The sequence below is a fragment of the Amblyomma americanum genome, chromosome 1 (genome assembly GCF_052857255.1).
Source record: "Amblyomma americanum isolate KBUSLIRL-KWMA chromosome 1, ASM5285725v1, whole genome shotgun sequence".
NCBI classification, from domain to species: Eukaryota; Metazoa; Arthropoda; class Arachnida; order Ixodida; family Ixodidae; genus Amblyomma; species Amblyomma americanum.
The window spans coordinates 290131031-290275209 of NC_135497.1; the positions used below are offsets into that span (position 1 = coordinate 290131031).

The 144179-nt window shown below is 48.5% G+C and overlaps 1 protein-coding gene, 1 non-coding gene and 2 pseudogenes across 2 annotated transcripts; 3 read left to right on the plus strand and 1 right to left on the minus strand.

Annotated features, from left to right (window-relative positions):
* Positions 1–27220: 27220 nt before the first annotated feature.
* Positions 27221–28497, minus strand: LOC144118831 (uncharacterized). Its single transcript, XM_077651635.1, has 2 exons — positions 27635–28497; positions 27221–27586 (listed from the first exon to the last, which is right to left on the minus strand). Exons 1-2 carry the CDS (start codon positions 28463–28465, stop codon positions 27221–27223), a joined length of 1197 nt encoding a protein of 398 aa, XP_077507761.1. The 5' UTR covers positions 28466–28497.
* A 123-nt stretch (positions 28498–28620) lies between these two features.
* On the plus strand, positions 28621–45136 carry LOC144118841 (protein argonaute-2-like; annotated as a pseudogene).
* Positions 45137–47845: 2709 nt separating this feature from the next.
* On the plus strand, positions 47846–52082 carry LOC144118854 (uncharacterized; annotated as a pseudogene).
* Positions 52083–72201: 20119 nt separating this feature from the next.
* Positions 72202–72275, plus strand: TRNAP-CGG (transfer RNA proline (anticodon CGG)). The gene has a single exon. It is a non-coding gene; the product is annotated as a tRNA-Pro (tRNA).
* The last annotated feature ends 71904 nt before the right edge of the window (positions 72276–144179 follow it).

A 144179-nucleotide genomic window follows, 5' to 3' on the forward strand; every position in this document is an offset into this window, starting at 1 on the left:
AATTGACTATACTTGCGCGAAAAATAGGAAGGGGCGCGGCGACAGGACAGAGCGCTCTGTCCTGTCGTCACGCCCCTTCCTACTTTTCGCGCAAGTATAACAGATTTAATGCAGAATGAACCATATGCTCGTCCAAACGAAAGTACTTATGCGAGAGGAAGAGTACCTGGACGGGAGGGATCTCTAATGCCATCGCTTTCTACCCTTAAGGGTAGGTTAAGCATATAACAAGTTTTTGGACCCTCTTTTGACTCCACGGTAAAAGCACACAAAGGAATAGGCGACTAAGTGCACATGCTCAAGGGATGAAAAAAAAAACTGTGTTTAAGCTTGTGGAACTTCACATCACAGAAGACAAAAGTTTTTTTTCTTTGGGATAGTCTCCCGTCAAGCGGCATGCAGGAACAAAAAAAAGTGTTCGTGGTGTGCCGGCGCCACGACCGCAAAGCTGGCGTTCAAGGGCACGCAGTTTCACAGAGGTTCGTTGGCTGCTAGCGCAAGCGGCGGCTTCAAGTCTCACTGTTCTGTCGCATCTGTAGTGTGTGCCTGGTAGTGTGCCGTGTTTTCAAGTGTTCACAACTGACAATGTTTGGAGAACGTAATTTTATGTCCGACTGCACCAGAAGGCTTGCGGAGAAGACTACCGCTCGGGGCGTCAATGTGGCTGGGAAAAAAAGGTATTTTCTCTTCTCGTGACAGCCTTCTTGGTGCCGCCAAGTCAGCTATCTCTTCGGCCAATCCTTGCAGGGATCTGCGGACAGTCCGGGACGTCTGGCCAAGGAGCGTGTTGGGACGGCAACACCAGTGCTGTTGCCGCTGCGGACGACCCGTGGAAGTCTGCGGAAACCTGGCTGCGCGGCAGAGGGCGATAAGAGAAATGCAAGAAGAGAAAGGAACAGTGTGTCCATTGATCGGAGTTGAGAAAGATGTATAAATATGGCGGCAGTGGCAAGGCGGCTAGAATGAACGTTGTTGCCAGGCGAACGTTCTACCGTCATCACTGTGGGCGGCAGTTGAACGCAGGATACGCGCTGGGGTTTACAAATACGGGAGATGTGGACGAAGAAGGACAATGTGGATGGTCGACTGGAGGTGAGAAGATGGCAGAAGTGGAACGCGGGTGAAGCAACAGTGGCGGCATCTCTAGAGCTGGTGGCGCACCAGGGCCGTAGCTTGGAGGCAGCGGCAACGGCAGCTCGTCCGAGTTTGTGAAGTGGCGAATCGCGTCAGAGGGTGTTGGCGAAGCACTCCACCCCAACATAAATTTTAGTCGTCAACTAGCTTGCTCGCGTCAAACGACCATCCTCCTAGAGAAGCAGAGAAAAAAATTCCTGAAAACGCTTATTTACCGAGGATTGCGATAGATTACTATGAATGAGGTCGTTACTAAGCAGAGGAGCATGTAATAAAATGTTTTGACCTGTTTTTAAGATGACATAAATCTCGATGATGGTTATGTCAATGCATATTCTGAATACCACCACGGGTATTGGCAGACCAGTTGGTGTTGTCCATCCTACGCATGTTTAATCTCCGGGCGAACAAAACGCTTGAAAAATGCCACAATCCACTAAATTGATTAAACGTATTGGGTGATTTCTGTCCAAGCTTGTTTGGCGATCTCTTTTTTTAACTTTTAGCTATGAATGTCCCAATACAATTGAGCGCTGTGGATGGGTAAGAAAACTGAGCAGACGCGGTCAACGACACAGCATCTTCGTTTCGGACATTTTGAAGAAACAAAGATTATCAGCAAAGGTAATAAAATATAAGCACTAGCCTGTTCGTCTGGGTATACCTAGATGAACACACAAACTGTTACCCAGCTTGCGAAACCGGCTGCTTGGCTCTCATCTGCAAAAACTGTACTCGTAGCCAAAACCAGTTTCTCGCTAATTCCCCCAAATACAGGCAAGTACCGATGTTTATTTGGATCTCAAACAACTTAGGCAATGATATTTTACCTTGTGAACAGTGTGTGCTCTCGATTAGGCCATTATTTTGCGCACAGAAATTTTTAAAAATCCGGCACATAAAAGCGTAAGTCCCTGTACATAGATGCAGAATGCGGGCTTCGAAGCAAAACTTTCGCGGAACTTTATATTCCTGCTTGGTTACGCAAGTCTGCATAAAACACAAGTTTTGCTTCTTCCATCAGTCCGCGCGATTTTGTTCGAAGCTATTGTCTTCGATATGAGTCTGCAGATAAATTTATTGTTATTGGAATTAGCTCCACATTTCCTGCTTAAGATTAAAACGACGACCCAGATGCACAGTAATTGCCACAGCTTACGCATGTGGCCTCAGTTGTTCTCGTGCTCTGTGCCTTGATCCTTGCCGACCCCGGTTCGCTGACAAAGGAATTATTTTCTAATGAACAGAAGCGGCGAAAGCAGGTTTGGTACGCATTCAGGAGAGAAAAAATTGTGTCGTGCAATTTCAGATTCAAACCGACAAGCGGCATGCAATGGCCGGTTCGGCGCTGAAGCGTGGCTCTGTTTTTTTTTACACTGATAAAGACATATAGTGCGGAAATGACATCTGACCAATACAAATGTTGCACTACACTTAGCTGGCTAAACGCAAAAGCGGTAAATCGCAACAAAAACAGCACTGAACAAATATGCGGCACGTGCACTACAGATACTTGAGGAGTTCGGCGATTGCCACTTCTCGCGCTTGATTCGGACCAGCCACAGAAGCCTCCTTTCCGGGTCTCTTGGAAAATGACACATCCCCCGACCATTTCTCGTACGTTTGTAGGACTGCGGAACACAACGTCCAGGCATTGCACTGCGATGAAAGCCGCGCGAACGCAGGCACGCAGCAGTGACGCCCGCACGGCAGCAGAGCCGCGAAATCGACCGGTCGATGCGGGCAACACAGAGGCGGAGGGAGCGGGCGAAAACAGGTTTAGGCGGCGTCGAGTGGTTCAAAGGGTGACTTCACCCTAAACGGGGGCGCGCGCATCGTTCACTCTCCTAGAGCTCCGAAAAAAGCGTCCTCCACTGACGGCGTCACGAGCCCCCGGATGGATGGATGAATGGATGGATGGATGGTAGAAGCGTCCCCTTTGAAACCGGCGGTGGGGGTTGCCACCATGCTGTTTTTTTCTCATTATTTTTGTTTAACTCTGTGTAAGTTGTTAATAAAATTCGCCACTTTCTTTAATATCCGCCTTCGTACACTTTTAAACTTGTGTCACCTCTCTGCTTTTGAGCCCCCAATCCTCCAATCACTTTTTGCAAAATTCCACCGCAGATTTATTTACGTGACTATTGTTATCTATAAACCCTAGGGGGCGTCAGTAAGAGTGACTGTGCCTGCATCGACATCGGGATAGATACCATCACATTTTAGAATGAGGTGTTCTATTGTTTCTACAGATTTACCAGACACAGCCATGTGTGATCTTGTTCGTTAAATTTATTTTTGTAGCTGCGCGTCCTAAGACACGCTGACCTAGCTTCTAAGAGTAGGGCACTGCCTCTTGAGTTATAAAACGTTTCCTTCCTGATCTGCTTTTTCCAGTATCGACAAAATTTTACACTATAGTTCTTTTCCATTGAATATAACTAATTTTTACCTTCGATGTTTGTAACCTGTCGTTTAATGCTCTTTCTTTCTCCTTCCTCCTATCTGGCAAATTTACTGGTCAGCTTTCTAGTTCATTTCCACTACTGTGTGTCAACGCTCTTTCTGTATAGGTATTTAAATCCTAGTGCTAATCCATGCGGCACTATAGTGGCTATAAATATACTGGCTAGTGTGCGCAGCGCGTGCGTTTCTAACGGGTGGACGAGGCCCCCGCCCCGATGACTGCGTTGAGAGGTCTCAAGGGGCGATGCCGGTCGAGTAAGTGCACCTGTGTTCTGCTGTCGCGCTGATGCCACAGCCTCGCGCGATTGCTTAGGACGTCTGGAATCAATGTATGACAGGCATCATCTCTTGGATTGTGAAGCTGGAAGACGCTAAACGTGAGCAAAAACGTCCTGAGATGTTGAAGGCTAAGAGGCAGTGCAAAGAGAGGACGTGTTTTGTTGCGTTCTGTCGAAACGGTTGTCGGTCTAAGGAAGCAAAGATGTCTTTGTTCACTGCACCGGCGGACCCAGCACGGCTTGCTGAATGGGAAAATAAGATCAAGAGGGCAGACAAAAGGCTGACACCGAAGGCTGTCGTGTGCGAAAAACATTTTGAGAACGAATGTATCGAAAGATCTTTTAAGGTTACGGTGAACGGCGTCGTGAACGAACTTGCCCGAGAGAAGCCATGCCTGAAGCCCGATGCTGTCCCTACAGTATTTGAAAATTACCCAGCTCATCTTGCGCCTAAAAAGACAGTGAAAAAGAAGGTGCGAGACATCTGCGACCAAGGACCGGCACCTAAACAACAGAAGCGAAATGTGGAGCTGGTGGATCCCGAGTTGTGCTCTGCAGTTGACGGTGATGATACGTGGGTTTACTTTCACTGCGTCTCTCGTGGAGGCGCATGGGAGGAGCTCCAGAAGCGTTCCGATTCCGAGCAGACAGACATTGCTACAGGACCGGTGTGCGATAGCGAAGCGTACTGCAGTCTCCGTGCCCAGGTGATGTTCGGCACCCGTTCGATGGAATTCTGATTCCGCGGTGACATGGATGAAGTTGCCGGCTGCGCGTCAAATGGCGCTTTAACTTATGCCTGTTGCGAGACCTAAGCTGGTGTCTTCTTGAAGCTATTCATCGAAACAAAAGTGACTTTTGGAAAACCTTTGCGTGGGCACGGTAAAGTAATTGCCGCAATTTACTTCCGAGGAAGAGAAAAGGAAAAGCGCGTGCTTACAGCCCGCCATGAGGCAGAGACATTAATAAAAAATGGCTCTGCGTGGTCTCTAACGGATTTGGTATGATTCCTGTTGCAAGCAAGCACATCTCATGCAGAAATATGTACTTTGCAGAGAAATTCTTGCTGACCACCGCTGGAAAAGGAGAGTGGTGCTTGCACTGCAGATATTTACGGAAGCTCTCGCAGAACGGCATGTACAGAAGAAAATAGACGAAAGATCCAAGCAGTCACAAAAAAAATTCAAGAATTTTTCTCGTGCATTGAGAAAGACAAAGAAATGCCTGGCCAATTCTCAGCAGCAGGTGACTCAAATGAAGGACCAAAACAATGGACTGAGTGAAGAAGCTCTTCACTCTAAAAAAAAGGTAGTTGCAGTTACTAACATTTAGGGTAGTAACTGCTTGTCACATATGTTACTACCTAGGTAGTAACTGTAGGTAGTAACTGCAAGGTAGTGGTTGTTACTACTTCCAGAGATGTAGTAACAGGAACTACCCTATGTAACAGTTACTACCCTTGGGGTAGTAAGTAGAGCTACCTTTAATGTAGTAACGGCAACTACCTATAGTGGCATTTACTACCTCTGGAGGTAGTATCGGGAACTACTTTTAGGAATAATTACTATACCCTGGATAGTAGTGATCGCAACCACGTTTTGCAAACAGCTCTGTTTTGTTGTTGATGAGGCAACCACCAGCCTGAATGTTGGCTAACAAAAGTTACAAGCAATATGAAGCAGTGGGCTTATATGGCTGCTCCAAAAAGAACCAAACAAATTTTCTTGAAACGATGCAATGGCCTAATCGGCTTTTTCCAGCAAAGCAATCGCCCGCAGCGGGACTGGCTTCAGGGGCATTGATTTTAGGCCACAGAAATGCTCTAAAACAGCAAAGGTGTTCTTGTTTTTTTTTTGGAGTATTCGATGTTCATGACCCAATATATTTCCATGACTGTGGCGAATCCACTTATCACATCTACTGCTTCCACTTTCATGTTTTCGAATGTTGCACACACATTTGTTGCAGTATGCGGCTTTTCATTCATGACAATGGAAGGGTAGCTGTCCTGTAATCAAATGGAATTTATAGAAAACAAGGCACTTTCAAGCAAGCCAAAAACCAAACAGGAAATCAAGTAAAATCTTACCGGTCCACTTAGATAGAATGCCTCCTCTTTCACTAAGTGTGGTAGGAGCTGAAGTACGCCAACAGCAAAGCAATCTGTGCGCAAGGAAAAGGAAATTCGTAGAAGCGGACAATTACAGAAACAAGAAAATAAAATGCAAGAAATTAGAATGAATAAAGAAATTTCTCAAAACGTGCATATCTTTGCGTCACCTTCACTGTCAGCAATTGCCTTTTGTACCTCGCTGAAAATTTTTTGTGCTGTGCGTGATGTTTTAAGGATGCTGAACAATCTTTGTCCATGACCATTTATGAAGCCAAGTAACTTTCGTTCGAAGTCAACCTTGCAGATTTCCATGAACTCCTGGTGAATCTGAAAATTATAAATGAAAACTTAGCCACAAGTTAACAGTACAATCTCAACGGACTGACAATTCAAAGCAAGCAGAAAGAGAACCTAATCAAATAAAACCCCGGTGCTACAAAATTCAACACTGGGATATTTAGTCACAGTAATATTACATCACCATCACAACACTAACACAGCGTTATAATCATCAAACTATGCCCACTGCAGAATAAAGGAGTCTCCCACTGACTGTGTGACCATTGTCCTGTGCCAACAGTGGACACCCCATAACCAAACACAGTAACACCTCGTTAATTTAGATTTCACGAGATTGGAGGAAATGCCCATCATAATTATGTGTCAGAATTAATGGCAGGGAGAATCAATGAAAATTGTAACGCAGTGTCTCCATCAACATGCTTTTATGTAATGAAAAACTCGATAAACACCGATTGCTTTTCGTGAGAAATTTCAGTGAAATAACCATGCAGTGCCTGTGATTTTTTGCTTCTGCCCCCAGTGTGTACGATACGTGCTCTTTAAGGGTGTGCAAAACAGGCGTGGGAGAAGTGTCGTAGCAAGATGACCATTAAAGTTCATATGACAGTGCATTTCCTCTGCTCCACCATTCAGCAGAACTGCTAAATATGTTGACTGGTTTATGAGAGTTTAATGTCCAGAAGCAACTCGGGTATAAGGGGCGCGCCATAGTGGAAGGCTCCGGATAATTTCAACCAACTGGGATTCGTTAACATGCACAGACAACACGCAGTACACATGCGTCTTGTTTTGCCTCCCCTGAAATGCAAGACACCTGTGTACAGTGCACTGTCAGCGCATGTTGAACAACCCCGGGTGGTCGATACCCAGAGCCCTCCGCTGTATACGGTCTCTTTCATAGCCTGAGTCACTTTGCGTTGTTAAATCCCCATAAACCAATACAATATTTAGCAGTTTTGCTGAGTGGTGCAGCAGTAAACACACACTGCCATATGAATAATAGTAATCTTTCTACGACACTCTTCTCAAACTCCCTGTTTGCACACCCTCAAAAAGTGCATATCGCACACACTGACGGCATAAAGGAAAGAAATCACGAAACACTGCAATAAGAAGATAGCTCACAGCATGGACAGTGATGCACACACAAAAAAAAAATCAAAAGGGCAGAGTGCAGCACAAAGTAGAAAAAGCCTCCCGACATACCACCTTGACTGATATTCATGGGGATGAATACAATGTCTTTACACTCAATTTATATACACCCGCTACTTATGACATGCTTCAGAGTGACCAGAGTCGGGTGAAACTCAAGAACAACGGGGCAGATGCCCTCCAGCCAGTTGCGTCAACTGTTATGACCTCGCAGTCAACCTTTCTTTTTTAGCAGCACATACGTACATAGAACACAAAAGGACAGAAAGGACTGCGATGAAACAGAGATGCTTAACTTCGACCACAGCTCAACAAATGATTGTCAGGGTTGCCTCTCACAATTGTCAGCCCACTGTTGGAATTTTGACATTAAAAACAATGCTCCTATGTTTTTGAAGGAACAGTTTTGAATATATTCCACAGTGAGGTTACTCATGAAACAGTGGAAGCCGCCAATATTTCGGGGCCCAAAGGTGATTATGTCAATACATCCGTTTTCCTTTCGATAAAGAGGTCATTCCTTTTTGCTTTTATCTGAGTTTACATTGGTTTCACCAGCATGCTTTACATCCATCCAATTTATTTTATTGCCACTCACCTTCCCCTTTGGCATTTTAGTCCTCACACCTTTTTAATGTCTAATTTATATTTTTCTTAGTGTTTTACCTCTATCAGGTGTCTTCATTTCAAATAATGCCTATTTTACCTTTTAGACAGGTCTATTCTCTGCATTTAGTTTTGTGATTTTTATACAGGAGCATTATTTTATGCATTTCATAATACCAATAACTCTCATGCTTTCACGTAATCTTATACATTCCTACGGACTGAATTTTTTGTGTTGGTTTTCTACTAACAGTTCTTATTCTTTCATAAAATACAAAAATCCTATTCACACCTGCTGGCCATGTTACCTGTTGGCCTGTTGTATAAAAATAAATCTATTTTCACCGCCACGATTTTCCCCTTTGGTAATGATACTAGGGGCTGGTTGCAGTCTGAATATAGGTTGCAAGTTCTAATTTTGCAAATACTTGGAAATAACTTGTCGCAACACTACATTGACCGTCTCTAACAGATAATATATGCGAGAAGTTAATCGTTCACTGCTATGCACTAATCAAAGCTTGAAGACTTTGGAAAACTGATATAACACATGATGTTTGAGCGTTTTCAATAATCATTTAAAAAATTATACTGAATATTCGCGTTGCAGCGCCATCATAGAAAAGGGTCATCCTCAAAAAAGGGCTATTCGAATGTAATCTTCACCAACAACTGTTTAAGGAGCTAAACGTAATACCTTTCAATGTTGTCTATGATTACAGAACTACCATTTTAGTCCACCGAACAATTAACACTAACACTCCTTATCCCTCGGCCATATTCATTTTCCCCACCAACCCTCTCAGGTGTTCCTTTTCGGAATAAAGGTTCTAAATATTTCTACTAGTGATGACCGCACCTGCTTAGATGAAGACAAGTTCTTTACTCGAAACGTTGCCTGACAAGCAAAGTTTATCGCTCCCTCTTCCTGCTCATTTTGTTTTGTTTTCAAAAATGCATCCTTCTACAATTTATCTCCACATCCTGGTTAGTGCAAGCACTGCTTATGTTTCAACTGAATCTAATGCTTTCTCAATTTATTTAGCCTCTTACAGCAGCTGGTTGTATTTTTCATATCTCTGAAACCTGAAGGATGGAATGAGTATTACTGCTTGTTGAAAACCTTTTCAGTAAACCAGCCTGATGCTCAACTTTTTTGAAGCTTACCATTTCCCGAAGTGTCAGGACTGGATACTTGTCCAGCAATTCCTCCGTTGATGGACTGTTTATTTTTATCAATTTTCTCCTTGAGGGGAGAGTTGTCGGCATAGAAACTTTCAATTTTTGTATATCTGGATTGCACCGCTTCATTTCCTTTGCCATGAAGTCTACATGAGCAGCTACGACTCCATCAACTTCTTCTACTGTAGTTTCCAAGGTGTCTCTTGGCTTGCTACGAAAATATTGAAAACATTAATACGGTTGAGCACAATATCACGAGTAAGGCCTAGCATAATTTAGGTAACACAGACCTGCTCTTCTAAAATCCTGATTATGATCTATGACCTAGGCAAAACTTCACAACTGGATATCAGTCTGTCTTGTCAGCACTGCATCTTTTGTATTCATCTTTATGAAGTGCTCTTTCTTTAGTCAAAGCCTAATTCCCTTGAGCACCTCCAATGTATGCCTTTGTAGCTATTGTAATTAACTGCCTAGTCCACAGTTCCCGACCTTGACAGCTTTGGGGAACCACCCAGAGTTTTTGAAAGGTGCTGAAAGACCTTGTGCTTTTGTTTCTGTCTTGTTTTGCTTGATGTGTGCAAAGTACAGAACCATGAATATGCAGGTCCCTTCAAGAAATCCAGAAATAGATCGATGACTGTTGTATATCAGCAGTTACATTGCTGCAGTATGATTTGTGCCAAAAAAGTGATTGCCTACAGATCACTGAGCAACCACTGGGCTCGATGGAACTAATTTTGAGAAACTATTTGCTACATTTGAATGGTGCAAAGGAACAGACACAGGAAGACAATGAAACAGGAAGAGCGTCCCCTTGTTTTCCTGTCTTTGTTCCTTTGTGCCATTTAAATATAGTATGAACAAGCTAGCCCAACAGCAAGTACTTCTTAAATAGACTCCAGTGCAAAGGCTGACGGGGCCCTTATATAAATGAAGGGTCCTTCTTCAAGGAACGCTAACGGGGAATACTAAGTTAAGCTATACAGATAAGCTAGCGTTACCTGATAGAAAGTGTTATTTTTACCAGACACACAAAAATATTTTATAACCCACAATATTGTGCAAAAGCAAAGCACCCTTGGTGCCACTACTAAGAAAGACCAGCTGCCATGGGTGATGTCAGTACAAGCTTTCTTAAGGAATGCTATATCGCTCTCTTGAAGTGCGATCACCATCAAAATAAAAGTAAGGCAGCATGGCGGGCATAGGCAAGAATTTGAAGAGTCCTGTACTTGAAACGGCACTGAACAGATGACAGAGAGTAAAGGCTAGATGCGAACACGAGCACATAATTGTTCACCTTGCATTCTGTGCACTCAGGCTGCATGTAAGTGTTGCAAGCTCGCAACAGCATTCACGCTCTGTTCGGTTTGCTGGGTGCTAGGTGGCCAGTGAAGCGGTTTCGTTCTTACTTCAGCCGTAAAATCGGCTAATGCTTACTGTGGGTGGTATGAAATCGAATGGTCTTGTTTCTTTTTCAACACGTGCTTTTGCAGACACACTCATGCATGCATGTATAACAATGTTAAAGCAGTCGAGAAAGCATCTTCAGAACTATTGTTCCTCGTATGTTTGGGAAAAAAAGCCGCTGCTTCAAACAGGATGAAGACGAGAACTGCACAGGATGAGTGGTAACTTGCAACTAAGGTTTATTGGAAAATAGAGTAAATTGCTGGGCTAGTTGGTTCATAATACGCAACGGTGAAACCAGCGAAATGGACGCAGGATAAGAGCAAGAAGGCACACACACAACACTGCTGGACCTACAGCTGATTTATTATGAAGAATTAAGCCACATTAATACATGCTTCCTGCACGCACGCACACTTTGACAATGTGAGGGAAACTTTAGGTTGACAGGAACTGATACTCCTTTTCAGTGAGCCGCCGCGGTGGATGAGTGGTTATGGCGCTTGGCTGCTAGCCCGAAAGACGCGGGTTCGACCCCGGCCGCGGCGGCGGAATTTCGATGGAGGCGAAATTCTAGAGGCCCGTGTGCTGTGCAATGTCAGTGCACGTCAAAATTTCCGGAGCCCTTCACTACGGCGTCTCTCAGAGCCTGAGTCGGTTTGGGACGTTGAACCCCCATAAACCATAAACCATAAAACCTTTTCAGTGACTATGTATGATTGACGGATCGCTTACGCATATCTGCTTATTTTTCCTGATTAAGAAAGCTTCTAGTAGCTCGCGCTCATGTCTTGACTTCCCCCGACCGATAATGCTGACCAGGTGAAACCGAGGGGAACAGTGGCAGTCCTTGATATGCAAGGCTAAATTGCTTCCCATGCCCAAAGTTCTCGTCTTCGTCCTGTTTGAAGTAGCGGCTTTTTTTCTCCACACGTATGTCAGACCAACTGGTCCAAAAGCTGCCTTTGTTGTTCCTCAGTTACACATCGGATGGTATCAGCTATAGCTGTAATATTTGGAGGTCATTGAAAGAGGCCGTTGTACTTTCCTGAACTGCACATAGATCATGATCATAGTGGTGATGATGAAAAGCTAAGCAAAAGCTGATAGTTTGGGTTGCCAAAGCTGGGTACGAAGTGAATTTCTAAATTATCCTGATCAAATCAAGAAATACCTCATGCAAAAAAGGTATTAAAAAAGAATGACTCCATGCCATCTTTGCATCAAATTTCAGCACAAAGAAGCTAGCGGTTTAACCGAGAGAAGGTTTTTATGATGCTTGCCGTTGCGAACTTGCTGCATTCAACGGCTCCACGCAGCTTGAGTGCAGAGAATGCCAGGAGAGATTCAGCTTGCAGTTTGAGTCTAGCCTCTCTCTCCATCATCTGTTTTGTGCCACTTTAACTACGACACTGTCTGTATTCGTAGCTATACTCCCCTCTCGTTTCGACGGTAACTGCCCTGCCCATTGAGACAATAGGTCCGTTCGATTCGGCCTGCACGACGTGCACCAGTTCACGTCAGTTCAGATGAAGTGCCGTGCTCATGCAGCGCCAGTTCAGCAGTGCAGACCTAGCGCCGATTCGAAACGAACGTAAAAGTTCATATATCGTGCAAGCCTTCTGCTTTTCCTGCTCTCGTTGGACGTCGGTCGCAGTGTTGCTTCGTGTGCGTGTTTTCTGTGCGGAAGAGAAAAAAATGAACTGCGGCTTACTGTATGTTGTGAAGGCAGCTATGGACGTTATCGATTCCGACAGCAACGAAGAGGACTTCGACGACTTGTTCATGATTGCAATGAAGTTAATGAGGCTACTGAGGAACCGTGGTACTGCGAGGACGTTGTCAACAGATATGAATTCGAGTTCAAGCGTCTTTTCCGTTTTTCAGGGAGCACGTTTGATTCTCGGGTGGGTAGTTTTAAAATATCGCCATTTTTCCCGCACCCAATAGGAGGCCGTCCGCAAATAAGCCCAGAGAAAGCGTGCCTCATCGTTCTGAGTTACTTGGGCACGCAATGCAACATATACTCTCTAGCAGACCGTTTTGATATTTCTGTGTCCTCTGTGCAAAAGCGCATCGAAAGAGTCTTGGACTGTTTGAACAACATTAGCTCGTTTTTCATCACCTGGCCGAACCAACAGCAAGAACGAAGCAAGGCTGGCTTAGCAAAAGCCGGTGGCTAGGGACCACGGAATACAACCGGCTGCGTGGACGGTTGCCACAATGAAATCAATAAACCAGCTGTGTCACCACAGTCCTATTATAACCGGAAGAAGTATCCATCTTTGATTCTGCAGGGCATATGTGATGACCGCAAAATGTTCATTGATGTGTTCATCGGTTTCCCGGGCTCGGCACACTACGCTAGGGTTCTTCGTGAGAGTCCATTTTTCGAAGAGGCCGCCGACAAATGCGCCGATGGATACATCATAGCATCACGCATAGCTGGTGTTGAGTCGGAGTACCCGTTGTCTGCGCGAACAGGTTGGCCATCTTCACCAATCACAGGAATAATGAACGTGTTAACGCCATTCAACATCGCATACATGCCGCTGTCGTCTGCTGCCACTTTGCTGTCTGCTACTGAACTACTGCACGAAGTCGGCACTGCCGGCCGAGGAAGTGCAGAGTTTAGCTGAACTAGGCCTGCACGACGCCTGCACTTGCTTGAAACGAACGGTGCCGTGCAGAGGGCGGAAGGCTGCACTCGTGAAACGAATGGCGAAGTACAGCACGAAGAGAACTAGTTCAGGGAGTGCAGGCGAATCGAACGGACCTAATGACAGTGTTTCTCAAGAATGCTTGTACCGTCGTCACCCATGGCGGATGGTTGAATAGTAAGCGGTAGCTCAACGAGTACTTCGCTTTTGTGCAATTTTGTAGGTTACAAAAGTATTGTTTTCAGTGAGAACGACATATTTTATAAACTTTTATAAACCCATCAGCCTAGCCTTAGCGCTCCCCTTCAGTGCCCCTTTAGTAAACAATTCAGCTTGGGAGTCAAGGTGTCCACATGAATGATTGAGATGTGTGGGATTTCACCTCCTAAATCCAGACATGTGCTAGTAAACAGTTTGGGTTGGGGATCAAGGTGTCCACATCAATGATTTGAGATCTGTGGGATTTCGCTTCCCATAGCCAGATATGGGATAATGAAACAGCATCTATAGCTGCAATCAAGCCTTAATGGGCACAACCGAGTCCCACTTAAGGTAGCGCAATATATACAGCTGCAACGTGGTGAATCTTGACAAAAAATTCAATATGCGCATGCCCAAAACTGATCAAAAATGCAATTAACTATGATGGAAGAATGAGTTTTTTTATCTGATTTTCCAGCATACCTTTGATCCGCAAAACTCATTTTAAAAACTGAATGGTTCTGTTAACTCTATTTCATGTACATTTTTGCTAAAACAGACACAGCGCAGCCAATGGGACAGTTGCACTGCTAATGAATCCCTCCTATACAGGCTATGTAAGGAAGGTGGCATACCAGGCCCCACAAACCGGTGGCAAAATATATGTGGAACAGGCGAAACACCTACCATCCCGTCAAGTGACCACCTAGGTACACATTGCCAGGATTGTGGTGGTGTTTCAAGCCTAGCAAAGGTACTCCATGGCATGGTTCACATGGCCACGAGTGTATAACCACAGTAGTTGTAATACCAGTTATCGTTTGGCTCTTATTTTTTGCTATCTTCTGTGCAAGGTTTCAAATTAAGCATGAAACACCAACTTGCATCGAATGCAGCTATTTTACAGCTTTGACGTTATTGTACTTTAAGTCTAAGTCAGGTCTGCTCGTTATATTTTCTTTACTCATTTCTTTTAGAGATGCATGCCCAACTAGTGGTCTGCACTGATTTGAAGCCCTCCAATTACTTTCATGGCTGTTTTTTGTTTCGTTAGTAAAATAAGATGGTAGAAATTTTTTCTTGTTATAAAAGATCTTTACGGGGGCCAATATTGTTACTTCATTACAAAGCCCAATTATTATAATTTTCTTGCCCACTTGTGTGCATTGATCACAGTAAATTTTAACATGCAACTCCCCTTCGCAAACTCAGCACAACAGAATACTTTACTTTTCAGAGTGTTTTAAATACTAATGTTTAGCTGTAGTTTCACTTACCACGCGGCATTGCTTCTTCAGACCACTTTTGTCTTGGAAGTTCCCCTTCTTTCCAAACTTCTTCCTCGCCTCTTCAACATTAGGATCATTGTCTACGGATTATCGGATACTGACCATTTTGTACTTAAATGCAACCCTCCATGAATCCTGTAAAACAGTGCCACTGCATTATAAATTCAAACTGACCGAAATGGCCGCCTAGCAGCCATCTGTCACAAATACAGATTTGCCTTGGAGAAAGGGATGCAAGAGGGCATACGTTCCACATATGCCTGTGCAGTGGCCACTTGTGCTTACTGTAGGAAAAGTTAAAAGCAGCACTGCCTTGTTCTAGCCAAAGCAGATATGCATGAGCAATCCGAACGCACCTGCTGCCCAGTGCATTATTAGCACTGTACTTAATGCCTGACTCAAGGATGTTTGTGAACAATACGCAGTGCTCTTGATTGATGCTTGTGCATGAGGGGCCCTCAAGCACGCCTGTACGGGCACAAGAAAGTTTACTTCCGCACTTTAAAGGGGCTCTGAAAGGGGCTCTAATAAAGTTGAGATATGCCTGGAATGTTAAAGCACCCCACATCACGAATAATGTCCAGCAAGAATTTTTTTAATGCATTTCACGAAAGCTGAGTTATCTGTAGTCAAAATTTGAATTTCAGCATCTTCGCGCTTTTCCCTCTCCTCTCAGCCCTTTTTGCACGCTGGAAGGTAGGCGCTCCTCCGATTCCTTACCCAGAGCAACGCGGCTTATTGGCCGTGGCCATAGCTGCCCGACGTCTGAAAGAATCTAACCAATAACCATCTCCCAACTGCTATACGCAGGTGCAAGTGACGGAGTACGGTGCGGGCATGGAAAATTCGCTGGAAAGGGCTTACCAGCTTTCGTGCGTGATTGTGGATTCTCTGCTGCATGTAGAAGTGAATTATTTTGGTCAGGTTTTATTGCTAATAAAAACACAATTCAGTGGTTGGGAGAGTTTATGTGCTGTCCTCGGGAGGTGTCTCAGAGCCCCTTTAACTATGGTAGTGCATTTCCCATCAATGGCCAAGAAAATTTTGTTCATGAATAAGTGCAGCAACCTGACACCTCACAATACACTTACACAGAACACTCTGGTATGCCAATTTGTCCATGAGCATGCACAGCAGTGACGTTGCGCACGAGAACAAAACCATCCAAGATAAGATTACCACAAGAAAATGAGCCACCTGTCAAGAAAGAAAGCAGCAAGGGAAATATAGCTTGCTAGATAATCCATGAAAAATATGTAGCAAAAGCAGAAAAAACAAATGCTGACATGACGAAGAAATGAACGCAAACCTGTGCATTGCATGCATTGTGCTCCGCCGGTCATTTTATCGCAAATGAATTTTTCCCTCTGCTTTTCAGAAAAAAATTGTGATCTACCAACCACAAAGAATTTACTCATTTTTTTTTTGTTTGAGAAGATGGTTCACTTTATAATTTTATAGTAAGCATCATTTTCCAAAGTGTTTTTGTGTGCCAATATTACCAATTCCTCATTTAGAGTGACTAGCAAGCAAGCATGGCGATTCATGTACTTACATAACCTGTCCCAATCGTATCCCTGAGAACAGGATACTTCAGAACAAGAGCCTTGGCCGCAGGCTCGTAGAATTTTCCAGGGTACCTGTGAGCACAGTGCAGGCGTAGCATCAGAAATCGCGCACGCAACAATACTAGGCAATACTTCCCAGTAAATTGTCAGCAAACGTGCCGTGATCCAAGACACTATACGGTTTTTCGTACGACTCGACACTTCTCCTAATGTTGTACCCTCAATGTCTGCCTTGAAATCCAGTGGAATAGGAGGCAGTTCATACAGCGGTTGCTGAACAGTGAACAGGTGCTTGTCTGGCTCACTACAACTGGGAGCCAACACCAATGGTCCATCATCAGTACTAAAAAAAAGAAGACAGGGGACAGAATTTGGTGCAACATAAATGCATTACTACAATGTAACACGTAATAGTTCTAGCATTTAAAGCTGGCCTACTCACCCAGTTTCGAGTGGCAAGTTTTTTTTCATCACTGCTGCTACTGCCAAAGAGGTTTATTTTATCTCCACCAGAAAATGTGTGCCCCTCTGGAACCTCGACACATGTGTCGAAACGTGAGTTGTAGACCTACAACAAAAATTACCCTGTGAATCAGAAGCCACAAACACATGAAAGTGAAGACAACTAATTACACAAATTATTTCACTGCGGGCACGCTGAAACCTTTTAGTTTACCATCTGTTTGGAAGACTGCCTTGGGCATAAAATAAATTAACTATTGTAACACAGGCAAAACCCATGTTAACAGAACCTATCCAGAAGTAACACTAACGAGTGAAAGGCTGCAGATGCCCAAATTCTGAAGGTTGAACAATGCCTGACCCCAGATGCGCATCATATATACTGCAGTTAACAGCATGACAGACATCGTTGTTGCAGGCTCATCTTTTGCTCACAACTAAGATACATGCTCTAACAATTGGGTAATTCTAGGCAAAACGTCTCAGATGCTGTGCTCTACAATATCTGATTTGTTCAAAAGAATTCATGGAAACTAATCCGAATGTGCATAATAGAAGACGAAATTATTTTTGCCAAAAAATTTATTTGTAGGTGAGCGCAGAAAGATAAGAAACCAGACACTGCTCAATAGTTAACAAACAGTCCAAATTTTTAGTAGTCACTCCAGGCATTTTTAAGCGACATTTGCATATTCCGGCTTTTTATCAGATTCGGAGCATTTATGCCATACAAAACTGTATGTTCCGAATCTTATTGAAAGCCAGAATCCGTGCAAATGTCATTTAAAAATTTCTGCAGTGGTTTCTAAAAATCTGGATTTTTTAATAATTATTGAGCAGGGCCTGGCTTCTCACCTTTTCGAATGTTGAAACTGCGCTCAATAATTTTTTTTGACAAAAATAATGTAAGCTTTGCTTGCGCACACTGGAATTAGTTTCCATGGATTTTTCCGAACAAATAGGAGATGGTCGAGCGCAACATCTGGGACGTTTGGCGTGGAATGACCCAAATACATTTTGCGCCTATGTCTCAAGGTTAGAAAGCAAATTTTCGACCCAGCCTAAAGCCTGTTTCACATGCGAGCGAAAATGCTAGCCAATCCTGCCGCCGCGGCGGAAAAACCTGTTGCGAGTCGTCGAGGCGAAGAGCGGCGAGGTTCCAACAAGTTGTAAATTTTAGCTGCGACGCGCCGCTCAGTCGCCTGCATGTGAACCAGCCACGATATTATGTTGCCCTTGCGCGCATAACCAACTACGGCCGCACCGCGTGCGCGCGAGGAAGAGCCCCGAAAGCACCGAGCGATTAAAATAGCAGCAATATTTGATGGGAATAACGCGCTACACAAGAAAAAAGACAACTGAAACGTGTCCGCTTCTGTGTGTAGCGCGTTATCCCCATCAAATGTACAACCAACTAGCCCACATTGCTGCCTTGTTAGCAGCAATATATCGTATGAAAATAAAATGCACGCACCTCTATTCGGTCGCACTGCAACGAAGCCCATTAATCTGCTATAGCATGGCAGCATTGATGACATCCGACTTCGTGCGGTCTCCACCGACGAAGAGAACCTGTTTTCTGCCTTCCCAGGTCACAAGGCATTCAATGGGCGCCGATGACATTGCGTATCGCAGGATAAAGGGCAGTAGGCAGTTCGAAAGGACGTCTGAGGTAAACAGTGGTACTCAACAGCAAAAACGAGTCAAAGCACACAGCGAAGCCTTTTTACCATCGCACGCAGGCTGCGGGCGCGCTCCTATTCACGACACCAGCCGCGATCTGTCGGCGCGCGCGGCGCGGTGGACTGCGCGGATCTTGCTGCATGTATGTACTTTAGAAAGGCCTTTGTATCATAAAACTTATGGAATCGGGCAGCAAAACCACCAGGAGTGTTATATATACTATCATTCCGTGGTCATGCATGATATTGGGCATTTTCTGTTCAAAGTAGTAACGTTTACTACTTAAGCCATGTTAGTTGCACCCGCATTTACTACCTATGCTTCTTCTGAGGTAGTAGAAAGGTAGTAACAAACGAAAAAGTAGTAACGGCAGCAGTTACTTCCTATTTACTACCTCTTTCTTCTTTGAGGTAGTAACTAGGTAGTGAAAAGGTAGTACAAAGGTAGTAACAGCGAAAAAAGGGTAGTAACTGCAGCAGTTACTACCTTTCTACTACCTTTTTTTCTAAGAGTGTTGAGGCAAAAAAACAGTCACTCCCGAAGAAGCAGCAGTTAGCTGTGAGAGCTTGTTTCCTGGCCGCAAGAGGAAAGTCTATGAGAGGCATGTCGTATGATGATGCCTGGATTGTGGAATGTTTGCTAATGAGGATGCGGAGCCCAAAACTCTACGAGCACCTTCGGAAGCAGAACATTATGACTCTGCCTGGACGAAAATGCTTGCAAAAATATCTGCAACGATGGAAGGGTGGGTTTGGTCTGAACGAGAAGGTTTTTGCCGCTTTAAACGAAAAGACCAAAAGCATGAACACGTTCAGCCGTCACGGGGGCATGCTTTTGGATGAGATTAATCTCTCGGAACATCTCAGTGTGAAGGCAGCCGGTGAGTTTCAATGCCAATTCCAACATGTCATTCCTGTAGCTTTAAATTAATTCTACAATTCAGGTAGAAAAGCAAGATTGCCTTTTTTTTCTCCATTATGAGAGTAAATGTTCCGCATGATGCGTAATGTGCTTTTTGTAACAATTCAGGTAACATTGAAGGCTTCGTGGATCTTGGAGATTACACGACCAGTGACAACAAAGGTGTGCTTGCAGACCCCAGGATGATTGTGCTTTTTCAGCCCTACACCGGAAAGTTGTTTCAAATGTGCTAGCTTTCAAACTCATGGCATCAACAATTTGGTCATATATCTCGCCCCATCATTGGTATTGCCCATTTTTTAGGAAGCTGGACGCAAATCCTTTTCGTTATTGCCTTGAATGGAAATGTAAAAGCAGACACACTGGCAAAAATCGTAGTCGAATGCACGGTCGTGGCTGAACAAGCAGGCTTGTACCTTGACTCCGTGACGTCTCAAACGGTGACGACCAGGGCTGCCCTTACCTTACAGCGATCTAGAGCTTAGGGGATGAGATGAGTTATCAAATGTGCAACTAAGATGCAAATCATGCATTCTGGTTACTTATAACAAACTGTACATACGTGTAAGCTCCGGGGTTGTAGAACAGAGCTTCACGGACCATGTTCTCTGAGAATCCCCAAAGGACAAACTTACAAGTTAAGCTCGCTTATCCCCCTCGGTAATACTAGAAACTTCTAATCGCAGCTTAGGAAGTCTTTTACCTTGTCCACCCGCCGTGATACCGTAAGAAAAGGTGCAGAGCCACACGTGATAGCACCGGCCACGACGTTTGCAGGACTGATAACCGTGGTCCGAGCGCAAACCGCTCCAACCTCGCTTCTTTTTGACCAAATTATACCTCCGAGACCAGGACGAAGAAGAAGCGCATACCACGAGCAGGTTACATGACCGCGCGCGCTCGGCCCCGCACCCCTCTCTCCCTCCCTCCCTCGTCTGGGACGTCACAGCGCGGGTTCAACACTGGCTCGCTCCCCCATTGGCCCGGCCCGGAGGCCGCGCCCATCCGGGAGGCGCGCGGCACGTTCCGCCCGGCTCGGTCCAGGAGCTCGTTCATCTGCCGGGCGGTCGCTTGTCCATCGCTGCTCAGGCGCCCTGTCCCCCAACCCAACTGTCCAGGAGTCCCCCCTCCTCGTCGCAAATCTGGGCTCCCACAAACTTTCCTTGTCCCCAATAGAGACCGCCCCGTTCGCGCGGCCACGAGGCCGCGGAAGAGGTGAGCGCTTTCCTTAAATTGGCCGCCTATGTCCTCCTTTGATAGAGCGCAGTGCTCCGCCGGTGCCTATCGCGGAGGCCACGGGTCCGCCATCCGAATCGCTGGCTGTAGGGTCATCCCTCTGAATAAGTGGCTTAGGATGACATCGCGATCGCAGACGGTCACCGCGCCGTGGTCTCTGGGCGCGGCGAAATCGTGATGTTCCGCGCGCGATGCCGCTTTTAGCAGAGTGGCGATTCGCTTTGAACCGAAGTTAATTACGTCTTCGGTTTTCGCGATGCTGACGTTCTTCCGCGAGATTTCTACAGCGGACATGGAAATTGCAGATGGCGTTTTTTTTTGCCACTGATTTTAGGTCGGCTTCCGGGAACGCGCTCGGCCTAACCCTTGTGTTCGTGCTACTGATCTGTCGCTCGACGCGTACGTGATTACATCTTGCCTAGTGGCGCGCGATCTTTGTTTGGTCGCGGTGAAGCGATGAGCTTTTCCGTGCACTTTTTCGCTTGAATTAGGGCCTTTGCCGCTGCTCCTGTGCGCGAGCCCGCTACAACGGGTGTAAAGAGAGTCTTTTTATTCGCGCTCGAACGTAGCCGAGGTTGCAGTCATTTCGATGCGTCGAATGGTGTTGACGAATATTGGTTTCTTGATCCGGAGGGTCTCGAATCCCAGAGTGGATAGGTTCCAGTGGCCGTGTCTCCTTGCCATACATTAACCACTGCGCGGCGTGTCGCCCGATGCTTCCGATCACGCCCCTGCTACATTGCACTTAAAGCCGTAATTGGTTCGATAGGCTTACCTCATGAATCAACTTAACCAGTTTCAACTGCCTTCCCTTGCCTTTCCATGATTCTTATTTGATTTTCAGAAAAAAAATTCAGCTGAAGCCAAAGTGCGCTTTGACCGAATGCAAGATCTAGCGTATTTCCGATGTGTCTCTTCAAGCCCACAGTGACCGGATTTGAAGGCGCAGGCTTTTTTGTCAAGCCCTGCAAACCTACCAAGCCGAGCACCATGCCGGGGCATAGCTTGTACCTGTTTCGAGGAAACAGGTGGGTAACCGGCTGGCAGCGGGAGTCGAACGCACACGCTGCCAAATCCGAGGCGGGTGCTCTGTAGAAGGCGGCATTACCATGGCTACAGCGACATAACAATACATAACCCATTCTTGCAGGTGCGCAATGGGGAATCACCCGTTAGTGCTCCGAGCTGTTCGGTCATGCCATGTTTGCAAAACTGGTGATGCATCGGTAAACCTTGCCGATACCGATGATACTAACTCCTTACCTTCGGTCCAGAAGGACCTTCCGGATGCTCGCAGGTCGCCCTATCGGCTCTCCCTTTGAATGGCACCGCCCAGAGGTCGTCCGCACAAGCCGTGTAGGAGCGGGTGGTCACAGCGGTCCCGTCCCAGCGTCGCTCCAGCACTGCCAACGTAACCGCCGTCATCACCCGCGGCGGGGGCACCACCGGCAACGGGGCTCGCACTGTGGCGCCCACCGAATTCTCGCCCACCAGATCGCCTTCGACGACGGCCGCGCCCATGCCGGCCGGCAACTGTGTCGGCAACACCGATTCGCAGAATGACGAGCTCAAGATTCAGGTGAGCGGCGGCGGCTGCTGCTGCGTGCCCCCACGGACGTGTCTGAAACCTGTGGATGGGTGTGGGCGGTAAAGCCGTCGTAGCATTCCAGTAATAGTTTGCCAGACCGCGTACTGCTACCGCGTATGCGCAGTTCGGCCTGAGTTCGCGAGATGGCGCCACGTTCCCATCAACAGCGCGCCTGCCTGCAACGTCGGCAGCAATCAGCGTGCGCGCACTGGCGGGGCACGCTGCGCGGCTCTTGACAGTTGCCAAACTCCAAGTGATGACTTGGTTAATGGCGTTTTTAGTGATCGTGCATGCACCGTACTGTATCGAGGTGGTCTCAGGTTCCATAGTTTGCGCCTAAGGCGCGTCTCAAGAAAATTTCAAGCGCAGGCGAACGTTACGCAGCAAGCGAAAGTGAATCGTTGCTAGGAGCTACCGCTGCCTTTTCACTTGAGGGCCTTTTTCATGATGCTTTCCTTATACATTTTATGACTAGGCTTCAGAAATCTCACGTGATTCTAACTCCACTAACGCCGCTCAACGAACAAAGGTAGCGCACATTCTCCTCTCTCCTTAAGGGAACTTGTCGGGCTAGTTGGTAATTGATCATTGCACTTTTAAGGCGCCAAAACCACACACACACGCGCACGCACACACACACGCGTGCGATAAGAGAACGCTGCTTCGGTGCTCCTCTTTCTTCGTCGACCGTGGCTCCCCCAACGCGATGCTAAACCTGAGCACTCTCCGGAATAATCGCGATATGTGTGACATCACTGCTTGCATGAAAATTGGTTTTTTGGGAAAAGAAATGGCGCAGTATGTGTCATATATATCGGGGGACACCTGAACCGCGCTTTAAGGGAAGGGATAAAGGAGGGAGTGAAAGAAGAAAGGATGAGAGGGGTGTCGTAGTGGAGGGCTCCGGAATAATTTCGACCCGCCGCGGTGGCGCAATGGTGAGGGCGCTCGGCTACCGATCCGGAGTTCCTGGGTTCGAACCCGACCGCGGCGGCTGCGTTTTTATGGAGGCAAAACGCTAAAGCGCTCGTGTGCTGTGCGATGGCAGTGCAAGTTAAAGATCCCCAGGTGGTGAAATTAATCCGGAGCCCTCCACTACGGCACCACTGTCTTCCTTTCTTCTGTCACTCTCTCCTTTATCCCTTCCTTTACGGCGCGGTTCAGGTCTCCAACGATATGAGACAGATACTGCGCCATTTCTGTTCCCCGGAAACCAATTATTATTATTAATAAAAATATCGACCACCTGGGAATGTTTAACGTGTACTGACATCGCACAGCAGACGGGCGCCCATGTGTTTCGCCTCCATCGAAACACTGCCGCCGCGATCGGGTTCGAACCCGGCAACTCCGGATCAGCAGCCGAGCGCTCTAACCACTGAGCCACCGCTTTTTTTTTCTTTATTGCCTGGCTTTGACACAGAAAATTGCACATAACAAACAATCAACAAAAGACAAACGCTATGTACACCCGACTCGAAGTCAGCCAGCATGAGTCTGGCTTCGTCAACTTAAAATTCACGCAGTGTACAGAGTGGCTCTAGTCTTGAGAGCCACTCCGGAGGCTCCGCTGCGGCCTTCTGAATGGCCAGAAACATGTCCATACTTTCTCGAAAGTAGATTCGGGCAGGTCTTGCGTCTCTGTCACAGTGAAAGCCTGCCATTCTCGAGCGCCATATACAGTGGAGGCCTGTCAGCATTATTAAATCATAAGGCACCCCATCCTCATTTTCAACACATAAGTAACGGATGCCATACGGGTCTAGTGGAAATTCTTTAAGGTTCGCTGTAATACATCCCAAAAATAAACCCCTTCCCAACAGTGTAAAAATACATGGTCTATTGTTTCAGGCTTTCTGCAAATTAAACAGCGAGAACCCCAGGGTAAAAATAATTCCTTTCCCTCTAAAAATTTTTTAACCGGTAAGGTTCCGGTGTGCAGCTTAAAAAAGAAGGTTTTGGTTCCTGATGGCACCTGCATGTTTTTAACTCTCTTTAAAACATCTTTGCCTTGGCCTCCACTGTACAAGGCCCTGTACAAGGGCACCGGGAAAACTACATCGCACAAAGCACGGTACAGTTTCTTTCGTTTCACAGTCGACAGAAAGTCATTTGAAAACCGCGCGGAAAGAAACCTTACACTGGCTACGATTTCCCGGTAAAAACCGGTGACCCTACTGTAAACGTCAGCAGTTCCGACTATGTACTCTGGAAGCAGATGCCGCAGCCTAACTTGGCATACGGTACGCAAAAACGGGTCTCTTGTGTCCCGAAGAAACAAAAAACGATTGACCAGCTGTCTCAAAAACAAATGGCCCAGTCCCAGCCCGCCGTCTTGAACCCGTCGGAACAGGTTGGTCCGGCTGCAGCGCTCCCATTCAGACGACCAGACAAAGATGGCGAAAATTCGGTGTAGCTTTTGAATACTTAACCGTGAACAGTGCAACACCTGCATGACGTACCAGAGCCTGCTGATAAAGAACAAGTTGCAAACAGTGGCTCTGGCGAAAATGGACAAGGTCGTTCCTTTCCACTTATCTGCTCTTTCCCGTATCTCTTTAATCTGTCCTGTCCAATACTGTTCACTGTCACGGTAAGCAGCGAGTGGAACGCCCAAGTATTTATCTGGCGTCGTCGTCCAAGGCACGCTGGCAAACCGCTCCGGCGTAGATGCCCACCTTCCGTGCCAAAGTCCGAGGCACTTCGACCAGTTAACCCCGCTTCCAGTAGCTTGGCTGAAATCTCGTACACATTGAACGGCCTCGCTTATGCCTCCCTCGTCAACGGCAAACACAGCAATGTCATCAGCGTACGCCAGAACCTTTACTTCGGCTGCTTGTAAACTGAATCCGGTAATACTTCTGTTTTTCAGTAGCTTCAAACAAAGGGTCTCCACATAAATACAAAATAAAAGGGGGCTGAGGGGACAGCCCTGGCGCACCGAACGCTGCACGCTAATGGGGGCCCCCAGACTCTTGTTAACGATCAATTTCGTCGTGCAGTTCCGGTACGCCAGGGCCACACCCTCGCGAATAACAGAACCAACGTTAACATGGCTTAATACTGCAAACAAAAGTTCATGGGCAACGCAGTCAAAAGCCTTTTCTAAATCGATCTGAAGAATAGCCACCTGACCATTTGTGTCATCACAGGTTTCTAAGACACTGCGCGCAACGTGACTATTTGTAAAAATAGACCGCCCTTTAATCCCGCAGGTCTGATGCGGACCAACTAAGTGATGAATCACGGTCTGCAGCCTTCGCGCCAAAATCTTCATAAAAATTTTGTACTCAACATTAGTGAGTGCTATCGGTCGGTATGCTGTCACCAGTCGTAATCTGTCTGTGTCGTCTGTTTTGGGAATCAGCACAGTATGGGACGACCCATAGGACGGAGGCGGTGCTTTGACTTTAAAGGCTTCGTTAAAGATTACCCTCAAGACCGGGGAAATTACATGTTTAAATTCTTTGTAGAATGCCGCGCTGAACCCGTCCGGTCCAGGCGACTTTCCTGGGTTTAAACTATCTATTGCTTGCTCGACTTCCTCTTGATTTATCTGCTGTTCTAACCTGTCTTTAGTTTCGTCGTCCAGACGCGGCATCTCGGCTAGAAACGCCTCCTTAAATGTGATAACATCTACCGGGTGCGATGCGAAGAGCGCCTGGTAATGCTCGAAAAAGGCTCCTTTGATGTGATCGATGTACGTTTTTGAAACACCTGCCCATTCTATTTCGTTAATGTGATTTCTTTCGGCACGGGTTTTTTCCAAACCAAGTGCTCGTTTCGTTGGCGCTTCCCCTGCAGCCATGTTTTCTGCCCTTGCCCTCACCAACGCTCCCCGATAAAGTTCTTCTTCGATTATCTCTAGCTTTTGTTTGGTTTTTCTTATGTCCTCCATCCACTTACCAGGCGCTCGGCATTCCTGTTTTAGCATCTTCTGAAGCAGTGTCTTTAGCTCAATTTCCTGTTGTTTTGCTTGATGACGTATACAAGTGGCTCTTTCTATTGCTTTTAATTTTAAAGTTTCCTTAGTGAGCTCCCACTGCTGCCATATCCTCATGTTGCTACTTGGTTCTATTTTTGCTACTTCTTCCCTTACAGCTCGGTTATAAAATTCGTCCTGAAGTAGCTTGTCATTCAACTTCCACATTTCCCATGAAAAACCATTCCCCTTCTTAATGAATCCTATGCAGCATTGAACCAAACAGTGGTCAGAAAATGATACCGGCATAACTACATAACTATTGCATTTAGGTACAGTTTCCGCGGATGCATAAATGCGGTCTAGCCGTGCGTGACATGTGCCCTCGAATCGTGTGTACCTTACAGCACGCGTTCCTTCAAGACACTCTGCTACATCCTCGAGGTTGCAGTTCACAATCATTCGTAACAACACTTCGGTGCTTTTGTCTCGGAAACCTCGGAGGCTTGTCTTGTCGCGCGCACTAAGGACACAGTTGTAATCGCCCATAACAATCAGCTGTCTGTCAGTGCGAAGCCGTTCTTCGACGCTTTCAAAAAACGCGGCTCGGTCATTAACCACATTAGGAGCGTAGAGGCAAACAATGCGCCAGTCTATGTTACTGAGCGAAAAATCGATGGACACGTGTCGACCCGACAAGCACGAATGATGACCGTGTACATCTATTCCCGGCAACTTCTTAACAAAAAGAATACAGCCAGCCGATGTTCCTACAGCATGGCTAACGACGGCAAAATACCTAGACGTGAAACGTCGCACCATGCTCCCGGTCTCTTCCTCACCATCGACTTTAGTCTCCTGCACTGCCAGTTTATCAATATCTTGCTCCGTTATAAGTCTGTACAGCTGGCTTTGTTTTCTTTTACCTGCCAGGCCTCTGACGTTTAGGGTGGCGACTTTAAACGGAGTTGCAGAAGCCATTTTAACTTAGGAAGAAGCGACCGAAAGCACGGTGCTTACCTCCCGCGCCTAGCATGTCGCTAGACGATGCCGTCGCCGCCGGTGTCATCCGGCGCGAGCACGTGCTCCTGGTCAGGAGGCGCCTTGTCGCCGCCACGCTTCTCAGCCGGAACTTTTGGGCGCGGTCTCAGACCGGCCCGTCGTGCTTGGGGCGTCTTTGCCGTCGGTTCCCCGACGCTGGGCTCCACTGCCTTCTCCCCGTCGGCCTTGGTCTCGGCGTGTGGCCGCTTCGCAGGTGTAGTCACGCCGACGTTCATGCGGGAGTCGTCCTTTTCGTCGTGGCTCTCGCTGGCGGCCTTCCGTTCCACGTGCGCGGACGAGCTCGCTCCATCTTTGGGCGTTTCCACAGGCGTCGAAGATGGGTCAGTAGCTGGCGACCCGCTCTCCTAAGCCACAGCCGTGTCGGTGTTGCTACTCGCAACAGCTGGCTGCACCGCCACCCCCTCCGCTTTGCCCGTGTCGTCGGCACCGCTCGCTGCCTCCTCTGCTTCGACGACGTCCATCAGTTCTGCAGAGACGCTCGCTGCTACATGCCCGGTGGCCGACGCGTAGGTACGAACGCAGTCAGCCTCCGAGTGTCCATAGCGCCGGCATTTCGAACACCTGGGCACCTTGCAATCGCGGCGAACGTGCCCCGTGCCGCCGCAACGAAGGCACTGCATCGGCCGCCCGGGAACCACCACGAGAGCCAACTCGCCAGCGACTCGTACCTGGTGGGGCAGGTCGTCCACCTTCACACCTGGCTTCAGTTTCAGGAGCACGGTCCTCGTGGTGGACCCCTTCTCCTTCATGCCGGCGACGCGCCAACGCTCCCGGGTGACCTCGGTCACGTTGCCGAACGCCGCGAATGCCGTACGGATGTCCTCGTCGGCGACGCCGTGAAGCATCCAGTGGAGACGCAGCTTTACCTGGTGGTCTTCTGGATCGAAAACAATGCAGCGGCGTCCCTTGACTTCCAGCTCCTTCGTGGCGGCCAGTTTCTTTGCGGCGTCAGCGGTGCTGAAGGTCACCGCCCACACGTGGTTTATCTGGTACGCCCCCAACGCCACGACGTCGGGGAGCGCACCAGCGTTGGCGAGGGCGTCCCTGAAGTCTTCGACCCTGTAGGGTCTCGCACGCACGTCCCCGTGCAGAAAAACCGTGTTTAAAACCACACGTCCGGTAGGCAGGGTAGGCAGGACGATCTCGTAATCCTTATCAGCGTCGCTGGCAAACCTGTTTCCGCGGCCGGCAACGGCCGCTATCGCCGCTCCGTGGGAGCTCATGATCCTGCGTCCGTCACGCTCGGTGGCCGGAAGTAGAATGACCACTGAGCCACCGCGGCGGATTACGCTGCTTGCATGGGCCGTTCGCGTTTTTTGGCACAGCGGGGGAAGAGGAAGGAACAAAGCGCGTGATAGCACGTGGCGGCGTCCGACCAATGGGAGGGCCTGATGTCGAAGGTATGGGCAGTATAGGAGGTGAGAGGCATCCTTCAGAAGTTTATGGTGGAAATTATTCCGGAGACGTCCACTACGACACCTCTTTCTCTTTTTTTCACTGCCACCCTCCACTCTTCCTTTACGAAGATGGCTCCGGTGTCCACCGACATATGCGATTCAGCAAAATGGTTCATTGTAGCATGAAGATGGGCTGCGCAAAAGCGACGTTCACATGAAAGAAGACGGGACAAGCGCAGTGCTGTCTTCTTTCATGTGAATGTTCATCTTGCGCAACCCATCATTACGCGACACATGAGAGACAATTACTGCGCCATTTTCTTTCCTAAAAAAACTATTTAAAATTTTTTGTTCGGAGGTTGGTTTTATTTTCAGTTCATTTTCAGTTAATTTTCAGGGGATTCAGATACTATATCGAGAATGATTAGACGCGTGTTTGCATTGCTTGCTCAGGTACTCTCGACGTAGCGTATGCAGGTACTGAACGCACGTTACTTAAGGGCTTCAACCTGTGGTTGTGTAAAACCACTACGGGCTCCCTTAATGTGCTGGCAGAAATTTTCATTGCGTATTTTTGCTTGCGAATGATGCTTAAGACAATATGAAACAAGAAAATCCTGTTTGTGAATGTGGTGTCTATATTTTTTCATGCAGGAAACTAAATTTCACTACAAGCATATCTCTTTCCACTCTTGCTTGCTCTTGGGAGAGAATACAGTAGGAGACCTGTCACGAGTAGTTAGATTGGTATAAAAAAGAAATCGCACCAGGAAATTGACTATTTAAGAGAACTAGTCCGCCAGCGCGCAAGAGAACTTAGCAACCCTGTGCATGATAGCCTCAGCTGCTTATGCGCTATAAAAGCGCGCGCTCGGACGCACGCGCGTATGCACACACACACACACACACACACACACACACACACACACACACACACACACACACACACACACACACACACACACACACACACACACACACACACACACACACACACACACACACACACACACACACACACACACACACACACACACACACACACACACACACACACACACACAGTTGAATCACCACGTGAAATTCGCCTACGCTCAGCGCCTAATTTATAACTGAATTTATTCTTCTGTGCAGTTTCAGTTTCGCTTTCAGGAGTCGAAAGACTTGTGATGACACAAGTGAGCACAAGGTCTTGTGAAGGATACAAGAACTAATGTATAGCTCTTTGTCCATTTGCTACCATCCTGACTTCTGCAACAGTTCAGTGCAATAGTTTGAATTAATTAAAACGACAAAGCAGAGCTCATATTGCAGTTTTTGTGTACCAGACCAAAAGCACATTGCCAAAAATTTGATTTTTTCGCTCCTTCAAAAAGTGCTTGGTCCTCTCGCTGGCCTGTTACAGTGCTGTGACTGACGCTGCAAACCTCAGGTTGCCTACAGCTGTCACTTCGTCCCACAGGAGTCTCTGGAATTGGAATTTTCCGCGTTTCTCTAAAAAATTCACGGTATTTTACAAGTAAAAGATAAGGTATACTGTGGTCGATCTAGAGCTCACTGGAGTGCATTCCACGCTAGTAGTCCACAGGCGAAAAAGTGAGTCTCACCGAAACAAAATTGCGAGTTCTTATCCGCAGTGTAGACACGTGACAATCTGCCCAGTGCATTAATTCACTTTGCATTCTCTCTACTTCACGGAGATCATTTTGGCCTCTCCATATCAACACCGTGACGCGCAACTCAGATCGGCAGTGTGGGGTAGCTGACTTTTGACTTTTATCGATTAACCGATGTATGGAAGAGTTTAAACCGCTAACGCAGAGGCCAGGGGTAGGTTACGCGCGGATTTTGTGCTTAATTCAACCGCCTGCCCGACAATTCTGGACAAAAGATCTGGAGATCTCCCGCCGGCAGGCTTGCATTTTTATTAACGTTTTTGCTGCCGTCAAAAGCGTTACCTGTTGTTTGTCTGTCGTAGTCTTAACTGCTTGATGCCAGCTAGTAAAAAAAAATATTCGTACTATGCCTATTACCTTCAATGTTTCCAAAAGAGTACCTTACAATTTTCCAATTTTCAATATTTTCCCAAGAAAGTCGGACACGAGTTGTGCGTTGCGGGAATTTGAAGCTTAGCCGCCGGCTGCCGGACCCTGCCGTCACATTTCCCGCGCCGGCCCGAGCAAGGCAAACTGGGCCGGCCGATCCAATTGACCGGCAACCACTTCAACACTCAGATTCCTTCCGGAAACGTTTTCCACTACGACGTGGAGATCTGCTCCGAGACGCGCAACGAGGCCAGAGTACCCGAGAAGCGCAAGTACCGCTGCATCAGCACAAAGATACATCGCCTGGTCATCAAGTTGCTCGTCAAGAAGTACCGGGTCGACCTGAACGGCTGCATGCCCGCCTTCGACGGCCGCAAGAACCTGTACACGCGCCGTGAGCTCAAGTTCCGCGAGCGTACCTTTACGGTCGACTTCGAGGAGGACCAGCGGAATCACAAGATCATCGTCAAGATCCAGTACGCGGCCAACGTGAATCTGGACGCGCTGCACGCGGTCTTCGACAAACGCGTCAGCCACGTTCCCCATGAGGTCCTCCAAGCCATGGACATCGTGCTGCGGCACGGACCGTCGATCAAACTCACGCCCGTCGGGCGGTCCTTTTTCAAGCCGCCGTCCCCGAACGACTACAACATCCTTGGAGGTGGCCGCGAAGTCTGGTTCGGCTACTACACGAGCGTTCGGCCCGCCCAGTGGAAGCCCATGCTCAACGTCGACATGTCGGCCACCGCCTTCTACGAGCCTCTATCCGTGACCGACTTCATGTGCCAGCTTTTCATCGAGGGCCGGCGCGAGATGTCGGCCAGAGACTTCAAGGAACTGCGCGACTTCCAGAACGTTCGTCTCAACAAGGAGCTGAAGGGATTGCGCGTCAGGGTCACCCACCTTCCATACCCTCGGAAGTACAAGGTGGTTCGCGTCACCAAGGAACCAGCCAAGCAGCTCTTCTTCGACATGGAAGACGGCTCCTGTTTCTCGGTGGCCGACTACTTCCAGAACCGTTACCACCACCTCCAGTACCCGAACCTGCCCTGCATCCAGACAGGCAGCGCGGCCCGCCCGGTCTACCTCCCGCTGGAGGTCTGCGTGATCGTCGAAGGGCAGCACTGCAAGAAGAAACTGGACGAGAACCAGACGTCCGATATGATCAAGCATATGGCCCAGCCACCGGCCAAGCGTTTCAACGAGATCCGGCAGTCGGTGCGGGACCTGGTCAGCAGCAGCGAACAGTGCGCAAGTTCGGCATCAAGATCAGCACCGAACCGGCGCAGCTCAGGGGCCGGGTGCTCGACCCGCCGTCGCTGGTCTTCGAGAACAACTCGATCGGCAAGCCCCGCGAGGGCACCTGGGAACTGCGGGGCCGTCAATTCTACAAGCCAGCCACGCTGTCCCGCTGGACGCTGCTCAACCTGAGCCGGTTCGCGCAGTGAGACAGCCTCGACAACTTCGTCAAAATGCTCATCCGCGTCGGCCAGGAACTGGGCATGCGCATCGAGCAGCCGTTGGACGTGACAACGACTAATGCGAACCGCAAGCCCGTGCGGAACATCCTTCCCGAGGAGCAGCGCAGGACTGCAAGCCTCGAGATGGTCATCAGCGTGCTCGCCAAGAACACGAACTACGCCGAGATCAAGCAGGTAGCCGAGACTGAGATCGGGCTGCGCACCTAGTGCGCGATTGGCAACAACGTGATCAAGAAGTGCAACGCCGCGCTCATAACAACCTCTGCCAGAAGGTCAACGTCAAGCTGGATGGCATCAACAACATCCTGCTGCCCAAGGAGAAGCCGAAAATGTTCCAAAAGCCGGTGATCATCATCGGAGCGGACGTGACTCACCCAGCGCCCGGGGACAGCTGAATCCGTCAATCGCGGCCTGCATTGGCAGCTTGGACTCCATTCCGTCCAAGTTCCACGCCTCCATTCGCATCCAGATGGAGAAGTCCGCCACCACTTCGCGCCTGGAGATCATCAAGGACCTCAAGGACATGATGAAAGACATGCTGAAGGCCTTTTACCGTGCTACCAGGCACAAGCCGGAGCGCATCATCTTCTTTCGAGACGGAGCGAGCGAGGGGCAGTTCATGGAGGTTCGCAACCACGAGGTAAGTTTCGAATGCAAAATGATTTATCCACGCATCTTTTGGTGGGTTGTTTACAATTGAAAGAGGCAGCAGCATATTGCCTCGCGGATTCAACATCGAACATAATCGACTTCGGTAACTGATGCGTCCTAATGTAGATAAAAATGCAACGCACCACAGCGCTGGACACCACAGCGCTGGTGTTCATCGTACCTGTCTTGTACCGTGTTGAATTTTTAGCTGTCATGAATTACCTGCTAGCCCGATCAGGCACGCCTTCAAGTTTGTATGGATTCTACCAGGTTTCTATAAATACGATAAGAATTTACTCACAGCGCCATAAGTTTCTCCTAACTTTGTGCGAAAGCCGACGGTTCGTAGCTGTTGGACTGTGCACGATATGGTGTTGCCCTGCCCATCCCCTGTGTCAAGCTCCAGAAGCAGTGTTTAATCGATTAGCCGACCATTTCAGGAGTACAACTGGGCCGTGATCTTATTTCCAGGTGAGCGCCATCCGTCTGGCGTGCCAGGAGCTTTCCCCGAACGAGACGTACGAGCCGGCGCTGACCTTCAGCGTGGTCCAGAAGCGCCACCACACGCGTTTCATGCCCGCCAATGACCGGGACGGGGTTGGCAAGTGCCGCAACGTGCCGCCCAGCACCACCGTAGACTCTGTGGTCACGCACCCATTCGACATCGACTTCTACCTCTGCAGCCATTTCTGCATTCAGGTGCACAGTAATGGAATGCCGTCTGGGGCACCGAGTGTCAGTAGTCGGTACTTCTAGCTGTATTGAATCACAGGTTCGCAGAAACTCCCCAATGACGCAGAAACGAACTGCACGTGCTCACAACTTGTCAGTGCAACATTAAGCAGACCACTGTAGAGGCAGTGACATGGAGTATGGGCGCTTCATATAGACTATAGAGCAGAGGATGACTGTTAGCTCTAGGCCCCAATAGCAACTACGCATGCACCAACTTTGATATTCCATTGAGCAACAGCCAGTAACGGGTTCCCGCGAAGTGGGATGTGTTTGGTTTATGCAGGTTTAACGTCCCAAAGGGACTCAGGCTATGAGAGACGCCGTAGTGAAGGGCTCCGGAAATTTCGACCACCTGGGGCTGTTTAACGTGCACTGACTATGCACAGTACACGGGCCTTTAGAATTTCGCGTCCAGCGAAATTCGTCCGCCAAAGCCGGGAACGGGATGTGTTCCAAAAAGGAGACCACAGGATAGTAACAGATTTTTAAGACACCCAAATTCATCGTCATCAATATCATCAGCCCAACTATGCCCAGTGCAGGGCAAAGGCCCCTCCTATGTCTCTACAATTAGCCCTGTCCTTTGACAACTGCTGCCATCGTATTTTGAAAAAATCCTCAATCTCAAACGCCCACCTAACTTTCTGCTGCCCTTTGCTACTCCTCCCTTTTCTTGGAATCCACTCAGTTGCCCTTAAGGACGAGCGGTTGTCTTCCCTTCGCAGTACATACCCTGCCCAAGCCCATTTCTTCCTCTTGATTCCTGAGTTAAGACTGCGTAAATCTTGGCGGGGATGTGACGCGATGTCTATCGTCTGCAACTAGGACATCATGCTGCGGTTCCGCGGGTTTAACCGTCCCCGTGGCGTTTGTGGTGCAGGGCACGAGCAGGCCGTCGCACTACTACATCGTGTAGGACGACTCCAGCTTTACGGCGGACGAGCTGCAGAAGCTGTGCTACTACCTCTGCCACACATACGCCCGCTGCTCGCGCAGCGTGAGCATCCCGGCGCCCGTCTACTACGCGCACCTGGCCGCGTACCGAGCCAGGAACCACGTGATGAGCAAGGTGGACGTGACTAGCTCGAGCAGCGACTCGTCCGGAGGCAGCGCCGACTCCGTCTCCATCAGTCAGTACGTCGAGGCCGTCAAGGTGCTCGAGACCCTCCAGAACGCCTGTACTTCGTGTGAGGAGGCCCACTTCCGGGTGAGCGATGCTCAGTTCACTGAGCTCTCACGACGTCTTCGTGCCATACTAAAGTATGGCATGGTGGGTGTGTAACGTACCAAAGTGGCTTATGGGATATGAGATATTGTTCTAGAGGGCTTCGGATTTGGGTTGAACACCTGCTGGTTCCTTAGTGTGCACTGCGATCGCATGACACATGGGTGTCTTCCCATAGCCACTGTGCCATCACGGCGGATCAGATATAGGAACAATGTAAGCTATGTGCATAAGAACCAACGTCTAGACATGAGCGTTAATTGACAAAAAAGTGCGCTAGACAGTACCGTTAGGAAACTTGAGTCTCGTTGGCAAACAAAACGCGGAACCTAAGGCGTGGACAGGCTGGTTGCCCACAGTTAATTCCATCAAAGCTCCTCCATAAAATAATTATGCGATATGTCGACGAAATTTCGGAAATTCCTGGAAGCAAGGTGACATGGAGAATCGTTGCAATCCCTGCGGCTGCCATTTTCGAACAATCTACGCTATTTTACCGCGGTAAAACGACAGCCACGTAGCTGGATTCCACTTAGTTTTCTCGGGGCGCAATTGCGCAGATGGCTCGAATTGAGCGCCGTAGAGATTGTAGCGCCTCGCCAGCTGACGTTGCATTTGCACTCACCTTTCCAGGCGCATCGTGTGCTGTTGCGGTTTAGCGGGAAGTATTCCTCACTTTGCAGGGCATCCCCTCTTGCCCTTGGCAAGGAACTCGCTGTTGGCTGCAACCACCAGACTGTACTAAAATTTTTATTAGCTAGACAACTGATTTTATGTCTTATGCCACGGCTGAGTTTTTCCTGGTTAACACCTAGTATAACGGCATCTTAAGGTAAAAAAATTCCAGCATTTCCTGCCCTCAGTTAAACCATGTTGAGAAATTCACTTAAACAATTGATTAAACAACGTCACATAATGGTCACGACGTGAAACTTCATTTGCTTCTATAGTCAGGTAAGAATGGAGTCAACAAATTTTCGCAAAAATCTCATTTTTCGTGTCTTCATAATTCTTAAAAATTAGGCCAAAATGTCGACTTGAAATTCGCGAAATTGTCTTGAAAGAAGCACATTGCTCCTACCTTCAATTGCTGCCTTCCTAGGAAACACATCTAACGCCCTTGCAGTTCAGCGTTACTCTGATTTTATTTTCGAAATACCTGGCCTAGGTTATGTAGGAATGACTTTGCACTCCTTCAATGCACGGTAAATTTCACCGAGTCTTGCCACGTGTAAGAGCGTCATCCGTTTTGTTTAAGGCCCACCATTACACTCACTAGAGTATGCCCCGCTACAATGCTTGTGTGGGCGCATCATGCAATCATGAAACACTCTCGCGGAAGAGGTGAGGACCTGCCTCTTGCACTTAGCGAAAGCTCGTAAACGTAACGTGAGATCGTTAAAGGCCCCGTTTTCCAAAAAATCTTGCATTTGCGTTGTAGGCTTCATGAGCGTAAGATCGCGGACATGGCTCTTGCAGGTGGTCTCCAGAGAGCAACCTGTTGGAGGCTGGTGGGCCACCTAGGTGACGTTAAGCGTTACGCTATCGCGTCATACCCTTAAGGCGGATCTTGTGTCCCCTTCGATTTTTCTTAGCAATTAATGCACGAAATCCGCGAGTATTTAAACTTGCGAAAACTGGCCCCGCGGTAATTTGATCATGTACAGATCAGGAAAATGTCTTCCGATGTAGTTGTGCGCAGCCTTCGCGTGCATGTCTTATGTTATTCGTGTGTTCGCCCTAATATTTTGTTACCGCTGTAGTTGGCGATGATCCCGGCGCGGGAAGCTGTGTTCTCAGCATGCAAGCTGGCAGTTTGAATCAATGGCATAACTATATGCTTGCACGTTTTGTTCCAGGTCTTCAGCAACAAGGCAGACTTGTCGCACCATTTTTTCTTTTTTGTGTGCAGTGATATGCATTTTCTTGTTTTTGAACTTTCAAATAAAATGACTTTTGCTTTTGGAATCACTACGTTGCTTTATTCACAACTGGCCGACAGTGATTGAAATGACTCCAGATTCAGTGAGCAATAGAGGCAGGGATTAAGAGTAAGTAAATAAGGGAGTAATTATTCAGCATCCTCTGTAGCCATATGGCTGCTCTTGCGTTGATGCTAATAGGCAATTTGCCAAGACAATTACTGCGCGATTTCCTCCCCCCCACCCTTCCCTGGTGTCCTGCTAGCAATTCTGGTTAGCTCTGATCCCCGGATGTTTCTTCATAAACAGCGGGGTTGCATGGGTTCATTACTTCCTTTTTAGCCGTATGGCTGCCATTATTTGACATTATATAATATCAAATTAAACCTTCAAAACCCTACTCCACCTTCAAGAATTGGGTCTGCAACGATGTACAACTTCTGTCAAGACAATAAATAGCTTTTCAGCAGTTTACAAAGGTGTGTTGTAGCAAAGGTCCACACGTTATGTGCTACTCCCGCTTGCTCCAGGTGCGTCGTGCAAAATATATTCGTTTTTGTATGGGACTGCAAATGTTTCGTCTGCAGCCTTTTGATCTTTCCACCCACTGTTCCAGTGTGGCGTTCGGTATTGCTGTGATTGCTGAGTCGTGCTGAGTGAAGACTGCTGAGCCCTTTGATTTGTGATAAAACCCCCCCACCAGGAGCTAAGCTGCAACCAGATGACTAGCACTGGCTGATGGAATGGGCACACGCCGCCTCAGGGGCCTTGTGCTAAGGCTCTACCTTCACAGCCCTCTTTGATCAAAAGAGCAATAAGTTTTTCACTCATTCAGTTCACCAGATGACCAGCACTGGCTGATGGAATGGGCACACGCCGCCTCAGGGGCCCTGTGCTAAGGCTCTACCTTCACAGCCCTCTTTGATCAATATAGCAATAAGCTTTTCACTCATTCAGTTCTAAGACACACTTTTGAACTTATTCCCATATTAAACCATGCCGTGCTTACCAAAACAAGATTGAAAACTTCGCTTCATACTCTGTTTAACCGGAAGTAAAGCGAAGCTTCAGGGCTTCATACTTTTTGCAAAGGCTTTTCGCGTTAGCTGCGTATTCCGGTTGCGGCGACAAGGCTCTATTGAAATCTTTAACGTTGTTGCTAACATCCGATACGAAGCATTTGGGGTTACATGGACGCCCAAGACTGCCGTATGAAGTTAGCATCATCATCATTCCTCCCATAATTTGGCCGTAGCCAAATTAGGCCTACGTGGCCAGTACTGCCAGGTGCTTTGCAGTGGTTCGACCATCGCGAGGCTCATCATCGAGCAGCATAAAATTGACAAAATTCACGGCACATTACAAGCTGCGCAGGCTTGTAATGTGGCCACGGAGCTTGGCCATCGAAAAAGGAAAGGATATGCGATGTACCACATTTTTCACCTTAACTGACCGCTAGAAGACATGCTTACTTCAATAACGCAACATTCAGACATTGAATGGGTCTCCTTCACACGCACGCTATGGCGCAGCATAATAATTATAATTCCAAACAAAAACAATAGATAAAGTAACGGTGCTGCCTGTCTGGAGGCACGACAGCAATCGTCGCGATTAGTCTTGTACTCCACAAGCACAAACGTCCTGCTGGCACGAAGTGTTAAGGGGGCCGGCATCCAAGTTGGCACCACTGGCTTCCAGCAAAAACCACTTTGTCTCAAACAGTCGTCAATTGTTTGCTCAGACACTTCGTGCTCCGGCTGCAACGACTTCCATTACTGCAGTCTCGAGCGTGAGACGAATAAGATGCCATGTGCACAAAAGCCGTCCGTTTGAATTCTTGTGATTTGTGATAGTATAATTCTCAGGTGGCCACGTGTAGTGCATTTCCGCGTTTTTTTGACGTCCGTCAAAGTCTGGTCGTACGGTAGCATAGACAGATGAGGAGCCGAGAAAACTCGGGAGCGCTTCATGGGTGTACCAAAGGTGACAACAGGAAACCATGGTGGTGGCGAAGTAGCTAGGGCTGTAGAGGCATCCGGGAACATTGAGACCGAGCGCACGCTTAGTCGACGTCACTGGTGACATCAATGTTGGCTGTTATTGAAGGCTGGCTCAGAGGTCTAGGGGAAGGGTAAAGGAGTCCAGGAACCGCCGGTATTCTAGAAGGACACGTTGCAGGTAGGCAGAGTAATGACGATCGACGTCCTTTCGGTTGGCGACGCAATGGGTCCAGAGCTTAAAGGAAGCGGTACCGAGGGTTCGTCTGTGTTCGTGGAGAGACTGGCGATCACCGCGAACGACAACCGCTGCGAGAGGATCATGCCGCGTCCGCCATCACTTGTCGCTAGTTTTCCTGCGAAAAATAAAGGAGTAATATAAGAAACTATAGTGTCGGAGGAGAAAGGGTTGCAAAGGTCTAATTATCACCTGAGGACTCCAGTGATGTAAAGTTTTTTCACATAAGCGCTGACTGGAACAGTGGGTGGGCTCTGCCGCAAATCTTCCACGACACCTTTTCATGTTCGGTTGAGTTGGGGTATACCTTTCAGGATTCGGTCCACTGGTTCACTGAGACTTGATTGGCGCTCACAAGCTTGTTAACTGTTGAGGCGGAGAGGAAACACTTCCGTCAATGCTTTAAACTCTTAATAAATTAAGCAAAAGTCAGCGAGAGAGTATTGATGGACGAGTGATTAAATGGACACTGATTTAATTCATGGTAAGGCGGAATGAAACAAGGCTCCTGGCCATGTCGCAGTATGTAATCTGAGTTCCAATGCAGCCTGCCTCTATCCTACGATATGTTCAAGTAGCCGCTCTGCAGTATAGCATACCTGCTTTTATGCAGCAACGGGGGGCTAGCGGGACGGTTCTCCATCGGTGGGCAGCCGGGGGCTCCTGGGCTCGCAGGTTATTGGGTCCTGTGTGGGGAAGACGAGATGTGCGACCTGCGAGGCCAACCGTCGTCTCCTCCGGGGCGCCTAGAGGTCAACTAGTGGGCGGTGCGCCCCACTGGCACCGACCGATTATTCTTCTGCCTCTCCTTTCTTCTTCACCTTTCCTTTCTCACCCCCCCCCCATTCTGCCTCTTTCTGCTCATTTCTCGCTCGCGCAGTCGGCTGCCTAGTGCTGCCTGATCCTGGAAATGTGCACACGTACCGTTTGTCCCAGCCACCACCGCAACCCCAAGCCTGCCGGGCTCTTATTTGAATGTCAAGCGGCCGTTCCCGTACCCTTCTGGTTCTGAACCTTCCGGCACTTGCTTTTTCTTGTCATAAACAAAACACGATATACTTACGTGTTATAAAATATGCTGTGCTCTTAGGTCGAGTAGTAGTAGAAGAGTGAGCAACTGGGAGATCAAAGGTTGGACACTGCGCTGGATGTTTCGTACATACGCGCTCTAACTGCACCAGATATACCTAATTAATGCTAGAGCATTAGATGTGTTGTTCACGAAAATTTCGGTGTCGATCCGTGGTACGAAAATGCAGGTGTCGCGTCTGTCACGGTGGGCTGGTGGCAACCTGCGCCACGGGTTGCAGGCAACCTGCCCATCATGGCAGATGGCGATGATATTCAATAAAATTCAGTGCTATTGCCACCTGCCCAGCGTTGCACTGCGCATCAGCCCATTGGCTGAGACACAGCCTCCGGAAGAACAATGTGCAAAAATAAACCTCACGGGAGCTCGGGAAGAGCCACCTGTCTCTCACAAGCTCCACAGGGGGCCATCTTTGAAACAGACACCTGCGGGGGCAGTGGTACATCGCTCGAACGGTGCACCACTGCGCCAGTATAGTGGTATGAGGACTCCCCGTGATCTATGAATCTATGCAAGAGGATTAAATTGACTATACTTGCGCGAAAAATAGGAAGAGACGTGGTGACAGGACAGAGCGCTCTGCCCTGTCGTCACGGCCCTTCCTATTTTTCGCGCGAGTATAACAGATTTAATGCAGAATGAACCAATTGCTCTTCCAAACGAAAGCACTTATGCGAGAGGAAGAGTACCTGGACGGGAGGGATCTCTAATGCCATCGCTTTCTGCCCTTAAGGGTAGGTTAAGCATATTCCAAGTTTTTGCACTCTCTTTTGACTCCACGGTAAAAGCACACAAAGGAATAGGCGACAAAGTGCACATGCTCAAGGGATGAAAAAAAAAACTGTGTTTAACCTTGTGGAACTTCACATCACAAAAGACAAAAGTTTTTTTTTTTCTTTGGGATAGTCTCCCGTAAAGCGGCATGCAGGAACAAAAAAAAGTGTTCGTGGTGTGCCGGCGCCACGACCGCAAAGCTGGCGTTCAAGGTCACGCAGTTTCACAGAGGTTCGTCGGCTGCTAGCGTAAGCGGCGGCTTCAAGTCTCACTGTTCTGTTGCATCTGTAGTGTGTGCCTGGTAGTGTGCCGTGTTCTCAAGTGTTCACAACTGACAATGTTTGGAGAACGTAATTTTATGTCCGACTGCACCAGAAGGCTTGCAGAGAAGACTACCGCTTGGGACGTCAAAGTGGATGGGAAAAAAAGGTATTTTCTCTTCTTCTCGTGACAGCCTTCTTGGTGCCGCCAATTCAGTCGCTATCTCTTCGGCGAATCCTTGCAGGGATCTACGGACAGTCCGGGACATCTGGCCAAGGAGCGTTTTTGGACGGCAACACCAGTGCTGTTGCCGCTGCGGACGACCCGTGGAAGTCTGCGGAAACCTGGCTGCGCGGCAGAGGGCGATAAGAGAAATGCAAGAAGAGAAAGGAACAGTGTGTCCATTGATCGGAGGTGAGAAAGATGTAGAAATATGGCGGCGGTGGCAAGGCGGCTAGGATGAGCGTTATTGCCAGGCGAACGTTCTACCGACATCACTCTGGGCGGCAGTGGAACGCAGGATACGCGCTGGGGTGAACAAATACGGGAGATGTGGACGAAGAAGGACAATGTGGGTGGTTGACTGGAGGTGAGAAGATGGCAGAAGTGGAACGCCGGTGAAGCAACAGTGGAGGCATCTCTAGAGCTGGTGGCGCACCAGGGCCGTAGCTTGGAGGCAGCGGCAACGACAGCTTGTCCGAGTATGTGAAGGGGCGAATCGCGTCAGATGGTGTTGGCGAAGCACTCCGCCCCAGCATAAATTTTCGTCGTCAACTAGCTTGCTCGCGTCAAGCGACCATCCTCCTAGAGAAGCAGAGAAAAAAAAATCCTGAAAACGCTTATTTACTAAGCCGAGGAGCATGTACTAAAATGTTTTGAGCTGCTTTTAAGATGACATAAATCTCGATGACGGTTATATCAAGGCATATTCTGCATACCACCACGGGTATTGGCAGACCAGTTGGTGTTGTCCTTACTACGCATGTTTTAATCTCCGGGCGAACAAAACGCTTGAAAAATGCCACAATCCACTAAATTGCTGAAACGTATTGGGTGATTTCTGTCCAAGCTTGTTTTGCGATCTCTATTTTTAACTTTTAGCTATGAATGTCCCAATACAAGTGAGCGCAGTGGATGGGTAAGAAAACTGAGCAGATGCGGTCAACGACACAGCATCTTCGCTTCGGACGTTTTGAAGAAACAAAGATTATCAGCAACGGTAATGAAATATAAGCACTAGCCTGTTCATCTGGGTATACCTAGATGAACACACAAACTGTTACCGAGCCTGTGAAACCGGCTGCTTGGCTCTCATCTGCAAAAACTGTACTCGTAGCCAAAAGCAGTTTCTCACTAATTCCCCCAAATACATGCAAGTACCGATGTTTATTTGGATCTCAAACAACTTAGGTAATGATATTTTACCTTGTGAACAGTGTGTGCTCTCGAATAGGCCAGTATTTTGCGCACAGAAATTTTTTAAAATACCGGCACATAAAAGCGTAAGTCCCTGTACATAGATGCAGAATGCGGGCTTCGAAGCAAAACTTTCGCGGAACTTCATATTCCTGCTTGGTTACGCAAGGATGCATACAACACAAGTTTTGCTTCTTCCATCAGTCCGCGCTATTTTGTTCGAAGCTATTGTCTTCGATATGAGTCTGCAGATAAATTTTTTGTTATTGGAATTAGCTCCACATTTCCTGCTCGAGAATAAAAACGACGACCCAGATGCACAGTAATTGCCACAGCTTACGTATGTGGCCTCAGTTATTCTCGTGCTCTGTGCCTTGATCCTTGCCGTCCCCGGTTCACTGACAAAGGAATTATTTTCTAATGAACAGAAGCGGCGAAAGCACGTTTGGTACGCATTCAGGAGCGAAAATATTGTGTCGTGCAATTTCAGATGCAAACAGGCAAGCGGCATGCAATGGCCGGTTCGGCGCTGAAGCGTGCCTCTTTTTTTTTTACACTGATAAAGACAAATAGTGCGGAAATGACATCTAACCAATACAAATGTTGCACTACACTTAGCTGGCTAAACGCAAAAGCGGTAAATCGCAACAAAAACAGCACTGAACCAATATGCGGCACGTACACTACAGATACTTGAGGAGTTCGGCGATTGCCACTTCTCGCGCTTGATTCGGACCGGCCACAGAAGCCTCCTTTTCGGGTCTCTTGGAAAATGGAACATCCCCCGACCATTTCTCGTACGTTTGTAGCACTGCGGAACACAACGTCCAGGCATTGCACTGCGATGAACGCCGCGCGAACGCAGGCACGCAGCAGTGACGCCCGCACGGCAGCAAAGCCGTGAAATCGACCGGTCGACGCGGGCAACACAGAGGCTGAGGGAGCGGGCGAAAACAGGTTTAGGCGATGTCGAGTGGTTAGAAGGGTGACTTCACAATAAGCGGGGGCGCGCGCATCGTTCACTCTCCTAGAGCTCCGAAAAAAGCGTCCTCCACTGACGGCGTCACGAGCCCCCGGATGGATGGATGAATGGATGAATGGATGGTAGAAGCGTCCCCTTTGAAACGGGCGGTGGGGGTTGCCACCATGCTGTTTTTTTCTTTATTGTTGTTTAACTCTACTGTAAGTTGTTAATAAAATTCGCCACTTTCTTTAATATACGCCTTCGTACACTTTTAAACTTATGTCACCTCTCTGCTTTTGAGCCCCCAGTCCTCCAATCCCTTTTTGCAAAATTCCACCGCAGATTTATTTACGTGACTATTGTTATCTATAAACCCTAGGGTGCGTCAGTAAGAGTGACTGTGCCTGCATCGACATCGGGATGGATACTATCACATTTTAGAATGAAGTGTTCTCTTGTTTCTACAGATTTAACACACACAGCCATGTGTCATCTTGTTCGTTAAATTTCTTTTTGTAGCTGCGCGTCCTAAGACACGCTGACCTAGCTTCTAAGAGTAAGGCACTGCCTCTTGAGTTATAAAACGTTTCCTTCCTGATCTGCCTTTTCCAGTATCGATATAGTTTTACACTATAGTTCTTTTCCATTGAATATGTCTAATTTTTACCTTCGATGTTTGTAACCTGTCGTTTAATGCTCTTTCTTTCTCCTTCCTCGTGTCTGGCAAATTTACTGGTCAGCTTTCTAGTTCACTTCTACTACTGTGAGTCAACGCTCTTTCTGTATAGGTATTTAAATCCTAGTGCTAATCCATGCGGCACTATAGCGGCTATAAATATACTGGCTAGAGTGCGCAGCGCGCGCGTTTCTAACGGGAGGACGAGGCCCCCGCCGTGATGACTGCGCTGAGAGGCCGCAAGCGGCGCTGCCGGTCGAGTAGGTGCACCTGTCGTCTGCTGTCGCGCTGATGCCACAGCCTCGCGCGATTGCTTAGGACGTCTGGAATCAATGTTTGACAGGCCTCATCTCTTGAATTGTGAAGCTGGACGACGCTAAACGTGAGCAAAAACGTCCTCTTGAGATGTTAAAGGCTAAGAGGCAGTGCAAAGAGAGGACGTGTTTTGTTGCGTTCTGTCGAAACGGTTGTCGGTCTAAGGAAGCAAAGGTGTCTTTGTTCACTGCACCGGCGGACCCAGCACGGCTTGCTGAATGGAAAAATAAGATCAAGAGGGCAGACAAAAGGCTGACACCGATGGCTGTCGTGTGCGAAAAACATTTTGAGAACGAATGTATCGAAAGATCTTTTAAGGTTACGGTGAACAGCGTCGTGAACGATCTTGCCCGAGAGAAGCCATGCCTGAAGCCCGATGCTGTCCCTACAGTATTTACCCAGCTCATCTTGCGCCTAAAAAGACGGTGAAAAAGAAGGTGCGAAACATCTGCGACCAAGGACCGGCACCTAAACAACGGAAGCGAAATGTCGAGCTGGTGGATCCCGAGTTGTGCTCTGCAGTTGACGATGATGATACGTGGGTTGACTTTCACTGCATCTCTCGTGGAGGCGCATGGGAGGAGCTCCAGAAGCGTCTCGATTCCGAGCAGACAGACATTGCTACAGGACCGGTGTGTGATAGCGAAGCGTTCTACAGTCTCCGTGCCCAGGTGATGTTCGGCACCCGTTCGATGGAATTCTGATTCCGCGGCGACATGGATGAAGTTGCCGGCTGCGTCAAATGGCGCTTTAACTTATGCCTGTTGCGAGACCGAAGCTGGTGACATCTCGAAGCTATTCATCGAAAGAATGGTGACTTTTGGAAAACCTTTGCGTAAGCACGGTAAAGTAATTGCTACAATTTACTTCCGAGGAAGAGAAAAGGAAAAGCGCGTGCTTACAGCCCGCCATGAGGCAGAGACATTAATAAAAGATGGCTCTGCGTGGTCTCTAATGGATTTTGCATGATTCCTGTTGCAAGCAAGCACATCTCATGCAGAAATATGTACTTTGTAGAGATATTCTTGCTGACCAACGCTAGAAAAGGAGAGTGGTGCTTGCACTGCAGATATTAACGGAAGCTCTCGCAGCACGACATGTACAGAAGAAAATAGACGAAAGATCCTAGCAGTCACAAAAAAAATTCAAGAATTTTTCTCGTGCATTGAGAAAGACAAAGAAAAGCCTGGCCAATTCTCAGCAGCAGGTGACTCAAATGAAGGAACAAAACAATGGACTGAGCGAAGAAGCTCTTGAGGCAAAAATACAGTCACTCCCGAAGAAGCAGGTGTTAGCTGTGAGAGCTTGTTTCCTGGCCGCAAGAGGAAAGTCTATGAGAGGCATGTCTTATGATGATGCCTGGATTGTGGAATGTTTGCTAATGAGGATGCGGAGCCCAAAACTCTACGAGCACCTTCGGAAGCAGAACATTATGACTCTGCCTGGACGAAAATGCTTGCAAAAATTTCTGCAACGATTGAAGGCCGGCTTGTTCTAACGAGAAAGTTTTTGCCGCTTTAAGCGAAAAGACCAAAAGCATGAACACGTTCAGCCGTCACGGGGGCCTGCTTTTTGATGAGATTAATCTCTCGGAACATCTCAGTGTGAAGGCAGCCGGTGAGTTTCAATGCCAATTCCAACATGTCATTTCTGTAGCTTTAAATTATTTCTACAATTCAGGTAGAAAAGCAAGATTGCCTTTTATTTTCTCCATTATGAGAGTCAATGTTCCGCATGATGCGTAATGTGCTTTTTGTAACAATTCAGGTAACACTGAAGGCTTCGTGGATCTTGGAGATTACACGACCAGTGACCACTAAGGTGTGCTTGCAGACCACAGGTAGATTGTGCTTTTTCAGGCCTACACCGGTAAGTTGTTTCAAATGTGGTAGCTTTCAAACTCATGGCATCAACAACTTGGTCATATTTCTCGCCCCATCATTGGTATTGCCCATTTTTCAGGAAGCTGGACGCAAATCCTTTTCGTTATTGCCTTGAATGGAAATGTAAAAGCAGACACACTGGCAAAAATTGTAGTCGAATGCACGGTCCTGGCTGAACAAGCAGGCTTGTACGTTGACTCCGTGACGTACGTGTCACAGCGCCAGCTGGAACAGGAGCATGTAGCGGATCTTTGGCTTACATGGTGAGCATACTCTAAATTTTGCTCATCTGTTAATACTCTCACCCTGTGTGTAAGCATAAGAAACATCTTAAAAGCGAAATTTCACAATTAGTTGAAATCTCCACATAATTGTTCTTAAAATGTATATAAATTATAGGCTGCAACGGATCATAATAGTGTAGTGTTTTATCTGTTTCCTTAGTAATATATAGTCAAAAGTTGTAAATTTGATATCCTGCCGCTGTGGTAAATATAAAAAAATGCTACTTTATCACAATAAAAGTTGTGTAGGTAAAGGCTACACAGTGTCTCTGTTGCTGGTTTTTAAAGACATTGTTTTCGCATCATTTTGTGTACCTGGTGTATAAAAAATGTTTTTCACAGGTTCTGCTACTCATCTGAGAAAGAGCACCAAGCACCCTGTTGACCCTAAAAGGCAACTTTTCTTCGTCTCAGACTTTCCACACCTTCTGAAAAATGTGCGGAATGGATATGTGTCCAAAGGCTACTCTAAAATGTCTGGCTACGTTCACAGCGGTATTATCGACACAGCGTGGGAATCGGACTGCGACAATGTCGCGCTGAATGCTATGCCCAACATAAGTTCAGACCTGAAGCCAAATTGGTTCGAGAAAATGAAAGTAGATTTAGCATTTCAACTTTTTGGTGATCAGGTAATCAAGAGAGTCTATGTGCACAGGAAACGTGTACATTCTGTGTACAGGAATGCGAAACCAACAGAAAAGTTCGTCAAGCAAATGAACAGGCCTATCCGCATAATGACCTCAAGGACGAGCCAAAAGGCTCTGAAGCCTGGAAATGCAGATGAAAAATTCCTAGAAATTTTTTACATTACCTAGACGCGTGGCAGCGACATGCAGAACTAGCTGCAAGGGCGGATTTATTACTGAAAACACAGCTTGTGGACTAATGGTTACGATAAGAAGTGCATTAGACTTGCTATCTTACCTTAGCTCCACTGTAGGATACTGTGCTGAGAGCGCCTATGCCGCGTGTCATGTGTCTGCGTTATCGGGCGCTCTCGCCCTGATGCCTAAAACGTTGTCGGTCCGTGACGTCACTTGTCGCATGAGTGCTTTCTATATATGTATTCTGCTTGCGTGAAATAAAGGTTGTTATCGTGCCGGGATCGGAGTCAGGCTCAGTTCCTTCATGCCCGCTGCCCGGCTGCGCTCGGCGTCCGGCAAGGGCCGCAACAGCGCATGGTGTCAGAAGTGGGATTCTCGGGCATTCGAGGGGCGTTGCCTTAACTTCGTCAACCGGCGCCATGTTAGAGGACAACGCAGTCAAGCCCTTTCACGGCATGTTCGCGGTTCCAGCTCCGCCAAGGTTTGACTTCGACCGGACGTCCGAATGGCGTTCTTGGATCCAACTCTTTGATGACTGCCGCTTCGCCTCGGGCCTAAATGAGCGGAGTGAACAAGCGCAGGTCCGGACTCTATACGATGGGCAGGCACGCAAGAGAAATCTTCTCGACTTTTGCATTACCCGAAGAACAGAAGCAATACGAAGTAGTCAGAAAGAAGTTCGACAATCACTTCGTCGCCGCAAGGAACCTTATTTATGAGGGCGCATGCTTTCACTGTCGCATTCAAGAACCTGGAGAGTCAGTCGACCAGTTCGTTACCGCGTTGCACACGCTGGCGGACCGGTGCGACTACAAGGAAAAGAGCGCATGATTCCCGACAGGTTCGTGGTCGGCCTCAGGGATACTAAGCTCTCTGAGTCGTTCAAATGAATGCGAATTTGACTCTTGCCAGCGCTTTGGCAAAAGCGCGCTTAAAGGAGATCGTCCAACGACAGCAGCAGCAACTGCGAGAAACCGGCGACGAACCCTTGGCAGCGGCGACCAGCAACCTTGACGCGGAAAGCAAGCAAGGGCAGCCCGGAAAGAATTCTTCAGGACAACACTCGGGCAGCTCGTCAAGGAACTGTTCACCTGGAATACAAGGTCGGCGCCCCAGAGCACAATGCTTCCGACCAGGCACCCCCACGTCATGTCCCACATGCGGTCAAGGAGCGCACCGCAGAGCCTCGTTCCCAGCAAAAGCAGCGAAGTGCAGCTACTGCGGTTGTTCCGGACACTTTGCAGCTGTATGTAGGAAAAAGCTGCATGTGATGGAAAGAAGGTACGTACAACTTTCATCTCTCCATATGGACAAAGGGGCGTTTTTCGTTGGCGCGGTGTACGGGGAGTACTCTAATTCTCGGTATGTACAGGTCGTCATTACCGGCACTCCGGTGTTCGCTAAAGTAGATTCCGGGGCCGAAGTTTCCGTTGCGCCCTCGACGTTTTCCGGTTTGCCTAACAGGCTAGAAAAGTGCGGCCTAATCCTAACAGGCCCGTCGAATGAGCCACTCAATGTTTTGCGAAAGTTTCATGCCACTATCCAGCGGAAACAAAAGTGTCCAGCAAATCATGTATACGTGGTCTCACCATTACGCTCCGTACTTTTGGGTCTCCCAGCGCTTGAGGCTCTGGAAGTTTGCAGGCTCGGTCAGTAGCGAAACAGCCGTCGAAGCTTCCTACGCGCAGCTTTTCAGAGGTCTAGGAGCGATAAAAGGAGAACACAAAATTAGACTGAAGCCGAACTCGATGCCTTTTGCAATTCATGTTGCGCGTCGCATAGCCTTACCCTTGCGTGACCGAGTTAAGCAGGTGCTCGAGCGTATGGAGCGAGATGGTGTGACCCGCAAAGTAGATAAAGCAACAGAATGGTGTGCAGGAATTGTGGCAGTACTCAAAACATCTGGAGCGGTTCGTATTTGCGTTGACTTGACGCAATGAAACAAAAGTGTACTTCGCGAGCGGTATGTCCTGCCGACAGTTGATGATAGCCCCGGTCTTTTAAGAGGGGCCTCTGTGTTTTCGAAGTCGGACGCCAACTCCAGCTTCTTTCAAATTAAGTTGTCGCCCGAAAGCCGGTTCTTAACTACGTTCATAACACCAGCTGGGCGATACTGTTTTCAAAGACTGCCGTTTGAAATAAAGTCAGCACCCGAGTTCTTTCAGAAGAAAATGTCGCAGATACTTGAAGGAATCCCAGGCGTGATAAACATGATGGATGATGTGCTCATTTTTGGCAGCGACAAGGCTCAACATGACGAGCGCTTACGTCTAACTTGAGATCGTCTCGCAATTGCCGGCGTTCCGCTATACAAAGAAAAAGTGTTCTTTTGGAGTAACTGACGTAAAATTTATTGGCTGTGTGCTTAACTGGCGACGCCAGCAAACGTGTCTGACGTTCGACGGCTGCTCGGTATGGCTAATCATCTAGCTAAATTCATACCAGATTTGGCTTCGAAAACGGCGGCTTTACGTCACTTGCTTTGGAAGGGTTTCGAATAAACGTGGGAACCAGCCCAAGAGCAAGCGCTGTCGTACGTCAAACACGTTATCTCTTCGACGCGCGTAATGGCTAACTATGATGCAAAGTACCCTACGTTTCTTTCCGCTGACGCGTCATCATTCTGTTTGGGGGCCGCACTGATGCAACTTCAATCAAACAATGAAAAAAGCCCTGTTGCATTTGCGTCACGCTTGTTGATGCCTGCCGAAACCAGATACTCTCAGATTGAGAAGGAAGCGTTGGCAATATGACTTGGGTGGCAGAGTGATTTGATGGGTACATCAAAGGTCTTAAAATTTTGTTTAAAACCGACCACAAACCACTTGTAACGTTGTTGGGAAAATCACCTTTAGATGCTTTGCCACCTCGTATTCAGTGCATGAGGCTCATGCGGTTCAGCTTTGCGATTGTGCATGTCCCGGGTAAGAGCCTCGTTACGTCAGATGTGTTGTCTAGAGCCCCGATTCTGGGAAAACAAATTTATGCTCATGCGCTGAATGTTGGCGAAGTCGCTAAGTTCGTTTCTGGCTGCTTGACAAATGCCGTCGAGGCTAGCCTTTTTGAACGAGTCAAAGCTGAACAAGCAGCCGTTGAAGTATGTCAAGCTCTCGTAAAATTCAGCCGGGAAGGCTGGCCAAAGTTCTCATCGCTGTCGATGGTCTTGCGTCCATACTGGCAGGAAAGAGCAACGCTGACAGTCGCTGAAGGCGTGCTACTCAAAGGTGTGCGGCTGGCGATCCCACAAAAATTACGCGCAGAGGTCTTGACGTGCTTGCACGAGAGTCGCCAAGGAATTGAAAAAATGCAGAGCTCGAGCCAGAGAGTCCGTATGGTGGCCTGGGTTGAGTTGCCAGCTGAGAGCTTTGGTGACCGATTGCCCAGCATGTGCGGAGCACAAGGGATAGAAGTCGGAACCAATGATTCCGACAGCCACTCCACAGCGTCCTTGGCAAAAGCTAGGCGTTGATCTCTGCCATATTGAGAGAAAGTGGTTTTTGGTGGTCGTAGATTATTTTTCTAGATACCAATAGATAGCCTTGCTATCTTCAACAGAATGTGCCACTCTCATTATGCACCTCAAAATTTGCTTTGTAAGACATGAAATACCAGAGTTTGTCATGTCGGATAATGAACCACAATTTGTATCTCTGGAATTTCAGTCGTTAGCTCGCGGCTATGGCTTCCACACTGTGGCGACGAGCCCCAGATACCCCCAGGCAAATGGGGAAGTATAAAGGATGGCCCAAACAAACGGCTGATTATAAGAGCTAAGGACTCCTATCTTTCGCGGCTAGCGTGCAGGGACACCCCTGGGCCAAATGGAAAAAACCCCTGCAGAGCTTCTGATGGGCTACGCACAATTCCTGTCACTCCCAAGAGCCTTCTACCCCAGAGGGTGAGCCGGAAGAAGTTCAGAGATCGCGATGTAACCATCCGACAGCGGCAGCGTAGGTCCTTCAATAGTCGTCATAGGGCTCTTCCGCTGCCAGTCCTCAAACCAGGAGCGGGAGTATGGGTGACAGACTGCAAAGTAAAAGCGCGAGTCTTGTGTCTAGCACAGCATCCGAGGTCGTATGTAGTTAGAACTTCTGCTGGTGTAGTTCTTGAATGAATCCGGAAATTTTTGGTTCGTTTTGTTTCCCAGCAGAATGACTGCGAGGAAGAAGGAGGTAGCTATGAGTTTCCGCAGGCAGATGATAGTCCGGTAGAAATGGAACGGGAAACTAATCCATCTACTAACAAGGCACCTGCCGATTCATCTAGTACTCCTTGGCACGAACTGACCCTCCTTGATATAGAACGCGACTTGGCCGTAATGTCCGACCGCCAGACCAATATGGGTTCAATAACTGACTGTCACTTTGTTTTGAGCATTGGTTGCTTCCATTAAAAGTGTTTTGTTTGCTGCAGTGCTAAGTTTCGTTGCAAATGCCGGTGTATCTTTTCAGAAAAAGGGGAGATGTGCTGCGGGCCCGGATGACCCGGGACCCTGTGTTCGCGGCCAGGGTGCTTCGGATGGAGGTCCTCCCGGAGTCCCGAGCCCTGGTCGCACCACCCGTGCCAGGGACCGCGCCTCCTGCTGCGACACCAACCCCAGCAGACGACGACATCGGGGACCTGGTTATGGACTTTGATCTGCTGGGGGACTTGTAACTTGTAAGCGGCCAATAAAGGTAAAGGCTATAATGAGATCATTGCAGTCTACCGTTCGCTGAACTCAGGGGACGTTCGGTCTTAAGGAAGGAGGATTGGGGGAGTTTCGGAGAGCCGTACTCTTCCCGGACCATCTGGCTACTCGCCCGTGGGGAAGGCGGAAAGCGGAGCCGCCGTTGCCGATGTCAACTACGATTCCCGATTTTACCAAGTAATCTCGTCCGAGAATGGCGGGGACCGTGAGTCCAGGCAGGTGAATGAAGCGGTGTCGTCGTTTACGCTGATTCCAGCGCACAAGACGCGCATCACTGCCGGAGCACGCCTCTCCGCGCGCGAGTTGGAGGGGCACGTTGCGCTTCCGCAGCTGAATGCCCTTCCGTGCCAGATGAGAGACGACCTCGTCTCCGATGAGCGACGTGCTCGCTCCAGTGTCGAGCAGTGCTTTGAACGTAAATCCTGCGATTGCAAGTTCTATGAACGGAGCACTCACCCTGCTCGGTGTTCCGACCCAGAACAGCGAAGGGGCCGCGATAGCGGCTGCATCGCCCGGTTCCGCCACGGCTACCGGCGCCATTACCGGCGGCCTGCCTCGTTTCCCGGCCCGGTAGGGCACGCGCGTGCAATGTGACCCGTTTGGCCACAGTTGAAACAGCGTACAGAGTTCCGTGCATGGTACAGGGACGGACGAGGCTGCTCTCGCGCGCAGCCATCCGTGAGCGCGTTCCGAACCGGCATTTCCACTCGGTAACGCTGTCCGTCTGGAGGCGTAATCCCTTCGCGATCACTTGACCGACCTTGGGAATCTGTCGGGCGGTTGGCGAGAGGCTGACCAGACTACCGGCCGTGTGACCTCTGTTGCCCTGAGCACGTATGAGTAGGGATCCAAGGCGCGATTCGATACTTCGAAAAGCACGCCTTGAGCCGGTGCCCGAGCGGATTCGCTTCGTGGGCGGGTGCTGCCGTTCCAGGCGCAGCTGGGCTCCAGTGATTCCAATGGAGGTGGTGGGGGCCGGTACGCGTGGGCTGCCGAGATTTTGGCTTGTACCCGGCGCGCTTCCACAGCTAGCTCGTTCAAGTCTCCGCAGCGATTTCCCTGCAGATGGAGAGCAAACGTGGGGTGGCTCTGTCGGACTACCCTTTCCACTCGCTCCGCGTTCGAAGCACCGGGATCGGCGTAGTCGTAAAGCTCCTGCATCGCCCTGACGTATTCGACCAGAGATTCGTCAGGGGCTTGCTTGCGCAGCTCTAACTCCCGCTGCATCCGCAGCTGGTAGTCGTAAGGAAGGAACTCCTCCCTGAACATCCTGAGGAAATCGGCCATCGGGCTCGCGGTGTGGCCGACCAACCGGTGCCACCGAGCGGCCTGATCGACGAGCGCAACAGGCATCACTCTCCGAAGCATATCACGCTCACTCGTTCCTGTTGTCTGACCGTACTGGTCGAGAGCCAGCAAAAAGTGATTAGCGCTCGTTTGATCGCTGTAGCCACTGTACATGGGGATCGGAGTTCCGATCCGCGGGCTGGGCTGTGCGGATTGCAGCGCTTGCTGTAACGCGCTGGCCACAACTTCGGCGAGATTTGCCGCGTTTGCGGGTGTCTCGCTGTCAGGAGCCGTGATGAGCGGTGACCTCGTCGCATGTGGCGCGGTCTCGGTTGTGCCGTTTGGCAGGTGTGAGACGGAGGGCGATGTGCTCGCCTGTTCCCAGGCGGCACGCGCAGATGATGGGTGAGCGCCAAGGCCTGGCGTGTTTGTACAGTGGCATCTGGCGGAGTTTTCTGGCGTCCACGGTGTTGCGTACGTCGCGCCTGCGACGGTGTGTCGTCCCGTCCGTTGAGCAGGGTCCGCTGCTGGAGTGCCTGGGGCAGGGCGTTCCCTAGGCTCCTGGCCGAGCTCTGTGAGCCACATCAGATCAGGCAGTGTAGACTGCGGATCCGCCTTGTTCGCCGGGAGCGAGTTGCTCAAGCGCGTCTGCGCGCGAGAACCACGTTGAGGCGCCAGTTCTGGGGGTTCTTACCAGGCCGTCGAGCCTCCTTTGAGGTCTAGGCCGTGAACTCCGAGCTCCCGGTATCGCACACCACGCGCGGCCGTTCTCATGGCGGCGCAGCAGAAATGCGAAATAAACACAGCACGGAACAGGACGCTTTGCACTGGGCCAAACGTTTATTGAGTTCTCCCAAGTCGCTGGCTGCTTGAATCTTGATCTGTGACCCTTGCCGTCTGGCTTGGTCGTGCGGCTGACGGGGCAAGATGGCGACAACAAAGAGGGAAGAAGGGAGGTAATTACCTGACGTCCTCTAGCTGTCGCGGCTCACTGAAGTCTCTCTCGGCCACGGCCGGTACCCGCCGATCTCGGCGCACTTGCCCGTTGTCACATTCGACCAATCAGCGACCGCTCCGGCGGCGCCTGGCGGTGCGCGCTTGCGACCGGGTTTTTGAGGAAGGCGGCGCAGCGCTCTCGAGCAGACCATCTGGCTACTCGCCCGTGGGGAAGGTGGAAAGCTTCCGCTTTCCTGCTTCTCCACGGCGCGCCCCGCCGGCCCGGGAAGGGTACGGAACTCTCAAACTCCCACAGGGCTGATAGCGCCTATGCCGCGTGTCATGCGTCTGCGTTATCGGGCGCTCTCGCCCTGATGCCTGAAACGTTGTCTGTCCGTGACGTCACTTGTCACATGAGTGCTTTCTATATAGATATGCTGCTTGCGTGAAATAAAGATTATCTTGCCGGGATCGGAGTTAGGCTAAGATCCTTCCTGCCCGCTGCCCGGCTGCGCTCGGCGTCCGGCAAGGGCCGCAGCACCAGAGATACAACTACTTCACATCGCGTTTTAGTCGGGGCAAATTGGAAAACGTTTTCGGCATTATAAGGCAGTCATCCGGTTATTACGACCACCCTGCCATGTCACAGTTTCTGGTGACTGTTAACTTGATGTCGTTTTATGACCTGGCAAAACCACCGAGAGGTACAAACTGCTTACCAGATGTTATCACAGCACTCTTGAGTGAAGCACCTGTATCAGAGTCTAGCACCAAGGCAGCGTCACTTTTGAACATTATTGATGATTTATTTGACCATGAAAAGGTTGAAGTCGAGGAGGCAATTGATAGTGTTCTGTTCAGAAATGACCATGCCAGGTACGTAGAAAGGAAAAGTAACGCTGCCTTGATCTACTATGCTGCTGGCTATGTGGCGAGAAAGACAATCGCAAAAAAACGCATGCCGGCATTGTGCATCTTGCCTTTGTGTGACACCACATGAAGCAAACATGAATGAGCGTACTCACTTCACGGCCCATTTTTACAACGGTGAGATGTTTACCCTAATTATTTCCGCCCTGTCCACTGCAGTAAATATAATCGAGGACGAATTTACCGCCTTCTTCAGCAGAAATGTTCTGCATGAAGAGAGTTTGCTAGATTTTGCCAAGTGGTCACGTTCATTCCATGTATAATAATGCCATATGCATCATTACAAACAAGAAAACGTGCACACAGAGTTTAGGTGTCTATACTCCTTTAACAACATGGAAACTAAGCAGCATGACTACACAATGCAAACAACCTTGAATCTAGAGAACACCAAATGTGACCACAGGCAGAAGCCTCACTTGTGCTATTAACCAGGCATAACTTACTCTTTAAGAACAATAACACTTTCAGGAGCATGAGGGTTGTGTGCAGTCTTTAGCCAAATGGCAGATGTTCTCCAGTGTGAGAAAATAGTAGCTGTCATAGGAAAGGCTAAAACCCGCAACAACTGGATAGCTGACTGCAGGTGCTCAAAGAATTCTATAGTATCTTTTCAGGCTGCTTAAGAATTATCCCCTTCCTAAATCATTTATGGTCACCTCATTTCTGGTTTGCTGTGCATACTTACATGCTCTTACACCACACGACATTTGGAGTACTTCTGTTGGACAGAATTTGAAAATTAGCTGAAATATTTACAAGGTCCTGTCATGTCTGTCTTACGGAGAGCATATCGTAATTGAGGCAAACCTGAGGTAAGAAAAACACTATATCCACATTAAGAACAGCTACATTATGTGTGGTGAACACTGCAACACGTATATGCTAAACAAAAACGTTAACGAAAGTATACAGAGCAGCATGACAAACCATAACAAAAGCAAAAAATATGACAGAAGAGGCCATTGCATGTTTAATATCAGGAAAAGTAGAACAGACAAAAAGAAGCCATGCTAGTGTTAAAAAGAGAACTATGAACACACAGGTGGTTTTTGTGGACAAACTGCTCAACATTGTTTTACCGACATGTTTTCTGCTAATTTCCTCATATCACCATTCAAAAATATTTATGATAATATGTCATCCCCTTTTCATCCGAAATGACGTAAACAAGAGAAAACGTACGGTAAACTGAATGAATGAATATGCGCATACCACGTCCACAAAACCTGAACTGCAGCACCTATCCTGATGCCCTAATGACCATGTCACGTACTGCTGATATCCCTGCTCTAACAATAAATACCTAGGGCACAGAAGCATGCACTGCACATGCTTTTGATTTTCTTTAAAAAAACGTCTACTGCAGTGCCACAGCTACCAGCCTGTGTACTATACATAACAGAAACCAACACAAAGAATTTGCCTTCCATATAAAAAATACACCAATAAACAAACTAAAACCAATCCAGGGAGTGAGCATGTGTATTGCAGGCTAGAACTAGTGAGACAACTGAAAATAGTTTTTTTTCCTGCTTGTGCTGTTTACTAGTTTGCACATCCAAATTACATTACTTTTCAGCCCAGACATCAAGTTGCGCTAAACAGTTGCTACCGAGGAAAAAAAAGATGCGCCAACATATAGAAAACAACCTAGCAAGTAAATAAAGAGTCAAGTCTGCTGCACAAGTTGGAACAAGAGTGGTCTAGTTAACTGCAATTGGCCAGTTGATAACTAACGACCCTAATTCGTCTCGTTTACAAGACCACTAAAAATGTATTAAAGGAAAAAAAAAAACAACTGTTCCTGTTGTCAAAATCACAGCTAAGAAAAACCTCAACATGCATAGACAGGAAGCTGAACTCAAAAACCCAAGGTTAAAAAATGGCTTGTCAGTAAGCAGAGTATACCATGTCTAGAATGAACTGTACTGAGCCCCAATAATATGACGAGTTGAACAATCTGGGAACTATTATTCTGTTTCCCACAGGCAGAAAGTAAGTAAACACAGACCATTCGACTTGATACCACCTCATGATGCAAACTCTATCAGTTCCACACCCACTAGCACAGTGTTGCGCGAAGCAAGGGAGGGAAATGCAACAGAGAGAGTGTACCAACTTGAAGGAAGCCAATTGCATAACCGAATTGGTTCACATACACAAATTCTTCCAGCCTCGGAAGAACAACAGTGAACTGCAGTCGGCCTGGCACGTGACAAATAGGCATTTGGCATTTTGCATCTTCAACAGCAAGTTTTTCAGGAGCATGTGCAGTAAGCATCTTTGGCTCATGGATTGGCCCTGCAAACCAACACAAACTGCATCAACTGCACCACAACTGCGAAGTTAGCATACTTCGAAAATGAGAATGCCGGCAAGGTTTCGCCCCACCTTTCTAATTTTAAGCCACACAGTACGACTAGGGCGAACACGCAAAGAACTTAGTCAAAATGATGAACACTTTGACAAAGGTCCCCATATAAAAAAAGGCTTCAAGAAACAAGATAAAAATGTGCATACTTACTATCTGCCAAGCAGAAGAATGCCACCATGCGTAAAATATAATGCGCATGAAAATGCACATAAATATCAACATCAAAAAACTTCACAAGGCAGATCCCATCACCACAGTGGCAGCATTCAAGGCTCATGGCTGTTGCACCACGTACACCAGTGAAAATCCTCCCCCGCACATTGATGAGGACTTCTAGATGAGAACATCATAAGGTCTTAACATATGGCCAACAGCAGTCAACGGAATTTCGCTATAACGCTGACAGCCGCAGCAGGCATGTTGTCACGGCGCAGCACACACCACCACATGGAACCTGCAATAAGGTGATTTGATAGTGACAATATTAAGCATCACAGCTGCCCAAGTTAAGACACACCTACTGACTACCCACCATGAAATACTGCAGCTCCAATGGTTTCATACAACAGAAATGATTCAGTGCCATTTTGCACAAGTTATATCAAATAAAATGAGCTAGAACTTTTGCACACAGAGATGGGCATATGGTACCATGTTGCTTTTAGAATATGGGCACCATGTTTCTCTTAGAAATAATTGGATAGTAGGTAAAATTAGGGAACACCATTCGACTAGTAGAATCTCGTGCTTTTGAGGAATTGGAGACAAACCAGCACATGGGCTTATAAGTGACGCTGTAGTGGAGGGCTCCAGAATAATTTTGATGACATGGCGTTCTTGAACATATGCTGACACCACATAGCACAATGGCACTTTTACATTTCGCCTGCATTGAAATGTGACCGCCAGAGCGAGGATTTGATCTCGCGACTTTGGGATCAGCAACTAAATGCCAAAGCCACTGAGTAACCACTGAAGAAACAGACATGATACTAGGTGTTGCTGGTCAGATAGATTTACCCTCTTATACAACTCTCACACGCCAGCACTGTATAGCTCGTACACTGCTGGTATAGGTAATCATTAGCTGGTAGAGCTAAAACCTTGGTTAGGCTACCGCTGTTACGTGCCTCATTACATATGGTCTCTGGTAATCACAACTGCCTTCGTCTGCGAAGAACAACGTGACTCTAGCATGCACTCCTTAATTTTTTTTTTACATCTAATTCATCTTATCCGACACGTCATGTATACAGTAGAACCTCAATGATACAAATGTCATGGCATCGTGAAAAATATTTGTATCACCCTAAATTCGTATATAAAAAAACTGCAGCACATTTCACACTGTGTTAATGCGAGATTCAGCGACAGCTGTTTGGGGGTGGTGAATATATTTTTTATTCATTATTACAGTAAAAGGTCGTTAATTTGAAAATCTGGATTATTCGAACTGCCGGCGCAATCCCAGCCAAAGCCCATGTAAGTCTGTGGCGTCACAAGCTCGCAAATTTAGACAATGCGGGTCCTGCACCGGTTAACTCGAACAGGTTCCCAAAGGAAGGCTGTGTCTAGGAATGAAGGCGTGGCAAGCAATCGTCCAAATAGCCTTACTCAATCCTGAATTCCATGCTACACACCTGCTCGCGCACCTCCGTCGTACTATCGGGGACAAAAGTGGTATACTCCGCGCAGCGGGAGCCGGAGCAACGGAAAACTGCATCGTAACGCCATCTAAAGCACGAAACATTGAAACGAGTTAAGCGACATAACTGCAGATAATAAAGGGCTCCCATTGGCTGTCTCGATCCCAGATGTCCCCTGTAGATGGCATTACGATGCAGTTTTCCTTGCGTGGAGTATACCACTTTTGTCCTCGATAGTACATGCAACGGCAGGCATGGCAACGGAAAGCCCCATCCAACAACAGCCACACCACACAGTTTCAGTTTCGCCTTCCTGAGCTTCGTGGCAGACCGCATTAGCTACCCAACTTAGCTCCGCTATGCACTGTTTTGGGCACTGATTGGAGGGTCCCGTTAGCCTTTCTATCCCCATTTTTGTCTTCCTGTTTCAGTGACACTGACAATTTCCGTGTGCATGGTTCTTCCGTTCTTCCAGTGAGCTGAAACTGCACGCTCGTCACATGCCATGCGCAGTTTGTGCGATGAAGCCTCCTTACACACGAAGCTACAGTTTGTGAAGTGTCTGACGCAGTAGCGGGGAAGCTCCACCGTTAAAAATAAGTCATTTTCGCGCCGTTCTCATCTAGCTCAAAAACAAGCAGCCAAATAAATTTAATGTGATGCAAGCAGTTCCTGTTGTTTTTTTTTCAGGGAAATTCGATAATTTTAACTTTAGGATAACTCGGAAACTTTTCCCGGTCTCTTTATGCACGAATTAACGAGCTTTTACTGTATCTGTCCTCTCACATAGAGTGTGTGTGTGACCCACTAACTTTCCCTTGATTCCTCATTGTGCTTGGACCACTCAGCGTGGCATCACTGCATGCCGACCAATCAGCGTGACACGGTGTTGCGTCGACCCTGCAGAACTAGAAAGCGTGCCTTCAAGAGCTGCCGCTGTAAAATGAACAAAATTCACATGTGAGGCACAAGAAATGCAGTAACACAAATTTATTTATGGCTGACTGGATTTATTTATGCTTGGGTGCCACCCTACAGTGCACGCTGTGTGTACTGTATGACTGATGATCGCAGCGCAAGGCAATGCGAAGGCAACACTTAGTATTTGTCATCATGGTGGCGGTCCCTGCATTTGTATCATCCGTAGAGGCGCGGGACAGTGTTCATAACTGCCGACAATTCTGCACACTGTACACAATGTACACTGGCCAGGGAATTTTATGAACTTATGCTATATACTTCACATCAGTGCTGACTGTATCACCGATCGGTTCTACTGTATCAGAGAACTACACAACTTGTCAAAAAAGAGCGGACTTAAAACTTGGCAGCATAAGGCATTGAAAAGCAATAACAATGACCTTTACAACGACACCTAGAAAAATAAATTGACACTTATTTGCATGAAACATGTGGAAGGAAAAATGTCTGCTTTGCATTTCACATATTTAATATGTTTGCATGTTCATATTTATGCAGCTTTCTATCACTTTGATTAGGGTTAGAAGAACAAAATTTCTTAAAATAGGGTTATATGTACATCAATCATTTTCTGCATGGTTTTCAATTAACAGGTTTGACATTCAAAGCTACTTGTCTGTGCTGTAGCATTTTTTATGCTATCAGTTTTTATTAAACACCAATCTTAATGAAAGCTGCTAATAACTGGAGACCTCCATATTAGTAAAGAAAATGCGGTTTAATACACTTGTCAAGCGTGCAGGTTAAGTGCAATCACAAGGAGTGCACTTCGGCATCCCGAGTGGCACTTTAGGCAATATGGTGCTAAACAGGAAAGCACAAGGCACTCGTAGTAAAAAAAAATGGAGACAAAAAATGAGTGGAATTTTGGATGAGGTTGATGAAAAAACTCTTAAAAATTGATTGTTGGAAGTGATAGCGCAAATAAAACAACCAAATAAAATTATAAATAGAAGAAAAGCCAAGAACAGACAAGAGTATCCAGAATTTTGACAACAAACAAGATGGTGGCATGCAGCAGAGTTGCATCTAATCGCATTCCTTTGTTGTGCTACTTCGCTTGCACCTATAACAACCTATTTTCAGACAGCTTGCCTCATGCAAATGAAATAAAGCGAAGTTTCTCAATTGTTTGCTGCCTTTATTTCTTTGTGAAGGCAAGATTTATGGGTTATTAGCAGCATAATACTGCCACTCAATTCACAATAGGGCTTGTGGTAAATTATGCAGGCATCCAATAAGAGCTGCTGGGCTTATCCCTAAGAATTTGCTATTCACCTCTTTGAGTATACATGTCACCTGTTTCCTTCTGTACTTTTCTGAAAAATGAGCTACTTGCTGCAAAAAAGGCCAGTGTAAAATTAAAAGAATGAAGCAGAAAAGTTTAGTGCAATTAGTGTGTACTACAATATAAAGCTTAGGCTGAAAAAAAATACAACCATATGGGTGCACTAAAAATACTTTGAAGCTCAGAGACACAACAGCTAGACATAGTGATGCTGAAATACACACTTGGTCATGAGATGGGCAATAAATTTTACCAACTGGATGGTTTACAAGATACTAGTAGTTGGAACAAAATGTGTAACTTCCATATATTCCAGGCACTATTCACTGGGTCAGTAAAACAATACACAGTCAAGCCACAATTTAAGCAGACTAAAGGCATCATTTTAAGACTGACACAGCAGTATTATAACCGTAATGAAACGGCATCATTCTAAGGCACCATCAATTATGTTATGCCAAAGGCACAGTTGAGTGGGAACGGTGGGCCTGGGCCCAACATGCCACTTACGAGGACGCTGTTCTACGTTCTGCAGGTTATCCTGGGTTCCGCCGCGTTACGAATTGGGCACGTGTTATCGTGACGTCATCAGAGCTTACGGGTATAAAAGAAGCGAAGCAGGAATTCACCCTTAGTGGGCTCGGCGGACCCTGGCCCAACATGTCACTTACGAGGACGCTGTTTTACGTTCTGCAGGTTGGTAGCTATTGGAGCACAATTCGTAGCGATTGCCGAGGTATCGTGGTCCTGCCGTACCCCCGCCGTTGTCTTGTCTTGGCATATGAATGTTTTATCGCTTGCAAGTTGCTTTTTCGTGGCGATATCGAGAAGAATCCTGGCCCGACTCAAAAGGAAGATATTGAACAAATATTAGACGGCCAGTTGTCTCTTCAATCCGAAATCAGTGAAATGGAAGCAAAGCTAGTTAAGACTTTAAATATGGTAAGTGATATGCAGAGCCTAATACAAAAAATGGAGAAAAAGCTGAACGAAACATAAATCTTCACCGAGAAGCCCCAGGAAATACACACAACCTTGAAATGAATAGAGAATGTAATTGTTTTTCAAGCCAGAAAACGGACTGATCTCGAAGATCGAAGCAGATGGTCCAACCTATTCATTCATGGTATTGCTGAGGAACCTGACTAGACAGAAGCTACGGTGAAAGATAAAATAATAAAAGAAGTTTTTGAGGACAAGCTTCAAGTCAATCGCCAATCTATCGGACGCATTCATAGCTTGGGGCATTGGAACGATAACCACCCTGTAATTCTATATTTCCAGAATTTTTCAGAAAAAAAGACCATAATGGAAAATGCTACAAAGCTAAAAGGCTGAGGAATATCAATTCAGAATGATTATTCCCCATCTACGCTGCAGACACGAAAACTGCTTTGGGATAGCGCGAAAGAAGAGAGGGATCAAAAAAGAAGGTCACCCTTATTTATGACAAGCTGAAAGTGATAAAGATATGTTTTTCTGGGATAAATCCCAAAATAAACGTGTAAGAATAGTCTACACGGATAAGAGGGATCAGCAAAGCAAGGCATGACGGGGCTTGCAAGATCAGAGCAAACATTTGCGCATAATAAACATTACCGCGCGTAGTTTAGTTAATAAGAAAGACTAGCTCGAAATAACGCTATTACACCAGATCCCCACGTTACAGTGATTACTGAGACATGGCTTCACAGTGATGTGAATGATGACGTTTTTCCTCCTTCTTACACAGTATTTCGAAAAGACAGGAAATCTAGGGGTGGTGGAGTGGCTGTCCTAATTAAGAAACAAATTGAAGCCGTTTTGCAAGATGACGTACATGATATTGAATGCATATGTGTGATACTCTCCTGTTGGGGACAAAACATTGTTTATATTATAGTTATAGGCCTCCTAGTTCTGGAACCGACTACTTAACTAAACTGGAAAATCATATGTCAGAGTAACAAAACAGTAAAATTTTATTGATGGGCGACTTCAACTTTCCAGGTGTGGACTGGGAACTTCTTGAGTGTCTCTTTGCTTGCACTAAGCAAGCCAACGTATTGTTTAAAATAATGCCTACACACAACCTGACACAAATAGTTCAGGAACCAACCCGCGCAGTCGGTTCCATCAATTCGCTGTTAGATTTGCAGTTGATCCCTCGCGATATTGTAAATTTTACTGTTTCTGTAGAGCAAGGCCCTGTCTGACCACCACTTAGTGCTTCATTTCCTCTAATACGGCAAACAAAAAGAAACACTCATCGCCACGTTAATTTAAAGATTATTCGCGTGCCAATGACGCATCTATAATTGAACATCTGGAAACCTGCCTTGTTGATTTCGATGATACCGGTGTCTGCGCACTCTCGGACAGTTTTAAAAAAATCTGTATTGTATCAAAACTTTTGTACCAAGCAGGCACAAAAAAAGAAAGGAGACCCCATGGATGACACGCAATATAATTCAAATGAGGCGAAGGGTAAAACGGCACAAGAAGACACTCGCAGATCCTGAACTGCTCAAGGAATTGCTGGAGAATCTAGCACGTGCTAACGTGATTCAAAAGATCATTTCTTCAACACATCTCTTCAAAACTTTACAAAAAAGCAGCCAAGTAAGTTTTGGAATTATGTTAGTGAAAAAAAGAAAGCAGTCACACAAATTTTGGTGAACAACACTACGGTATGTGATCCAGACGCTATTGCTCAGCATTTTCTTTGTTATTTTCAAAGCGTTTTTTCTGCCCCGAGCACATGAACCGAAAACAGCCGACTGTATTATCCCGCCGAAGAGAATTTTATTTCTTACCCTGGTGTCTTTTCCTTGTTACTGAACCTGAAAAGGTCATGTGCCCCTGATAACATTCCAAACGCATTTCTGCGACGCTATGCCGAAACCCTGGCTAAATTCCTTGTGATAAGTGTTCGCGCTTCAATGTCCATAGGCAAAATACCTGATGATTGGAGGACAGCTCGAATTGTTCCCTTTTATAAAAAAGGAGACAGTCTTCTTTTGCAGAACTGCCGTCCCATATCATTGACGTCTCCGTGCTTTAAGGTATTAGAACATATTGGTGCACACTGTATGAACGAATTTTTACCAAAAAAAATCTAGTGCTTACTAGCTTCCAGCACGGGTTCAGAAAAGGATTCTCGACGGTAACGCAGCTAATTACAGTAATACATTCATTTGCTTCCTTCATAGATAATAAGAACCAAATCGATGCAATATTTTTGGATTTTAGCAAGGCATTTGACAATGTTCCTCATGATAAGCTAATTTTTAAAGTGAAAAAAATTGGCATTCCTGATATTTTAGTAACACGGATTACTGCATACTAAAAAGATCGCAAACAGTTTGTTGAAGTGGGTGGACATCGTTCGGGTTCTCTTCCAGTTTCATCCGGTGTTCACCAAGGAAGTATTTTGGGCCCTCTGCTTTTCCTTTTGTACGTCAATGATATTGTGATAACGATAACGTGCCCATCAGTTATTGTTGTTCAAGTTGTTAACGCACTAGTGCATACTCGATTGCTAGCTGACGATTGCATTCTATACCGAGAACTTACAAATGATTAAGATCGAAGTGACCGAGACAATGCTTTGAACAACGTTTTCGAATGGTGAGCCCGATGGGGCATGATTCTGAATGCCGATAACCCGAAAAACTATACATCATAGCTACGCATAAAAATTAAGCTCTCTCTCTCTCTCCAACAAGTATCCAACCACAAATACCTAGGAGTAAACATAAGTAGCAATCTATCGTGGTACTTGCACATAAACAATATCTGCCCTGCCGCATTTCGATGATTGTGCTGCTAAAGACAAACTAGAAAATCCCTCTTCTAACATTAAGCTACTCTTTTTACTTCAATGATTAGACCTAAACTCGAATATGCTTGCATAGTGTGGGACCAATATACTAAAAGTAACGTAAAAAATCTGGAAAGAATACAGAGAAGAGCTTACAGGTTTATTTTTAATAAATATGCAAGGACTGACTCCTCAACCACTTTAATGGAGATTAATAAAATTCAACCACTTGAACATCAGAGAAGAACGCTTAGGTTAGAATTTATTTCTCTCTTATTACATAACAAACTTGGTTTAGATCCCTCATCATACTTAATTCCGGCACCAACCCCACAAAATCGTCAATTTATCCCGTCTCTCTAACCCCTGTATTCGCTAGAACAGAAACAAGTTTTCGTTCTTTCCACGTACAATAACAGAGTGGAATCAGCAAATCATATTCATAATGAGTGTTAACCAATTATTACTATACTGTGTTGTTTTTTTACGTGTTGCGCTTTTTGTAGTGATCGACTTGTTCGCCCACCCTGCTTGGACTCACTGTGCGCAGTATTTTGTAAAAAAATAAGTAAATAAATAAATAAATAAATGAATAAATAAATAAAAATTAAGGGTACTGAAATTGTAGATAGCTACCATGTTGCTACACATAAATCTCATTCTAGTGTACTGTAGAAGAATTGCGCCACAACTATACAGTCTGACCACCTCTTCAGACACGAATGCATCAAGCTGCTCTGCAACATGTTTTGGCACCATCGGTGGGGGACACTGGTCTTCAAGACCAAACCAAAAAAATCGATTTTATAGAAATGACATTTGTGGAAAATGCAGCCATTATTTTCCAACTGTACCAATTTTCTCCATCAGGAATCAGTATTTTGATCATAATATTAAATCCAGATCACTGTGTAGCCTAAATTTATGCAGGAACAGATAATTTAATGGCATGAAAATTTTGGACATCTGGCTGTCTTAGTATGTCGATATCTTAACATCTTGGACATATAGAGATAAGGGAAGCTGAAGGCACATTGTGTGCAATAATCACAGCAGAACTTTTTATTCATGCTTCAAAAATTTACAATTTTGCAAAGTTTACCGATGCATTATATTCACACCTCTAATGTTGACATTCCATGTGCAGTAAAATTACTAATGAAGGTAAAATGGTTGACCAGTTTTGAGTATTGCACTTTTTACTCACCATACAAACAGCCATGGATTACAATTTATTTTTTATAGACCAGTTTCTTTTTGCACTGATTTACTAATAAATGACTAATTAAAATTAATAATCTTATGGAGTAATTTTTGAAAAAGGTAATTCCAGAGTTGAAATCAGTATAAAACCGAGCAAGGTGATGCAGTTTAATTAAGATTGGAATAAACATAAGGAAAATAGGTGCAAGACCAGTGTCCCCCTTTAATGAGAACATCCTGAAAAACCTCACTCATTTGTGTGTCACGCAGCCTGCACACAGGTACCAAAGTTTTTGTGCATCACGGATCCCACTGGAGCTGGTTCAGCCGCATTAACTCTGACCGACTTGGATCCTTCAGCACTGTTCCGCATCATACAAAGTGGACATTAATAGGTGCCCTACTCGATTGCTCCTGAGAGACTCAAGCTGGCCTCTTTTGCCAGCTACGCTGTTTTGTTTCATCTTCCTCCACGCCGTTCGTTCGACTGCGAAAAAAGCATCTCGCGATGCTCAGTGGTGCCAGCGCCTTCTTCTTACTGGTCACCCAGTAGCAGCAGTACCTTTCTGCCTCTGGTGCGGTAGTGGCATGGCCGTTAACCGTACAGTGAAGGAACACGATTTGACTCGAGCCGCGTGACATGGAAATCAGACTGTGATTGCCATGCTGATTAGAATAAACATGGCTTTGAGTTCTAAAAGACGCCTGGCACAGGTCCTGCTTACATCTGTGCTCTACAGCGGCAAGTGTCATGAATAGTACCACAAAAGAACAAAGCTGCTGCAAGAAACCTACAATGCCATCATGAAGCTCATGACACACTTGGGATCAGACTCCATTTGAAAATGATAATTCCGTCTGTATTTTGCATCCTTTGTAATTCCTAGTGTTTTGGAGAACTTCCAAACTGCACTGTTTGGAAATGCCACTGCTGGTATTTGCTGAACAAGGCGAGCAGACAAAAAGGGGTTTGCACCGTTTTGAAGTGTGCTCTCAGCAAGAAAATACAAGAACTTGCTATGTAGACAAGATAAAAGCACCCAATTGTAGCCCCTTTAAACTAAAACAGTGGTGCCATACCTCATTGCAAGTAAAGGCTGGCTGCAAAAACGACATCTCGACGAATCAGTCGCGATGCCTCTCCCATCTTGGCACGAAGTTCAGGATTGCCGACAATGCCCGCAGCTGTCTTGACATCTTTGAGGGGCTCATTCATGTGTTGGATGCGCCGAATAATAATACCATCCTGCACCCCTGTCAGCTCCATGATGTGTGCGAAGTGCTGCATTGTAAGCATAAAAAGGGGGCTATAATCAATAGTTTGTACCAAAGAATATCACCAGTTGCACCTACTGTTTGCTTAGAACCTTTGAACTTAAGAAGTCTTCAAGAGCAGCACATTAAACACATAAAAAAGTTGACAGGACGGTTACCACAAGATATTGAGTGACAGCTGTTAAGGTATCGATGATTTCCAATATGTTGAGGTAGAGAATATAAGAGCAACTTCATATCTATATAGTTCAAGAACGCTCTTCTTTAGTTTTCCAGACATACTCGCTATTCAACTAGCTCACCTCTCCAGTCCGTCGCTGTTGGTGCGCGGCTCTACCGTTCACACTCTCCTCATGCAGCGCATTTTGCAGCTGCTGCCGCAGATAGAGCATACCAGGTTACTCCGCTGTGGCCATACTCTCCCTCCTCCTTCCATGGTAATAACCCTTCCGATGGTTCCCATGGTAACTACACTCCGGTTATGCATTTCTATGTTCTCACCATACCCTCCTTCTTCCATGGTAACCCTTCTCCTTTTCCGACCTGTGTAACTACCAACCAGGTGGCTCCCGTCGCAGCCACCCTCTGGTTTCACCTTACACTTTCCCCATACCTTCCTCCTTTCATGGTAACCACCCTCCAAGTGGTTCCTGTAGTAACCTACTTCCAGTAAAGCTTTCCTATGCCCTCGCCTTACCCTCATACTTCCACTAAAACCATCCTCATTTTGGCTGTTCTTCCGGTCTTGCCACATCCTCCTCCTCCCACAGTAACCACCTTCCTGGCGGTTCCAGTGGTAACCACCGTCCGGTTATTCCTTCCTTCACTCTCACCACACACTTCTCTTTCCACAGTAACTACCCTCCGGTAGGTTCCTATGGCAACCACCAACCGGTTGCACCTTCTTACGCTTTCGCCATACCCTCCTCTTTCCACGGTAACCATCCTAGAGTTGGCGATTCCTCTGACCTGGCAATACCTTTGGTTCCAGTGGTAACCACCCACTGGTTATGCATTTCTCCACTCAAGCTATACCACCCTCCTTCCAAGGTAACATCCTCGGAGTGGTTTCCATGGCAACACACCCGCCGTGTATACCGACTGCTACAGCTACTATGACACGAAATCCAAGAACGAGCGCTTAACTGCTGTCACTGAAAAAACAACAACTTCAGCATGCTCTACACATAAAATCTCTACCAAGGGCAAGAAGAAATTGAAATTGATGATTGATGATGAATTTTTTGTGGCGCGAGGGCAGCTTTGGCCAAAGAGCGCCATGACACAAGGTAATTTCCATTGCACAAGGTAGGGTGAAAGAGCCATTTCCCAAGCATTTCACGCTAAATAAGCCGAGCACCAGGCAGAGGAAAGCTTTTATCCGTTGTATAATCGGTGGGTGCCCGGCAGCACTGGGGATCGAACCCCGCACCTCCTGCATGCGGGGCGGATGCTCAAACCACTAAGCGACCGCTGAGGTGCAAAGGGCAAGAAGAGAGAAACTTTTCCACGATAGCTATATCTGAATTAACATTGATTATTAAAGGTACACAATAAGCAACATGTTAGATAAGAAAGCGAACGGAATGAGTGCTTCACCCCATTTGTGTGCAAAAACTGGCAAATATGCATGACTACCCGACTTGTAATTTTATCCACCTAAAGAGAGACATGAAAATACAGTAGAATTTAGATGATCCATTCCTAGTTGTTACTTATCCTGGTGTTATTTTTAAAATTATACTAAACTGCGCCAAACATACATGGCCCTGCCACGCAGCCCCCACACTCCCATACACTATATTCCCACTTGATACATCACTGTTCCTAAGTATCCCTGCATCTTATGCTGCATTTTTGATGAATCAATGATTTTAGCAGCAGAAAAAATATGTAGCCAAACGAACAAAAATAGTGCGCAAACAGTCCTCAATTTTATGGACACAAACCTTCTATTTGCTCGACATGCATGAAAGATTGGGTAGAAATCTTGAACCACAATCATGAGGACACAGAGAGAACAACCTGATGTGAACTTGCTTCACGAGATGACAAAACCAAAATGTTTTTGTCCCTTGTACTAGTGACGGGGGAGGGCGTTTACTGTGTTCCACTGTTATTTCACTCTCTCGAGACAAGTTTAAATATAGAAACAAAGCAATACATCAATGACCAACTATGTGAGAAAAAAGAAGAAAAAGAAATAGGCCAGAAATGCTGCGACAAGCCATCTCGAAATCCAAACCATAGATCACAGTTTCCACATACTTTCAATAAATGCATTGTAGTAGCCATGACCAATACTGCCTTACTAGCACATTGCACAAGCATTAATAGTGTTGGCAGGCTGGCCAGAACGAACACAAGCAAACGTGCATCAAACTCGAAATTTTTTTGTTCGGGAAGACTTAAGCCCTCAAGCAGAAATTAGCTCAGTGGCAGCGGTAACAGCAAGTACACCAGTGCTTGCAGGGTTACTTTAGAGAAATGCAAAGATCCCCCACCGATGACGCATGATGACACTGCATCCCCTACAATGACACTACATCCACTACAATGACACATCACACAAAGATATCTTCAATAACAAAGTGCCGCAACTTCGAGATGGTGCTGACATCTTCCCGCATGGCCCGTCTCTTGGTCTCACTGGGTGTCACTGCCCTAGGAAATTGACTGTGTTTTCACCTCGTGTCAAGTACCGCAGCGCTAGTCGACGTTGCAAATTCGTTTACATCATGGTGAACCGCAGCAGCATCTTCATTATATGGAGTGCACAAATACAAATGCTTCAATGGTAACGGCATTGGGTAATTAAGAAACTTTGTAACATCGAGGAATTCGCTACATAGAGGTTAATTACATCCACGTTTAACTGTATTAAATGCCATTCAGAAATACTGCGAGGTCCGACAAGTTCAAGTGAGCAGAAAATTGATTTTGAAATGATAATTTGAGGACTTACTTGGAACAACTAATGTGGGGTGGAATCAAATAGAAAATGTCATTATCAAACTATTCAAAATTTCGACTCTTCACACAGCCCCAATTTGAGTGACAGCGCTTGCAGTATAGTCTCTGCAAACAGCATGTAGCAAAAATGCATGCAGAGAAATTTTTTGATTTTTTAAAATGTGCAGTGCTAATAAATTGGTTTTTAAGGAACCCATCGGCGACATGGTTGTTTTTTCTGTGGCTTTATTATAAGTAATTTTCTTTAAAAACCAATTGATTGGCACTACAAATTAAAAACAAAAACAAGTTAGAAACATTCCTCTATGCACCTTGGTCTCGGTGACTGTTGACTTCCTTAATATATATATATATATATATATATATATATATATATATATATATATATATATATATATATATATATAGAAAGATAGAGAGAGAGAGGAATTTAGTTTACGGGGGTTTAATGTCCCAAAGCGACTCATGCTATGAGAGACGCCGTAGTGAAGGGCTCTGGAAATTTCGACAATCTGGGGCCCTTTAAGGTGCACCGACATCGCACAGTATACGCGCCCCAAGAATATACCACCGCGGCAGGGATCAAACCTGCGTCTTTCGGGAAGCATCCGAGTGTGTGTGTATATATATATATATATATATATATATATATATATATATATATATATATATATATATATATATATATATATATATATATATATATATATATATATATAGCAGACAAGGCAAATGAGGTGAGGGGCTCGTTTGACAAACTTAAGGAAGCCAACAGTCACCGAAACGGAGGTGCACAGGGGAATGTTTCTATATTTTCTTAATACCTAGTGCCAAGCAATTAGTTTTAAAGAAGATTACTTATAAAGCAGCAGAAAAAACAACCATGCCGCCGGTGGGATCCGAACCCACGACTTTCCGAATATCGCGTCCGGTGCTCTTACCAACTGAGCTACGGCGACGGCTGTCCAATCTGCTGCTCTCGTGGGTATTTATGTTTATTTTGGTGTACGCGAACCTTGAGAGTGTTCACCAGCGCCACCCTCTACCATAGCGGCGGACGTAGCACGTCCTGTAATACCGCGAGCATGACGTGGAACGTCATCGAACGGCGAGGGCGGAAACTGTGCGAGAGCCCTCTTAAGCAACCTGTGGCATCAAGACTACTGCCAGAACCGAGACCCTCGTTAAGCTGTTAGCAGACAAGGTAAAGTAAATGAGGGGCCCGTTTGACAAACTTATGAAGGGAGCCAACAGTCACCGAAACCAAGGTGCATAGGGGAACGTTATTTTTTATGTATTTTTTTAATGTGTTGTGTTTATCAGTGGGATAATATTACTGAGATTAATAAATCGCTTAAAGAAAATTACTTATAAAGGTTAGACAGCCGTCGCCGTAGTTCAGTTGGTAAGAGCACCGGACGCGGTATTCGGAGGTCGTGGGTTCGGATCCCACCGGCGGCATGGTTGTTTTTTCTGCTGCTTTATAAGTAATTTTCTTTAAGCGATTTATTAATCTAAGTAATATTATCCCACTGATAAGCACAACACATTAAAAAATACATAAAAAAATAACGTTCCCCTATGCACCTTGGTTTCGGTGACTGTTGGCTCCCTTCATAAGTATATATATATATATATATATATATATATATATATATATATATATATATATATATATATATATATATATATATATATATATATATATATGGGTCCTTGGACGCAAGATAATAAGCTTAGTTTTTAATTAAATAAAACGGAGTGCTTGAAGCACTCTGGCTCGGGTCGGCACGGTACTGCACTGCCTCCGGGATCGGCCCGGGGCATAATAGCGCGCGCTTTTCTTTCTATCTTTGCTCTCCTATCCTTTAACTCTCCTACTTTCAGCAAGCGGCAGCAAGCGTGGTTCGGCTTGAGCCAGTTGACAGGCCCGTGCACTTTCCTTTTCTTTCTTCCTTTCAGCAACAACAATAGCCCATGTGCATAGATAGAGCGTTTGCAGTGCCTTTTCGCCGAATTAGTGCAACAAAATTTTTGTATGATCAATCGTGTTGGTTGTCGCTCTCGCTGCCGTGAGTCTGGCTGTGCTAACGCTAATGCCGAAGTGGCAACCCTTCAGAGAAAGTTGAGAAAGCGGAAGTGGCGGAGGTCTTTCTAGATGGCGTACTTCATGGGTGCGTACCGTGATAACGCAAACATGATGTGTAATACACGCCAAAGCTCACGGGCTGCATAGCCTTTTTTATTTGTGTGAATTCATCACAGCTCTCGGACACCGTAGACCTGTTCCCGTGCGAGGTCCTAGGGAGCTCTCGCTTACTCAGGCATTCTGCTCAGAAGCACACTAGTAAACAGGTCGTCACATGCGACTCCAACGGCATGCTAAAACACATGCCGACAGAAGCTTGGAGAAGCAGAAGTCCATTGTCTTCATACTGGGCCTGCCGGGGCAAAGTCTGTTGTTTTAATTTGCTGAAAGTGCACATAGTTTTGGTGAATAAATTAATTATTTTTTCAGCGATTTCACTTGCCAATCTCGTTGTGCAGCTATTGCATTTGTATGCACATTTAGTTTTTATTAACCATGAAAGCAAGCACTTTATGCGCCTTAGCAGTCTTCCGAAGGTTCCTTCACGTATATTATTTTTCATGCAATATTTTTACAAACCCTAGTGCCCCTTCATTTATGACGAACAATTTGCTGTTTTGTGATCGCGTTTCTTTTTTTCTAGAGTAGCTGAAAAGGCCTGTCCTTCATGGCCAACTACTTCGCTGGAGGTGCCTAGGCACCAGGCTAAAGAGCTCGTGGAGAAGGCTGGAAGACATCCTCATGCATGGGTTTTGAAATATATAACGCACAAAGCATTACGAAAGACAAATCGGGTCTGTCACAAGCAACATTCTCTAGAGTGGCTCAGATATCAAAAGGGCCACTTCACTGCAAGTACTTATACATCAGTAGCCTGTGAAAACACTCTTAGTATAAAATTCACACCACGGATTTATTCATTCCTTACTAAAATCCTGAGAAGCAAACCTATCTGACCCCTAGCCGAGGTTGCTGGAACTGCGAAAGATAGCAATGTGACTGTTTCATACAAAAATTGCAAGAAATAGAGCCAAGGACCGCAGACGTGCAAGACAGGTATCGCTCCACACTAGTTCATTTTCATAGGGTGCTCTCCTCATGACATTGCTTGTTTCTCATTCAAGTTCTGTGAGGGTGAGAGATGATGTTGAGACCATGTGCCCCATGAAGCCGGCAAATTTCTTTAAATATTATGAGGCCACACTTAAACAGCAGGCAGGTGAAGCAGCTCGCCTTAACACCATATAAAAGATGCCACTTCACGTTTTGCTGTTATTATTATTTTTGGTTTAACACTGTGCCTTATGCGGCCACTTTATTCAGGGCATTGAAAGACCAGACTGATGAAATGTACGTGACACAATTCATGTCGCACTTCCTTCAGAAAGTAAGGTGTTGGGCATTCCAAGGTGACACTGGCTCTCACACAGGTAGTTCATGAACTAATAAACCGTCACGCACCATCCTGCAGCTTAGTGTAGGGCGCAGAGGCGTAGCCAAGGGGAAGGGGGGGGGGGGGGCGTTTTGGTGCTAGAACCCCCTAAAAATTCTTAGTGCTGCATTCTCCCTCCTCTCGGCCTTTCTTTTGCCCATACTATTAACACACCGCATCGATATAATAAAATAGAAAAACAAAAAAGAGTGTCGGTTTATTCTCGAAAATATTGATGTACGTTGTCGCGGCTCTAAAGTAGGAAGCGGAAATTATTGCAGAAATAGTCACCCTTCTTCGCCATCGCATGACGTATGGCACTCCTTTTAATTGCTCTCACAGTTCACGCATTTCAACATACCTGTTCACATCGGTCTACTATTTCATCCTCTGCATTGTCCTCTGTCGCGAAAATAAACTTTTTTTCTTCAAAGCACCTTTACGGCTGGGTTCAAGTTCTCATGAATTGGGAAGAAGATTTGAGAAATGATATCTGGTCGCGGTTGCTGACTATGTTATAGTGCAGAAGCTTCTGTGTTGTTGCATATTATGTGAAAATATAGTAGACAGCCGCGATTTTTTGTACAAATGTCTTGTTTTTCAGAAAAAAAATGTCCTTTACGATTCAAGTCTTCCATGTCTTGCGTGCACTCGTATTCTTCTGTAGATATTACACGGAACGGAACAACCAAACCTTGCGGCTTTATTAAAGCAGAACAATGACTAAGATATTGTTTTCTGCGCAGGCTGTCTTTCTTTTTATTTTTCTTACTGGATGCGCATAACACTTCATGAAAAATATTTCGGGCTACGCCACTGATAGTGGGCATCCACATCGGTACGTACGACGTAAGTTCGTCCTAATGCACAGAAATTGTAAATCAAGGCCACACTCCACATAAGGGTTAAATTTGTACAGCATACAGTGCAACATTTCCAGAATGAACGCCAATTTACCAGTTAAACAATTTATGAAACCTCATGTCCACCACCTATTCTATCTGGAAGGATTTAGTTTGGTTCCACAGCTTTCATAACCCTCTGCTGTTCCATTGAAGTTCTTCTCCTCCTCTTCATAGTTTTCATAACTGTCAAAAAGGCTCCATGCGGAGTTATGAAAGCCAATATTACTTTATTGCCACCCAGATGTCATATCTCATTTTGTTATTTACCTTATTGCTTTCAAAACATTTGCTGTTTGTAGTGTATAGGTCTGCAAGGATTCACACTAACAATGTTTTTTTTTGTAGGGGCTCTGTGTTTCATTCACTTGAGGTTTCACTATACGTAGATGTTCACCAGTGTTTTTTGGGTACTGCTGGCGGAGATTGGTGTGAATTTTCTACACTAGGCTTTAGTAAGCGCGATAATCCTTTGCAAGTGAAGGTGTGTGATTGCTATGAAGTAATGGTTGGAATGGTTGTGATAGGCGAGTGCCATAAGATGGCAGTGTCATTTTTCAACAATAAACACCACTTCGCACTTAGCGTGAACAATAGTGTCGTTTATGTATCTATTCCTGTCTTTAATGTGAATGACATCATTGGCACTGAATGGGACTGTTCCCTCCCCTCGGGCTATGATGTGTTTAATGTGAGGAGTGGGTGATGACGTGTTTGGCACTGCTGTTTCAAGAGAAAACAGGTGTGTCGATCTTTTGGGGTTTGTAATAAAGATACTCAATGCATACTGTCGATGTGAATGTTCTTACTAACGGAAAAACACGAAAATTCATTTTCAATGCAAACTCATTACAATGATGTTATGGTTTAGGCATGAGAAATGCTGTAAAAGTTGAAAATTCAAAGATAACACTGATGTATACGTAACCTAGAAGTGAAAGCGTAAGGCATGTATAAATTTATGTATTAAAAAGTTGGGACGAGGCGTCGCTATAGACAAGCATCATGTTTGTAGACAAAGATGGCGCTGCGGTCGGCAGCGACGTGCGGTGCAGGCAAAACTCGGAACGCTTACACTGCGCCAAGTGACGCTGCAGGCCTTCGAAACCAACTGGTGTATGCGAATATTTCAAGCATTCGCGTCGCTTGTGGTTAGAAACTTTTTTGTTGATGCTCGGAGAGTAGTTTGCACTTTTTCAGCCTGTTCGCCAGACGGAATCAGTAGGCGGAGCGATGCAACTGGTGCTTCTCCGCTCCTAGTTGGCGGGAAGTAAGAGCGCAGCGCTACGGCGGGGAAAGCGCGAGGTATGGGGAGAAGCTCATTGCCCACTGGCCGATAAAGCATATCCGATTGCTAGCGCAAGATAGGACGATGTGATGCACGACACGAATCAGCTTTCCCACACGACGAACCTGTAATGTGCTTCCTATTTTCACCGAGCCGCCTCACTCCGGAGACCTTGGAAACTAATGAACACTATAGCTGCTTTGAATAAGGCAGATGCGTTCCGAGAGCTCCACGAGCTCATGCACAGACGTTTTCCTCGAGGTCCAAACGAAATTTACGCTCACTCTGCTAGGCTATAAAATTTTGGTGTTTATTCTATAATTTATTCATGTGTGCGCATTCTGCTTGACCGGAGTGGCTTTTGGCGTGGAATTTGCAGTGTTCGCAGGTTCTGGTCGACCTACAATGTGAAAATTCAAATAATTTGCAAAATAACACTGCGCGACTTTGTCGAGATCCTCGCGTCGTTGTACCGGTGTTAAAACGACAAACTTGTTGAAATAACGCGAGAATGAAAAGAGATAAAACCGCCGTGCGTACTACTATCAGAATCCGGCGCTTCTTCAAGCGCGGCACGGTGTGAACGCTGAAGCCGACTGGCGGAGCTTTTTGTCTTTTGTTCGCGCGAACTGATTCCCGGGACGTTTTCCCGGTGATAAGCACTTGAAAATGACCTCCTACGTTCAACTTACGGTACCAAGCATACAGAATATCGGGCCTAAGTTTACGCTGAGAGCACAACAGAGTGAGAACGAGTTGCAGGCGTTACTTGATTTTTGCACTGTTCACCACACGACCGAAGAGCAACGATGCGAAGTCAGACACACGAACCAACTTATAAGATTATTAGAGGGGCGAAACGAGCTCGGCGTAATAACCTACGAGCTCGGCGGTCACAATTAGCCGCGAAGCCGATCCGTCGCCGAACTTGTCTGGCTCCTCGGCTCCTGCCCGACGCTTTCGTGCCTATCTGACTGCGAGAAACTTGTGGAAACTTATGCCGCTTTCTTTCTTCTGCATTGCGGCTCAACCAACCGCACCGCAATTTGTCGGCACGCCGTGAATTGTGCCCCAAAACACGCAAGCAAGGCGCACCAAATGGGGAAGGTCCTGTTTTTTGTCTACACAGCGAAAGTCACTGCTGATGCCAGCGTCGCCGCATCCCTTTGGCGTCAAGGCCTGACGCTTGTCTATACTGCTTGATGGCCAGTATTGATCGGTTATCAAGAAATGAGAAATGGAAGACGCGGTAACTTTCTCACATCTCATTGGACACCTCAATCGCGCCTTGAGGGAAGAGGAGAAGGTGGGAGTGAAAGAAGAACGAGAGAAAGCGGTCCATGTTAGGGGGATCCGGAACAATTTCGACCGCCTGGGGATCTTCAACACGCACTGATCTCCCACTACATCCGGCGGTATTTTCGCTCATGTACCCCGGGCAATACTCCCCCCAATATAACAAGTGCGGCAACAGAGCCTCATTAGACTATATCTTGTGGAGCTCTCCGGAGGGTCCGCCTCCTCCGTACCTAATTCAGCTCCTAACTACCAAGCAATGGGAGGCCATGCTGCTCAGATCTGTCCCGGAGACTCAACTGTGAGCCAATGAGGTCGCTATAAGCCATTGGATGACGGCCATCTAGCGCAACCAAGACATCACCTTGAACCACTTGCAACCGGTGAATAAATGTTTTTAAATCCAATTCATATTCAGTGCGCGGAATGCAAAATAGAAACTTGGTTTTTTAGGATAGCAAATGGCGTAGTAACTGTCACGGGACACGTCTCCGGCGTGAACTTTGGCGCGGCACATTTGGAGGAAACAGCTCCAATTCCCGCAGGTGTGACTGTCACGTCATACCACGCGATTTGCTGCAGCTGTTATCGCTCGTTCCGCCGCTGCGCCGACAGAGCTGCGCCGCTGCGCTGAGAGGAATCTGCACATTTCTCGTAGGAGCCTCGGAGACACTTATTTTTTTTTAATAGCGCGAAGCGTTTCGTCAAGCTCACCTTATGTTTCCTTTGCTTCATTTCGAAGACCGGCGGTGGCCGCGCATTGCATGCAAGAACGACTTCCAGTTTATGGAATAATTCGCGCTAATACTCGCATGTTGTACATGTCACCATGACCACGGCTGTAACTTACTTGTAGGAAAGGGTTTCGCTCTATAATTCATGTTTTTCTCGAAAAAATCTGTAAGCGCAGCGCAAGGACTTGGTGAGAGCCGGCATTTAGCACATAAACTATGTTCTCATCGAAACGCGGGGTTCGGGGAAGTTTCTTATGGCACAAACCATAGCCTGCGCACGAAAATGGGGCGCGATCCCTCAACAGCAGACGACACGAATGAACAGTTTGTTTTGCGGAATGCAAAAATGGAAGCTTCTACAGTGTATTACTTTAGGTGCAATAGCTTTTCTGAAAGAATATTTGTTCTAAAAATTGTGCCGTTTATCGCACAAAATGATTTTCCACGGTTAGCTACATGGGACAGAATCAAGAGAAAGCACTCTCTCACCAGAGGTAAATTACGTGCTCGTTTAAGGCGTTCTTCTTTTCTGCCCATTAATTGCAATATAAAGTAAGGATAATTTATTGCAGGAAAAACTGATTGCAAAACAACGCTTCCTTGCAATATATGTCTTACAGAAATTTGTATTTCTGCAGTCGTAGTTATGTGAATAGCCAAGTCAAGTACAGTACCGCTGTCTTCCCGGCATTCCTACGGTGGATGAAGTGCCTTTTCAGAGACTCACTTAGGCCGCGGCGCCAGCTTTCCCTGTTGGTAGCACTTAGAAACTCGATGATGGGTCTTCTAGCCCCAGCAAGCAGACAAACGTTCCGCAGCAATAAAGCACCCGAACAGCCGGTCTGACACAAAATTATGTGACGGCGCCGCCGACACTCACTGGCCCTTCGCCAACTTTGCAGCCACCGAAGTGCGCCCATTGTATTGTCCTCGTACAAAAGTTGCTAGTACGGCTCCATGAAGACTTGGAAGATTATCGATCCTGAAAAAAGGTGTGCAGTAGTCATTCCAACGAAACACGTGACTATAGGCAACTTGCGTGTATTTGACTTTCATAAACGGCCAAGAACACAACCACGACGGCTTCGTTTTTAAGGGTAATGAATTGAGATCAGTGATCTGTTCCACGTTTTTTCCATAAGTGAGGTTTTGAGCGATGACGCGGGTGATCACTAAACTCCATCTCATATTTTTGCACTAGACTGAAATCTACCAGATGAAAGCTTCCGAACTTGTCAAGTTGGCTCTCGAGTGTGTGCAACCAGCACACTCGAGTAAGCTCTCCACCTGCAAGCTTCCATTGCGCTGCGAACTTGTGGGCTGAAGAATAAACGACCTTAATGATTTCTGAGTCGTTATTACCGTGGCGGAAGTTTGCCGCACGCCACGCCAAAGTATTTCCATCACGCGCGATATTTACTCTACGAGCACAAAATAACAAGAGGACAACAGAATGCATTGCATATTGTCTGTATCACATATCTTAAAAAGCGTATCGCTTAAAGGGAAACTGAAGCACTTTTCGAAAAAAATGAGTTCTCTACGTCATTTTGTAGCCTTTAGTCCGCTGAAACAGAATATCTCATTCAAAAAGAGCGGAAATAAACGCAAAAAGTTGTTTTAAGAAGAAAACGCGCCCCATAGCCTCAGGGCGCCGAGCGAACGCCGCTCTTGCCCGCGATTGGTCGGGACCGTCTTGACGTCATCCACGGGGATCTCCGGCCGGCACCGACGGCGTTGCTGCGTAGCGCGTTGCTTCAGCGGGCTTTTGAGGACCACGTTTTAGAAACTATGGATAATTGAAGCAGTGTTGAACAGTTTGGACTTTCACCATGCATGTTCGAGCCATCAGCAGCTTCAGAAAACGGCTGAACCAACGATCGACACCGCGGAGTGCGCCGGCAGCGAAAGTCAAGTCGCGACATTTTCACGTGTTGGAAATCTCGACTGAATGGATGGGTGGATGACAGCTTTTATTTCCACTGGAAATGGAGACCCCTTACTACTAACCGCCCCCGGCACGCAGGCGTGGAGGGCGAGGGCCGGAGCCTCCGTGACTAAAGGCTAGCAAAGAGATTTTGTCTCTTCGCGGCATCAGCCGCCAGGCGGATTGGCTTGTTTCAGCCGAGCGGGTTCTTCGCTGCGCAGCAGGGCTTGCCAGCTTTCTCTGCTATCAATATCTTCGTCGACTCCGGTGTAGTCAGCGCATTCCCATATTCTTTGTTTCCGGGTGCTGTGGAAACGCCGGACTGTAGGAATCTGGACGAGCGCGCGCAAACCTATTCCGAAATCGTTGAGAACTACAGACTAAACAGAAAACTGGTACCACCGCCTGATAAGAAGCTAAGCAATAGAGAAGCGACCGCATGGCGGCGCCTGCAAGCCGGAAATTTCGTTGCTGCAGTGCTGCTCATCAAAACTAGTGTGCTGCGAGATATAGTTGCTGCTGTAGTGTATCGAGATAACGAGCAGAATTACTTGTGGCAGATATATGCGTACCGCTGATCGACAACTTTGCTGTTCTGAATCAAGGACAAATTTGTATGAATTCTGACGCCATTGTCGATCGTCAGCCATGACCAAGCGCTCATGAATGAAAATGTTTGCTTTGCTCAGGTATGCTAGGCTTATATAATCGGTGTTTTGTTCAGTTAGGTGCAGCTGCATGTGCTGCGCGCTGATGAAAGATTAAGAGAATTGCTTGTGCTGCCATGAGGCGCAAGCAATCAGGAAAAAGCAAAAAGGCACACAGTGCGTAACGAGCTCAAAAAAGTTCAAGACTGTGTGCCTCAGTAAAGCATTGCTGGAAGTGGCCTTAACTCGGCGTGGATGTGAACCAGCTGGAAAAGGCAGAGTTTACAAACAGGTAAGAAAGTAATATAACGAAAAGAGAATTATTGCAGCACATATTTTGTGCAGGCAGTTTCGGCATGCTGCGTACCACCAGATTGTCTGGTTAACGTGGAAGAGGCTGGGCGAGAACAACCGAAGGATTCTACCAAGCTGTGTGCTGAGCGCTGTCCGAAAGGAGTACCATACCAAAACTGGTTTATATACAGGCTTCAAGCATTACACGGAACGCTGGAACGAGAGAAAGCAAACGGCACTGGCAGAAGGTTGCGTTGATCTGTCGTTCGCCAAAGCACGGGCCGGAGCGGAGCAAGCGCAGCCGGACAGGCCGGCCAACTCTCTGTGAATGGCGTCACTTCTGCCAGTTCTCCGTCTCTGCCGTCCCCCCCGAGCGCTTCCGGAAGCGACGAGGGCGTGCCGGCGGAGGGTTTTTAAGAAGTTATTGCAGCTCTGTTTGCGGACAGAATCGAGAAAAAATTTACACACATAATTTTCAAGGTCCTTTCTTCCCAACAACAGCGTTTCATGCGATTTGAAAATCGTTTCAGCTTCCCTTTAACTTAGCCTTCAGATTTACGTAGCACCGACACAGGGTAGGCTCGTTGAAAAAAAGCTGCTATAGGGTTTGAAGCGCAAGCTTCACTAGGCTAGTTGCGGCACGTTTCGCGTAGGCCGTTGTTTGACCTTCAGCCCAACCACGTTTATCCTTTCCTTACGGCGTGATTCGGGTGTCCACCGATATATGCGAGACAGTTACCGCGCCATTTTCTTCCCGGAAAACCAATTAAAAAAAACAATCTTCAATTTTCTTCGAAAGCAACAGGAAGGCGTATAACTGACTCCCTGGGCCAGTGGACACCTCAATCGCTCTTTGAGTTACGTGTTGGTGGAGAGAGAGAGAGATGTGGGCTGCATGCATTAGCGCTGGAGACGTGGATGACACGCGGCACTGCAGCTATAGGCCGCAGCGTTCACTGGGTGACCAACCTCTCGAGGCCAACAATTATTTTTACCCCCACCTGGCAGGGTGGGCGCGTTGCCAATCCAGTGTGCGGAACGCACACAACCATACAGAGGCCAAGCCGCGTCTACTTGCCGGATACACCACCGCATTCACTGTATAACCAGGTTTAGCAGTAGTTAAACGTTGCGAATTTTGTTTTTTTACCTTCAAATAGCATTCATTAAGCAGATCATTTAAAAGGCATACGCAACATCATTAGCTCGATGCCATCTCTGACTTTTTGATTTATTACACTCGAAATAAAAGAGAATTTAGAGATATATTATTTAACACAACTCGCCACACGAAGTATGTTCACAAGGAAAGCATGAAGTCTGCACAGCTGAAACGAGCTTTTAACTCTCCATCTTTCAATTCTCCTACTATCCATCCTATCTATCCATCTACTATCTCCCATCTTTCAACTCTCATACTATCTGCACGTGGTATCGATTGTGGCTCGTCTTGAGCCAGTGAGCAGGCCTGTGCACTCTTCTTTTCGTTCTTCCTGACAACAACAGACAGAGACTGAAACGAGCATACCCCTTAATCCGTTTTGGACTTGAAATCATGCTTCTCGTCCCAGGCGTTCATAGAGACAATGTGGATTAGACCTTTTATAACGATGTATTCTCTGCACCCACTTCCCGTATATGCGAGCTCCTGGCCGCTGTCGTATAGCAAGTAAGTGAAGAACAGTTGACCCCGAGCAAGCAGGTGCGCCACTTTGGCTGCCTGCGGGGCTGGCCGGTTCTGCCTTTTGTTGACCGCATTTCGGCGTGGGGCGTGGCTGCCTAAGCGCAATACCCGCAATACAGTCTCGCACAAAAAAGCAGCACCCGCTTTTTGAATGTGTCGTCGTCACAACTTCTGGCGACTCATGTTGCGTATGTTCGGTGCTAACCTTGTCTCGAACGCAATATTCCGCGACCTATTTGGGCAAAAATTGTTGCATGTCGATGCCTTTCTAGCATGGCACCACAGAGGAGTGGCGGCTATGCGCGGTCGGCCGCAGAGGGCCATGTGCCCCTGCTGCAACGCGTACGTGCGCCTTTTCTCCCTCTGCGGGGGAGCGAGAGTCTCACCGTGTCGAAGCGAATCGATTCCACGTGACGCCTGGTCCGCGGCCGAATGCTCAGTCGTTGGAATCGGCCTTTTCCGGGATGGAAAAAATAGTCCTCCTGAAACTCGACCTGAGGCCATCTCGGCCAGGACAGCGGAGGTCAATCACACATCCTAGCGTCGATTACGAGGCTTTCGCGGCCGGTGCTTGAGGGGTGTGGTGGCCAACCTAACCGGAAAGCATCAGGCCTGCTTTCTCCTTGGTGGAGACGTATGTAGCTTGTCATGTGTTCTTAAACACCGCCACCCTCCAAACTCTCCTTAAGCCATTCCCTCAAGGCGCGAGTGAGGTGTCCACGGCGAGGGAGCCACTCACTGCACCTTTCTTGTAGTCGTAACTGATTTTCGTAAGTACACATCAGCCAGAAGGGACGCTATTTGGCAGCATGCCGTTGTATATTTGTCTCTGTTATTAAGTCAACGACACCTGTGATTCCTTGATTCTTTTTACACCACTAAACAGATGAATGCAGGCAGAGTATAATCCGTCTCTCAAAGGTTGGTCACAAGAAACGCCTGAACTCTGGAGAGTTGAAACGTGCAGGCTTTAGCAAAGGAGGAGGACAAGACCTTTAATGGAACAGGAGAGGTCTGCCTGGTTTTCGGCCTTGCATGCTACTCCAGGTGAGGGTGAAAGAAGAGAAGAGTAGGGAAGGGGATGGTGAAAAGAAAAGGAAAAGAGGAAAAGAAAGGGTGAATTGTAAAATCAAGCGCGCGCGCACACACACACACACACACACACACACACACACACACACACACACACACACACACACACACACACACACACACACACACACACACACACACACACACACACACGCGCGCACGCACGCACGCACACACACACACGCACACACACACACACACACACACGCAACTTTGTTAAAGAATGTCCAGCAAACTCGTGTCTCTTAAAAACACTAAAAATGCTTTTGTCCCACGTACACCCGAAGCCGCGTATCTCCAGGGTACAAGGACATGCTCCAGGTGCATGGTGCATCCTGTCGGAGTCCTAAAGCACTTAAAAGCGCCTTTCGATGATTGTTGAAGACTTGGCAGCGATAGATCAAGTGTGGCAGAACCTCGGGCACACCACACGTGGGGCACAGAGGGATATTTGATGCACCAATTTTATGTAAATAGAACTTAGTGAAGGCAATGTCCAGGCGAATTTGGTGGTGGCAATTGTGATCACGTCTAGCTATATTGCATGGCATGCGCAAGTCACAAGTGGGGTCGATACGAAGAAGGGGTCTGCATTAATGCTCCGGATCACACCACAAGGAGCGTTGCGTCTGCCAGGATTTTGTAGTTAGAAGCCTCGCGCCATCACTGCGAGAAAATGGTATAGGTAGTAGCAAATTGGTGTCGCCATGCGCCGACTTCGCTTCACCGTCAGCGTGATCGTTGCCTGCAAGGCCACAGTAAGCGGGTAACCATTACAACACAATACGGTGGCCAAGCTCACAGGCCTCGGAGTGAAATATGGTTAAGGCTGCGATGATCGGCTCCTGAAGGTTTCCTGATAACTTTATAGATTGTAATGCAGCCCGAGAGTCATTGAAAATAACCCACGCTGTTGGCAGTTGTTAGAGAATGTAAGTAAATGCTGCTCGCAGAGCAGCCAGCTCGGTAGCAGTAGTCGAGGTGGGGTGAATGAGTAACGCCGAAATTGTGTTGCGCGTTGACGGAACCCAGACGCCAATCGCTGATGAGACGGATGTGACAGAGCCATCAGTGTAGATGTGGCGGTGCACACTGTAGCAATCCATAAATGTGTTCAACAGCAAAATATTTAGGTGCAGGACCGGGTGTGTTTGTTTTTCTTTTGATCCCAGGAATTGTTGCCTTGATTTGCCATGCTGTGTACCTCCAAGGTGGGAAGGAGGTCGTGACAGTGCGCTGGTAGTGCGGTGGGAGGAGGTCAGAAACTTTCTCTATGCAGTGCGCTGCGAGTGGATGGTGAGGTACACGATCCACGAACCGCATCTGGGCACGAAGCAACTCCTGGGTTATCCGTACTGATGGAGATACACGTCTGCTCTCTGCTAGAGTACCCACTGTGGAGGTGTTCTTAAGAAGACCGAGGTAGATTCTCAAGGTGGTAGCTTGCATAGCTTCAAAGAGTTTTATATTTGTTTGTGAGATACCCTAAAGAGCTGGGAGACTGTAGCGCAGGAGGCCTTCACAGAGCGCACCATACAGCCGTAACAATGAAGGTGTAGAGCAGCCTTTTCTGGCGGTGGAGAGCATACGAAAGATAGAGGCGCAAGGGCAGAGCTTGATTTTAAGCTGTTGTACATGTGGGGACCATAAAAGTTAGCTGTCAAATGTCCCCCCCCCCTCCTTCCGGAATATGTGGCTTGTAACATATGGTGTTGGGGTACCAGCAACTTTCAGTACGCAGTGTGAAGGATCGCGCCTCGATAATGCAATTGCTGAGCTTTCATCTGGCGACATCATGAGGCCGCGCTTACTTAAAAACAATTCGATGGAGCGTATTGCCCTTTGCGATCGGGCATGCACAATGGGCCTGTTGCGTCCGGAACACAATATACAGATGTCATCGGAGTAAAGGGACATTTAAACTGTAGGAGGCAAGCATTTTTCCAAGCCAACAAGTGAGATATTGAAAAGAGTGGGACTTAACACCCCCCCCCCCCCCCTAAGGCACTCCGCGAGATATTTGATGCAGAGCTGTGTCACCTTCACTTGTTGACATATAAGTAAAGGTATAAGTTTTGTGTCCGGCAGCCGTGGCAAGGAGCTGACAGGTTCCGGACAGAACAACGTTTATTGTCCCATGCTTCAGAGTTCGTGGCTCGGACGGAATAGCCACCGCTCGCGGGCGATGTTCCGCTTTTAACCGTTCGGCGGCACATGCGCACTTTGAAGAGTGCCTTATCAGCGGCGCGCACAGACACCACAATAAGCATAAGGGATTGTGTTTGATCTTTTGTGGAAGAGGAGCCGACATGCATGCGAGGAGCGGATGCTCCGGCCACTGTGTCCCCGCACGACCCAGATAGAACTCCAGTGTTTGCTACCCGATTCAGTCTGTCATGCTGGGTGCCTTCGGGTTCATTTGGCTCATTTCAATACCACCCCTCCGTGTCATAAGGTCTGTGCAAAGTAGTTATTTTCTTATTGGTGTGGCATAATCGAGCTTACGGCTCGTACTGTTTTTATGCAGGCAAGATTTTGCCTACCAAGATTTTTCCATTGCATCCTTGTTGTTGGCTTTGAAGGGTATTTTGCTCATTAGCGGAAGCAGCTCGTAGTACTGAGAACCCAGCGTCCCTCGTCGTCTCGTGTCAGTCGGGAAACATCGCTTAATTATTGAAATAAGTATATAAAAAGAAAATAATCATAATCATAGTTGGAACCAAGGCCCTTGCGTGCCAGGAGGGGACGGAACGTATAGGCCATGAAGCGTTTTTTTTTCTTTATTGCATAAGAATAGTGACGAAAAGAAAAATCTAAGCATGCTTACGCCACAAAACAGCAGGCCATCATACACCTGCACGACCCCACCTTCCAAAATAGCAAAAGTCTGGGAGGCGCAGATATGAATCCAGACAGGGGAGCCAGCTAGGCGGCTCTTCCAGGGCAGCATATGCTCCCCGCACCAAAGCGCATTGTCCACGAATAGAGATGGGTATCCTCACGAGGGTGAACCCACATGAGGGCGTCCTCACCCTTACCTCATGAGGATTTCACTCGGTGAGGGTGAGGGAGGAAATACATAGTGGGGTGAGGGCGAGGCAGGGAGGAGGTTGAGATGAGGGCGAGGGAGGGAGGACATGATGAGGTGAGGGCGAGGGAGGCCGAGATATACAGTTTGAGGGCGAGGCTGGAGCCCCGAAACCTAGTCTGGGCTAATGTTTCTTGTCTGGACAGCCGGTTATTGATTCCATTTAGAGCGCTAGATTTTAGGCCGAAGGTTCCCAGGGAAGACGTAATTTCTGCAGTCAGAAGGTACACGATGGTGAACAGCAGGTTGCGCTCGGTGAGAACTAAACACTGCTCCATCCCAGCTTCTTTTATCTGAATTCTCTGTGCCATTTCACACCTCAGGGATGGTATGCTTGTAAGTGTGGGCTGACAACAGAGTTTTTTTCTTGTCCTCTTCATGCTTTGTAGTTATCTTGTGCCGTTCCAAAACAGTGTGTTCCCAGCAACGAAATGCATGTCACAGGCTGTGCGATATGGGTAGGTATTACCGTTTTTGCTAGCCTGCAGCCACCCTTCAGAACTCTTTTCCCGTTCACAGTGGACTTACCTGTACTTCTGTTTTTTTTATTTACCTTTGGGCGGGCTGAGCTTAGGCCCGGGCTACTGTTGTCACTGCGGATTTCAGTGGTTTTGGAAAACTTTGCACAAAAAGATAAAGTTGCACCATAGCATCGAACTTTCACCTAATATTGCAACTCAAAAGTCCAGCTTCTCCGCAGTAGCAAAAAATTAAACTGGCGCGCACGAATCAGAGCTCAAGAGCAAAATGCATGATGCTGCACCATTTTAATCGGGCCGCAACTCTTGGTAACTCTCGGCGCCGTCAATTTTGGGAAGCCGCTGTTTAGGACAATGTGCACGTGTCTTGCTTTGATTTCTATGCAGCTTCGCTTCAGCGGGAGCACCGACGATGAAACTGAGTGCCTGCTTTAAAATTTGGCTTCTCTTTGTTCTGTAGATGACGTCTTGAGCGATTAGAAACGAGCCTGTTCATGCCGTTCGTTGTGGCGTGAATACTCTATCGAGTCAGGGGTGCGCCCTCAGTGGCGCGACGGCGCTGGTAGTAGATGTGGGCTCCTGGGCTCCTGCTCTTGCTTTCGCTAGCCGGTAATCCGATTCCCGGGCGTAAAGCACAGGAAGTGCAATTCGATGGCGGGTCCACCGTGTAAACCAACCCCTTGGCGGCGAGTTAACTCGACCTGCGCGGTCGTTTCTTCTTTTCTGCCTGCCGGTTGATACTTTCTCAAATGCGCTCGTCTCTCGCGGCTTCGGTCTCTTTGTACTGAGGTTTTGTTTTGCCAACCGTGAAACACGATTGTTTAAAATCAGTGCGATATGTTCTAGATAGACAAATGGCTGTTGGGCTGCCGCCCCACAACCCGAAGTTCTAGCGCTTTTCCTCTGCTTTGCCTTCGCATGTTTTCTTTTTGCGCCTCCCGTCCCTTCCACGCCGCGCGCTGATCACGATTACTCGAGTTCATAGCCAGCTGCTGCGTTCCAGGCTGCAATTAATGTACGCCGGGTTTCGAGAGAGCAGACACCTACGAAACTACCAAGCACGCTGCTAGGTGCCATAATATGCCTGAGAATTCGTCGACCGGGCAGTGGGCGATTCGGATCTCTAATCGGCTAGAGAGAGAATGGTCTGGTACCAAGAAAAGACTTTCGACTACACAAACGGCAAACAAATTCCCCCCACTGCACCCCTCGCTCAACAAAAAGGCAAGGAGAAGTCTGGAAGCAGTTACGCGCAGGAATGTCCCTCGGACAAACCCCAAGAGAATTTGCGGCTCTCCAACCTAGAGCAGTGGGAGACTGCGTTGTCCGGCTCAGGCCCGAAGGTACAACTCCGTGCGACGGGCAGGGCTGTGCTATGTAGCCACCTGACATCCAGTCTGCAAGAGAGCCCATTGAACTTTAATCCGAATATCCAGTCATTCCCTTCCTTACACTTCCGATGAATAAAGTTGTTCTAGTACTGCTGAAACTAGGGCCCGCAGGCCGGCCTGCACGTACGCCTTCAAAACCGTGTTCGCGGCTCGTGTTCTAGAGCTTGAAGCAGACCGTACTGTCACGGAGTGTAGATTAATCACTGTGTCTCGTTTTAAAGAGCACAGATAAAAACGTTTCCACCTCAACTCTCCGTAAGGCCAAGAATAAAAAATACAAAACGAAAAGTGCGGGTTTTCAATGCACCTCTTCTCCCCCTCGACGCGCACGTGCTAGGCGGAGGTTGGAACCCGACGGCGGCGGCCGCGTTTTGATGCATGAAGGCGAAACTCCGAAGTCATCCGTGTGGTGTGCAAGGCCAGAGCACGTGAGATTCGCTCTCCACACGGCCCCTCTTTCTTTCACTCTCCCCTTCCTCCCTTCCCTAGCGGCGCTATCGTGGCGTCCACTGTGAACTGAGCCGATTACTGCGCCTTTCATTTCCTAAAAAAAAAACAAAAACGCCGGCGTCGTTTTCATTGGCTCTCGCCTCTCCGCTAGGGGCGAAAGCCAGCGCCAGCATCGCGGAACAAACTCAAACTTGAGGCTTTCTGTTGAGAAGCAAAGCGGCCTGATTGCTTCATACGTCGCGTTGGCTCCGTGCCAGTTGAGTTTAGCGGAGTTCGAAACAATGGATGAAGCGCAAGGTTACTCCAAGAAGCGCAAATCAGACGATGACTCAGGATTTACTATCAAAAGCTACAGAATGGATACTGATTTAAGAGGAAACTTTCCGTACCTCGGTCATATGAAAGACACTAGCTCAGTGATACTGAAGTGCACCAACTGCAACAAAGAACTGCAAGGAAAAGGAAACGACAAATGGAATTTTATCCGGCACATGAAGGTAAGGTGCATTCTTTATTGCTTATATGATAATAGCTTTGTACGACTGCTTGTGCTATTATGCATGCGCGCTGACATCTTTAAATACAAACCCGGTTATTTGAGCTCTAATCCTAGTTTATTACTGATTTTGACTGCATTGCAGAAGGTCCATTAGGATAAATTTCGTGACAATTGTCACCTCGGTCAGCCGTCACTGGAAGCATTTCTGAAGGAAACTAAGGATGCTGTAGCGAAGGTTTCGCTACAAAGCACTGAGCAGAAAGGTGTTGAGAAGCTTCTGCTGTATCTTGTAGCAGTTGATGGGATGCCACTCAGCGTTGTGAAAGGGATTGCTTTTAGAAGCTTTATCGAAAAGCTTCTGCGACGTTTCAATCATGCGTCCAGGAGGGCAACAACCCGTCGGTATGTGTGAATTTTATACTGGCTTCATGCAACAATATTTTTTTTCCGTTTGCAAAACTTCGCTTGCAAGGTTTGCATTGCCTGCCCATTTATATTTTAGCTTGCTGTCTGGACACATTGTCAACTGCACTTTGTACTTTTTAATACTTTGTTTAGGCTCACTATAGAGGCCGAAAACACAGTGAAGCCAGCGTTGGGATTAGAGCTGCGTCATGTTGAGTGCCGCTGCTTGTACCTGTCCGTGGACTTGTGGACGAGCTTCTCTATAGAATCTGTCATGGGAGTTAAGGTGCACTTCCTAAATTCAATGTGGGAACTGAGAGAGAGAGAGAGGGTTTATTGATATGAAAGGCAGAGAGGTTGGCCTGAAAAATAAATATCTGGCCTGCTACTCTGCTCTGGGGGACGGGAAGAGGAGATAAAAGAAGGTCACGATGGGGGACGATGATGATGGGAGGAGGCAGATGAAAAACTACTTAAAAAAAAGGCACACTTTCTGACATCACAAACGCGAGACAAGGTCCGTGTCGCTCAAAAAGCGTGAGAGCGCTCGCGTTGCCTTTACAGTTCTAAAACTATCTGGCCAAGCGCCGAGGATCAAATCCTCAGAGAGGAGCGATGTGTCCATAGGCGTCAGAGAAGATGCGAGTATGAGTCTTTCACGTGCATACGCTGGACACGCCACTAAAACATGTTCTATAGTCTCTAGCACGCCACATGTGGTACATTCCGGGGAGTCCGCTTGTCCTATTAAGTGCAAGTATGTGCGCGTGAATGCCACGTTTAAACGTAGTCTACGGATAACGCATGCAATAGGGCGAGGTATTCCGCGAGGAATTGAAAAGGTAATCGTCGGATCTAGCCGTTTAAGGCGGATATGGCGGGTGTCTGGCAGGGCCCAGTACCTAGCCGTCGCCCTCCTCATCAATTCCGAAAGGAGACAAGTTGTGTCCACTATAGAGAACGGTACAGCTGTACGCAGGCCACTGCTGAAGGCGCTCCTTGCTTCAGCGTCGGCGGTCTCATTTCCATCGAGTCCGCAGTGTCCGGGGATCCACTTAAACACTATACGGTGGCCGTTTCCCTGAGCTAATGATACGAGACTAATGATATCAAAAGCCAGAGCTTGGTAGGCTGTGTGGCGTAGGAAACATCCTAAAATGTGTAGCGCAGGTTTACAGTCGGTGAAAATGCACCACTCCTGAGGCGGTTCTCCGCAGATGTGGCGAATTGATTCCCGAAGGCCCACAAGCTCTGCAGCGGTTGAAGTAGGCTTGTGTCCCAAAATGAATCTGCGGGTCGTCTGTTGTGCAGGGATTGCGAAAGCTGCTGTTGATGCATTTGGAGACGCAGATCCATCCGTGTAGACGTGCACACATTTGTGGTATTCTGACCAGATGTAGGCAAGTGCGAGTTGCTTCAGTCCGCTAACCGGCATCGCAGACTTCTTGATTATGCCAGGGACATGCAGGCAGACTGAAAGCTGAGCCATTACCCATGGGGGCTGCAAGGAATGATGCGGCAGTGCATAATATGATAGCAATTCGGAGCGATGGAAGCGCAGTGCGCGTGCAAAACTGCTGTCCGGTCGCTCATCAAAAATCTTCGTCAGCGGGTGACAGCGGTGCCGTGTAAGCGCACGTAAATATACACGAAGTCGTTCGTGTGACAGGTAGACCGATATTGGGCACGCACGAGATTCCTCAATCGTGCCTTTGTTCGAGCCGCAACGTGGTAATCCGAGGCATATCTTGAGCGCCTGTGCTTGGACACTCTCTAATGTCCGCAAGTAGGAAATACTCATGTTAGAGAGTACAGGAAGGCTGTAACGAATGTAGCCAATAAAGAGGGTATAGTAAAGTCGAAGCAAGGAGCGCTCCGTTGGGCCCCATTTATTGCCTGCCACAAAGCGACGCACATGGCCAAAAAGAGTGAGTCTTTTCTTTAGCATGTTTATATGCCTCGACCATGACAGATCGCGGTCAGTGATAATGCCCAAAAATCTGTGGTTGGAGACGTATAGTATTGTAACCCCTTGAAGAGTTACCCGGTAGTGGCAGACAGACTTGCGCGTGAATGCGACCACAGAACATTTTTCAGCTGCCAAGTGCAAACCCTGACGCCGTAGGTACCTTGAAGTAGATGACACGGCACGTTGTAATCTCGCATGCATTTGCGGACGTGTCGAACCCGACGCCCAGATGCAGATATCATCAGCATAGGCACTGATGTGAATGTTAGTGGGAAGTTCATTCACCAGTCAAATCAATGCCACGTTAAATAGGGTTGGGCTAAAAACTCCTCCCTGAGGAACTCCACGGCAAACCTGATGACGGGTAGTCTCCCCATCAGGCGTAGACATGTAAACATGGGAACTGAGGTCGGACGTTCTGGCATTTGCGACATTCGAAGAGGTTCACACAGGTTGGTTATGAGATTATTACCGTTCTGTTAAATTGTTTTCTGTACTCATAGTTGCGTTATATTTATGCAAAACTTCTTTAATAGGAAAGACAGAGAAAGTAAGGTTGAAAGCTTGCTACACAAGCACGATCTAACGCCAGAACACATTGGTTTTGTGATGGCGGAAACGCTGCAAACATCGTGAAAGCGTTCAAGGGGCCGTCGACTGAGCAACAGGAATGGAAAAGTGTGGTCCATTTAAATAAGGGGGAGCGCAGCATTGGCGAAGACGATAGCGACGACGACGAAGGAAGCGAACATGAAGGCCAGGAAGACTGTGATCTTCAGGTCGACGCCATCACAAGGCTAAAGTGGGAGAGGCTACCAGGCTGTGCGCACACCGTCCAGCTGTGCGTTAACAGCGCAACCAAGTCTGACGAAGACGCAAGCAAGCTCGTAGACAACATATCTTCAGTGGTCTCTGTCTTCAGCCGCTTTCCACACTGGCTCTCAATGCTGAAGAAACCGTGTGGAAAAGGCCTCAAAATTCCCTGCAGGACCAGGTGGAATTCACTACTTTTCGCAGCAGAGCGCCTGTGCGAGGTAAGAAGGCGAGAATCAGGCCAAGCGACGTGTATATGTATTGTAGCGTTTACCCGGCTAATTAATGTTTTTTTTACGTCAGCAGGTAGTACATTGGAACAAGCAGTCGTGTATGTGTGCAGAGTGCCGTAGCACGTAGTGCTATTCCATCAGATTCTCGAGAACGTAAATAATGCTTTCATCTAGTTAAAATAGTGAGAGCACTGGCAATGCAGTGACGGGAATGATTTTCAGTTCTTCGCGTTAGGCATTGCGCTCGCAAGCCATCTCTGGGGATGGATGTGGGTCTTCCATTGTTTGAAATTAGCCAAAAAAGTCGAGCTTGAGAAAAACGCATTTTCGGAATATTTGTACCTTCTAGAAGCTGCCCTGAAAATATTAACGCTAAATTCAATTGGGATCTACGATATTACTAGTAAATATGATGAATCAGTGATTATACAACCAAGTACTGAGAAATTTTTGGCGCTAGCTGGCAAAAGTGTATTGTCAGGAAAGAAACTGTGATTTTTATTTCCTTTTTCTAACATTTTTGGTGTTTTCCGTGTATTTGCTTTTCCATGTATTTGTATATTCCATGAATTTACTTGTACTTCTCGTGATCATGTAAGTAAGGAAAAGGTGATGATTACTTATGGGTTATCTTTGTTTTTGCTTTCTCCAATGCCTATTCTTATTGTCCCCATAATGTTCACTGTACTTTTTGCATGCTGGAAAATCGTGTTTATGACTGGCCGACAGTTTGCCTACGACCAGAGCCCACTCCTGTAAAAATTCCAGAAACAGGGATTGGCAGTATTGACAAAAAAAAATAAAAAAGGTTCTTCCTTCTTCACGCCTCACTTCCTTCGAGGTGCTCATATATTTGGTGTTGAATTCATAGCAGGTAGCCAGACAGTGGACGAACAAAGGTCTTGGAACACTTAAAAAAACTGCACAGATCAACTACACACAGAAGAAACAGGGGCTATGCACTCAGGTACCAAAGCTGTCATAAAAGCAACGCTCGAGCTCCAAGCTCAGTCTACACGGCTTGCCGAAAGCCGGGGCCTGTCTACATCCCTGCGCGAAGCCTGACCTAGAACCGCGTAACATGATGCAACACGCTCTTTAATTGCCTAGTTCCATATTTCCAGACAAGAGCGAGGGCGCCGAGATAGAGAGAGAGAGGAGGCGTCGAAGCACACGTTAAGCTTGGCCTCCCTCCCCCCTGCCTTTTCGAGAGCGATGTATCAGAATATCTGTCCGGGCGCGCGGTTCTTCAAAGTCGAGGGGGAGGAGGTCCTGGCCCGTGCGCTTAGAGGCTGGGATGGGCTTACAGCCGAGCGCGCCTTCGGGAATGTTGGCAAGAGTTCTTTCTCTTCTTTTTTGGGTCGCGCGCTGAAAACGCCTTGCTTATAGTTTTCCCCGATCACGCCGCAGCTTCGCTACTTTTGCATTGCACCGCCTCGAATGCAACAGACCATACTCTGGCAGCCTGCCGTCGTCCTCGGTCTTCAGCCACGGGTTCCGTGGGCGCTTTCGTTTGCGGGAAAAATACGGCGAATGTAGAAGAGCGAAACCCCGGGGGTCCATTCTTTCGCTCCAAAAGGCACCGTGGATACCTGGTGTGGAAAGTTTTATTTCGAGACAGTTACCAGCTGTAGGTCATTTTAATAATTATGCCACTGTATTTCAGACGTAATCCTTATAAAAGTTTACCTGTCAATATTAGGACCACTTTATTGCGCAATATGAATATTTTTTCGATTTCAGGGCACTGGAACAGCCACGCGTAGTAGTAAACTTAGTTGATATCATTTTGGTTGTAGGGGAGCAAAAAGCTCTATGGCAAGCCTTTTTTTTTTGGTATGTACGGCCATTTGTTTAGAACGTCCTTTAGCGTGAAGTGCAGCGCTACACAACGATGTCATTAATGTTGCCATAGGTGCATTGTAACAACTGTTATAATTATCTTAAATCTTGAGTTGAGTTGGATGCTTTCGGACACTGCACCCAGCCTTACGGGGCTTTCTTTTTCTTGTGGGTGACAGTAACAAATTTTGTACCGCTGTATTTGCACTAAAATATTATTGTACAGTGATGCTATGTTGCTCAAGAAGCATATTTACATTATAAATTTAAAATAGTAATAAGAGAAAGTTAAAAAAATAATCACTGTAAATGTCAGACCCATTTCTTACCTGTAAATTGCTTTCAGATGATTAAATGTAGCATCACGTCATGGAGCATGTTGGCATTGATGTCACACACTTACTTTTTGTGTTTTTGCAAGGTGAAATTTTCAAAAGGCTCCGCAAGATGTATCATATAGTTTATTATTTAAATAATAATATTTCTTGAACCAGAGTAGCTATGAAAATCCGGCTTATAGTTTTGAGGCCGGCATAAAAAACTCACAAAGACTGGTGACCGGTATTAAATTTTGACCAAAAATAAGAAAATTTCAAGTAGTGCATTTGCGTTGAATCTTTATTTGTCGCAGTATGTGATAAACGATTGCGCGTCAGCCTAGTTATGATGCGCTTCGTTAGAAATTGCAACAGAGCCGCTTGAGGAAAACGTCTTCTCTGCACTGTTCACTGGATGCAATACTTCGTTCTAGAAGTAAATAAAATGTCGATTGGTCTCAGGAATCGCTTCTCTATAACGCCTTTAATAAATGTTAAAGCACTAACAACCTAATTCCGTGGTTTGGCTTCAATTCACTGTGTAGTTCGAGTCCTGGCCCCACTTTGTTCAATAAGATACCCTTCCATTTTCTAGGCTGATATTTTTGCAGCTGTCATGGACATTCTGCGATGGCGCAACCAATATAAGAGTCACAACGTTACTCCTGATGCTCTATTCGCCCTAGAAAACCTGAATGGTTGTGTTGCCTTGCTGAGGTCAATGGCTGACGCTACGAACACTGTGCGGGCCCAAGGAGTAACGTGGTCTTTGGTCAATGTTACAATTATCAATGTTATGTCTATTGTGCATTGTGACTGCTTTAAGAACCTTGTTGAGACTGGTCAAACAGCAAAGGGTCGAGCGTCAGAAGTTTCTTTACGCGTTATATCAGTAATGTGTTTTTACCGCATGTAAAAAAAATGGACGCCAATGAAGCCAAAATGTCGCTACAACCGGAGTTTCACTTATGTTGCTACATTGTGTGACCAGCTAGCGGGATAGCGACAAGAATCAAGCTTTGTTACCCGCCGATCGCTCGCTGGCACCAGTAGTTTTTTTCATGGTCATTCGCAACTCCATCTAACCGTGTGAATGCATGTCTCGCCTTTCTTTCCTTGACGTTTGCGTTTGTGGTTCTTTCAGGCTGGCTTTATTAAATATAATTTGTAGACATTTAACGGCCTTAATCCCAAAAAATCGCTCTCCGATAGCATTCAACAAGTGGCGCCTGTGGTACACAAAATGCGAGCTATTGTTTTTCGATGATCAGCGATACAGGAAATAATGTGCAATTGCTCGTTTCACCATGGCGTCAATCGTACTTTCGTCTCTGTAACACTGATCGGCCCTGACAGTAAATAGATGAAATGAAATACAGCGGGTTTTTCGGCTTTAACATGCTGTATAGCTACCACGTGACGCTTGAATTTGTTTTTATGTATCGTTAATTCCGTTATCAATTGCACTTCACTTCTTACGCATATACTTGGACTACTTTCCGAATGAACACAACATAAGCCCAATCACAAATAGCTCCAAAAGTTGCTGTCGGCGTCCAAAGCCTGTAGGAAAAATGCACGAGCACGATGAAGGGGACGTTATTGGGAAAGGAATATACCGTCATAGCACCACACTGGAGAAAGGGGCGGAGTAAATAAGCGGGACCTCCGCTGGCGTCTGTGTACGCCTACCTCTATTTTTAGTAGGAAGAGCTACGTCCAGTGAAGAAGTTAAACAACGCACATTGTTACGACGGATACTGCGGTGGTTAGCAGGACAGCGTTCGCAGTTTTGAAGTCTTCCAACGTCCTTTTATTTCTCCATGCACATCCCGTCTATGCAGCACTATGTAACAAGGCCTGGCTGAATGCATATTCAACAACAGGGACGCAGTTTTGCAGATATAAGCGTGATGAAGCTTCATAAAGCAAATTTTTTCTCGATCGTATGACGTAATAGCGTTTTTTAAGAACTAGTGCTTCATAGACATCAACGTTTCCTTCATTCTGCTCGATATGAAAAAAATAGGCGGGAGAAAAAATTTATCTGGCACAAAGCAGTTCTCTGAATGTTGCGCGGCGTATACCACCAAATTGCATCCCGATTCACCGACCATATTGCGCCACGAAAATGCGCACGGCCTACTGTCAAATAATAATAATAGTAATAATAATAATAATAATAATAATAATAATAATTGGTTTTGGGGGAAAGGAAATGGCCATTAATATGCCATTTATTACACTTGCGATTAATCCACAGAGCGGGCAAGCTAGCTACAAAACATCAACGAGGCATTCCTCGGAAATAGGAGGCTACGTAAGAAAGACTTCCCACTTACCGGCTGGGGAAAGGGCGCGACTTCGGAAGTATCGGCAACGGACATATGTATGCGCCGACAATGGCCGTCGGGTTTTCCCGTGCGCGCCACATTCTTGGGGCAAAGCCATCCCCGAGCATTTGGTGGGGAAGGTGACCAGAGCGCGCGTTTCCTGCGCTCGCTTCGCTGCCTGGAACCAGCAGTCCAGCGGCAAGGCATGACGAATCTCCGTGCGCTTGCCGCGGAAGGTGACGAGAGCATGCGGCTGCAACCGCTCGTGACGCTGGCCGCATTCCGAAGAGACGCTCTCCGGGTTCCGCAGAATTCCGCCTAACCTACGAGGTGGCGCTCCCGTCGCTGTTTCCACTTCCCCCATGAGGGAGACTTTCCTCCTCGCAGAGCCGGTGCTGCCCTGACGCAGGATGGCGAAGATGGGCCGCGCCGAAATGGAAGGGGGAAACAGGTTCTCCAGAAAATAAAACCCTATAGGTTGTGGGACAGCAATAAAACCACAATTAAATAATAGGTAAACTTAAATGATAGGTATAATTAAATGATAGGTAAACACACACACACACACACACACACACACACACACACACACACACACACACACACACACACACACACACACACACACACACACACACACACACACACACACACACACACACACACACACACACACACACACATGTATATATATGTTTGTATATATATATGGCGTCGATTACTCCGCTAGGTGGAAAAGTTATGGTACTTTTCCGAACTGTTCAGGGTTGTCTTCACTCGCCCTGCTAGATGCGGAAAGAGGTTCGTTTTACTCATGGCCAATAATGCTGACGCTCGTTACTTCAACGTCTTGGAGACGGTGGCGGCCTTTTCTTTTAAGAAAACCAAGTGATTGCCTCTAAGCAGCTTCTCAGAGTGGGTGACGAAATGGTGTCCAGAATTCTGTTCAGGCGTATGAGTATTTAGGCGCTAATTTTTTTTTTGTCCCAAGGGGGAGGGGGGGGGGCGGAAAAAGGTTTCGCTGCGGCGAAATTTGAGCGGAGAACCGTGGTGCTCTTGACAGAGAGAACGGTTCATGCTGCCCACTATAGGCCGGTTGCTTTGGCCCCTGTGATTGCAATAGTCGGCAAAGTGTTTGAATACATAATCTAGCCCGTTACTGCAAAGTGCCGCGGGATCACCGATCACCGAGTTATCGGAGAATTCCCAGGATTTCGAAACCATTACCATCGCCACCTGGAGGGAAGTGGCGGTAATAGGGGTGGGTCTTGACCTCCCAAGAACATCAACATCGTCATCCTTAATTATTAGCTGGACGTATTCCTGTTTTCCCGCAAAATTATTGTCTTCAGTTGCTGAGTAATGTAAAATATTTATTCAATAATCTGACAACTTTTAATTTGGTAGCGGTATATCAGACTTCCATATGCTCAAAAAGATACACTATTATCATCATCACCGCCATCACCTCGGGGGTTAACGGCATGTGTTGTTGCATGATCATTGCAGTATGTCATACATGAGAACTGGCGCGTTTACCTGCTGGACAATCGGAACGTCTGTGGACCGGGTTGTAGAGAGAGAGAGAGAGAATAAACTTTATTTTGCTCTAGTTTTGTTCGTCTGCGGTGTCAGATGACTTGGGTCATTTTCTCTTGCACAGGGTCGTCTGCCCCTATTCCAGGGCTCCGCTGGATGCCGCCGCCAGCTTGGCCCGCCGGATCAGACCAATTTGGTCGCACCGGCGGTCGCTGGAGAGCAATCCCTCCCACTGCTCCGCACTCGGGTTTGGTATGGCTGAGACCACGGGTATTCTCGGGCATTCCCACGAAATATGATATAGCGTGGGCGTTTCGTTACACCATGGACATGTATCTTTATTTTGCCTGGGGGGAATTTTGCTTAGTATATGCAGGTTACGGTAGGTACCCGTTTGAAGCTGTCTCCAAGCTACAGCCTCTTCCCTGCTAAGTGATTTGTGTGGTGGGGGGTAGCGTCTTCTGACCCGCTTAAAATAATCTAAAATCGCCGTATATCCCTGAGGGATAGATACGAAAACCTCGGGGCCGCCTACGCGAGAAGCTCGGCTTTTCGTATGCTCTCGAGCTACCCTGTCGGCCTCTTGGTTGCCTGCCACTCATTCGTGACCTGGCGTCCATACCATCGTATGCAAAACTGGTCTTCCTTGCTTATCCTTTTGGGGTGCGCCGCAAGAGCGGAGTATGCGGAGCGCGCTGCGGTTGATTCTGCCGTTGATATAGTTTCGGCAGGCTGCTTGCGAGTCTGATATGATCGTTAAAGACTGCTTGGACCGGTAGCCCTCCGCTGCCGCTAGAGCTACGGCCGCCTCTTCGGCCTCGACTACCGTGCAGTCGTTTAGAGATGCGCTAGTGATCTCGCGTATGTCCGAGCCTATCACCGTCGCCACCATGTTGTAATTGCCTTGTCCTGGAATTTCGGCGTATCTGGCTGCGTCAACATACACCGTTGTGTCCCTCAGGGCTAGTGTTCTTTGTATATAGGTGGCTCTGGCCGCTCTGCGTGCAGTGTGCAGATTTGTGCCCATATTTTTGAGCAGTGGAGCCGCCTTTAATGTTTGTCTGTGTTCGTCGGGTATTGTGTCGGTCCTTTGAATTTATACTAGCGCTCCTTCGCAACCCAGTTTTCTTAATACTTCCCTGCCCGTTGGTGTAAGCATTAAACGTGGTAGCTGGGTTACAAGCTGAGCTCTTTTGAGCTCGTCTAGCGTGTTTAGAAGTCCTAGGGCCATCAACTTTTCGGTCGGTGTGCTGTTTGGTAATTGTAGGGCAGCTTTGTAGGCGCGGCGTAGGATTGCTTCTGCTTGTTGTGTTTCTCCTTGGGTAAGGTTAAAGTAGGGGAGAATATAGGTCATCCTGCTCACCACAAGGCTCCTTACGAGTTTAAGCGTGTCTTCCTCGCGCATGCCGTATCGTCTCGGCGAGACCCGCTTAATCATGCGAGCAACCTGCAGCGTCGATGATTTTAGTAGGGCGACGGTGTGAGTACAGCGCTGGTTCGATTGTATCCACATTCCTAAGATTCTAATCATGGGTTTCTCTGGGATCGGTTTGCCTTCGAGGTAGATTTCGAGTTTTAGCTCGTCGTCGTCTGCCGGAACCGTGCGATTCTGTTTGCCTCGTCAGACGCGGAGAATTTGCGATTTTTCTGTCGAGCACGCGAGGCCTCTGGCCTTGACATTGTTTTCTACGCATGTCGCGGCTTCCTGAAGTTTCTCTTCCTTTTCCTCTAGCGACCCTCTGGTCATCCAGATTGTGATATCGTCGGCGTACATGGCGTGATGTATGCCGTTGATTGTGTCTAATTGTTTAGCTAACCCAATCATCGCTACGTTAAAGAGCGTGGGATAGATGAGTGAGCCTTGGGGTGTTACTTTGTTTGGGGGGGGGGGAAATTTATCCGATCTAAGTTCTCCTAGTCCAATCGTAGCTGTTCTGTCTGAAACAAACGCTTTAACATAGCCATGGATCCTCCTCCCGCAGTTTAGGTCGTCTAGACCCGTCAGGATGGCGTCGTGGCTGACATTGTCGAAAGCTCCCTTGATGGCAAGTGCCATTATAACGTGTTCCCTGTTGTAGGGTACTCCTAAATGTACTCGTTCTTTGATTTGGAGAAGTATATCCTAGGTGGATAGTGTGGCTCGGAAACCAAACATAGAGTGGGGGTAGAGCTCATTATCCTCCATATACTGTTGTAGCCTGCGAGTTACCACTCTCTAGTATAGTTTGCCTAAGCACGAGGTGAGCGATATTGGTCTTAGATTTTCAATCTGTAGCTTTTTGCCCGGTTTAGGAATGATGACTACCTCGGCATGTTTTCATTCCGCCGGTACCGTTTCCGCATCCTAATGTGTATTGAGAAATCCAGTTAGTTCCTCTACCAGGGTGTCGCTAAGGAGGATGGCTTGCAGAGGCTAAGCGCGACATCATGCTCCCCCCCCTAGCTACATTCCGGTAGCATTTCGAGCCTTCGTGGCTGTGCCGCCACCACGCTGTCATGTGGAGCGGAGCAGCTGCCGGCGGCGCGGCGCCGTGGCTGATCACGTGGTTGGTCACGTGACCAAGTTTCACTCGGCCAGCTGTAGCTATTGCGTCACAACAGGTGTAACCAGAGCTAAGCCATAATAATAACAGAGTCCCTCAATACTTTGAGGGGCTCTGATAATAATAATAATAATAATAATAATAATAATAATAATAATAATAATAATAATAATAATAATATTTGGTTTTGGGGGAAAGGAAATGGCGCAATATCTGTCTCATATATCGTTGGACCCCTGAACCGCGCCGTAAGGGAAGGGATAAAGGATGGAGTGACAGAAGAAAGGAAGATGTGTCGTAGTGGAGGGCTCCGGAATAATTTCGACCACCTGGCGATCTTTCACGTGCGCTGACATCGCACAGCACACGGGCGCCTCAGCGTTTTGCCTCCATAAAAACGCAGCCGCCGCGGTCGGGTTCGAACCCGGGAACTCCGGATCAGTAGCCGAGCGCGCTAACCACTGAGCCACCGCGGCGGGTCCCAGCTAAACCACCGCCAATTTTTTTCCTCCATGCAATTGCCGTGTAGCAGGGACATTACGTTCTGAGCATGCGCATTTCGACGCCATTCCTGGGGGCCACAAGGCAAAGCACGAGGTCGCATTTCGCCTTCATCCAAATGCGACCCCGCCCTTTGGTTCCGTAGTTGAACTTCAAAGCCACTGAGCCATTGCGCAAGCCACCACTGCAGCCGAGTATAGCTTGATGCTGGGCTAGCCCATGATTCGCCTCGACACGTGCTTCTTCCCTATGTTCGAACTGAGATGCGTTTACTACCAAGCTTCGAGCTACAACATGCTAAAAATTTCTCATTGACCAGCTTGTCGCGCACCCCATCAAAGCTCTGTTCTGTGTTTGACATATCAAGCCCCCTATCGAAATAATTTTTCCGCCTGCAGAAAAACTGCTTAGCGGTTACAGAATCCTCAGGTTTCGCGGTGCGAAATCTCACGAAAACCCTCTGCCGTAAGCCTGAATTTTTGGAGGAGTGCCTTTTTGACTTTCTCGCTAAGGAACGCTGATCATTGTCCGTGATCTCCTCATATCCTCCCGCGACATGCGCCTGTTTCCACAAAATAAACTCCTTCTCCCGTTCTACCCTTCCTTTCTCCTGTTCTTCTGCTTCGCGAGCTCTTCTCTCTGCCTCGCGAGCTTTTTTCTTCTCGCTCTTCTGCCTCGCGAGTGCCTGCGCGTGTTTGCGCCCTTTCCTCTCTCCGCCTTTTTGCCTCTTCTCTCTCCTCGTCACAGAGACGCATCGCCTCTTCCTTGCTTAACCCTAGCTTGAGCGCCAGTTCTAACGTTTATGCCAACTCCATACTTTCCGCCGTCGAGAGATCGGAAAAATCTGAGACAAAGCAAAAAATAAAAAGGGAAATGACTCCTGGCGCAGGCTCGACACTTACCTTTTTCACGGATCAACATATGCATGGCGTGACAACGCAGCGTTACCCCTCAGGGACATGAATTTGGGCAGAAACGGCTTTATACCATCGAATTTTTTAATACCACACAACGAAAAATAAACGTCCGAGTTCAGTGCGCCCAAGATGCCCATCAAAAGCACGATGGAGTTCTCCAGGAACTCCCGGGCCAACCAACGTTTGAATCATCAAAAACATGACTGAGTTCTCTAGGAACTCCCGGGCCAGTGTTCAAATCGCCGAGCTCTTCTCATAGGCGCGCCGCCACTCTGAGAGCTCAGCCTGCCCCGCGCAGGACCACTGGAAGCGCCCTTCCACGAAAAGAGTGCGGCTCAGGTACCCTCAAACCCGCCCGTAGAGGCAGCCAGGCCAGAGGGACGGCCGAACGCGTCACCAGCCGGCGCTCCTTTGATGGAGCCCCGCAGACGCGCACCGCCTTCGGTGGACGAGTCATCGGCGCCACTGGTCGTGAACATCACTGCCGGAGGGCCTGCATTGGCTGGTACGAAGGGTCCCCCGAGGCGCTGTCGTTGGAAGCCATGGGCCCCGTCCGCAGAAGGAGCCCTGCGCAGCGTCCGCAGAAGGAGCCCTATGCAGCGTCCGCAGGAGCTCTGGGCAGCGTCCGCAGAAGGAGCCCTATGCAGCGTCCGCAGAAGGAGCCCTATGCAGCGTCCGCAGAAGGTGCTCTGGGCAGCGTCCGCAGAAGAAGCCCTATGCAGCGCCCGCAGAAGGTGCTCTGGGCAGCGTCCGCAGAAGGAGCCCTATGCAGCATCCGCAGAAAGAGCCCTGGGCAGCGTCCGCAGAAGGAGCCCTATGCAGCGTCCGCAGAAGGTGCTCTGGGCAGCGTCCGCAGAAGAAGCCCTATGCAGCGCCCGCAGAAGGTGCTCTGGGCAGCGTCCGCAGAAGGAGCCCTATGCAGCATCCGCAGAAAGAGCCCTGGGCAGCGTCCGCAGAAGGAGCCCTATGCAGCGTCCGCAGAAGGAGCCCTATGCAGCGTCCGCAGAAGGTGCTCTGGGCAGCGTCCGCAGAAGAAGCCCTATGCAGCGCCCGCAGAAGGTGCTCTGGGCAGCGTCCGCAGAAGGAGCCCTATGCAGCATCCGCAGAAAGAGCCCTGCGCAGCGTCCGCAGAAGGAGCCCTATGCAGCGTCCGCAGAAGGTGCTCTGGGCAGCGTCCGCAGAAGAAGCCCTATGCAGCGCCCGCAGAAGGTGCTCTGGGCAGCGTCCGCAGAAGGAGCCCTATGCAGCATCCGCAGAAAGAGCCCTGGGCAGCGTCCGCAGAAGGAGCCCTATGCAGCGTCCGCAGAAGGAGCCCTGGGTAGCGTCCGCAGAAGGTGCTCTGGGCAGCGTCCGCAGAAGGAGCCCTATGCAGCATCCGCAGAAAGAGCCCTGGGCAGCGTCCGCAGAAGGAGCAATATGCAGCGTCCGCAGAAGGAGCCCTGGGTAGCGTCCGCAGAAGGAGCTCTGGGCAGCGTCCGCAGAAGGAGCCCTATGCAGCGTCCGCAGAAGGAGCTCTGGGCAGCGTCCGCAGAAGAAGCCCTATGCAGCGCCCGCAGAAGGTGCTCTGGGCAGCGTCCGCAGAAGGAGCCCTATGCAGCATCCGCAGAAGGAGCTCTGGGCAGCGTCCGCAGAAGAAGCCCTATGCAGCGCCCGCAGAAGGAGCTCTGGGCAGCGTCCGCAGAAGGAGCCCTATGCAGCGTCCGCAGAAGGAGCTCTGGGCAGCGTCCGCAGAAGAAGCCCTATGCAGCGCCCGCAGAAGGTGCTCTGGGCAGCGTCCGCAGAAGGAGCCCTATGCAGCGTCCGCAGAAGGAGCCCTGGGTAGCGTCCGCAGAAGGTGCTCTGGGCAGCGTCCGCAGAAGGAGCCCTATGCAGCATCCGCAGAAAGAGCCCTGGGCAGCGTCCGCAGAAGGAGCCCTATGCAGCGTCCGCAGAAGGAGCCCTGGGTAGCGTCCGCAGAAGGAGCTCTGGGCAGCGTCCGCAGAAGGAGCCCTATGCAGCGTCCGCAGAAGGAGCTCTGGGCAGCGTCCGCAGAAGGTGCCCTATGCAGCGTCCGCAGAAGGTGCTCTGGGCAGCGTCCGCAGAAGGAGCCCTATGCAGCGTCCGCAGAAAGAGCCCTGGGCAGCGTCCGCAGAAGGAGCCCTATGCAGCGTCCGCAGAAGGAGCCCTGGGTAGCGTCCGCAGAAGGAGCTCTGGGCAGCGTCCGCAGAAGGAGCTCTGGGCAGCGTCCGCAGAAGGAGCCCTATGCAGCGTCCGCAGAAGGTGCTCTGGGCAGCGTCCGCAGAAGGAGCCCTATGCAGCGTCCGCAGAAAGAGCCCTGGGCAGCGTCCGCAGAAGGAGCCCTATGCAGCGTCCGCAGAAGGAGCCCTGGGTAGCGTCCGCAGAAGGAGCTCTGGGCAGCGTCCGCAGAAGGTGCCCTATGCAGCGTCCGCAGAAGGTGCTCTGGGCAGCGTCCGCAGAAGGAGCCCTATGCAGCGTCCGCAGAAGGTGCTCTGGGCAGCGTCCGCAGAAGGAGCCCTATGCAGCGTCCGCAGAAAGAGCCCTGGGCAGCGTCCGCAGAAGGAGCCCTATGCAGCGTCCGCAGAAGGAGCCCTGGGCAGCGTCCGCAGAAGGAGCTCTGGGCAGCGTCCGCAGAAGGTGCCCTATGCAGCGTCCGCAGAAGGTGCTCTGGGCAGCGTCCGCAGAAGGAGCCCTATGCAGCGTCCGCAGAAAGAGCCCTGGGCAGCGTCCGCAGAAGGAGCCCTATGCAGCGTCCGCAGAAGGAGCCCTGGGTAGCGTCCGCAGAAGGAGCTCTGGGCAGCGTCCGCAGAAGGTGCTCTGGGCAGCGTCCGCAGAAGGAGCCCTATGCAGCGTCCGCAGAAGGAGCTCTGGGCAGCGTCCGCAGAAGGAGCCCTATGCAGCGTCCGCAGAAGGAGCTCTGGGCAGCGTCCGCAGAAGGAGCCCTATGCAGCGTCCGCAGAAAGTGCTCTGGGCAGCGTCCGCAGAAGGAGCCCTATGCAGCGTCCGCAGAAAGAGCCCTGGGCAGCGTCCGCAGAAGGAGCCCTATGCAGCGTCCGCAGAAGGAGCCCTGGGTAGCGTCCGCAGAAAGAGCCCTGGGCAGCGTCCGCAGAAGGAGCCCTATGCAGCGTCCGCAGAAAGAGCCCTGGGCAGCGTCCGCAGAAGGAGCCCTATGCAGCGTCCGCAGAAGGAGCTCTGGGCAGCGTCCGCAGAAGGAGCCCTATGCAGCGTCCGCAGAAGGTGCTCTGGGCAGCGTCCGCAGAAGGAGCCCTATGCAGCATCCGCAGAAAGAGCCCTGGGCAGCGTCCGCAGAAGGAGCCCTATGCAGCGTCCGCAGAAGGAGCCCTGGGTAGCGTCCGCAGAAGGAGCTCTGGGCAGCGTCCGCAGAAGGAGCCCTATGCAGCGTCCGCAGAAGAAGCTCTGGGCAGCGTCCGCAGAAGGTGCCCTATGCAGCGTCCGCAGAAGGTGCTCTGGGCAGCGTCCGCAGAAGGAGCCCTATGCAGCGTCCGCAGAAGGAGCTCTGGGCAGCGTCCGCAGAAGGAGCCCTATGCAGCGTCCGCAGAAGGAGCTCTGGGCAGCGTCCGCAGAAGGAGCCCTATGCAGCATCCGCAGAAAGAGCCCTGGGCAGCGTCCGCAGAAGGAGCCCTATGCAGCGTCCGCAGGAGCTCTGGGCAGCGTCCGCAGAAGGAGCCCTATGCAGCATCCGCAGAAAGAGCCATGGGCCCCGTCCGCAGAAGGAGCCCTGCGCAGCGTCCGCAGAAGGAGCCCTATGCAGCGTCCGCAGAAGGAGCTCTGGGCAGCGTCCGCAGAAGGAGCCCTATGCAGCGTCCGCAGAAGGTGCTCTGGGCAGCGTCCGCAGAAGGAGCCCTATGCAGCATCCGCAGAAAGAGCCATGGGCCCCGTCCGCAGAAGGAGCTCTGGGCAGCGTCCGCAGAAGAAGCCCTATGCAGCGCCCGCAGAAGGTGCTCTGGGCAGCGTCCGCAGAAGGAGCCCTATGCAGCATCCGCAGAAAGAGCCCTGGGCAGCGTCCGCAGAAGGAGCCCTATGCAGCGTCCGCAGAAGGAGCCCTGGGTAGCGTCCGCAGAAGGTGCTCTGGGCAGCGTCCGCAGAAGGAGCCCTATGCAGCATCCGCAGAAAGAGCCCTGGACAGCGTCCGCAGAAGGAGCCCTATGCAGCGTCCGCAGAAGGAGCCCTGGGTAGCGTCCGCAGAAGGAGCTCTGGGCAGCGTCCGCAGAAGGAGCCCTATGCAGCGTCCGCAGAAGGTGCTCTGGGCAGCGTCCGCAGAAGGAGCCCTATGCAGCGTCCGCAGAAGGAGCTCTGGGCAGCGTCCGCAGAAGGAGCCCTATGCAGCGTCCGCAGAAGGTGCTCTGGGCAGCGTCCGCAGAAGGAGCCCTATGCAGCATCCGCAGAAAGAGCCCTGGGCAGCGTCCGCAGAAGGAGCCCTATGCAGCGTCCGCAGGAGCTCTGGGCAGCGTCCGCAGAAGGAGCCCTATGCAGCGTCCGCAGAAGGAGCTCTGGGCAGCGTCCGCAGAAGAAGCCCTATGCAGCGCCCGCAGAAGGTGCTCTGGGCAGCGTCCGCAGAAGGAGCCCTATGCAGCATCCGCAGAAAGAGCCCTGGGCAGCGTCCGCAGAAGGAGCCCTATGCAGCGTCCGCAGAAGGAGCCCTATGCAGCGTCCGCAGAAGGAGCTCTGGGCAGCGTCCGCAGAAGGAGCCCTATGCAGCGTCCGCAGAAGGTGCTCTGGGCAGCGTCCGCAGAAGGAGCCCTATGCAGCATCCGCAGAAAGAGCCCTGGGCAGCGTCCGCAGAAGGAGCCCTATGCAGCGTCCGCAGGAGCTCTGGGCAGCGTCCGCAGAAGGAGCCCTATGCAGCGTCCGCAGAAGGAGCTCTGGGCAGCGTCCGCAGAAGAAGCCCTATGCAGCGCCCGCAGAAGGTGCTCTGGGCAGCGTCCGCAGAAGGAGCCCTATGCAGCATCCGCAGAAGGAGCCCTGGGTAGCGTCCGCAGAAGGAGCCCTATGCAGCGTCCGCAGAAGGTGCTCTGGGCAGCGTCCGCAGAAGGAGCCCTATGCAGCATCCGCAGAAGGAGCCCTGGGCAGCGTCCGCAGAAGGAGCCCTATGCAGCGTCCGCAGAAGGAGCCCTGGGTAGCGTCCGCAGAAGGAGCCCTATGCAGCGTCCGCAGAAGGTGCTCTGGGCAGCGTCCGCAGAAGGAGCCCTATGCAGCGTCCGCAGAAGGTGCTCTGGGCAGCGTCCGCAGAAGGAGCCCTATGCAGCATCCGCAGAAAGAGCCCTGGGCAGCGTCCGCAGAAGGAGCCCTATGCAGCGTCCGCAGAAGGAGCTCTGGGCAGCGTCCGCAGAAGAAGCCCTATGCAGCATCCGCAGAAAGAGCCCTGGGCAGCGTCCGCAGAAGGAGCCCTATGCAGCGTCCGCAGAAGGTGCTCTGGGCAGCGTCCGCAGAAGGAGCCCTATGCAGCATCCGCAGAAAGAGCCCTGGGCAGCGTCCGCAGAAGGAGCCCTATGCAGCGCCCGCAGAAGGTGCTCTGGGCAGCGTCCGCAGAAGGAGCCCTATGCAGCATCCGCAGAAAGAGCCCTGGGCAGCGTCCGCAGAAGGAGCCCTATGCAGCGTCCGCAGAAGGAGCTCTGGGCAGCGTCCGCAGAAGGAGCCCTATGCAGCATCCGCAGAAAGAGCCCTGGGCAGCGTCCGCAGAAGGAGCCCTATGCAGCGTCCGCAGAAGGTGCTCTGGGCAGCTTCCGCAGAAGGAGCCCTATGCAGCGTCCGCAGAAGGAGCTCTGGGCAGCGTCCGCAGAAGGAGCCCTATGCAGCATCCGCAGAAAGAGCCCTGGGCAGCGTCCGCAGAAGGAGCCCTATGCAGCGTCCGCAGAAGGTGCTCTGGGCAGCGTCCGCAGAAGGAGCCCTATGCAGCGTCCGCAGAAGGAGCTCTGGGCAGCGTCCGCAGAAGGAGCCCTATGCAGCATCCGCAGAAAGAGCCCTGGGCAGCGTCCGCAGAAGGAGCCCTATGCAGCATCCGCAGAAGGAGCCCTGGGCAGCGTCCGCAGAAGGAGCCCTATGCAGCATCCGCAGAAGGAGCTCTGGGCAGCGTCCGCAGAAGAAGCCCTATGCAGCGTCCGCAGAAGGAGCTCTGGGCAGCGTCCGCAGAAGAAGCCCTATGCAGCGTCCGCAGAAGGTGCTCTGGGCAGCGTCCGCAGAAGGAGCCCTATGCAGCGTCCGCAGAAGGTGCTCTGGGCAGCGTCCGCAGAAGGAGCCCTATGCAGCGTCCGCAGAAGGAGCTCTGGGCAGCGTCCGCAGAAGGAGCCCTATGCAGCGTCCGCAGAAGGAGCTCTGGGCAGCGTCCGCAGAAGGAGCCCTATGCAGCATCCGCAGAAAGAGCCCTGGGCAGCGTCCGCAGAAGGAGCCCTATGCAGCGTCCGCAGAAGGAGCCCTATGCAGCGTCCGCAGAAGGAGCTCTGGGCAGCGTCCGCAGAAGGAGCCCTATGCAGCGTCCGCAGAAGGTGCTCTGGGCAGCGTCCGCAGAAGGAGCCCTATGCAGCGTCCGCAGAAGGTGCTCTGGGCAGCGTCCGCAGGAGCCCTATGCAGCATCCGCAGAAAGAGCCCTGGGCAGCGTCCGCAGAAGGAGCCCTATGCAGCGTCCGCAGAAGGAGCTCTGGGCAGCGTCCGCAGAAGAAGCCCTATGCAGCATACGCGGAAAGAGCCCTGGGCAGCGTCCGCAGAAGGAGCCCTATGCAGCGTCCGCAGAAGGTGCTCTGGGCAGCGTCCGCAGAAGGAGCCCTATGCAGCATCCGCAGAAAGAGCCCTGGGCAGCGTCCGCAGAAGGAGCCCTATGCAGCGTCCGCAGAAGGAGCTCTGGGCAGCGTCCGCAGAAGGAGCCCTATGCAGCATCCGCAGAAAGAGCCCTGGGCAGCGTCCGCAGAAGGAGCCCTATGCAGCGTCCGCAGAAGGAGCTCTGGGCAGCGTCCGCAGAAGGAGCCCTATGCAGCATCCGCAGAAAGAGCCCTGGGCAGCGTCCGCAGAAGGAGCCCTATGCAGCGTCCGCAGAAGGAGCTCTGGGCAGCGTCCGCAGAAGGAGCCCTATGCAGCATCCGCAGAAAGAGCCCTGGGCAGCGTCCGCAGAAGGAGCCCTATGCAGCGTCCGCAGAAGGAGCTCTGGGCAGCGTCCGCAGAAGGAGCCCTATGCAGCATCCGCAGAAAGAGCCCTGGGCAGCGTCCGCAGAAGGAGCCCTATGCAGCGTCCGCAGAAGGAGCTCTGGGCAGCGTCCGCAGAAGGAGCCCTATGCAGCATCCGCAGAAAGAGCCCTGGGCAGCGTCCGCAGAAGGAGCCCTATGCAGCGTCCGCAGAAGGTGCTCTGGGCAGCGTCCGCAGAAGGAGCCCTATGCAGCGTCCGCAGAAGGAGCTCTGGGCAGCGTCCGCAGAAGGAGCCCTATGCAGCATCCGCAGAAAGAGCCCTGGGCAGCGTCCGCAGAAGGAGCCCTATGCAGCGTCCGCAGAAGGTGCTCTGGGCAGCGTCCGCAGAAGGAGCCCTATGCAGCGTCCGCAGAAGGAGCTCTGGGCAGCGTCCGCAGAAGGAGCCCTATGCAGCATCCGCAGAAAGAGCCCTGGGCAGCGTCCGCAGAAGGAGCCCTATGCAGCATCCGCAGAAGGAGCCCTGGGCAGCGTCCGCAGAAGGAGCCCTATGCAGCATCCGCAGAAGGAGCTCTGGGCAGCGTCCGCAGAAGAAGCCCTATGCAGCGTCCGCAGAAGGAGCTCTGGGCAGCGTCCGCAGAAGAAGCCCTATGCAGCGTCCGCAGAAGGTGCTCTGGGCAGCGTCCGCAGAAGGAGCCCTATGCAGCGTCCGCAGAAGGTGCTCTGGGCAGCGTCCGCAGAAGGAGCCCTATGCAGCGTCCGCAGAAGGAGCTCTGGGCAGCGTCCGCAGAAGGAGCCCTATGCAGCGTCCGCAGAAGGAGCTCTGGGCAGCGTCCGCAGAAGGAGCCCTATGCAGCATCCGCAGAAAGAGCCCTGGGCAGCGTCCGCAGAAGGAGCCCTATGCAGCGTCCGCAGAAGGAGCTCTGGGCAGCGTCCGCAGAAGGAGCCCTATGCAGCATCCGCAGAAAGAGCCCTGGGCAGCGTCCGCAGAAGGAGCCCTATGCAGCGTCCGCAGAAGGAGCTCTGGGCAGCGTCCGCAGAAGGAGCCCTATGCAGCATCCGCAGAAAGAGCCCTGGGCAGCGTCCGCAGAAGGAGCCCTATGCAGCGTCCGCAGAAAGAGCCCTGGGCAGCGTCCGCAGAAGGAGCCCTATGCAGCGCCCGCAGAAGGTGCTCTGGGCAGCGTCCGCAGAAGGAGCCCTATGCAGCATCCGCAGAAAGAGCCCTGGGCAGCGTCCGCAGAAGGAGCCCTATGCAGCGTCCGCAGAAGGAGCCCTATGCAGCGTCCGCAGAAGGAGCTCTGGGCAGCGTCCGCAGAAGGAGCCCTATGCAGCGTCCGCAGAAGGAGCTCTGGGCAGCGTCCGCAGAAGGAGCCCTATGCAGCATCCGCAGAAAGAGCCCTGGGCAGCGTCCGCAGAAGGAGCCCTATGCAGCGTCCGCAGAAGGAGCTCTGGGCAGCGTCCGCAGAAGGAGCCCTATGCAGCATCCGCAGAAAGAGCCCTGGGCAGCGTCCGCAGAAGGAGCCCTATGCAGCGTCCGCAGAAGGTGCTCTGGGCAGCGTCCGCAGAAGGAGCCCGATGCAGCGTCCGCAGAAGGAGCTCTGGGCAGCGTCCGCAGAAGGAGCCCTATGCAGCATCCGCAGAAAGAGCCCTGGGCAGCGTCCGCAGAAGGAGCCCTATGCAGCGTCCGCAGAAGGTGCTCTGGGCAGCGTCCGCAGAAGGAGCCCTATGCAGCGTCCGCAGAAGGAGCTCTGGGCAGCGTCCGCAGAAGGAGCCCTATGCAGCATCCGCAGAAAGAGCCCTGGGCAGCGTCCGCAGAAGGAGCCCTATGCAGCATCCGCAGAAGGAGCCCTGGGCAGCGTCCGCAGAAGGAGCCCTATGCAGCATCCGCAGAAGGAGCTCTGGGCAGCGTCCGCAGAAGAAGCCCTATGCAGCGTCCGCAGAAGGAGCTCTGGGCAGCGTCCGCAGAAGAAGCCCTATGCAGCGTCCGCAGAAGGTGCTCTGGGCAGCGTCCGCAGAAGGAGCCCTATGCAGCGTCCGCAGAAGGTGCTCTGGGCAGCGTCCGCAGAAGGAGCCCTATGCAGCGTCCGCAGAAGGAGCTCTGGGCAGCGTCCGCAGAAGGAGCCCTATGCAGCGTCCGCAGAAGGAGCTCTGGGCAGCGTCCGCAGAAGGAGCCCTATGCAGCATCCGCAGAAAGAGCCCTGGGCAGCGTCCGCAGAAGGAGCCCTATGCAGCGTCCGCAGAAGGAGCTCTGGGCAGCGTCCGCAGAAGGAGCCCTATGCAGCATCCGCAGAAAGAGCCCTGGGCAGCGTCCGCAGAAGGAGCCCTATGCAGCGTCCGCAGAAGGTGCTCTGGGCAGCGTCCGCAGAAGGAGCCCTATGCAGCGTCCGCAGAAGGAGCTCTGGGCAGCGTCCGCAGAAGGAGCCCTATGCAGCATCCGCAGAAAGAGCCCTGGGCAGCGTCCGCAGAAGGAGCCCTATGCAGCATCCGCAGAAAGAGCCCTGGGCAGCGTCCGCAGAAGGAGCCCTATGCAGCGTCCGCAGAAGGAGCTCTGGGCAGCGTCCGCAGAAGGAGCCCTATGCAGCATCCGCAGAAAGAGCCCTGGGCAGCGTCCGCAGAAGGAGCCCTATGCAGCGTCCGCAGAAGGTGCTCTGGGCAGCGTCCGCAGAAGGAGCCCTATGCAGCATCCGCAGAAGGAGCCCTGGGCAGCGTCCGCAGAAGGAGCCCTATGCAGCGTCCGCAGAAGGTGCTCTGGGCAGCGTCCGCAGAAGGAGCCCTATGCAGCATCCGCAGAAGGAGCCCTGGGCAGCGTCCGCAGAAGGAGCCCTATGCAGCGTCCGCAGAAGGTGCTCTGGGCAGCGTCCGCAGAAGGAGCCCTATGCAGCATCCGCAGAAGGAGCCCTGGGCAGCGTCCGCAGAAGGAGCCCTATGCAGCGTCCGCAGAAGGTGCTCTGGGCAGCGTCCGCAGAAGGAGCCCTATGCAGCGTCCGCAGAAGGAGCTCTGGGCAGCGTCCGCAGAAGGAGCCCTATGCAGCATCCGCAGAAAGAGCCCTGGGCAGCGTCCGCAGAAGGAGCCCTATGCAGCATCCGCAGAAGGAGCCCTGGGCAGCGTCCGCAGAAGGAGCCCTATGCAGCATCCGCAGAAGGAGCCCTGGGCAGCGTCCGCAGAAGGAGCCCTATGCAGCGTCCGCAGAAGGTGCTCTGGGCAGCGTCCGCAGAAGGAGCCCTATGCAGCGTCCGCAGAAGGTGCTCTGGGCAGCGTCCGCAGAAGGAGCCCTATGCAGCATCCGCAGAAGGAGCCCTGGGCAGCGTCCGCAGAAGGAGCCCTATGCAGCGTCCGCAGAAGGTGCTCTGGGCAGCGTCCGCAGAAGGAGCCCTATGCAGCATCCGCAGAAGGAGCCCTGGGCAGCGTCCGCAGAAGGAGCCCTATGCAGCGTCCGCAGAAGGAGCTCTGGGCAGCGTCCGCAGAAGGAGCCCTATGCAGCATCCGCAGAAAGAGCCCTGGGCAGCGTCCGCAGAAGGAGCCCTATGCAGCGTCCGCAGAAGGAGCTCTGGGCAGCGTCCGCAGAAGGAGCCCTATGCAGCATCCGCAGAAAGAGCCCTGGGCAGCGTCCGCAGAAGGAGCCCTATGCAGCATCCGCAGAAGGAGCCCTGGGCAGCGTCCGCAGAAGGAGCCCTATGCAGCATCCGCAGAAAGAGCCCTGGGCAGCGTCCGCAGAAGGAGCCCTATGCAGCGTCCGCAGAAGGTGCTCTGGGCAGCGTCCGCAGAAGGAGCCCTATGCAGCGTCCGCAGAAGGAGCTCTGGGCAGCGTCCGCAGAAGGAGCCCTATGCAGCATCCGCAGAAAGAGCCCTGGGCAGCGTCCGCAGAAGGAGCCCTATGCAGCGTCCGCAGAAGGTGCCCTGGGCAGCGTCCGCAGAAGGAGCCCTATGCAGCGTCCGCAGAAGGAGCTCTGGGCAGCGTCCGCAGAAGGAGCCCTATGCAGCATCCGCAGAAAGAGCCCTGGGCAGCGTCCGCAGAAGGAGCCCTATGCAGCATCCGCAGAAGGAGCCCTGGGCAGCGTCCGCAGAAGGAGCCCTATGCAGCATCCGCAGAAAGAGCCCTGGGCAGCGTCCGCAGAAGGAGCCCTATGCAGCGTCCGCAGAAGGAGCTCTGGGCAGCGTCCGCAGAAGAAGCCCTATGCAGCGTCCGCAGAAGGTGCTCTGGGCAGCGTCCGCAGAAGGAGCCCTATGCAGCGTCCGCAGAAGGTGCTCTGGGCAGCGTCCGCAGAAGGAGCCCTATGCAGCGTCCGCAGAAGGAGCTCTGGGCAGCGTCCGCAGAAGGAGCCCTATGCAGCATCCGCAGAAAGAGCCCTGGGCAGCGTCCGCAGAAGGAGCCCTATGCAGCGTCCGCAGAAGGAGCTCTGGGCAGCGTCCGCAGAAGGAGCCCTATGCAGCGTCCGCAGAAGGAGCCCTGGGCAGCGTCCGCAGAAGGAGCCCTATGCAGCGTCCGCAGAAGGAGCTCTGGGCAGCGTCCGCAGAAGAAGCCTAGGCAGCGTCCGCAGAAGCATCCCTGGGCAGCGTCCGCAGAAGGAGCCCTGGGCAGCGTCCGCAGAAGAAGCCTGGGCAGCGTCCGCAGAAGAAGCCTGGGCAGCATGCGCAGAAAGCCTGGGACGCGTCCGCAGAAGAAGCCTGGGCAGCGTCCGCAGAAGGAGCGTGGGCAACGTCAGGAGCTGGAGCACGGGCAGCTTGAAAGCCATTACCCTGCTGGGCCTTGCAGACTCCAACAGGTCCTTGGGGGCAGTACAGTGCCGGCGGCGTTCATCTGGGGAGGTCGTTGGCTTCAAGTGCTTGGTGCGTCGCTGGTATTGCTGGAGAGAGATGCACGGTTGCATTTCGCCAAAGGTTCCGGAGGGTGCGCGGAGGTGGGAGTCGCTCAATCGCACAAGAACAGCGGAGTACTCGGCAGAGCCGATGCCCGCTGAATGAAGTGGAATGAAACGCTCGGCGCTCGAGCAGAACGTCAGCTGCGAGCGTTGGCGATACCTCTGCCGTGAAAATGTTCAGGGATATGCTTTGACATATGCCTGAATTTGGGGTTCTTAAATGCCACATTTAAAGTTTTCAGGCTTTATAAAAACTAGAATGCCAGTTTTTTGTTTTTGTTAGGGGAGAGTACGTGCTCATAGCAATAAAATATTGTAATAACACTGTCATGTTCGTGTGCACAAAAAAAGCGGGACGCCTGAAAGAGAAGGAAGAATCCAGAGGGCTGCGTGTCCTAATAAACACTATGCACATCAAACCTTGAGTATCGAGGTGTTGGGACCTGGCGCCGCAGCGAGCCCTGAGAAACCATTCCCAAGCTGCCATCTGCACCAGCGTTCTTAGTTTAAGACATTTCATATGCACTGTGGCTCGAGAGGTTAGTTGCATATGTGGTTTTGGTTCTTGTTTCAGTTCAGTGGATTGTCTAGTCTTGTCATTGCAGATGTGTACTTTGTAATTGGCTTACTATCAGTGTCATGTGACTAATAGAATAAATATTGGATTCCTGGTCAAATAAAGGTTTGGCGTATGGGGATTTGACGTCCCAAAGCGACTGAAGCTATGAGGGACGCGGTAGTGAAGAGCTCCGGAAATTTTGACCACCTCGGGTTCTTTAACGTGCAGTGACATCGCACATATACAGCGTTCAAGAAGGTTTTTGTAGTGGCAAAATCGGCGCTCTCCCCGTGAGGCTTTAGATGCGGTTGCCGCGGCGCGGCGCTGGCGTAGACTCCTGGAGCAGAAACAGCGCGTCGTCGGTACGCGCGCTGCGCGGCTACGAGGGGCCGACACGTCAGTCGCGTTGTTTTTTATGGCGTTATCACATCACTATCCAATTATTTAATGCATCGCCGGCTGGCTGCCAATGAAAATGCAAAAACGAACGGATAATTATTTTTAACCTTTCAAAGGGAAATCGTTGGCTGTGTATCAGTGACGGCGCCAGTGGGAAGCAAGGGATGGCGGCCGCTACCTCGAAAATTTGCTCGGCGCTTTCTGTCACTGGAGGAATTCATTTTGTTCGCTCACAAGCTCCTAAGCGGCTTAATCTTTGCGTTGCGTTATGTGAAACCATATATCGCGGTCTCAATGCCCCAATTTGTTCTTTTTATTTTGTCTTCAAGAGAAACAATGCCCAAAAATTAACTCCCCCTTCGACCTACGCCCCCCCCCCCCTCCTAGGACATCCTGGGCGGCTCTTGGAATGATAAAACCATAACCTACAACTTATGGTTGCAAGTTTGTTCTATTTGAAAAAAATTCAACTGCCCATCTTGGTATTTCCGGGGTTTTGTTTCATTATTTTTTTTTCAACAAGGTCAGGTGGAATATCTTCCACACGAAATAGGATAGCGCTTGAAAGATGATTCCGCAAGTGCCTTTTACTGTTTCGCTCACTCGTTGAGGTTCAGAACACATGGCACCGGATCCTTCTTTTTTTTCCCATGCAATAATTCACCACCGTTCTGACTGTAGTTTTATTAGTGAAAATTTTATATCATGCGCTCAAGGCGTTCTTATACGCTACTAGGAGATTTTACAGCTACCCTTCCATAGTTCGACAATTCATGACTGAAGGAACGGGTTGATGTAACATAAGCTGCATGGGAGTACGGCGCCCACTGCTTAATAAAGGCCATTCAAGCATTCATGCAAATCGCATAGTGCGCGATGTTCAACCCGTGTTTTCAGTGCTTACTCTTTGTTCAAGTTCATTTAAATTGGTTGCGCCATTAATTGTAATGGCCAACCCATATTGTTACTGGTTCTTCTAATACTCGCTTCTAGAAGTTTTGTTTTTGAAATTATTGCAGACCTTATTATTGAGATCCATGTCGCTCCTGTCTAATCTTTGAAATGATTGTTTTCCAAATTTAAGTTTAACGTTAACGTAACCACAAGCGAAATAAATGCAATTTTAGAATTATAAAATGCTAATTTTGATGCAATTAACAACGCAGCGAACTTCCGCTTTTAATAGAGCATTCATTTCGGGCTTGGACGTGCTTTCCCAGATGGGACATATTCACTAACAAAATAACAGCTGTTATGTTCACATGATACATACATGCAAAAAACTGCCCCGTTTCCACTTTGTACTGGTGCTCAAGCGATGGAAAGAGTGACTCAAAGGTACCGTGGCGGACGCCACGGTACCTTTGAGTACCGTACCTTTGAGTACACTAGCCCTGAGGGACACAACGGTGTATGTTGACGCAGCCAGATACGCCAAAATTCCAGGACAAGGCAATTACAACATGGTGGCGACGGTGATAGGCTCGGACATACGCGAGATCACTAGCGCATCTCTAAACGACTGCACGGTAGTCGAGGCCGAAGAGGCGGCCGTAGCTCTAGCGGCAGCGGAGGGCTACCGGTCCAAGCAGTCTTTAACGATCATATCAGACTCGCAAGCAGCCTGCCGAAACTATATCAACGGCAGAATCAACCGCAGCGCGCTCCGCATACTCCGCTCTTGCGGCGCACCCCAAAAGGATAAGCAAGGAAGACCAGTTTTGCATACGATGGTATGGACGCCAGGTCACGAATGAGTGGCAGGCAACCAAGAGGCCGACAGGGTAGCTCGAGAGCATACGAAAAGCCGAGCTTCTCGCGTAGGCGGCCCCGAGGTTTTCGTATCTATCCCTCAGGGGTATACGGCGATTTTAGATTATTTTAAGCGGGTCAGAAGACGCTACCCCCCACCACACAAATCACTTAGCAGGGAAGAGGCTGTAGCTTGGAGACAGCTTCAAACGGGTACCTACCGTAACCTGCATATACTAAGCAAAATTCCCCCCAGGCAAAATAAAGATACATGTCCATGGTGTAACGAAACGCCCACGCTATATCATATTTCGTGGGAATGCCCGAGAATACCCGTGGTCTCAGCCATACCAAACCCGAGTGCGGAGCAGTGGGAGGGATTGCTCTCCAGCGACCGCCGGTGCGACCAAATTGGTCTGATCCGGCGGGCCAAGCTGGCGGCGGCATCCAGCGGAGCCCTGGAATAGGGGCAGACGACCCTGTGCAAGAGAAAATGACCCAAGTCATCTGACACTACAGACGAACAAAACTAGAGCAAAATAAAGTTTATTCTCACTCTCTCTCTCTACAACCCGGTCCACAGACGTTCCGATTGTCCAGCAGGTAAACGCGCCAGTTCTCATGTATGACATACTGCAATGATCATGCAACAACACATGCCGTTAACTCCCGAGGTGATGGCGGTGATGATGATAATAGTGTATCTTTTTGAGCATATGGAAGTCTGATATACGGCTACCAAATTAAAAGTTGTCAGATTATTGAATAAATATTTTACATTACTCAGCAACTGAAGACAATAATTTTGCGGGAAAACAGGAATACGTCCAGCTAATAATTAAGGATGACGATGTTGATGTTCTTGGGAGGTCAAGACCCACCCCTATTACCGCCACTTCCCTCCAGGTGGCGATGGTAATGGTTTCGAAATCCTGGGAATTCTCCGATAACTCGGTGATCGGTGATCCCGCGGCACTTTGCAGTAACGGGCTAGATTATGTATTCAAACACTTTGCCGACTATTGCAATCACAGGGGCCAAAGCAACCGGCCTATAGTGGGCAGCATGAACCGTTCTCTCTGTCAAGAGCACCACGGTTCTCCGCTCAAATTTCGCCGCAGCGAAACCTTTTTCCGCCCCCCCCCCCCCCTCCCCCTTGGGACAAAAAAAAAATTAGCGCCTAAATACTCATACGCCTGAACAGAATTCTGGACACCATTTCGTCACCCACTCTGAGAAGCTGCTTAGAGGCAATCACTTGGTTTTCTTAAAAGAAAAGGCCGCCACCGTCTCCAAGACGTTGAAGTAACGAGCGTCAGCATTATTGGCCATGAGTAAAACGAACGTCTTTCCGCATCTAGCAGGGCGAGTGAAGAAAACCCTGAACAGTTCGGAAAAGTACCATAACTTTTCCACCTAGCGGAGTAATCGACGCCATATATATATACAAACATATATATACATGTGTGTGTGTGTGTGTGTGTGTGTGTGTGTGTGTGTGTGTGTGTGTGTGTGTGTGTGTGTGTGTGTGTGTGTGTGTGTGTGTGTGTTTACCTATCATTTAATTATACCTATCATTTAAGTTTACCTATTATTTAATTGTGGTTTTATTGCTGGCCCACAACCTATAGGGTTTTATTTTCTGGAGAACCTGTTTCCCCCTTCCATTTCGGCGCGGCCCATCTTCGCCATCCTGCGTCAGGGCAGCACCGGCTCTGCGAGGAGGAAAGTCTCCCTCATGGGGGAAGTGGAAACAGCGACGGGAGCGCCACCTCGTAGGTTAGGCGGAATTCTGCGGAACCCGGAGAGCGTCTCTTCGGAATGCGGCCAGCGTCACGAGCGGTTGCAGCCGCATGCTCTCGTCACCTTCCGCGGCAAGCGCACGGAGATTCGTCATGCCTTGCCGCTGGACTGCTGGTTCCAGGCAGCGAAGCGAGCGCAGGAAACGCGCGCTCTGGTCACCTTCCCCACCAAATGCTCGGGGATGGCTTTGCCCCAAGAATGTGGCGCGCACGGGAAAACCCGACGGCCATTGTCGGCGCATACATATGTCCGCTGCCGATACTTCCGAAGTCGCGCCCTTTCCCCAGCCGGTAAGTGGGAAGTCTTTCTTACGTAGCCTCCTATTTCCGAGGAATGCCTCGTTGATGTTTTGTAGCTAGCTTGCCCGCTCTGTGGATTAATCGCAAGTGTAATAAATTGCATATTAATGGCCATTTCCTTTACCCCAAAACCAATTATTATTGTTATTATTATTATTACTATTATTATTATTTGACAGTAGGCCGTGCGCATTTTCGTGGCGCAATATGGTCGGTGAATCGGGATGCAATTTGGTGGTATACGCCGCGCAACATTCAGAGAACTGCTTTGTGCCAGATAAATTTTTTCTCCCGCCTATTATTTTCATATCGAGCAGAATGAAAGAAACGTTGATGTCTATGAAGCACTAGTTCTTAAAAAACGCTATTACGTCATACGATTGAGAAAAAATTTGCTTTATGAAGCTTCATCACGCTTATATCTGCAAAACTGCGTCCCTGTTGTTAAATATGCATTCAGCCAGGCCTTGTTACATAGTGCTGCATAGACGGGATGTGCATGGAGAAATAAATGGACGTTGGAAGACTTCAAAACTGCGAACGCTGTCCTGCTAACCACCGCAGTATCCGTCGTAACAATGTGCGTTGTTTAACTTCTTCACTGGACGTAGCTCTTCCTACTAAAAATAGAGGTAGGCGTACACAGACGCCAGCGGAGGTCCCGCTTATTTACTCCGCCCCTTTCTCCAGTGTGGTGCTATGACGGTATATTCCTTTCCCAATAACGTCCCCTTCATCGTGCTCGTGCATTTTTCCTACAGGCTTTGGACGCCGACAGCAACTTTTGGAGCTATTTGTGATTGGGCTTATGTTGTGTTCATTCGGAAAGTAGTCCAAGTATATGCGTAAGAAGTGAAGTGCAATTGATAACGGAATTAACGATACATAAAAACAAATTCAAGCGTCACGTGGTAGCTATACAGCATGTTAAAGCCGAAAAACCCACTGTATTTCATTTCATCTATTTACTGTCAGGGCCGATCGGTGTTACAGAGACGAAAGTACGATTGACGCCATGGTGAAACGAGCAATTGCACATTATTTCCTGTATCGCTGATCATCGAAAAACAATAGCTCGCATTTTGTGTACCACAGGCGCCACTTGTTGAATGCTATCGGAGAGCGATTTTTTGGGATTAAGGCCGTTAAATGTCTACAAATTATATTTAATAAAGCCAGCCTGAAAGAACCACAAACGCAAACGTCAAGGAAAGAAAGGCGAGACATGCATTCACACGGTTAGATGGAGTTGCGAATGGCCATGAAAAAAACTACTGGTGCCAGCGAGCGATCGGCGGGTAACAAAGCTTGATTCTTGTCGCTATCCCTCTAGCTGGTCACACAATGTAGCAACATAAGTGAAACTCCGGTTGTAGCTACATTTTGGCTTCATTGGCGTCCATTTTTTTTACATGCGGTAAGAACACATTACGGATATAACGCGTAAAGAAACTTCTGACGCTCGACCCTTCGCTGTTTGACCAGTCTCAACAAGGTTCTGAAAGCAGTCACAATGCACAATAGACATAACATTGACAATTGTAACATTGACCAAAGACCACGTTACTCCTTGGGCCTGCACAGTGTTCGTAGCGTCAGCCATTGACCTCAGCAAGGCAACACAACCATTCAGGTTTTCTAGGGCGAATAGAGCATCGGGAGTAACGTTGTGACTCTTATATTGGTTGCGCCATCGCAGAATGTCCATGACAGCTGCAAAAATATCAGCCTAGAAAATGGAAGGGTATCTTATTGAACAAAGTGGGGCCAGGACTCGAACTACACAGTGAATTGAAGCCAAACCACGGAATTAGGTTGTTAGTGCTTTAACATTTATTAAAGGCGTTATAGAGAAGCGATTCCTGAGACCAATCGACATTTTATTTACTTCTAGAACGAAGTATTGCATGCAGTGAACAGTGCAGAGAAGACCTTTTCCTCAAGCGGCTCTGTTGCAATTTCTAACGAAGCGCATCACAACTAGGCTGACGCGCAATCGTTTATCACATACTGCGACAAATAAAGATTCAACGCAAATTCACTACTTGAAATTTTCTTAATTTTGGTCAAAATTTAATACCAGTCACCAGTCTTGGTGAGTTTTTTATGCCGGCCTCAAAACTATAAGCCGGATTTTTATAGCTACTCTGGTTCAAGAAATATCATTATTTAAATAATAAACTATATGATACATCTTGCGGAGCCTTTTGAAAATTTCACCTTGCAAAAACACAAAAAGTAAGTGTGTGACATCAATGCGAAAGACATGCTCCATGACGTGATGCTACATTTAATCGTCTGAAAGCAATTTACAGGTAAGAAATTGATTGATTGATTGATTCAGTTTTATTTCTCAACATTCATACAAGGCATGCTTGTGATGACATCTGGATCCCTAGCTAAAAGCTAGTTGGGATCCATGCAATTCAGTTTCAAAGAAAATTGCAGGCATAACTAAAATTAATTACATATATATAAAAGCTCATGAAATTAGAAATACATAAATGGGTACATAGAGCAGCAATATTCAGAGCACCAAGCCTCTTTTACATACGCATACAAACACACAAAAATACATGAAAAGAAAAAACGCTGGCTTCACTCATTGTTTATAATATTTCTTCAATGACTCAGGAAGAGTTTTACTATGTTTGAGTTCACTTGGAAGCTTGTTCCACAGCTTACTACCAACATGGGCCATCCTTCTTTCTCCATAGACATTTTTCGTTTTCGGAAGAAGGAAATTTCTATGAGTGGCGTTGCGAGTGCATAGTGGTGGGATACAGAATAGCGATGAGTGTAACGGGTAATTGTCTTTAAGGCATGTGTGTATTGTCAAGACAGTCCTGTATTCAAGTAATGATTGTAGTGGCAGTATATACATCTGTTTAAAAAGAGGAGCAGTGTGGGCGTTGTATCCTGAATGTTAAATGAATCGAATTGCCCTTTTTTGCAAGACCCTAAGTGGTTCCAAATAAGATCGGTAGGTGTGGCCCCATGATTCAATGCAATATGATAACTGGCTTTGAAAAATTGAGAAATAAATAATTCTGAGTATGTCATTACCAAAATAATCTCGGCATTTGTACAGTGCAAAGCATGCTGCAGCTAACTTTTTACAAAGCGCCTGAATGTATGGCTTCCAGTGTAGGTTCTCATCTAGAATTATTCCAAGGTAAGTGATGCTATTGACAAGTGCAATAGGTGTTCCCAGCCATTGCACGGAAGACAGGTTTTCATGTATGATTTTTCTGGAGCTCCTAAATATTATGCATTTTGTCTTATTAACATTTACAACAAGTTTATTTGAAATAAACCAGCTGCACAATGTTTCCAATTCTCGGTTTGCGGTGCTAATAAGTTCCGTTGTAGATTCATGAGCACATAGAAGAGCAGTGTCGTCAGCATACATAAAAACAGAGAAGTGTTGTGTGAAATGCGGCAGGTCATTAATATACAAGGAAAAAAAAATCGGACCAAGGACTGAACCCTGAGGCACACCAGCCGTAACTGTTTCAAAGTCAGATTTTACACCGCTAAGTTGGATCATTTGCCGCCGATTATTGAGATAACTTCTGAAGAATTCTAAACTGATACCTCTAAACCCGTAATGCACCAGCTTTTTCAGTAAAATTTCGTGATCAACAGTGTCAAATGCTTTCTTGATGTCCAAAAAAATTTCTAAGACTATTTTATTATCATTTAGGAAAGTGTTGATCGTGTCTGTTAGCGATATGACGGCCGTACCAGTTGATCTGTTTGGTCTAAAGCCGTGTTGTTGAGGAGATAGCAAGGCTTCTTTCTCGAGAAATATTTTCACTCTCTTTGCAACGAGTTTTTCAAAAAGTGTGTTTATGCAGCTTAATATGGAAATTGGGCGGTAATTCTCAACGCGGTTACGGTCACCATTTTTGTGAATCGGTACTATTCTAGCTAGCTTAAGCAGATCGGGATAGGTGGAGGAATAGAAGGCACAGTTGAAGATTTTTTCAAGTGGCTCGCACAAGATATCAATGCATTCCTTCAGCGCAATAGAGGCAACGCCATCACATCCAGTAGATAATTTCTATGGAAAATGAGTAGCTGTATATACAATTTCATCCACTGTAATATCATGGTATGCAAAGGTCGCTACAATGTTTTGCGGAGGAGGGAGGTACTCAGTGCAGAGGCAAGTATTTCCTATACTAGCACCAATAGTGGAAAAATATACATTGAACGTTGTAACTAGATTTTCAATGGAGATCCCCAAGATTTCTATGTCAGGCATAATAAAACGATTTGCTACGGGTTTAATAACAGAGTTAATGACCTGCCACGTAACTTTCGTACTGTGGGCATTTTTCAAAATTAATTGAGAGTAATACTCTTTCTTGCGGGACCTTATGGCAGCAGTAACTAAGTTTCTTGCTCTCCGAAACTTTACTAAGTAATATGAATTACCTCGCTTTTGCTTACATTTGGTATGCCAGTGATCTTTTTCCTTAATAAGTTTCAAAATAGCTTGTGTCATCCAGGGACAGATAGGCGTGCTATGGTATCTTTTGATTTGAGGTCTAGAAGATTGCAAAACTGCCGTGGTTAGCCTGTCATTAAATTCTTGGTATAGGTCATTTACATCAGCTGAGTTGATCAAGCTAAAATCTACTGCTTGAAGACATTCCCTCAACTAAATAACATCGATGCTGCAGTGGGGGTCAGATGTTTTACCGGAGCAGCTTGTTCCAGAGGAAAAAATATCGCAACAGGATAATGATCTGTAAGGGATGCTTTATATATGGAGCTCAAACTAGATGATGTGTCGAAATTGCAGAGTATATGATCTAATGACGTCGAAGAAATGGGAGTCACACGTGTAGGGCCTATAACTACATTACTGAAGCCATATGACTGTAATAAGTTAGTATATACCACACTGTTATCACTTAAACAGTCAATATTTAAATCACCACAGATTAATACTTTGACTCTTAGATTAGATAAGTTCATGAGCAGTGATTCAAAATGGTCAAAGAAGAGCGATAGAGAGCTACTTGGAGCACGATATACGACAGCAATTGTAAGGTTCATACACTGAACAACCAAAAAATCAAAGCCAGCAGAATATGAATTTGTCAACCCAGGAAGAAGCGAGGAATGCAACGATGTTTTCACGTATAGGCCAACTCCACCGCCTCTCGTAGAAGTTTTTCTACTACAGGAAAAAAAATTGAACCCTTGGATATTGTGGAATTCCCCTTCATGTAGCCAAGTTTCAGAAACGGCTACGTAGTCAAGCGTAAATGAGTGCTCAGCCATTAGACAGCAGACATTATCTATATTCTTATTCAAGCTTCGAACATTGCAATGAAGCACAGAAGCACATGCATTTTTTTTCATAAATATATGGGTCTGACATTTACAGTGAATATTTTTTTAACTTTCTCTTATTACTATTTTAAATTTATAATGTAAATATGCTGCTTGAGCAACATAGCATCACTGTACAATAATATTTTAGTGCAAATACAGCGGTACAAAATTTGTTACTGTCACCCACAAGAAAAAGAAAGCCCCGTAAGGCTGGGTGCAGTGTCCGAAAGCATCCAACTCAACTCAAGATTTAAGATAATTATAACAGTTGTTACAATGCACCTATGGCAACATTAATGACATCGTTGTGTAGCGCTGCACTTCACGCTAAAGGACGTTCTAAACAAATGGCCGTACATACCAAAAAAAAAAGGCTTGCCATAGAGCTATTTGCTCCCCTACAACCAAAATGATATCAACTAAATTTACTACTACGCGTGGCTGTTCCAGTGCCCTGAAATCGAAAAAATATTCATATTGCGCAATAAAGTGGTCTTAATATTGACAGGTAAACTTTTATAAGGATTACGTCTGAAATACAGTGGCATAATTATTAAAATGACCTACAGCTGGTAACTGTCTCGAAATAAAACTTTCCACACCAGGTATCCACGGTGCCTTTTGGAGCGAAAGAATGGACCCCCGGGGTTTCGCTCTTCTACATTCGCCGTATTTTTCCCGCAAACGAAAGCGCCCACGGAACCCGTGGCTGAAGGCCGAGGACGACGGCAGGCTGCCAGAGTATGGTCTGTTGCATTCGAGGCGGTGCAATGCAAAAGTAGCGAAGCTGCGGCGTGATCGGGGAAAACTATAAGCAAGGCGTTTTCAGCGCGCGACCCAAAAAAAGAAGAGAAAGAACTCTTGCCAACATTCCCGAAGGCGCGCGCGGCTGTAAGCCCATCCCAGCCTCTAAGCGCACGGGCCAGGATCTCCTCCCCCTCGACCTTGAAGAACCGCGCGCCCGGACAGATATTCTGATACATCGCTCTCGAAAAGGCAGGGGGGAGCGAGGCCTAGCTTAACGTGTGCTTCGACGCCTCCTCTCTCTCTCTATCTCGGCGCCCTCGCTCTTGTCTGGAAATATGGAACTAGGCAATTAAAGAGCGTGTTGCATCATGTTACGCGGTTCTAGGTCAGGCTTCGCGCAGGGATGTAGACAGGCCCCGGCTTTCGGCAAGCCGTGTAGACTGAGCTTGGAGCTCGAGCGTTGCTTTTATGACAGCTTTGGTACCTGAGTGCATAGCCCCTGTTTCTTCTGTGTGTAGTTGATCTGTGCAGTTTTTTTAAGTGTTCCAAGACCTTTGTTCGTCCACTGTCTGGCTATCTGCTATGAATTCAACACCAAATATATGAGCACCTCGAAGGAAGTGAGGCGTGAAGAAGGAAGAACCTTTTTTACTTTTTTTTGTCAATACTGCCAATCCCTGTTTCTGGAATTTTTACAGGAGTGGGCTCTGGTCGTAGGCAAACTGTCGACCAGTCATAAACACGATTTTCCAGCATGCAAAAACTACAGTGAAGATTATGGGGACAACAAGAATAGGCATTGGAAAAAGCAAAAACAAAGATAACCCATAAGTAATCATCACCTTTTCCTTACTTACATGATCACGAGAAGTACAAGTAAATTCATGGAATATACAAATACATGGAAAAGCAAATACACGGAAAACACCAAAAATGTTAGAAAAAGGAAATAAAAATCACAGTTTCTTTCCTGACAATACACTTTTGCCAGCTAGCGCCAAAAATTTCTCAGTACTTGGTTGTATAATCACTGATTCATCATATTTACTAGTAATATCGTAGATCCCAATTGAATTTAGCGTTAATATTTTCAGGGCAGCTTCTAGAAGGTACAAATATTCCGAAAATGCGTTTTTCTCAAGCTCGACTTTTTTGGCTAATTTCAAACAATGGAAGACCCACATCCATCCCCAGAGATAGCTTGCGAGCGCAATGCCTAACGCGAAGAACTGAAAATCATTCCCGTCACTGCATTGCCAGTGCTCTCACTATTTTAACTAGATGAAAGCATTATTTACGTTCTCGAGAATCTGATGAAATAGCACTACGTGCTACGGCACTCTGCACACATACACGACTGCTTGTTCCAATGTACTACCTGCTGACGTAAAAAAAACATTAATTAGCCGGGTAAGCGCTACAATACATATACACGTCGCTTGTCCTGATTCTCGCCTTCTTACCTCGCACAGGCGCTCTGCTGCGAAAAGTAGTGAATTCCACCTGGTCCTGCAGAGAATTTTGAGGCCTTTTCCACACGGTTTCTTCAGCATTGAGAGCCAGTGTGGAAAGCGGCTGAAGACAGAGACCACTGAAGATATGTTGTCTACGAGCTTGCTTGCGTCTTCGTCAGACTTGGTTGCGCTGTTAACGCACAGCTGGAGGGTGTGCGCACAGCCTGGTAGCCTCTCCCACTTTAGCCTTGTGATGGCGTCGACCTGAAGATCACAGTCTTCATGGCCTTCATGTTCGCTCCCTTCGTCGTCGTCGCTATCGTCTTCGCCAATGCTGCGCTCCCCTTTATTTAAATGGACCACACTTTTCCATTCCTGTTGCTCAGTCGACGGCCCCTTGAACGCTTTCACGATGTTTGCAGCGTTTCCGCCATCACAAAACCAATGTGTTCTGGCGTTAGATCGTGCTTGTGTAGCAAGCTTTCAACCTTACTTTCTCTGTCTTTCCTATTAAAGAAGTTTTGCATAAATATAACGCAACTATGAGTACAGAAAACAATTTAACAGAACGGTAATAATCTCATAACCAACCTGTGTGAACCTCTTCGAATGCCGCAAATGCCAGAACGTCCGACCTCAGTTCCCATGTTTACATGTGTACGCCTGATGGGGAGACTACCCGTCATCAGGTTTGCCGTGGAGTTCCTCAGGGAGGAGTTCTTAGCCCAACCCTATTTAACGTGGCATTGATTTGACTGGTGAATGAACTTCCCACTAACATTCACATCAGTGCCTATGCTGATGATATCTGCATCTGGGCGTCGGGTTCGACACGTCCGCAAATGCGTGCGAGATTACAACGTGCCGTGTCATCTACTTCAAGGTACCTACGGCGTCAGGGTTTGCACTTGGCAGATGAAAAATGTTCTGTGGTCGCATTCACGCGCAAGTCTGTCTGCCACTACCGGGTAACTCTTCAAGGGGTTACAATACCATACGTCTCCAACCACAGAATTTTGGGCATTATCACTGACCGCGATCTGTCATGGTCGAGGTATATAAACATGGTAAAGAAAAGACTCACTCTTTTTGGCCATGTGCTTCGCTTTGTGGCAGGCATTAAATGGGGCCCAACGGAGCGCTCCTTGCTTCGACTTTACAATACCCTCTTTATTTGCTACATTCGTTACAGCCTTCCTGTACTCTCTAACATGAGTATTTCCTACTTGCGGACATTAGAGAGTGTCCAAGCACAGGCGCTCAAGATATGCCTCGGATTACCACGTTGCGCCTCGAACAAAGGCACGATTGAGGAGTCTCGTGCGTGCCCAATATCGGTCTACCTGTCACACGAACCACTTCGTGTATATTTACGTGCGCTTACACGGCAGCGCTGTCACCCGCTGACGAAGATTTTTGATGAATGACCGGACAGCAGTTTTGCACGCGCACTGCGCTTCCATCGCTCCGAATTGCTATCATATTATGCCCTGCCGCATCATTCCTTGCAGCCCCCATGGGTAATGGCTCGGCTTTCAGTCTGCCTGCATGTCCCTGGCATAATCAAGAAGTCTGCGATGCCGGTTAGCGGACTGAAGCAACTCGCACTTGCCTACATCTGGTCAGAATACCACAAATGTGTGCACGTCTACACGGATGGATCTGCGTCTCCAAATGCATCAACAGCAGCTTTCGCAATCCCTGCACAACAGACGACCCGCAGATTCATTTTGGGACACAAGTCTACTTCAACCGCTGCAGAGCTTGTGGGCCTTCGGGAATCGATTCGCCACATCTGCGGAGAACCGCCTCAGGAGTGGTGCATTTTCACCGACTGTAAACCTGCGCTACACATTTTAGGATGTTTCCTACGCCACACAGCCTACCAAGCTCTGGCTTTCGATATCATTAGTCTCGTAGCATTAGCTCAGGGAAACGGCCACCGTATAGTGTTTCAGTGGATCCCCGGACACTGCGGACTCGATGGAAATGAGACCGCCGACGCTGAAGCAAGGAGCGCCTTCAGCAGTGGCCTGCGTACAGCTGTACCGTTCTCTATAGTGGACACAACTTGTCTCCTTTCGGAATTGATGAGGAGGGCGACGGCTAGGTACTGGGCCCTGCCAGACACCCGCCATATCCGCCTTAAACGGCTAGATCCCACGATTACCTTTTCAATTCCTCGCGGAATACCTCGCCCTATTGCATGCGTTATCCGTAGACTACGTTTAAACGTGGCATTCACGCGCACATACTTGCACTTAATAGGACAAGCGGACTCCCCGGAATGTACCACATGTGGCGTGCTAGAGACTATAGAACATGTTTTAGTGGCGTGTCCAGCGTATGCACGTGAAAGACTCATACTCGCATCTTCTCTGACGCCTATGGACACATCGCTCCTCTCTGAGGATTTGATCCTCGGCGCTTGGCCAGATAGTTTTAGAACTGTAAAGGCAACGCGAGCGCTCTCACGCTTTTTGAGCGACACGGACCTTGTCTCGCGTTTGTGATGTCAGAAAGTGTGCCTTTTTTTAAGTAGTTTTTCATCTGCCTCCTCCCATCATCATCGTCCCCCATCGTGACCTTCTTTTATCTCCTCTTCCCGTCCCCCAGAGCACAGTAGCAGGCCAGATATTTATTTTTCAGGCCAACCTCTCTGCCTTTCATATCAATAAACCCTCTCTCTCTCTCTCTCTCTCAGTTCCCACATTGAATTTAGGAAGTGCACCTTAACTCCCATGACAGATTCTATAGAGAAGCTCGTCCACAAGTCCACGGACAGGTACAAGCAGCGGCACTCAACATGACGCAGCTCTAATCCCAACGCTGGCTTCACTGTGTTTTCGGCCTCTATAGTGAGCCTAAACAAAGTATTAAAAAGTACAAAGTGCAGTTGACAATGTGTCCAGACAGCAAGCTAAAATATAAATGGGCAGGCAATGCAAACCTTGCAAGGGAAGTTTTGCAAACGGAAAAAAAATATTGTTGCATGAAGCCAGTATAAAATTCACACATACCGACGGGTTGTTGCCCTCCTGGACGCATGATTGAAACGTCGCAGAAGCTTTTCGGTAAAGCTCCTAAAAGCAATCCCTTTCACAACGCTGAGTGGCATCCCATCAACTGCTACAAGATACAGCAGAAGCTTCTCAACACCTTTCTGCTCAGTGCTTTGTAGCGAAACCTTCGCTACAGCATCCTTAGTTTCCTTCAGAAATGCTTCCAGTGACGGCTGACCGAGGTGACAATTGTCACGAAATTTATCCTAATGGACCTTCTGCAATGCAGTCAAAATCGGTAATAAACTAGGATTAGAGCTCAAATAACCGGGTTTGTATTTAAAGATGTCAGCGCGCATGCATAATAGCACAAGCAGTCGTACAAAGCTATTATCATATAAGCAATAAAGAATGCACCTTACCTTCATGTGCCGGATAAAATTCCATTTGTCGTTTCCTTTTCCTTGCAGTTCTTTGTTGCAGTTGGTGCACTTCAGTATCACTGAGCTAGTGTCTTTCATATGACCAAGGTACGGAAAGTTTCCTCTTAAATCAGTATCCATTCTGTAGCTTTTGATAGTAAATCCTGAGTCATCGTCTGATTTGCGCTTCTTGGAGGAACCTTGCGCTTCATCCATTGTTTCGAACTTCGCTAAACTCAACTGGCACGGAGCCAACGCGACGTATCAAGCAATCAGGCCGCTTTGCTTCTGAACAGAAAACCTCAAGTTTGAGTTTGTTCCGCGATGCTGGCGCTGGCTTTCGCCCCTAGCGGAGAGGCGAGAACCAATGAAAACGACGCCGGCGTTTTTTTTTTTTTTAGGAAATGAAAGGCGCAGTAATCGGCTCAGTTCACAGTGGACGCCACGATAGCGCCGCTAGGGAAGGGAGGAAGGGGAGAGTGAAAGAAAGAGGGGCCGTGTGGAGAGCGAATCTCACGTGCTCCGGCCTTGCACACCACACGGATGACTTCGGAGTTTCGCCTTCATGCATCAAAACGCGGCCGCCGCCGTCGGGTTCCAACCTCCGCCTAGCACGTGCGCGTCGAGTGGGAGAAGAGGTGCATTGAAAACCCGCACTTTTCGTTTTGTATTTTTTATTCTTGGCCTTACGGAGAGTTGAGGTGGAAACGTTTTTATCTGTGCTCTTTAAAACGAGACACAGTGATTAATCTACACTCCGTGACAGTACGGTCTGCTTCAAGCTCTAGAACACGAGCCGCGAACACGGTTTTGAAAGCGTACGTGCAGGCCGGCCTGCGGGCCCTAGTTTCAGCAGTACTAGAACAACTTTATTCATCGGAAGTGTAAGGAAGGGAATGACTGGATATTCGGATTAAAGTTCAATGGGCTCTCTTGCAGACTGGATGTCAGGTGGCTACATAGCACAGCCCTGCCCGTCGCACGGAGTTGTACCTTCGGGCCTGAGCCGGACAACGCAGTCTCCCACTGCTCTAGGTTGGAGAGCCGCAAATTCTCTTCGGGTTTGTCCGAGGGACATTCCTGCGCGTAACTGCTTCCAGACTTCTCCTTGCCTTTTTGTTGAGCGAGGGGTGCGGTGGGGGGAATTTGTTTGCCGTTTGTGTAGTCGAAAGTCTTTTCTTGGTACCAGACCATTCTCTCTCTAGCCGATTGGAGATCCGAATCGCCCACTGCCCGGTCGACGAATTCTCAGGCATATTATGGCACCTAGCAGCGTGCTTGGTAGTTTCGTAGGTGTCTGCTCTCTCGAAACCCGGCGTACATTAATTGCAGCCTGGAACGCAGCAGCTGGCTATGAATTCGAGTAATCGTGATCAGCGCGCGGCGTGGAAGGGACGGGAGGCGCAAAAAGAAAACATGCGAAGGCAAAGCAGAGGAAAAGCGCTAGAACTTCGGGTTGTGGGGCGGCAGCCCAACAGCCATTTGTCTACCTAGACCATATCGCACTGATTTTAAACAATCGTGTTTCACAGTTGGCAAAACAAAACCTCAGTACAAAGAGACCGAAGCCGCGAGAGACGAGCGCATTTGAGAAAGTATCAACCGGCAGGCAGAAAAGAAGAAACGACCGCGCAGGTCGAGTTAACTCGCCGCCAAGGGGTTGGTTTACACGGTGGACCCGCCATCGAATTGCACTTCCTGTGCTTTACGCCCGGGAATCGGATTACCGGCTAGCGAAAGCAAGAGCAGGAGCCCAGGAGCCCACATCTACTACCAGCGCCGTCGCGCCACTGAGGGCGCACCCCTGACTCGATGGAGTATTCACGCCACAACGAACGGCATGAACAGGCTCGTTTCTAATCGCTCAAGACGTCATCTACATAACAAAGAGAAGCCAAATTTTAAAGCAGGCACTCAGTTTCATCGTCGGTGCTCCCGCTGAAGCGAAGCTGCATAGAAATCAAAGCAAGACACGTGCACATTGTCCTAAACAGCGGCTTCCCAAAATTGACGGCGCCGAGAGTTACCAAGAGTTGCGGCCCGATTAAAATGGTGCAGCATCATGCATTTTGCTCTTGAGCTCTTATTCGTGCGCGCCAGTTTATTGTTTTGCTACTGTGGAGAAGCTGGACTTTCGAGTTGCAATATTAGGTGAAAGTTCGATGCTATGGTGCAACTTTATCTTTTTGTGCAAAGTTTTCCAAAAGCACTGAAATCAGCAGTGACAACAGTAGCCCGGGCCTAAGCTCAGCCCGCCCAAAGGTAAATAAAAAACAGAAGTACAGGTAAGTCCACTGTGAACGGGAAAAGAGTTCTGAAGGGTGGCTGCAGGCTAGCAAAAACGGTAATACCTACCCATATCGCACAGCCTGCGACATGCATTTCGTTGCTGGGAACACACTGTTTTAGAACGGCACAAGATAACTACAAAGCATGAAGAGGACAAGAAAAAAACTCTGTTGTCAGCCCACACTTACAAGCATACCATCCCTGAGGTGTGAAATGGCACAGAGAATTCAGATAAAAGAAGCTGGGATGGAGCAGTGTTTAGTTCTCACCGAGCGCAACCTGCTGTTCACCATCGTGTACCTTCTGACTGCAGAAATTACGTCTTCCCTGGGAACCTTCGGCCTAAAATCTAGCGCTCTAAAGGGAATCAATAACCGGCTGTCCAGACAAGAAACATTAGCCCAGACTAGGTTTCGGGGCTCCAGCCTCGCCCTCAAACTGTATATCTCGGCCTCCCTCGCCCTCACCTCATCATGTCCTCCCTCCCTCGCCCTCATCTCAACCTCCTCCCTGCCTCGCCCTCACCCCACTATGTATTTCCTCCCTCACCCTCACCGAGTGAAATCCTCATGAGGTGAGGGTGAGGACGCCCTCATGTGGGTTCACCCTCGTGAGGATACCCATCTCTATTCGTGGACAATGCGCTTTGGTGCGGGGAGCATATGCTGCCCTGGAAGAGCCGCCTAGCGGGCTCCCCTGTCTGGATGCATATCTGCGCCTCCCAGACTTTTGCTATTTTGGAAGGTGGGGTCGTGCAGGTGTATGATGGCCTGCTGTTTTGTGGCGTAAGCATGCTTAGATTTTTCTTTTCGTCACTATTCTTATGCAATAAAGAAAAAAAAACGCTTCGTGGCCTATACGTTCCGTCCCCTCCTGGCACGCAAGGGCCTTGGTTCCAACTATGATTATGATTATTTTCTTTTTATATACTTATTTCAATAATTAAGCGATGTTTCCCGACTGACACGAGACGATGAGGGACGCTGGGTTCTCAGTACTACGAGCTGCTTCCGCTAATGAGCAAAATACCCTTCAAAGCCAACAACAAGAATCAGGGTTCGTACAGGCTTTGAGGGCACAAATTCCAGGGTTTTTAAGGACTTTCAAGGCCCCCAAAAGTTTTTTTCAAGGACTCATTTCGATACTCAATTTAGTACCCTTTATAGTAAAACAACTTTTTTAAAACACGCTGTAACAAATTTATTGAACACTAAAAAAAGACGCACTTACAGACTAGACTAGTTTAATACTAAACTAAGACAGGTCGCAACAAGTATTCATGAAAGCTCCTGAAGCTTTGTGATTATTTCTTGCTTGATGTTCAGAAGTTCTTCAGTCTTGCTTTTTGCCGTTTTCCTAAGGCAATTTGACTTCACAATGTGCACGACGTCGCCCGTCTCTTCTGCTTTCTCCGCCAAGTTGTCTAATGAAGCTGTCAGATCAGCAACGGTTGCTTCAAGTCTTACTTTCTTTCGCTTTAAGGTATCAATTTCTTCCTCAACAAGACGCCTCTTTGACTCCTTTGCTTCTTCAAGTTGCTCCTTCTTCTGCGCCTCCAGATATGCCTGATAACGATGCCTTGCAGCTGAAACAGAGGTCCTCAACTCCTTTGTTACAGGAATGTTAAGGATGCCACCTGCCTTGTCAACGGCGTCACATATAACGCGTTGTGAGATATACGACAGACTTTTCAGGTTTTCCACACAGACCTGCCGGTTGACACTAAACCTCTTGCCACAGTTGCCTGGCCGTGGCTGAGCACAAGCAAAACTTGGACTACTGTCCAGAGCTCAGCGTAGGATGAATTGGACTTTAGGAGTTCTAAGAAAAAAATGTCTAGCCTGTCAGAGCTCTTTTCAAACAATTGCAGCTTATGCTTCTCCATCTGCAGCATTTCGGCGTACTCAGAGAGAACAGAGTCCCGTTGGTGATTGCTCAACCTTTTTGCAGCGATGAGGGCATTCAAAACATTCTTGAGTCCTGCTAGGCACTGGTCTGGCTTGGTGCACATTTGACGGGGATCCAGTGAGGAAAGGCCTCTGACCAAAGGGAATCTTAAAGGACTCTTCTCAAGAACCTTTTTACACTCACTAACAAGGAACTGCTTGCATTCCATTTTAAAAGCAAACGCATCTTTTGCACTGACCTTGGAATTCTTCAAAATTTGTTCAGCTGCATAACCAATGTCCACTTTCTCAAGTGCTGTGTGATTGTTCACGTCTTCAATGTTCATTTTCAACAGGCCTGTAGTCCCAACTGACGCAGAGAGAACTGAACACTTCACAAACTTTGTCAGAAGCTTCCTGACAATTGTTTCGAGGTCTCTTGCCAGAAAAAAACACAAATGATTGGTGCAAATCCGTGCAATCAGTGCAATCCCAAGGGCAAAGTTAAGTTTTGCGGGGACTAGTGGGTCACCGGAGAAACTGAGCAAGTTTTGAAAGGAGGCACATTTCGGCTGGTTCACTTCTTTCTTGCTGACTCAATGTAAATTCTCACACCAGGCCACAGCGAAAGGGCTCGTTCAATTACCGGAACGTTTTCAACCCAGCGATGGGCGACGTACTTCTCGCCTCGCCGGGGAATCTTCAAACAATGCACTTAGACTAGACAACAGAATGTCCACTCCCCACTTGCTGGCAGTTACACCCGCCCTGTAGGCGTTGTGCACAACGTGCAGACCGCAAGTGCCTAAATCTAGACATTGTACTTGATAGTTTTTTTGCAGGTGCTCTTGAAAGCTTCTGAAAAATTTCAAGTTGACATTTGGTCTGTCCATGGACACTTGTAGGATCTTAACAAGCGGTAATAGCTCCAGTGCCTTCAACAATTTATCCTTGATGTCATCTGCAGTTGCGTGGCCCATAAAAACGGATGTGAAGTACCTTGTTGTTATTTTCCGAGATGCATCCCAGTACCTGACGTGTATATCCATCTGCTTCTGATGGAGGTAATCATTTGCGCATTCATCAAACAGAACGACGTAATAGTCGCACTTATCTATTGCCCGATGAATGGATGATAGAAAGAATGGTCCAAGACCATGACACGTCAGGTACGCGCACTTTTTCTCTCCACATGTGAAGACCTTCGCCACTTCGCTATCGGAAACATTCTCTTGAACAGATCGCTTGTGTGGGCGGATGAGCTGTACGAGTAATGACACGTGACAACTTTCAAAGCCCACAATATTTCTGCTTCTGTCACTAAATCGTGAGCCTTGCTTGCGACATTCAAATTCGAGGACTGCGTTTCGACCACACGAACGGATTCGCCACACTCGCGCGATGTCACGTAGTTCAACATGGAGCTACCTGCTGCGTTCTTCATGCTCGCGCTGTGTTTCGAACTCCTCTTGTGGCTCTTCAGCGCAGACTCTCCCATCGATGAGATGTCAAACACTTTTCCGCACGGTCTGCATCTAGCACGATGCGAACTCGTGGTGTCCGGCGCAATCCAGTCTTTGTACTCGTCATGGCTAAGCCACGATCGCTGGAAATTGCATTTCCCGGGCATTGTGCGCACACACAATTACGCCCACGTCCAGCGCGTGCCGCAATACAAGTGCTCTGAATAAGCCAACGGGAGGCGATTAACAAGCAGTATGAGGACGGCAACTATAAAAAGTGCGCGACAGCAGCGAACAAAAAAACACAACCCGACAACATGGAGGACGAACGCCCGAACCGGACTGAATTTTCTTGGCTTGGATAGGGAGGCTACCTTCGCTTTCAAGGTGGCCAGCTGATCAACGGGCAATCGCTGAACGGCGCCAATGACTATCATCACGGAATTCAAGGGTTTTTCAGGAACCACTAAATATTTCAAGGTTTTCAAGGCCTTGAAAATCACATTTTCAAATTCAAGGGTTTTCAAGGTTTTCAAGGACCCGTGCGAACCCTGAGGATGCAATGGAAAAATCTTGGTAGGCAAAATCTTGCCTGCATAAAAACAGTACGAGCCGTAAGCTCGATTATGCCAAACCAATAAGAAAATAACTACTTTGCACAGACCTTATGACACGGAGGGGTGGTATTGAAATGAGCCAAATGAACCCGAAGGCACCCAGCATGACAGACTGAATCGGGTAGCAAACACTGGAGTTCTATCTGGGTCGTGCGGGGACACAGTGGCCGGAGCATCCGCTCCTCGCATGCATGTCGGCTCCTCTTCCACAAAAGACCAAACACAATCCCTTATGCTTATTGTGGTGTCTGTGCGCGCCGCTGATAAGGCACTCTTCAAAGTGCGCGTGTGGCGCCGAACGGTAAAAAGCGGAACATCGCCCGCGAGCGGTGGCTATTCCGTCCGAGCCACGAACTCTGAAGCATGGGACAATAAACGTTGTTCTGTCCGGAACCTGTCGGCTCCTTGCCACGGCTGCCGGACACAAAACTTATACCTTTACTTATATGTCAACAAGTGAAGGTGACACAGCTCTGCATCAAATATCTCGCGGAGTGCCATAGGGTGGGGGGGGGGGGGTTAAGTCCCACTCTTTTCAATATCTCACTTGTTGGCTTGGAAAAATGCTTGCCTCCTACAGTTTAAATGTCCCTTTACTCCGATGACATCTGTATATTGTGTTCCGGACGCAACAGGCCCATTGTGCATGCCCGATCGCAAAGGGCAATACGCTCCATCGAATTGTTTTTAAGTAAGCGCGGCCTCGTGATGTCGCCAGATGAAAGCTCAGCAATTGCATTATCGAGGCGCGATCCTTCACAATGCGTGCTGAAAGTTGCTGGTACCCCAACACCATATGTTACAAGCCACATATTCCGGGGGGGGGGGGGGGTGACATTTGACAGGTCACTTTTATGGTCCCCACATGTACAACAGCTTAAATCAAGCTCTGCCCTTGCGCCTCTATCTTTCGTATGCTCTCCACCGCCAGAAAAGGCTGCTCTACACCTTCATTGCTACGGCTGTATGGTGCGCTCTGTGAAGGCCTCCTACGCTACAGTCTCCCAGCTCTCTAGGGTATCTCACAAACAAATATAAAACTCTTTGAAACTATGCAAGCTACCGCCTTGAGAATCTACCTAGGTCTTCTTAAGAACACCTCCACAGTGGGTACTCTAGCAGAGAGCAGACGTGTATCTCCATCAGTACGGATAACCCAGGAGTTGCTTCGTGCCCAGATGCGGTTCGTGGATCGTGTACCTCACCATCCACTCGCAGCGCACTGCATAGAAGAAGTTTCTGACCTTCTCCCACCGCACTACCAGCGCCCTGTCACGACCTCCTTCCCACCTTGGAGGTACACAGGATGGCAAATCAAGGCAACAATTCCTGGGATCAAACGAAAAACAAACACACCCGGTCCTGCACTTAAATATTTTGCTGTTGAACACATTTATGGATTGCTACAGTGTGCACCGCCACATCTACACTGATGGCTCTGTCACATCCGTCTCATCAGCGATTGGCGTCGGGGTTCCGTCAACGCGCAACACAATTTCGGCGTTACTCATTCACCCCACCTCGACTACTGCTACCGAGCTGGCTGCTCTGCGAGCAGCATTTACTTACATTCTCTAACAACTGCCAGCAGCGTGGGTTATTTTCAATGACTCTCGGGCTGCATTACAATCTATAAAGTTATCAGGAAACCTTCAGGAGCCGATCATCGCAGCCTTAACCATATTTCACTCCGAGGTCACCGTGTTGTGTTGTAATGGTTACCCGCTCACTGTGGCCTTGCAGGCAACGATCACGCTGACGGTGAAGCGAAGTCGGCGCATGGCGACACCACATTGCTACTACCTATACCATTTTCTCGCAGTGATGGCGCGAGGCTTTAACTACAAAATCCTGGCAGACGCAACGCTCCTGGTGGTGTGATCCGGAGCATTAATGCAGACCCCTTCTTCGTATCGACCCCACTTGTGACTTGCGCATGCCATGCAATATAGCTAGACGTGATCACAATTGCCACCACCAAATTCGCCTGGACATTGCCTTCACTAAGTTCTATTTACATAAAATTGGTGCATCAAATATCCCTCTGTGCCCCACGTGTGGTGTGCCCGAGGTTCTGCCACACTTGATCTATTGCTGCCAAGTCTTCAACAATCATCGAAAGGCGCTTTTAAGTGCTTTAGGACTCCAACAGGATGCACCATGCACCTGGAGCATGTCCTTGTACCCTGGAGATACGCGGCTTCGGGTGTACGTGGGACAAAAGCATTTTTAGTGTTTTAAGAGACACGAGTTTGCTGGACATTCTTTAACAAATGTGTGTCTGTGTGTGTGTGTGTGTGTGTGTGTGTGTGTGTGTGTGTGTGTGTGTGTGTGTGTGTGTGTGTGTGTGTGTGTGTGTGTGTGTGTGTGTGTGTGTGTGTGTGTGTGTGTGTGTGTGTGTGTGTGTGTGTGTGTGTGTGTGTGTGTGTGTACGCGCGCGCGCGCGCTTGATTTTACAATTCACCCTTTCTTTTCCTCTTTTCCTTTTCTTTTCACCATCCCCTTCCCTACTCTTCTCTTCTTTCACCCTCACCTGGAGTAGCATGCAAGGCTGAAAACCAGGCAGACCTCTCCTGTTCCATTAAAGGTCTTGTCCTCCTCCTTTGCTAAAGCCTGCACGTTTCAACTCTCCAGAGTTCAGGCGTTTCTTGTGACCAACCTTTGAGAGACGGATTATACTCTGCCTGCATTCATCTGTTTAGTGGTGTAAAAAGAATCAAGGAATCACAGGTGTCGTTGACTTAATAACAGAGACAAATATACAACGGCATGCTGCCAAATAGCGTCCCTTCTGCCTGATGTGTACTTACGAAAATCAGTTACGACTACAAGAAAGGCGCAGTGAGTGGCTCCCTCGCCGTGGACACCTCATTCGCGCCTTGAGGGAATGGCTTAAGGAGAGATTGGAGGGTGGCGGTGTTTAAGAACACATGACAAGCTACATACGTCTCCACCAAGGAGAAAGCAGGCCTGATGCTTTCCGGTTAGGTTGGCCACCACACCCCTCAAGCACCGGCCGCGAAAGCCTCGTAATCGACGCTAGGATGTGTGATTGACCTCCACTGTCCTGGCCGAGATGGCCTCAGGTCGAGTTTCAGGAGGACTATTTTTCCATCCCGGAAAAGGCCGATTCCAACGACTGAGCATCGGCCGCGGACCAGGCGTCACGTGGAATCGATTCGCTTCGACACGGTGAGACTCTCGCTCCCCCGCAGAGGGAGAAAAGGCGCACGTACGCGTTGCAGCAGGGGCACATGGCCCTCTGCGGCCGACCGCGCATAGCCGCCACTCCTCTGTGGTGCCATGCTAGAAAGGCATCGACATGCAACAATTTTTGCCCAAATAGGTCGCGGAATATTGCGTTCGAGACAAGGTTAGCACCGAACATACGCAACATGAGTCTCCAGAAGTTGTGGTGACGACACATTCAAAAAGCGGGTGCTGCTTTTTTGCGCGAGGCTGTATTGCGGGTATTGCGCTTAGGCAGCCACGCCCCACGCCGAAATGCGGTCAACAAAAGGCAGAACCGGCCAGCCCCGCAGGCAGCCAAAGTGGCGCACCTGCTTGCTCGGGGTCAACTGTTCTTCACTTACTTGCTATACGACAGCGGCCAGGAGCCCGCGTATACGGGAAGTGGGTGCAGAGAATACCTCGTTATAAAAGGTCTAATCCACATTGTCTCTATGAACGCCTGGGACGAGAAGCATGATTTCCAGTCCAAAACGGGTTAAGGGGTATGCTCGTTTCAGTCTCTATCTGTTGTTGTCAGGAAGAACGAAAAGAAGAGTGCACAGGCCTGCTCACTGGCTCAATACGAGCCACAATCGATACCACGTGCAGATAGTATGAGAGTTGAAAGATGGGAGATAGTAGATGGATAGATAGGATGGATAGTAGGAGAACTGAAAGATGGAGAGTTAAAACCTCGTTTCAGCTGTGCAGACTTCATGCTTTCCTTGTGAACATATTTTGTGTGGCGAGTTGTGTTAAATAATATATCTCTAAATTCTCTTTTATTTCGAGTGTAATAAATCAAAAAGGCAGAGATGGCATCGAGCTAATGATGTTGCGTATGCCTTTTAAATGATCTGCTTAATGAATGCTATTTGAAGGTAAAAAAAAACAAAATTCGCAACGTTTAACTACTGCTAAACCTGGTTATACAGTGAATGCGGTGGTGTATCCGGCAAGTAGACGCGGCTTGGCCTCTGTATGGTTGGCAACGCGCCCACCCTTCCAGGTGGGGGTTAAAATAATTGTTGGCCTCGAGAGGTTGGTCACCCAGTGAACGCTGCGGCCTATAGCTGCAGTGCCGCGTGTCATCCACGTCTCCAGCGCTAATGCATGCAGCCCACATCTCTCTCTCTCTCCACCAACACGTAACTCAAAGAGCGATTGAGGTGTCCACTGGCCCAGGGAGCCAGTTATACGCCTTCCTGTTGCTTTCGAAGAAAATTGAAGATTGTTTTTTTTTAATTGGTTTTCCGGGAAGAAAATGGCGCGGTAACTGTCTCGCATATATCGGTGGACACCCGAATCACGCCGTAAGGAAAGGATGAACGTGGTTGGGCTGAAGGTCAAACAACGGCCTACGCGAAACGTGCCGCAACTAGCCTAGTGAAGCTTGCGCTTCAAACCCTATAGCAGCTTTTTTTCAACGAGCCTACCCTGTAGGGTAGGGGAGAATATAGGTCATCCTGCTCACCACAAGGCTCCTTACGAGTTTAAGCGTGTCTTCCTCGTGCATGCCGTATCGTCTCGGCGAGACCCGCTTAATCATGCGAGCAACCTGCCGCGTCGATGATTTTAGTAGGGCGACGGTGTGAGTACAGCGCTGGTTCGATTGTATCCACATTCCTAAGATTCTAATCATGGGTTTCTCTGGGATCGGTTTGCCTTCGAGGTAGATTTCGAGTTTTAGCTCGTCGTCGTCTGCCGGAACCGTGCGATTCTGTTTGCCTCGTCAGACGCGGAGAATTTGCGATTTTTCTGTCGAGCACGCGAGGCCTCTGGCCTTGACATTGTTTTCTACGCATGTCGCGGCTTCCTGAAGTTTCTCTTCCTTTTCCTCTAGCGACCCTCTGGTCATCCAGATTGTGATATCGTCGGCGTACATGGCGTGATGTATGCCGTTGATTGTTTCTAATTGTTTAGCTAACCCAATCATCGCTACGTTAAAGAGCGTGGGATAGATGACTGAGCCTTGGGGTGTTACTTTGTTTGGGGGGGGGGGGGGAATTTATCCGATCTAAGTTCTCCTAGTCCAATCGTAGCTGTTCTGTCTGAAACAAACGCTTTAACATAGCCATGGATCCTCCTCCCGCAGTTTAGGTCGTCTAGACCCGTCAGGATGGCGTCGTGGCTGACATTGTCGAAAGCTCCCTTGATGGCAAGTGCCATTATAACGTGTTCCCTGTTGTAGGGTACTCCTAAATGTACTCGTTCTTTGATTTGGAGAAGTATATCCTAGGTGGATAGTGTGGCTCGGAAACCAAACATAGAGTGGGGGTAGAGCTCATTATCCTCCATATACTGTTGTAGCCTGCGAGTTACCACTCTCTAGTATAGTTTGCCTAAGCACGAGGTGAGCGATATTGGTCTTAGATTTTCAATCTGTAGCTTTTTGCCCGGTTTAGGAATCATGACTACCTCGGCATGTTTTCATTCCGCCGGTACCGATTCCGCATCCTAATGTGTATTGAGAAATCCAGTTAGTTCCTCTACCAGGGTGTCGCTAAGGAGGATGGCTTGCAGAGGCTAAGCGTGACATCATGCTCCCCCCCTAGCTACATTCCGGTAGCATTTCGAGCCTTCGTGGCTGTGCCGCCACCACGCTGTCATGTGGAGCGGAGCAGCTGCCGGCGGCGCGGCGCCGTGGCTGATCACGTGGTTGGTCACGGGACCAAGTTTCACTCGGCCAGCTGTAGCTATTGCGTCACAACAGGTGTAACCAGAGCTAAGCCATAATAATAACAGAGTCCCTCAATACTTTGAGGGGCTCTGATAATAATAATAATAATAATAATAATAATAATAATAATAATAATAATAATAATAATAATAATAATAATAATAATAATATTAATAATAATAATAATAATATTACTAATAATAATATTATTATTAATAATTGGTTTTGGGGGAAAGGAAATGGCGCAGTATCTGTCTAATATATTGTTGGACCCCTGAACCGCGCCGTAAGGGAATGGATAAAGGATGGAGTGATAGAAGAAAGGAAGATGTGTCGTAGTGGAGGGCTCCGGAATAATTTCGACCACCTGGCGATCTTTAACGTGCGTTGACATCGCACAGCACACGGGCGCCTCAGCGTTTTGCCTCCATAAAAACGCAGCCGCCGTGGTCGGGTTCGAACCCGGGAACTCCGGATCAGTAGCCGAGCGCGCTAACCACTGAGCCACCGCGGCGGGTCCCAGCTAAACCACCGCCAATTTTTTTCCTCCATGCATTTGCCGTGTAGCAGGGACATTACGTTCTGAGCATGCGCATTTGGACGCCATTCCTGGGGGCCACAAGGCAAAGCACGAGGTCGCATTTCGCCTTCCTCCAAATGCGGCCCCGCCCTTTGGCTCCGTAGTTGAACTTCAAAGCCACTGAGCCATTGCGCAAG

Excerpts from the sequence above, each read along its gene's own strand:
- LOC144118831 (XM_077651635.1), bottom strand. The coding sequence starts at position 28,465 with ATGAGCTCCCACGGAGCGGCGATAGCGGCCGTTGCCGGCCGCGGAAAC. Across the intron at positions 27,587-27,634 it reads GCAAAGCGGAGGGGGTGGCG|GAGAGCGGGTCGCCAGCTAC; the intron begins GTGCAGCCAGCT and ends GCTGTGGCTTAG.